This window comes from Palaemon carinicauda, chromosome 2 (genome assembly GCF_036898095.1).
Source record: "Palaemon carinicauda isolate YSFRI2023 chromosome 2, ASM3689809v2, whole genome shotgun sequence".
NCBI classification, from domain to species: domain Eukaryota; kingdom Metazoa; phylum Arthropoda; class Malacostraca; order Decapoda; family Palaemonidae; genus Palaemon; species Palaemon carinicauda.
The window spans coordinates 60917535-61047534 of NC_090726.1; the positions used below are offsets into that span (position 1 = coordinate 60917535).

General features: G+C 39.3%; 2 protein-coding genes across 4 annotated transcripts in view; one reads left to right on the forward strand and one right to left on the reverse strand.

The window, feature by feature from the left end:
- Positions 1 to 11644, forward strand: part of Sec3 (exocyst complex component Sec3) — a 327711-nt gene extending 316067 nt beyond the window's left edge. For both annotated transcript variants that reach the window (XM_068356333.1, XM_068356340.1), the window contains 3 exons: positions 646 to 749; positions 4268 to 4358; positions 10841 to 11644. In XM_068356333.1, coding sequence (XP_068212434.1) covers positions 646 to 749; positions 4268 to 4358; positions 10841 to 10993 — 348 coding nt within the window. In that variant the 3' untranslated portion in view covers positions 10994 to 11644. The remainder of the gene's footprint in view (positions 1 to 645; positions 750 to 4267; positions 4359 to 10840) is intronic.
- Positions 11645 to 28046: 16402 nt separating this feature from the next.
- Positions 28047 to 104237, reverse strand: LOC137625439 (lysosomal protective protein-like). Of its 2 annotated transcripts, none has more exons than XM_068356351.1 (10): positions 104082 to 104237; positions 95426 to 95597; positions 71654 to 71816; positions 64311 to 64445; positions 60315 to 60526; positions 51393 to 51492; positions 51073 to 51242; positions 49746 to 49871; positions 37211 to 37370; positions 28047 to 29382 (listed from the first exon to the last, which is right to left on the reverse strand). In XM_068356351.1, the coding sequence occupies exons 2-10, from the start codon at positions 95584 to 95586 to the stop codon at positions 29209 to 29211; spliced, it is 1401 nt and encodes a 466-aa protein (XP_068212452.1). In that variant the 5' UTR covers positions 95587 to 95597; positions 104082 to 104237; the 3' UTR covers positions 28047 to 29208. The 2 variants fall into 2 exon arrangements, with proteins under 2 accessions (XP_068212452.1, XP_068212458.1); XM_068356357.1 differs by lacking the exon at positions 104082 to 104237 and adding an exon at positions 103906 to 104041.
- Positions 104238 to 130000: the final 25763 nt, after the last annotated feature.

The following is a 130000-nucleotide window of genomic DNA, read 5'->3' on the forward strand; positions in this document are numbered from 1 at the left end:
TATATTTATATATTTATATATATGTATACTGTATACGGTGTATATACATAGTATATAAGAGGAATTATAGCATCAAATTTACTTGTGATCATTTATTTATATACGCTATAAATACCTCTTATTATCGAATTTGCTCTGCCTCGGAATCAGATACTCAAGGGGAATTAACTTTATGATTATAGCTTATGTTTGGCCAAGGATTCAAAGCTGTATGTATGTATGTATGTATATATATATATATATATATATATATATATATATATATATATATATGTATATATATTATTTATATGTGTACATATATATATATATATATATATATAATGTATATATGTGTGTATATATATATATATACATATATATATGTATATATATATATATATATATATATATATATATATATATATACATATATATATATATATGTATATATATATATATATATATATATATATATATATATATATAAATGTTTGTATATATGTTCGTTATTATAACTTCTTTTGTCTTTAATAAGCTTGTAATGTAAATTCAGCTTGCTATTCTAACTTTTGATTGTATATGAATAGTATTACTGTATGTGCAAAATTTTTAAAGACAACTATAGCTCTAAATTAATGCACAAAACTTATTCTTTATTGACAGTTATTCTTTGATGGAGTTACTGCAAAGGTTGCTGGGGGCGTGAAAGAATCAGAGGTTGGATATCAGTTGGCCTTTAGTAAGCAAGAGCTTAGGAAAGTTATCAAGTAAGTATTCTTTCTTAACTTTAAAGAGTTACATAGAACTCATGTCAGTATTCGTAAACTGTATTCTATAAAGAAAGGTAAATATGGGTCAAAGTAGAAATTCTAGTATTTTAAACTGTATTTATTCCAGAAATAAAGTAGACAGACACTCAGTGGTATGCAGACCGCCGCAGCAGCTTATTTATCGACCTTGACCTTAACATGTATTAATTGGCGTGGATTTTCATATACTCAAATATGAACCAAGTTTGAAGTCTATGTGACAACAATATTCAAACTTATGGCTAATTATGGGAATTGAACATTTTGCTTGCCTGTGACCTTGACCTTCCAAAATTTATTCAGTTCCAACTTTTTACATAACAGATAATCCCAGCAAGTTTCATTACTCTACACTTAAAATTGTGGCCAGGAAGCTGTTCACAAACAAACACACAAACAGAGGGTAAAACATAACCACCTTCCAACTTTGTTGGTGGAGGTAACAAAACCAGCTATCACATTATGAAGGCCAGGAAAAAGTAAATACTATAAAGAATAAAATGAATTAGTACAAAACCATATTATACCAGGTTGTATTAAGAAAAGTATAATGAAATTGTAAAAATAACTTATTAATTAGAAATAATATAATTTTAATGCTACATTTTACAACTGTGTATCATTGTTCAGTTGCTGTATATAGATGATGATGATCTATTAAATGTTGAAGAGCATATTCATTTATTTCAGAAAGCATAACTAATAAGTGGAAAATTGTGTTATGACTTTGTAGAAATGAGGGTAAACATGCAACCAAAGTTTTACTGTGCAAGGTATTGACTACAATCAGAAAATCTATGTTTCTTGCAAAATCCATACCATTATATGATGAAATTTTGGATAGGTGGCCGGTTTGAGAGGAGAGAGGGGCACTCACACGTTGAGCAATGGAGATTCTCCTGAAGAGTGGAAATGGTACAGAATAAAGCTTTCTTGGGTGTTCTGTTGTTACGAGTCTTCCATTCCAATGACAACTGAAGCATTGAAATTATTTTCAGTTGAAGAGTTTGAATACTAATGGACTTGCTGCAGGTGTATTCACTCTGTATGACAGGGAATGCTCTCCTGTATTCGGTGCTTGCTCTGTAACAGTGAATCACAGGAATTTTATAGCCTTCCAGCAAATAATCAAATTCATGAGTTGGTGTCAAACAACCAGAAGCCAAGAACCGATTGCATTTGCCTTCAATCACTTGAGGTTATATTTTCTCTTACGAGTTACTTTTTCTCCTTTTCTTTGTCCAGGTAGTTTTGGTGGATATAACCTGAGTAGTAAAGTTTAATGGTACCATTTTCATTGTCTTTGGTCTTGGAGTCTTCATTGTCATGCTTATTAAAGATTATTTTGACTCCTTTGGTCAACTATTTTAAAAATTTCATTCCTTTGATAGAAAGTTGATCTCATCATATATAACAAATATAAAGTACCCAGGTATAACCCACATGCCTTATGGTGAATGAGTACTAATTTACCAAATCATCTTTCATATCACAAACAAAAGAGAGAGAGTGAGATATATATATATATATATATATATATATATATATATATATATATATATATATATATATATATATATATATATATATATATGAGCACACCCATCACCCAAACAAAAGTCTTGTCTTGTGGTAGCCTATTGGAAACGTTCCTGCCTTGCGATCTGCTGGACTGGGATTTGAGCCCCACTCAAGCTCAATAGTCTTCTTTAGTGGCTGCTACCTTGCCATCCTTGTGAACAAAGGATGGGCCTTTTTGGCAAGCCTATAAGTCATCAGCAACCAATGCCTGGTCCTACCTGGTCCTATCTTGGGTGGAGAGTGCCTTGGGTGCTGATTATATGTATACAGTACATGGTCATTCTCTAGGGCATTGTCACTGTCCCTTGCCTCTGCCATGCATGAACGACCTCTAAACAAAAGTAGCAAAAGAAGTTACGTAGAAAAAGAGCCAACACCAAATGTGGTGTAACTAGAGCAAAAGCCACTCTTACACCCAAGTGAATTAACCCCTAAAAGTGAAATCAAAACATAAAGATCATATTATGATTGAGTTTGATTAGACTACTTTCAATAATTACCTCTCACTCTTGACCAACTTTGCCAAATATTAAGTCTGGTTCATTATTTTTTATGGCAGTATCATTATATGGCTGCTTTATATTTTAGTTAACTTTTTCTCATCTGCTCTCAGTTAGTTGATCAAATGCCAATAAAAGGGGATTCTAAGTTATTTAATATGTCTGATGTGTTTCAGTATCATTGAGTCTAGTATCATTAGGTAGTAGGTTGGCCAGTGGACCAGCCAGCCATTGAGATACTACTGATAAAGAGTTATTGAGTCCTTTGACTGGTCATACAGTGGTATATTGGATCTCTCTCTCTGGTTACGACTTATTTTTCCTTTGCCTACGTATGACTTGAATAGTGTGGCCTATTCTTTACATACTCTCCTCTGTCCTCATACACCTAACAACACTGAGATTATCAAACAATTCTTCTTCGCTCAAGTGGTTAACTACTGCACTGTAATTGTTCAGTGGCTACTTTCCTCTGGGTAAGGGTAGAAGAGACTCTTTAGCTATAGTAAGCAGCTCTTCTAGGAGGAAACTCCAAATTCAAACCATTTTTCTCTAGTCTTGGGTAGTGCCATATTCTCTGTACCATAGTCTTCCACTGTCTTAGGATCGAGTTCTCTTGCTTGAGGGTACACTCGGGCACACCATTCTATCTTGTTTCTCTTCCTTTTACTTTTATTTTAATGTTACAATTCTTAGAATATTTCATTTTAATTGTTAATTACTTTTTCTTGTAGTTTATTTATTTTCTTTCCCCACTGGGATATTTTCCCTGTTGGAGCCCTTGGGCTTATAGCATCTTGCTTTTCAAGCTAGGGTTGTAGCTTAGCAAGTAATAATAATAATATTATGAATTCTTTGTCTCCACCCCTTTTATGTGCATTATAGTTTCCCATGTTTTTATTTCAAGACTGTTGTTAATCTCCTTTGTCAGACACAGGAGATACATAGTGTTTTAAATCACAGCTTTGAGACAAAGATTACTTTGCCAGATGGATGAATTGATGTTTATTTTATTTTCACTTAATCATGCTATTGAGCACAAACATTTATTATACCTTGTTGATTAAGCTTGCATAGTAGTGTCAGTTTAGCTCTACTTGCCATCTAGTTTTTTTTTAAATTGCATATCCTTCTTACAAAACTTACAAGTATTGTAGAATGGATGTGTAGTGTTTAGATCTTCTTATTATTGACAAACTTCTTTATGGACCTTGCAACTATCTCTCAGATACTTTATTTTTTAGTATATGGTTGTGTTACTGAGGATGGTATACTGTATTTTAAAACTAATTTTGCATTTAGTTTCCAAACTTTAATGCAACATTTATTAATAGATCATAGAAAAATATTTAATTGACTACAGTTGTAATTGATTCCTTTTTGTGTTGTAATCAGAGAGTATCCGGGGAAGGAGGTAAAACGAGGCTTAGATCAGCTCTATAAGAAGGTGGAGAAACATCTCTCAGAGGAAGGAAATTTGCTTCAGGTAAGTTCAGTGCAAAAGGTATTTGTTTGTAGTCTTTAAATTTCTTTTTATTAAGTTCTCCTAGTTCAGGTTCTATTTGTAATACTATTAGCATGCTAGTTATTTGTATTTGTATTGTTGTTTACATTGCACACACTATATCTAGATTTGATGGCTCTCTGTGATGATTAGTAATTTCCTCTATTATTCTCTTTTTTGGTTTTTCACTATTTTTACATATCAATCTACTGTATTTTGTGAAAGTTTGCTTTGAAAGTTATGGCCTTTCATTTGTGTTCTATATAAGTTTTTTGCAAATTTTGAATATAATAATAATAATAATAATAATAATAATCATCATCATCATAATAATGATAATCATGATGATGATGATGATGATAACGATTGATAATTGATAATTATTAATTAAGAATTAATAGCTAATAATAATTAATAATAATAATAATTAATAATAATAGATAATAATAATAATAAATAATTAATAATAATAAATAATAATAATAATAAATAATTAATGATAATTAATAATAATTAATAATATTTTGTTAACATTTACAATAATTTTGTTATTCAGCATGGGCACATATTTGTAGGAAAAATGTAATGAAAACCATTAACTTTTCAAAGCAAAATTTTAAAGAATAGTAGTTGTGTAAAGAGGATGAACCAGTTGTAATATTAAAAGAAAATTTTGTCAATATGATTGATATGCATATTCCCTATCTGGTTCAATGATGATTGTAGACATGCTTTATGGAGAATCAGGAGTCTTATCATTTTCGGAAAAGTAATTGATGAGAATTAACTTGGAACAACTACATTCAGCTAAGAGTCATTGCCAAGAGAGAGTATGTTTTCAACTGTTAATTAATACAATTTAATCATAAAAGGAACCCCTTGGGCTACACTTAGGTTTTCACTTTTTTGTGTAAACGTAACAACTCATCCTTTGTTTAAACCAGTGGGTTTTTCCACTCACTTTCCAAAGGGATAAACCAGTATTTTAGCTTATGTAATCTACAGAGCAAGGAGAAACTTATTTTGCCCCATTTGTTGTTTCTTGAAGCCAAACTGACTAATTTAGTTTTATAATCCCATGAAATTAGGACTCTTATTTAAGCTTGTATTCTTATTCTTTTTATTACAGATGATTTTTAGCACCTATGTTGTCTTTTATTTTTTGTAGATTACCAAGATGATGTTCTTTTTGCCCTTGGAGAATTGGTAATGTTGATTATAGCAGGGATGATAGTGATAATGACATACCAGCACTGTTATCTAATAGTGCTTAACTAGCCAAGTTAAGTGATGAGCTGCAAAAGCTCTCAACTTCTTGAGCTTCATTTGTTAAATCTCAGAATGCCAGTGAGTTTTCACTTGAAGGTGGTAATTCTGTTCTAACCTAGCCGGTTGCTAACTCTGACCTAACATCTCAAGTTGGGTCTAGTAGTAATAGTGTTCAATCCAGTAAACGTTTGGTAGTTTACCGCACCTTACATATTTGAGATCTTCTCTCATTCTCAATTTTTTTTTACAGCCAGCATAAGCCTTTGTACCATAGTCTTTTGCTGTCCTAGGGTAGAGTTCTCTTCCTTGAGGGAACACTTGGGCTTACTATTCTATCTTCTTTCTCTTCATCTTGTTATCTTGAAGTTTTTAAAGGTTATATATGGAAGATCTATTTTAATGTTGATACTGTTCGTAAAATATTGTTCATTACCTCTCTTGTAATTTATTTATTTCTTTCTTTATTTCCTTTCCTCACTGGGATAATTTTCCATGTTGGAGCCCTTGGGCTTATTGCACCCTGCTTTTCCAACTAGGGTTGTAGATTAACTAGTAGTAATAATAATGATAATTCTGTCTTCGCGTGAGTTAGGTGCACATAACAGATACCTGCGAAGATTGAAAATCTACATAATATTGGTGCTGTAGGACAAGTCAACTTACAATCCCCAAAAATAAATGACCAATGCCTACATGCAGTCGACTAGAACCCTAGGTTACTCACTCTAGTTTGTTTTCATGGGGTTTCTATTATGGTATTGTAGTTTATATTACTGTACTTTACAAAGGTAATTGTACATTACTATCACTGCTTCAACACAAGGTAAGACAACTCATATCATGACAAGTACTGACCATATGTATAAGTAACAACAAAAGAGACTGTTGTTCCTAACTACAATACCTACTAATTCTGTGGTATATGTTATTGTAATGTACAGTACTAACACTAAATTACAGCTTAATTTGCAAAGATGAGGCAACACATTACTCATAAGTGATCGCTGCTTTTACGAGGTCACCTCACAACTTTACCATAAGTAGCCTGTAACTCTGTACAGTACTGTATTTTGTATACTTTACTGTAAATACAATTTAATTCTTTCTCAATTAATGTATGAATATTCTAAGACCTTTAACAGTAAAAGGTAATATTAAAAAAAGCTGCAGTTCTCGTACATCACTTGACATTTATGAAGTTCTATGCAGAGAATCTTGTGATGGATGATGCAATCCTTGAAGTGCAGTGGAATACTAGTATTCAATATTGAACATGAAGGGTGTATGCATTCATATTCCTAAGTACACAGTATGTAACAAATCCTTACGTAACTTGACATTTGTTGCTTAACAAATAGCCAGGGGCAATGCTTTTGCAATGAAGGATGCTGGGAGAATGAGGCAGAGTCAGCCAGAGAAAGGCCCTTGTGCAGGGAGGAAAAGGGTGTGAATACTTGGTGCAAAGACGCACAGGTTTAAAAACGTCAAGCTGTGTGCAGCAGTCCTAACTCGGATAATGTCATGAGGTGTGCGAAGAATCAAAACTTTATTTTAATTATTACCCGGATTTCAATAAGTGGAATACTGAAGCCGCGAAGATAGAGGGTCAGCTGTAATTACTTTAGACCTTTCTGTTGCTGCTAAGTCTTGCCTTCCTGTAATCCTAATTTCTCTTTTACACAACTAGATTGCGAGGAAAGAGAAAATGCTGTTAGTCTGGATCCAAATATTCCTTCACTCACTAAGTAAATGCTCTGAACCTCTTCCATACTGCTCAGTTGCACTGTTGCCGACCTTTGCATACAGCTTAAGACTTCCTCCCCCATTGAAAAAGAGTATATTGACATTCACTTGCAATATTGATACAATAATAACAATAATAATGATGATAACGATAGGCATAATAATACAGAAACATTAATGGAAAGGATAATACTGTATGGTAATAATAATAATAAGAAGAAGAAGAATAGTAAGAATATTGTAATAATAATAATACGGTAATGCTAAGGCCCACCACTTGGGACTACCCGCCAACTGCAAGTGTTTTGACAATCGCTTGCACCTAATAATACTAATGTTGAGGATTGGGTGATAATAATAATAATAATGATGATATAAATATGAAAATAGTAATAAAAGTAATAGTAATACTAATAATGCTGTTACTACTAATAATAAATATGGCAGTAAAGCTACAAAATAAAGATAATAATAATAATAAAAATATAGAAGTAGCAGTATTAGTAAAAAAAAAATGAAAGGCCAACCAAGGCCACACCTTTTTCCCATTTAGTAACCTTAATTGTCATCTATTTTATTTTGATAGAAAAGTGTTTGTTACTAAACCCTTGAGTGTTTTCAATGTTTTTCAGAGGCTAGTACAGTATGTAATATGTAACACTTGCCAAAAATATGTCCTCTGCTGTGTTTGGGTTGATGGTGTTAAGTAGAAATTGTTGATTACTACTGCCTCAGCAGTCCAAGACTTGGGGCCTGGGAACCTTGCTTGTTATCTCCCTCCCCTCTTGAGAGTTCTTGTGCCAAGCCAAAAAATGTTCCTTGGAGTATAGTTTAGGCATCCCAGGGCAGTGGTACATGGCATCCTTTCTCTTCTTAAAGACCTTAGAGCATATGAGACATATCTTCTGTTTCTTGGGTTGAAATTTAACTGGCATGTATGACATCCATCTTAGGCACCTTTATGGGTTTCTGTAACTTATTCTCTGTTGGCTGAAGGATGGCCCTGTCATCGGCACTATGGTATAACAATGAATCCTTACTGACTTTGAAAATTAATGCCATGAAGTCCTTTTTGTAACATTTGCTTAAACCAGATAAACATTCAGCAGTACCCATAAGATAAACCTTATGTAGAGTTTTTTAACCAGACAAAAGATTTTTTACAAAGGCATATGCTTTAGGCAGTTGGTTTGCAATATCAACGCTGCTCAACAGACTGTCCATATTTATCAATGTGAAGTGGTTTGTGAAAAAGTACAGACTTATCCTCGAAGTATGTTTGTTCCTACATGGTATACAAACCATCCTTAATTTCTGTAGCTAAGGAGAGACTGATTCAGCATGAGCTAGACTCCGTCGTTAAACTTGAATAACAAGCGGTTATTCAGCTGGTGAGGGTGCAGGCCGAGTAGCTCAGCCCTCTTTCCTACCGGATAGCCTTTACTTTTGATTTGCCTGCAGATGCATACACATATACAGTCAGCTCCTGTCAAACTTTTTCATTTTCTTAGATAATGTGGTAGGGAAGCAGGTAGTTCGTGGCTGCGGGGGGGAGGATGGAGACTGCAACCAATTTATGGTTAAACTGGTTGTAGATCCACACTCTCTCTGTGCTTCTCATAATTGGCATGACTTTTAGCAGACATCCCAGTTGACTGAGTAAAGGTTTTCACCTCCAGTGCAGTGGTAAGTGTATGCCCTGAAGAGGAAGAAGCTTTCATTGTGATCAGACTGTGCAATGCTCAAGAAGACTCCTGGGAAGTTTTTTACTGCTTCAGTCTCCTCAGGGAGTGCAATTACTGCTGTTGCCCCTATGAAATTAGATTTGCAGTCCTGGCAGGATACTGGAAACTAATTGTCTGTGTTCCTCTTATCCTAAGAACTTCAGAACTAATTTGCTTAGTGATTGCATTAACAGATGACGAAAGAGCTTTCCTCCATTATTCAGCAGGAGATAAGGACCTTTTCAGAATTCTACAGAAAATAGTGTTAATTGACTCTGATATAGGACAATTTTCCTTGTTTTCAATTCTTTGTGGCATCCAAACAGTCAAATTTGTTGGGAGGTTTTGTAGACCAATCTTCACAGCAGCCTACATGAACCTGGGGGCTCATGTTCCTGGTACTGAATGGTGTTCACAGCCCCAGTGGCATATTTTATGCCTCAAGTTTCACAAATTCATAAGAAAAATCCCAACCTCTATATCAGTTAGTAATTCAGTTTCTAGCCAGTTCAGTGGCAGAGATAAATCTACCTCAAGGTTCTTGTCATGGAGGTCAAATGTCATTACAGTCAGTTTCAGCACCCTGGAAGCTAGATACTTGCTTTTTAGTTGACACATCATTGATTTTTATGCAATTCCTTCATTCAGTTTGATCAGACAGGTGCTGGAAAAATTAAAAACCTCTAATCTTATGATTATACTTGATGCTTCACTGTCATCTTGGCAGGACTAGTATTTAGACTTTAATCAGCTTTTCGGAGAATTTCTTAGCAACTTACAAACATTAAAGAGATATTTGAAGTATTCACTCTTCCAAATTAAGGTGGTCAATTCTGCTCAGAGGCAGTTATCACTGTATGGAATAAAACATTGAGAAATTCTTAGTGCAAGTACTTGAACTCCCCTGCTTAGAAATGACTGTTTTACGATGATTCTTCCTGCACTCCATGAAAGGTTTACTCATAAAATGATTCAGTTGCTGTATGGGTCCTCATCTTAGCTCTTTTAGTCTTTCCAGGACTCATACAGTCTAGTTTGAGAGTCCTCCATTATCTCATCTTGGGCCTTTTAGTCTTTTAAGCACCCCTTACAATCTAGTTTGAGAGTCCTCCAGTTGACATCTTGCCCTGAAGTGTACCCTCCTGTAAATAGTTTCATCTGTGAGATGTGGGAGTGAGCTATATTGTGCTTTGTCTGATAGTCACCTTCACCAAAGCTTTGTCTTTCTTTTGGCCTCTTACTCCTGTTGCCAAGACTCGGATGGCTTTTAGTTAAGATTGTGGGAGCACTTTTCAAAAAATGATGTGTTTTCTCCTCTGAGATACTTATTACTGTATTCAGGAATGTGCTGAGGTCCATGCAAAAAAAGGCTGGCCAAATAAGAGTGAGTTTTTACAAGATTTGGGCTCATTCTAGATGGGGTGGTTCAATCTCCTATTCACAAGTTACAAGCTTAGGTTCTTCTGTCCTTTATCAAAATTATTTTTGGATCTCTGTTATGCACTTTGGCTGAGTAATGGCGTTTAGGATACTATAAGATATGCGATTAGATTTAATTTTAAGATATAACTCTTCATGCTACCTGAGGCTTAATTTTTGGCCCAGTTATAAGATTAAACTATTTACTGATAACATTAATCAATACCATGTTTTTGATTCCTGAGATTTACAGTTTTCAATCTTATTGCTAGACTGTGACTGCTTGATATGACTGAATCATCATTTCAGGTTGTTTGGAGAGCAATGCAAGAGGAATTTATTCGTCAGTACAAATTGATCGAGGATCTCATTCATCGTTGTTATCCAGGGGCTATGATTAATTTAGAATTTTCCATTGATGATATATTGAATTATTTTTCTGACATTGCACAATCACATTAAGACTGTAAGAAATAGAGAATATATATATATAACATTCATCAGCTGATTTTTTAGAAATGAAAGTCATATGAATTGAATGGAACTGCTTCTGTTACTAGTTAAGGCTGTTCTCATATTGAAATAGTAATATTGTACAGAACTATTACTGTGTTTTACATCTTATGTATTGAGAATTCTGAAATACAGTATAATGTATGACAGTTTTGTTTTGTCATTAGGAGTTTAAAGTACTTTGTTGTATTTAGTCATTTCTTTTGTTTTCAAAGGTATATTAAGATATATATATTATATTTTATATAAAATCTAGAAAGTAGTATCAAAGGAGATGAAGAGTAAACAGATTATGTTTATTTCAGAGCTACTCAAGAAAATTATTCTTGTTTTCTCGTTTCACATGTAGATATAAAATAATGTTGAGGCTAAAATTAACAAACTTCTAAAGTTTTCTTGCAAAACATGTTTTGTATTTAGAAACTTGCACATTTTTACATAAATTAATACATAATTAAGTGCTATTTTATCGCTGAAATTCATGATAGTCATTTATGGTCTTCCCCTTTTACAGATCTTAGTTGAATTAAAATTGCTTTTGATAATACTGTTATCATAATTATAATACTGTTTATCCTGTATAAATCTCAGTAACATGAAGCTTTTATTTATCAAGCCTTCAAGTGACAGCTTTTAATGCTTAATCAGTTAGAGTATCATTTTGAGCTTTTCAAAATGATGAGTGTTCGGCATATCAAAACGATAACTGTCCGGCATGTCCGCCAATTACTACACCGAGAGGTTTGGACCTGTACTATATGATGCCTATTGACACATCTCTATTGCCCAACACTTATGACTTTACCTTGTGTTTTGGCTAGGGAAGGCAGTGTACAGGTTCAAAGCAATGTCATTTGGCCTCAACATCGTTCCAAGAATGTTTACAAAGCTAGTAAAGGTAGTGATCAAACTCCTAAGGTTGAAGGGAGTTCAGATCATAGATTATTTAGATGATTGGCTGATTTGGGCGGAGATAAAAGAATTATGCCTTAAATACAAAAAAAAGATTTTGCAGTTTCTTCAGGATCTTGGATTTTTTATCAACTTTGCAAAGCCAAGACTAATTCCAAGAGGGATAATTCAGTGATTAGGTTGCCAGAGGAATATGGTGAAAACCACACGAGTTACAAAAGCATCTTGGCAAAGAATTATAAGCAAGGTCACAGCCTTAGTTTTGATCCGCTTCTCTTCCAGGAGGCAACTGTAGAAGATTTTGGGCACTTTCAGTTTGTGTACGATAGTCATTGTTATAAGAACAGAATGAAAGACTACAATTCAGTGAGGAGAAGTGTGTCTTGGAAGAGGTTTTGAGACAGACGGGCTCAGTTACCCAGTCAATGCAAAAGAATTCTCAGGTCATGGACGGCACCAAATTCTTTGGCCAGGTCAGTCCCATTGGTCCCTCCTTGGTTACCATCATTAATTTAAGAGGTGTCCAGGTCGGGCTGAGGAGGTCATTCAGAGGAGATGTTTTTGTTTGGGAAATGGCCCTCAGTTTGTAGCAGTCCACATAAATTTGTTGGAACTGATGACAGTCTTCCTGATATTGAAGAGAATTCATCCAAAAAGGAACTAGCACATAAAGACCTTCATAGACAACCATGCGTCAGTGTGTTCCCTCAAAAAGCTCCTGCTCGAGAAATCTTGGTGCAGTGACCCTTTCTATTATGAAGCTCTTTCAGGAGAAAAATATGTTCCTCTCACCATTCCATCTGACGGGTTCTCTCAATGTAGTAGAGGACAGCCTATCGGGGCAAGCAGACAGTCCTGCATATGGAATAGACCAGAGTTCTTTTCAGGAAGTTTTGAAGTTAACTCTGGATCTCCAATTAGACCTGATCACTACGAAATATAACCATAAACTTCCACTATATGTAGCTCCGTAGGTGAATCTCACTGAATGGCAAGAAATGTTCTATACTTAAACTGGAACAGATGATCCTTAATCTATCTGTTCCTCCAAGAAGTTAGATTTCATAGTCTTTGAATATCGTTCCAGATTTTTCAGGGAGAGCTGAGCTAATACCAGCACTTTGGCCCAACAACCTGTGGTATCCATTGCTTCAGCGTCTGAGACTTAGGAATACACCCATTTTGGTCTGAACAGCTGTATAAGGAAGTAGGAAAGTGGACTACCTTCGCTTCATCCTTTCAGACCTAGACCCTTTACACTTACACTTAAATTTTTTCTCGTGTATTTTTGAGGAAATTTTCTCAGCCCACAACTTGATTTATTTGATGAGCTACAAGAGGTCTTTATCCACAAGACAATACCTATCTGTATGAAAGATATGGGTAGCATTTCTATGGAATCAGTCACCCTGTTAGATAACCCCAACGTTCTTGGCTTCCTTTCTGGTCCACCTCTTTGGGGAGAGGAGCTCCACCCATCAACTATTCTGTCATAAACCTATCTCACCAGAACCTCTCAAGTGTGCCATTGACATGTATCTTAACTCAGACATGTTTTATAAGATCACCCAGTCTTTTGTTTATCAGACCATCTCCATCCACTCCTGTGGTTTCTTGGTCTCTGGATAGAGTTCTTGAGTTCTTGGTTGGGTTGGATATCTTCACCCATTCTCTTAAAGAACCTTTACAAAAGCTATATTTTTAATAGCTTTAGCTTTGGGAGCAAGGGTCGGTGAACTGGCAACCTTTTGGGTTGACCGGGAATTCATTACAGTATCCCAGGTCTTCAAATTCTTACTCCAGTACGAGTCCTTTTTTAGCCAATAACATAGGCCTTAGAGCAGGGGAGACATTATTTCTTTGGTAATCATATTGCATTGAAATCTCTGTTCTAGCTTTTCATAGGAAAGTCCTTGGAGGTCAAACAGCACATCCCCAAAAATAAGGTTTTCCTTTGTCAAAACTATCATTATAATTTTTGTTTCTAGAGTTATATGTTAGCACCTATATTAGTAAAATAAAATACTCTCAAAGTGGTCTTTGCCTAGATTGTATAATCTTAGGCTTTAGTAAAGTATACATTTTCTACAAGTTATAATCATATATACAAGTACATTCCATCTACAACATTACCTTAAATTTCCATCGGCAAATGCGAGAAAAAAATTTGCTATATCATGATAGTGCATTTTTAAGTGTTGATATGCACTGGCTACTCATTCGAAATATGGCACCAGAATTACTAGTGGGTTGATGACTGAAGAAAACAAGTACCAGATGACAAACACACAATGTACTGTATTAGCGCCATCTGTTGCCAACATACTCTAGTAATCAGGAAAGATGATCACAGAAATTCAACTGAGGTTCTGGTCTTCCCTTCATAATCTTTGTTAGTAAATACAAAGCTAACACGCTGCACATGTCGAATAACTTCTCCAGTCTAAAAGTTGATGAGAAATAACAATGACGTGCTCCTCCCAAGATGTCAGTTTTTTTATCAGTTCTTTTTATGGATTTTAGTATTTTTAAGTTTTCTTCTCAGGATTTGTAAGGATTTGCTACACTGCTGTGCATAATAATTGTTTTTGGGTCACCATGAACCACTTTCTCTTTGCGCCCAGGGCCTAGGAACAGTTTTGTTATGTATCATTATAAAAGTAATGTTTAAACCATAAAAGAAGCTTATTCTTAGTCAAGAGTAATCCAAAGAAGGCTAGGCTACTTGCTTATACACTACAGTAATACTTCTTGGTATGAAAGCTTCTGTATGCAAAAAATTCATGATACGAAACGAGATGAAAAAATTTTCGCCTCATATCACAAAAAAATTTCAGGATCCGAAATGAGATACGGTATGAGATTCACCCGGTCGCTGAGAACGATTTTAAATTCATGGCCGCCAAACTGTATACTAGCCACCATTGTCCCTCTCTCCCATTGGTTTTCTCCCTACTCTGATGCTCATTACCCCTGTAAGATCCTGCTCTCCTATTGGTCAGCATCTATCCGATCATGCATCTACAGTACGTACGGGAGTTCCTCGACCATTTAGTTTCTGCAGCACTATAGTTCACATTGAATTCGTGTTGGTGATTTTGCTTTTGTGCTTTTGTTTACTGTACAGTACTGTATCGTGTTGCATTTTTCAACTCCTACATTATTAGCCATGGGTCCCAAGAATGTTGTTGATGTTCAGGGAAAGAAGAGCATGCTTTCTATGGAGACAAACCTAGAGATAATCAAGAAGTAAGAGGCTGGCATGCAGTTGAGTGTGATCGCTAAGGAATATGGCCGAAATCTGTCGACGATAGGCATCATTATTAAGCAGAAGGAAGCCATCAAAGCAGTAACACCTAAGGGCGTGACTGTTTTTTCCAGCAAGAGGAGCCACATCCATGATGAGATGGAGAGACTGCTTCCCCTTTGTATTAAGGACAAGGAAATCACTGGAGACACAATCACCGAAACAATAATCTGCCACAAGGCCAGTGCCATTTTCGGTGAGCTCGTGCGTGCTCAGGCTGAAGACAACGCAGGTCATCGAAGCAGGCACCCCCAGAGTTCTCTGGGTTGGTTTGAAAAATTCAAGAGACTTTCTGGCATTCATTTGGTGGTGCAGCATGGGGGAGGCTGCCAGCTCGGACATGAAAGAGGCCGAAGACTTTGCTAAGTTGTTCGACGAGTTGACTATAGGATATCAAGGAAGGCTACCGTCTCCAGCAAGTCTTCAACTGTGATGAAACTGGGTTTTTTTTTTTTTTAAATGCCTCCTTGGACATACAGCACGGTGGAAGAGAAGAAGCTACCCGGGCATAAGCCTATGAAGGACAGGCTTACGCTTGCACTCTGTGCAAATGCCAGTGGGGATTGTAAGGTGAAGCCCCTACTGGTGTACAGTGAACCCTCGCTACTTCACGGTTCAACAATCGCGGATTCACCACTTCGCGGGGTTTTTCCATAACCCATATATATATACATATCGCGGATTTTCCGGAAAATTCGAAAATACCGCGAAATCTGAAGACCCCCAAATACGATATTTTGTTACCTGTAATTCCATTTATACTGTAATTAGTAATATCTGCTCTTACTGATTGTTCATTGCATTACATATGATATATAATTCAGCACAGAAAGAAATAAAACACGAAAAGAGAATGTGATCATACGATAATTCAGTACGTAGTAAAATTATATCGAACATGAAACGCAAATCAGATGCAGTCATACCATATTAGAATGGTGTGTACTGTAATGGATGTGCTTCTTTTCCATGAATCTTTTGTATGTATACGTACGTAGTACAGTACTGCATCCAATAATATTCTTTGTTGCAAAAATCACATTTCGAATAAGCGTACGAGAGAGAGAGAGAGAGAGAGAGAGAGAGAGAGAGAGAGAGAGAGAGAGGCGTAAAATAGCGTACGTAAAGTGTGTATTATTATTATTGTTATTATTATTATTATTGTTGTTGTTGTTAATAAAATTATTATTGTTATTATTATTATCATTATTATTATTATTATTACTGTACTGTACAGTATTATTATCATTATTTATTATTATTACGGCATTGTACTTAATCTACGTACGTTCAGTATGCGCGGGGCATCTTCTATGAGTAGGTAACCAACGCATCATAGTACTGTAAGACGGGTTGTGATTGGTTCAAGCGCTGATAGATGACGAATCAGAACTCAAGTTTTGTTATCTAGCCTGTGATTGGTGTTTTGCCCGCATCTTCTACCCGCAGCATCAAAGTTCTCGCGGTGCTGGATCGTTCACTCTCTGTTACCGCGTATCGCTGAGTAGACGTTCTTAAGTTTGTGAAGTTTAATCTGTGCTGTGTGCGACCTTTTTAAGTTGAACTTTTTGTTACAGTACTGTACGTAAATCCTACTGCAATGGCTCCCAAGCGTTCTGCTTCTCTTAAGGCTGGTAGTGAGCCTAAACGCCACCGAAGGATGATGACGATAGCTGAGAAGGTTACGCTTCTCGACATGTTAAAAGATGGTAGAAGTTACGCGGCCGCCGGCCGCCATTTTGGCATCAACGAATCCACCGTTCGCTATATCAAAAAGGACGAGGCGAACATTAGAAAGACGGCTGCAATCACCTTTAGCAGATCAGCGAAGCGAGTCGTTACAACGCGTAATAAAACGATCGTACGCATGGAAGGTGCTTTAGCTGTGTGGATTGCCGACTGCCGGAAGAAGAACATAGCGTTGGATACGAACACCATCCAAACAAAGGCTTTGAGTTTATATGAGAATTTTGCTGCAAAGGAACCTAAAGACGACGACGGCAACCATGCTGAAGATGATGATGATGCAGATGATCCTCAACCAGGGACATCCACTAATTCCCAGCCTCAGAAACGTTTTTCCGCAAGCAAAGGATGGTTCGCGAAGTTTCAGAAACGCTTCGCCCTGAAAAGCGTTTCCCTGCATGGGGAGTCTGCTTCCGCTGACACTGCCGCTGCTGAAACTTACGTGAACCAGACGTTCAAGAATATTATCGCCGAAGGTGGATACAAGCCGGAACAAGTCTTTAATATGGATGAGACTGGCTTTTTTTGGAAGAGAATGCCGTCGCGAACTTTCCTGTTCAAAGAGGAAGCCAAAGCCTCTGGCTTTAAGGCATTCAAGGATCGCGTTACCCTCGTGATGTGTGGCAATGCTGCTGGATTTTTGTTAAAGCCGGGGCTTATTTATAAGTCGAAAAATCCTCGCGCTTTGAAAAATAAAAATAAGAATCTCCTTCCCGTGTACTGGATGCATAATCCAAAAGCATGGATTACGAAGATGCTGACCTCCAACTGGTTCCACCAGTGTTTTATCCCGCAAGTCAGTAAATATCTCTTAGAGAAGGGCTTGCCATTCAAGATCCTTCTCCTTATGGATAACGCTGGTGGACACGCAACTGACCTGTCGCATGAGGGCATTCAGGTTGAGTTCCTGCCACCCAACACCACGTCATTAATTCAACCGATGGACCAGGGGGTTATCAGGGCGTTCAAGGCCCTCTACACGAAGAATACCTTGGCGGACCTCGTTGCGTGTGTGGATGCTGCCCAAGATGACGAGGATGAAGATTTTAACTTGAAGGCGTACTGGCGGCAGTACACCATAGCCACGTGCCTGCAGAATATTCAGAAGGCACTTCAAGAGATGAAACCTGCAACCGTGAATGCGAACTGGAAGAAGTTGTGGCCCGATATTGTTTACGACGACAAGGGATTTACTCCGTCGGAAATCCAACACTCTGCAATACGGAAATCTGTGCAGTTGACTGCCATAATTGGAGGTGACGGGTTTGGCGACATGACGACTGAAGACGTCGACGAGTTGTTGGACTGCCATTCCCAGCCCCTAACTGACGCAGACCTCGAAGACCTGACGAAATCGGCAAGTGAGGAAGAGAGTGATACCCAGGAAGAGACCCAAGAAAATGTCGAAGAAACGGGCTTAACATTAGAACGGCTTGCCAAGGCCTGCAACCACGCGAAGGAGTTGAAAGAAATGTTGCAAGAGTGGGACGAGGATATGGTTCGCTCGATGCAATTCTGCAACAAGGTTGATGACATAATGACTCCCTACAAAATGCTCTTGGATCGAAAAAAGAAGCAGCGGCAACAACTTCCGATCACAATGTTCTTCCAGCCTCGCAAAAAAGAGCCAGTTCCTCCTGCTAGTACGCCTTCGGAAGAAATTGAAGTTTCCCAGGAAGAAGTTGAAGAGGTGTCCCAGGAAAAGACACCTCCGTCTGAAGAGACGTAAAATACTATCATTGGCTGCACAGTAGAACACATCATCAGCTTCATCATCATCATTTCTACTGTGCAGCAAATTCATCGCCATCACCATTCAAGTTTTTCTTCAGCTTCTTTCGTGGTGAGTACAGTAACAATCTTTATTTTTTACTTTAATATTCTTGCTGCCTGTTTTATAGTTTAGTAATGTACGTACTGTATGCATTAAGTTAAAGGGAAGGTTTTAAAAGTCTACATGTTGTAACCTATCATATTTTTTTTGTTTAAAATTTACATTTACGTACGTAAAACAATCTCTCTCTCTCTCTCTCTCTCTCTCTCTCTCTCTCTCTCTCTCTCTCTCTCTCTCTCTCTCTCTCTCTCTCTCTCTCTCTCTCTCTCGTAAATTGTTTTCCTGCTTTGCTACGTACAATACTGTATGATTTATATTTGTAAGGTAACATATTTTGTAAATGCTTTTACTGTAAATACTGTATGTACTGTATCATTATTTATCACTATCATCATGCGCGTTAAATGCCTTGTTTGTTCTGAGCGTGGTTGTTTACTGAGCCTACACGCCGTCGTTTCAGGCGGCGTCATAAAGAAAAACATTTCATTTGGAAGTCCTAAGAAAAATACGTAAACTAAAACATTGGTAATAAACAAATCAACATACAGTACAGTACTGTATAATCAATATAATCGATGCAAAAACTAACCTATACATATATGTGTACTGTACACTAAATGAGTTTGTTTCTTCATTATGATCAGAGATGAACGTAAACAAAACATTGGTTGCCATTTTTTATCGTGCTTTTTAGGTGTTTAGGAAACGCATGATATAAAATCGCCTTTAATATTTGTGCCTGTTTTAGTTTAGGGTGCTGTAGTACATGCATTAAGTGTTCTGTACATTAAAGGGTGGTTTGTTAACAGTACTACGTACAAGGGAAGGTTTTAAAAGTCCGAATATACATGTTAAATAAATAGGTAAATATCATGTCACTACTTCGCGGATTTTCACCTATCGCGCCCGCGTCTGGAACCTATCTACCGCGATAAACGAGGGTTCACTGTATCACTTAGAGACTCCTCGAGTATTGAAGGCCCACAAAGTGCTAAAGGAGAAGCTTCTGGTGATGTGGAGGGCTAATGAGAAAGCTTGGGTAACAAGACTCTCGTTCACCGAGTGAGTAAATCTCTGCTTCGGTCCGACTCAGGAAATATATAGAAGAGAAGCGCCACCTTCTGAAATCTATCGTGGTGTTGGATAATGCCCTTGCTCACCCTCCTGGCCCCGAAGAAGATATCCTAGCGGAGTATTCCTTCATCAAGGTTCTCTTATCTTCCACCTAAGATCACTCCTTTCCTCCAGCCCATGGACCAGCAAGGGATTTTCAACTTCAAGAAGCTCTATACAAAACATCTCTTCAAGAGGTGTTTCGAAATAGGGAATTTTGGAAGGAGCATTTTGATGTTGTAATATGCCTCAGACTTATCAATCAAGCTTGGCAGGAGGTTTTGAGGCACACCTTTAACTCTTCGTGGAAGAAGCTGTGGCCTAATGCCGTTTCTGCACGAGACTTCAAGGAATTCCACGTAGGCTTAGCTGGAGCCGAAGCCAAAAAAGTTGACGATCCTGAACCTGTTCCTCAACCTGTGCTTGACAAGATTGTTACACTTGGGAGGTCCATGGGGCTTGTTGTCTATGAGAATGACATTAATGAGCTTCTCAAGGAGCTTACAACAGACAACCTAAAGGAGTTGGAGGCCATGCCAGTGAACGTCATTCAAGAACAGTTCTCCAGCGGCGGCGAGGAGGAGGACCCTATGACAACGGCAGAAATTAAGCAGGCTCTAAGCTACTTTTCATACAATGCAATGCAATATATTTTAGAAAAGAGGCACAGTTCATGTTGTTGCGCAGTGTAATGATATTTGCCGGACTCGTTTCAGGAACAGCAGGCAGAAACAAGCTTCCTTGGATAGTTATTTTTAAAAGGATCATTAGTAGGCAAGAGGAAGCTAAAAGTGATCTGAAGTGGAGGTGATGAAGAAATTGATCAAATTTAGAAAGTACAAAATGTGAAGTACAGTGGTAACGTGTTTGCCTAGCATTTCGCATGGCAAGAGATCGATCCCTGCCCAGGACCGTGAGTTTAAGCTGTTAACTGGGGAGGCTACTGCTGTGTTAGGGCACCACAGTGGGGGGTTGGGCTTGCCCGACTGACATTCTGGTGAGCATCTATTCTGATGGAACCGGAACTGAAACCAGTCACCTTTAACCTTTAACCTTTAAATTAGAAAAAGGCAAAATAAAAAGAAATTTAATTTGAACTTTTTTGTAAAGTCAAGTGTTAATGTTTTCTACCATTTGTTAATGTGTTTTGTAAAATTAAGTTTTAATGCTTTCTGCCATTTCTCAATGTGTTTTGTAAAGTTTAGTGTTCTTTTTTTCTGCCATTTGTCCTCCTCCACTGCCGCCACTTTCACTTTCAGACATCGCCTCATTGGAAAGGTAAGGTTCCACATTTTCGTTATTCTCCATATATTATTGCATTACTCTATGTTCTAATAATTCTTCATTTACAGGTATTAATGATTAGGTTAGTTATTGAATGATACAAATGGTTGTACTGTATTTCATTGTGGTTAGTACAGTTTAGCTTTATTGGAAAATTTAATGTGGTGCTTTTGTTGGGCTTGGAATGAATTAGGCGATTTACATGTAAAACGTGACTCATCATACAAAGAAAACTCGATACGAAAGTCACTCCGGAACAAATTACAGTAATTTAGTATTTAGAGGCATTCCTATGTAAGGAATGATACGATAATGCCATTCCAGCCTTTGTCTTTTCCCAGCCTAACGAATTAATTTTAATAGTCCTGAACTTGCCATGCTATTATTAATATTATTAATAAATGCTAAGCTACAACCCTAGTTAGAAAAGCAGGATGCTCTAAGCCCAGGGGTCCCACCAGGGAAAATAGCCCAGTGAGGAAAGGAAACAAGGAAAAATAGAATATTTTAAGAATAGTAAGAACATTAAAATAAATATTCCCTATATAAACTATAAAAACTTTAACAAAACAAGAGGAAGAGAAACTAGATAGAACAGTGTGACCGAGTGTAACCTCAAGCAAGATAACTCTAACCTAAGACAGTGGAAGACCATGGTACTGAGGCTATGGCACCACACAAGACTAGAGAACAATGGTTTGAATTTGGAGTGTCCTTCTCCTAGAAGAGCTGCTTACCATAGCTGAAGTCTATCTTCTACCCTTACCAAGAGGAAAGTAGCCACTGAACAATTAGAGTGCAGTAGTTAACCCCTTAGGAGAAGAAGAATTGTTTGGCAATCTCAGTGTTGTCAGGTGTATGAGGACAGGAGAATGTGTAAAGAATAGGCCAGACTATTCGGTGTCTGTGTAGGTAAAGGGAAAGAACCGTAAGTAAAGAGAAGGGCCCTATGTAGTACTGTCTGGCCAGTCAAAGGACCCCATAACTCTCTAGCGGTAGTATCTCAACGGGCGGCTGGTACCCTGTCCAACCTACTACCATTTGGCGGTATATCTTAGCAATCCATGTTTGCTAACGGTTATATAAGCAGATGAGCAACTTGGAGGAGTAACAAGAACTTTGGGTGGAGGAAATGCCCCCTAAATCTCGATGAAGTCAGTGGCAGCAGGGTGACGGATTGGGATTAGGGCAATATACAAAATGTCTTTTCGGCTTCTACTCCTGATGCCTGGCGGATGAACTAGCTGGAATTGGTATGGACCATCAGGGGTCACTTGCCATCGTTAGATAGGCACTGCGCATTACAAGGAACTGGCTATCCTTTTATGAATTTAGCCAATATATCCTCTATGGATTTAGTCAGTCTATGGAAAGCATAAATGACAGAATGGCCCCAGTCCTGGGGGTAGCGCGTTGCTAAGAATCTCCCGGTTTATAGATAGTAAAGAAAAATTTGTATAGTAACTGGGATGTTAGAACCAAGAATCAGATTGAGAAGTTACAGCAAGTGGAGAATGAAATTATGAAATATAGTTTGTATATCTTGGCCCTAAGTGAAACACATAAGGGGATTGGAAAGAAATCTTAGACCAAGGCAATATATATATCTACTTAGGAAGAGCAGATGGAGTTGGAAGAGGAGTAGGAATAATAATGACTCCAAGAGTAGAAAAGGCTATAACAGAATGGAGAGCTGTAAACAGTATATTGTTACTGGCAAAGTTTAAATCAAAGCCATGCAATATGAGAATTATAGTTTACTATGCACCAACACATTATTCCCCTGAAGAAAAGAAAGATGAATACCATGAAAACTGCAGTGTAATAGAAGAGATCCCAGAGAGAGGTATGAAAATTGTAATTGATGACTTCAGTGCTAAAGTTGAAAAAAATAATCAAGGTATAGAGAATGTGATGGGTGTTGAGGGTCTTGGTGAAGTTGCAAATGAAAATGGGGCACACTTTATAAGTTTTAATTCAACAAATAATCTTATGTTATTGGAGGTACTCTTTTCTAGCACAAGGACATCCACAAATATACATGGACTTCACCATGTGGTAATTACAAAAATCAAATAGATTACATAGCCATTAATAAAGAGAAAAGGAGGACTCAGAAAAGTAAGAAACTATAGAGGTGTGAATATTGGTAGTGATCACCAGCTCCTCATTGCCACACTGAAATTAAAACTGAAAGCACCCAACAGAAGTGTAGATAGATTACCTAGGTTTGATGCAACTAAGTCTTTTAGAAGATGAGCACAAGGAAACATTTGCAATTGAATGTAGGAATCAATTTGCAGTCTCAGACATTAGGAGACAAAGACCAGACAATTAATTGAGAATGGTGTGATATCAAGAGCATAGATCAATCAGATGGTAATGAAGTTTTGGATCAAGCCGTTACAAGGAGAAACCCATGTACTGTACTTTATATCAATGATATGCGGCACAGAAATTCATTGTTGAAAGTTTTCGAGGAAGTAATGAAAATTGCAAGGTAGAGCATGCTAAGTATTCCAGTAGTGATAGTGAAGTCAAAAGAAAAGTCAGGAATGACTGGAGAGAATACTTAGACAGGAAAGTAGACAAGGCTGACAAAGCTATGAATTCATCGAGTGCCTTTAGTGTAAGAATTGCTCATAGAATTGATAATAAAATCTCTACATGGGCAAAAAAAGAATCAACATATACCCACCAAAAAGAGAGATCTGTTTTAATGGAAGATGAAAGGCAACGTTGGATGGAACACTTTAGTGATTGATATACCTGAACATGACACTGAGTGCTAGAATGATGTCTGTCTAGACAATTAGTGGGTTTGTTCTTAACGCAAGACATAGGGTTCTTATTAGGGTAGGGTGAGGTTTTATCACACTGATTCCTAGCCAAGTTTGTAAAACTCTGTGAGAACCCTAAACTGACGTGGGGAAGTTCTACAACGCCCTCTATAGTCTGGTGGGCGTATAGTCACATTATTTCTAGAATCACTATGACGTGGAGGAATTCTCTCACGCGTCAAGGTGGCAGTGCACTTAAGGGTGACAACTTGCTTAGACCTGTTAGCCTGCTCAGACTGCGGAGAGTAACCTCACGCACAGATAAAGCGGCATGTTCAAATTTGTTAATCTGAACGTTCGGACTACATGAAATTCTTGGTAGGGTAGGGATACAGTAGTTACTGTACACTCAACTTCACATCGTTATTAGGCTTAGAAGGAAAGGGCTGCTTTGACCATGAAGGCATTGTCAACTCTTTTTTTTTTGGGGGGGGGAGAGAGAGAGAGAGATGCAGCCAAAGCAGTCTGACCACCCTTTTAGTAAAGAGATGACAAATCCCTCGATTCATTCCGGGAACTTTTTTAGAAGAGTTTTCTGCCTGGGACTCCTAGGCGTACGAGGCAGGCCATGCTTGTTAATTCAGGCTGGAGACTGGTAATATGGGTCTTTCAATAAGGCTGCCTCAGTATGAGGGATAATGACATCCTCAACTCTAAGGTTCCTCCGGGAACAAGGAGATGCTTTCACTGTTCTGATGGGAGACACTTCTAAAGGAGGGAACCTCTTATCTGCATAATATGATAAATATAGATCTCCACTCAGCTCACTCTTAGGGAGTGAGGGAAATCTAGAAAAAACAGAATAATCAGAGATAGAAGCTTTTAAAAGTATTGGGCTCAGGGAGCAGAGCAGTCGTAGCCAGGGGATCCGCATTACGAATGAAATCACTCTCATACTGCACATTATTAACACTAGGCAATAAACTGTTTACAAAATTACGGCTATCTTCCTCCATGAATTAAGCCTTAGAGGGCTCCTGACATGAAGAACTAAGCGTTGGGGATAACGCTCGCTGCCGAACCCAACTTACACTTCTCACTGCTAACAGCGTGAAGGAGTGAAACAATCTCTCTTAGACCGTTTCTTAAAGGGGAGAACGATATCTTTCCTGCTGGGAGGATGAGCACTACCTAAAATACTTACATGGAAATTCCACCAATCTTTCACCTCTACACAACAGACAAACAAGATGAGGATCCACTTCTACTTGAATCATAAATGTACCACAGGGGCGACCATTTCAGCCAGGGTAGGAACGAATCGAATTTGACATAAGCGCAAGCACTACTGTATAAGGGTAAGAGTACGCCATGCGGTTGCCTGATCGCAAAAGAGAAGGAAGGCACATCCAACCTCCTTCCCAACCAGAAGCGTTGTTGTGAGTAAGCACTTGATACAAGCATAGCGCGTTATGATCAGCAGTTGCCCAGCAACGCAGCATGATGTAATCTACCGATTTCTTTTTAATTGTCTGGCCATCGAACACAAAAACAGAAGAAACCCTATATAAATCACTCAGAAGTTTGTATCCACGTAGAAATAAACTATAATGTACAAAACATATTTGTTGCATGTATTTATTTATGATACACTTCGGTGCTAGTGTTACATATGTTGAAAATCAGGCTTGGAATATGTGCTAATGGTCAATATGTACAGTAGTATGATGAAGCCCTCATATCACCTTTCTCACAACCATCACTTTTAGTACATCATACATATACCAAGGCACTTTCCCCAATTTTGGGGGGTAGCCGACATCAAACAAATGAAACGAAAAGGGGACCTCTCCTCTCTACGTTCCTCCCAGCCTGACAAGGGACTCAACCGAGTTCGGCTGGTACTGCTAGGGTGCCACAGCCCACTCTTCCCGTTATCTACCTACTGCTGCTACCTCCGCGGTCATCCAAGGCACCGGAGGAAGCAACAGGGCATACCGGAACTGCGCCACAATCGCTTGCCATTCATTCCTATTTCTAGCACGCTCTCTTGCCTCTCTCACATCTATCCTCCTATCACCCAGAGCTTTCTTTACTCCATCCATCCACCCAAACATTGGCCTTCCTCTTGTACTTTTCCCATCAACTCTTGCATTCATCACCTTCTTTAGCAGATAGCCATTTTCCATTCTCTGAACATGGCCAAACCACCTCAACACCTTCATATCCACTCTAGCTGCTAACTCATTTTTTACACCCGTTCTCACCCTCACTACTTCGTTCCTAATCCTATCTACTCGAGATACACCAGCCATACTCCTTAGACACTTCATCTCAAACACATTCAATTTCTGTCTCTCCGTTACTTTCATTCCCCACAACTCCGATCCATACATCACAGTTGGTACAATCACTTTCTCATACAGAACTCTCTTTACATTCATGCCCAACCCTCTATTATTTACTACTCCCTTAACCGGCTCCAACACTTTGCATCCTTCATTCACTCCCTGACGTACATCTGCTTCCACTCCACCATTTGCTGCAACAACAGACCCCAAGAACTTAAACTGATCCACCTCCTCAAGTAACTTTCCATTCAACACGACATTCAACCTCGCACCACCTTCCCTTCTCGTACATCTCATAACCTTACTCTAACCCACATTAACTCTGAACTTCCTTCTCTCACACACCCTTCCAAATTCTGTCACTAATCAGCCAAGCTTCTCTTCTGCATCTGCAACCAGTACAGTATCATCCGCAAACAACAACTGATTTACCTCCCATTCATGGTCATTCTCGTCTACCAGTTTCAATCCTCGTCCAAGCACTCAAGCATTCACCTCTCTCACCACTCCATCAACATACAAGTTAAACAACCACGGCGACATCACACATCCCTGTCTCAGCCCCTCTCTCACCGGAAACCAATCGCTCACTTCATTTCCTATCCTAACACATGCTTTACTACCTTTGTAGAAACTTTTCTCTGCTTGCAACAACCTTCCACCAACTCCATATAACCTCATCACATTCCACATTGCTTCCCTATCAACTCAATCATACGCTTTCTCCAGATCCATAAACGCATCATACACCTCCTTACCTTTTGCTAAATATTTCTCACATATCTGCCTACCTGTAAAAATCTGATTCATACAACCCCTACCTCTTCTAAAACCACCCTGTACTTCTAAGATTGAATTCTGTGTTTTATCTTTAATCCTATTAATCACTACTCTACCATACTTTTCCAACTACACTCAACAAACTAATACCCCTTGAATTATAACACTCATGCACATCTCCCTTACCCTTATATAGTGGTACAATACATGCACAAACCCAATCTACTGGTACCATTGACAACACAAAACACACATTAAACAATCTCACCAACCATTCAAGTACAGTCACACCCCCTTCCTTCAACATATCAGCTCTCACACCATCCATACCAGATGCTTTTCCTACTCTCATTTCATCTAGTGCTCTCCTCACTTCCTCTCTTGTAATCTCTCTCATTCTCATCTCCCATCACCGGCACCTCAAATCCTGCGACAGCAATTATATCTGCCTCCCTATTTTCCTCAACATTCAGTAAACTTTCAAAATATTGCGCCCACCTTTTTCTTGCCTCCTGTCATTTTAACAACCTTCCATTTCCATCTTTCACTGTACCTTCATTTCTTGAGCCAGCCTTCCTTACTCTCTTCACTTCTTTCCTAAACTTCTTATTCTCTTCATATGAACGACCCAATCCCTGACCCCACCTCAGGTCAGTTGCCCTCTTTGCCTCACTTACCTTTCACTTTTAGTACAAGTAAAAATGATTCCTGAGTGCCGGGAATGGATTTCTGTAACTTACATTATCCCCACATAAAAATAAAAATTGTTACATAAGGTATTTGTTGTTTTTTGGAATTCGATATACCTTTTGTGACAAATTAAAAAGGGAAACCCAAGTACCACTGTACTTTCATGGTTCACTTTTATACCTTATTGGGAAAATCAAAATCAAAATGATAAGTAAATTTTACTTCTCTTAGCTTAAAATTATATGTAATATGAATTATCATTGAATCAGTAAATTTTTATAAAACCATTGCATGATTATTTAACTATATTTTTTTCAGCTTTCTACAATGTGCATAAAAAACTTATTATCAATATATATCTGCTCCAGTTTTGGCTATTTGTAATCAGTCTACATCATCTTGCATTTACAAGGAAACAAATGGAGCAACCATTGAATTAAGTCATAAATTCCTATAACATGACCACATTTTGTGGAAGGGCCAACTTCAAGAAAATTATGTAAAATTTAGTTAATGAGTGGAGGAAAACAAAACTTCCTCATATACAGAACATTATTGATAATTACTGTTTAGTTTTCACAATACAGTATACATTTAACTTTCTTCATTTACAATTGTAAGTTAATTCTTCTGTCTCAATACAGTATAACTGTAATAGACAGGAAATTCAATAAAATACCTTAATATTACTTTCATTAATATCAAATCTAGTTATAACAACAATACTCACTCTCCTTATGTGCTCTCACAAACTCACTGGATTCAAAACCACAATCAATTTTCATTGTCATATGTTAATACTTACAAAATTTCTTCATCAGCAGATCAGTATCAAATTTTGATTCACTGAACTTTCAATTTGAGTATTATCTGTATTGCAAAAAATACATACTAACAGTTGTTAAAAATTTCAAAACAGAAATAAGACTACAAGTACCAAACACTGTGAAAAACTAAGCAAACTTGTATTAACATATACATGAGGGTCCAGCCCTAAGTTTAAAGAATTTAATTCCATGTTACTTAGAAAAGACTATAAAATATACCAAAATATAACAGTACTTGAAGTACCAAGCATTTAAAGTTTGGTTTAAAATAACACCCAAACAACAGAAGTCTTTAGCTTCATCTTCCAGAATATGCTTTTCCAATTTAATAGTTGAGAAAAATTAAGTATGCATAAAAGCTGATAAAAATTAAGAATACATAAAAACTAACCTGTAGTAAATTCAAAATAAATATAAATATCAACAATGCAATGTACTGTACACAGTAGAATCTATTCAAATTCCACTTGCTATACAACACAACTTCCCTTAACATTGGTTACCACAGTAACCATACCTTGTTCAAAAACATACCACAGACTAATATGGTTTTTTGTAAATGAAGGAAGCAATCATTTTCAAAGCAGGGCCTGGTTTATCTTCAGGAACCATGTGTCCAGCCCCACGTATAGTTACCAAGTCAATGTTCTGGAAACGCTTCACAAAACCTGCAACCTGGCCACCTTCATGCCACATCCTGCGACCCTCTAAAACCTGTAAATGTAGATAAAGAAAAATATTATTTCTATGTTATTACCCTGATGTTCATATTGCTTCTCACTTGAAGCTGTTGACGCCTACCATAAAAATTAGCCATTTTCTTAGTTTCTTTCCTTGCAAAATTCCTTACCCTCTGGGAAGCATCAAGCCATCTGGCGGTATATCTAGGCAATCGTGTCATAGTTCCCTTTGCCTTTAAGTTCTCTCGTCACGTGTGCAGTGATCGTTCGCCTATAATTCCTCCGGCGATTTAAATTCAGTTGATTCCTTTGTAGTTTTAGGTACTCAACTTTTAGAATTGCTACGAATATCAGTGAGTGGCTCAAATATAAATGAATAAATCAAAAGATGATCACAAATTATTCCCGGCTTTTTGTGAAATGTGCTGGCCACAGGATTCACTTACATTCTTCTTTTTTAGAGTTATGTTCAGCTGATAGCTGACTGCTTGGATTGTTCAAACAGAGTAGATTTATGTTCTGTATACACCTTTACTATTTGGTGTTTCTTGTATTTGGTTCAGGGGAAAATCCAAAGAAAACTGAGCATCCTAGGCTAACTTCTAAAGTTTTTCCTAGCAGTTTTAGTGCACTATGATGCTCATAGTCATAGCCTCTTCAAAGGTTACTCCGCAACCCGATTCTGCACTTTGGACTACCTGGTTCCAAGATAAAAACAGAGCTGGTTGTCTGGATCCTAATATCCCTTAAACTCTCTAAAGTAAGCTCTCACGATCAACCACTATATACCTAAATTGATTTTGTGAATACATGGCTTCTGTAGAACGAAAATACATGGCTAACGTAGAACAGAAAGATGCTGACGTTTGAACTAAGTTTTGAATATCTGTGAGCTCTGCCCGATACAGGCATTTTGAGTTTTTCCTTAAACGAGTACATTTACTTCCAAATTTAGTTCCTTGCCTACAAAGGTGTAAAGGTTACCACTACAGTACAGTTGTTGTACACAAAAAAGAGAAAGTCTGTTGTTCCCTTTGAACTTATCAGGCTCGGAAACGAGAGGAGGCGTTAATGGAACAGCTCGCCCCTGATCAGGTATTAAATATATAAGGACACTTATTTTTGGTAAGTTATCCAAATAAGTTAATTGAGGTAAATTCTAATACTTATTGTTTTATATCATCTCTAGATATCCTCTAAGGCTATTTGTTCTCACAATTTCTGTAATTTTATGGACAATTTTGGTAAATTATTACCTCAAGTCCAAGAAAAGTTTTTAAATCTCTTAAATTGATTTATAAAATAATCAATCGTCTAACTTTGTTCTTGAATACTGTGGTTAATTCTCTTTAACACATTGCAGGCATACGCTATAGAAAATTTATCAAATACAAGAGAATCAAATGAGAAATGCACCTGAAATTTTCTCCTTTGTAGTGACTTATCGACGAAAAATTTCAATCTTAATCTTATTTAGGATTATTTTGGATATCCTTCCATCCATATGCCAAGGCACTTCCCCCAATTTTTGGAGTAGCCAACATCAACCAAATGAAAAAAAAATGGGACCTTTCCTCTCTGCGCTCCTCCCAGCCTGAAGAGGGACTCAACCGAGTTCGGCTGGTACTGCTAAGGTGCCACAGCCCACCCTCCCCCATTATCCACCACAGATGAAGCTTCATAACACTGAATCCCCTACTGCTGCTACCTCCGTGGTCATCCAAGGCGACCGGAGGAAGCACCAGAGCCTACCGGAGCTGCGTCACAATCGCTCGCCATTCATTCCTATTTCCAACACGCTCTCTTGCCTCTCACATCTATCCTCCTATCACCCAGAGCTTTCTTCACTCCATCCATCCACCCAAACCTTGTCCTTCCTCTTGTACTTCTCCCATCAAATCTTACATTCCTCACCTTCTTTAGCAGACAGCCATTTTCCATTCTCTCAACATGGCCAAACCACCTCAACACATTCATATCCACTCTAGCTGCTAACTCATTTCTTACATCCGTTCTCACCCTCACTACTTCGTTCCTAACCCTATCTACTCAAGATAAACCAGCCATACTCCTCAGACACTTCATCTCAAACACATTCAATTTCTGTCTCTCCGTCACTTTCATTCCCCACAACTCCGATCCATACATCACAGTTGGTACAATCACTTTCTCATACAGAACTCTATTTACATTCATGCCCAATCCTCTATTCTTTACCACTCCCTTCACTGCCCCCAACACTTTGCATCCTTCATTCACTCTCTGACGTACATCTGCTTCCACTCCACCACTTGCTGCAACAACAGACCCCAAGCACTTAAACTGATCCACCTCCTCAAGTAACTGTCCATTCAACATGACATTCAACCTCGCAACACCTTCCCTTCTCGTACATCTCATAACCTTACTCTTACCCACATTAAATCTCAACTTCCTTCTCTCACATATCCTTCCAAATTCTGTCATTAATTGGCCAAGCTTCTATTACGAGTCTGCAACCAGTACAGTATCATCCGCAAACAACAACTGATTTACCTCCCATTCATGATCATTCTCGTCCATCAGTTTCAATTCTCGTCCAAGCACTCAAGCATTCACCTCTCTCATCACTCCATCAACATACAAGTTAAACAGCCATGGCGACATCTCACAACCCTGTCTCAGCCCCACTCTCACCGGAAACCAATCGCTCACTTCATTTCCTATCCTAACACAAGCTTTACTACCTTTGTAGAAACTTTTCACTGCTTGCAACAACCTTCCACCAATTCCATATAACCTCATCAAATTCCTCATTGCTTCCCTATCAACTCTTATCATACGCTTCTCCAGATCCATAAACGCAACATACACCTCCTTACCTTTTGCTAAATATTTCTCGCATATCTGCCCAACTGTAAAAATCTGATTCATACGTCCCCTACCTCTTCTAAAACATTCCACCAATTCCATATAACCTCATCACATTCCACATCACTTCCCTATCAACTCTATCATACGCTTTCTCAAAATCCATAAACGCAACATACACCTCCTTACCTTTTGCTAAATATTTCTCGCATATCTGCCTAACTGTAAAAATCTGATTCTACAACCCCTACCCCTTCTAAAACCACCCTGTACTTCTAAGATTGAATTCTGTGTTTTATCCTTAATCCTATTAATCAGTACTCTACCATACACTTTTCCAACTACACTCAACAAACTAATACCCCTTGAATTATAACACTCATGCACATCTCCCTTACCCTTATATAGTGGTACAATACATGCCCAAATCCAATCTACTGGTACCATTGACAACACAAAACACATATTAAACAATCTCACCAACCATTCAAGTACAGTCACACCCCTTTCCTTCAACATCTCAGCTCTCACACAATCCATACCAGGTGCTCTTCCTACTCTCGTTTCGTCTAGTGCTCTCCTTACTTCCTCTCTTGTAATCTCTTTCTCTCTCTCTCATTCTCTTCTCCCATCACTGGCACCTCAACACCTGCAACAGCAATTACATTTGCCTCCCTGTTATCCTCAACATTCAGTAAACTTTCAAAATATTCCGCCCACCTTTTCCTTGCCGCCTCTCCTTTTAACAACCTTCCATTTCCAACTTTCACTGTCTCTTCAATTCCCGAACCAGCCTTCCTTATGCTCTTCACTTCTTTCCAAACTTCTTCTTATTCTCTTCATATGGACGACCCAATCCCTGACCCCACCTAAGGTCAGCCACCCTCTTTGCCTCGGCTACTTTGTGCTTTAATTCCACATATTTCTCTCTATATCTTTCATACTTCTCTACACTACTACTCTGCAGCCATTCTTCAGATGCCCTCTTTTTCTCTTCCACTTTCACCTTCACTCCTTCATTCCACCATTCACTACCCTTCCTCATGCTGCCTCCAACAAACTTCTTGCCACACACATCACTTGCAATCCCAACAAAATTTTCTTTTACTAACTTACACTCCTCCTCTAAATTACCAGTTTCTCTTACTTTCACTCTGTCATATGCCATTTTCAACCTTTCTTGATACAGTATTCACTTTTTACCTCCAGTTTATTAACTCTTCAATCCTCACTAGCTCCCTTTTACATCTCCCCCACTCTTATGCTACAACTAATTTTCCTTCCACCAAAAAATTATTAGACATACTGTTAGCCATACCCCTAAACACGTGCACATCTTTCAATCTTCCAAACATTCTTTTAGTTATCAACACATTATCCATTAAAGCCCTTTCTACCACTCTTCCATTTGCCACTCTTACACATGTATACTTGTTTTTCACTTTCTTTTTAAAAAGCTAGAACTTATCACCATCTCTTGCTCAACACACATATCTACCAGTCTCTCATCACTCTCATTTTCACTTGGTACGCCATACTTCCCGATGACACCTTCTACCTCTCCAGCGCCCACTCTAGCATTTAAGTCACCCATGACAACTACATAATTCCTTCTACACACCTAGATAATTCATTCCGCTCTTCTTCACTTTTCTCACAACCTGGCCCATACGCACTAACAAAAGCCCAACATATCCTACCCAACCTAACCTTTACCCACATTAACCTAGATGATATCTCCTTCCATTCCACTACTTTACCTGTCATCCATTCCCTCAGCAATAAAGCCACACCCTCTCTTGCTCTTCCCCTATCAATCCCAGACACTCTACTAGTCACTTCGCCAAACATCATCTTTTTGGATATAAAAGAATAATTCAACATGGTAATTACAAATTATTCTGAGAAATCACTGAAATTATCCCCAATTTTTTCTCACAAATAAATTGTGTTAAGATTTCAACTTATGTACATTTGAATAAAAAACGATTAACTTAGAATGCATGCCTAAATCCATTCTCAGTCTTGATATCTTGCCTCTGTTACAATCTTACAGAATGCTCAGAAATAAAATCAGAAAGAGTTTCTGAGTCTAGCAAGTTAATCTTATTAGTTTCTTACTTTACACATCATCAGCGAGGCTTTTCACTAAGGTCTGTGGTGGCCAAGTAGCTCCCAATATAGGATAGGCCAACAGGTGGCTTCAACTGCAGAGTACTTCAAAAAAGTAAGGTTAGGTATTTAGATTGGTCTGGTAACTTTGTAACTATGATTTGACAGGTTAGGATAATTTTCTGGAGGTCCTAGTCAGTGTCAATACAACGCATACCAAAATTTCAGGGTACAGTACTATACTCAAGTGGTTTAAATAAGAGATGTGGAGATATGATGTAGATAGAGATATTAGGGGTGATTTAAAGTTTTGGTAAAGCAAACGGACAAACTTCAGGTTCTCTTAACGTGATGGGCTTTGCTAGGTTTATTCAATTTTGTTATGTTTGACAATTTATATATTTTCCTAAAGTAATTATCTAATGATATTGAATTGGTCAAGTTATTTGATGCAGCCTTCCTGATCCTGGATTCACCCTGAGAACATTTAGTGTATGACATCACTGCTGTTTTCCAGTTGTCTACCAAGGTATTCTGATTTTCATTGCTGCCTGTCAAAACCATGGTCATGAAGATGACTGACTCTGAATCTGACCGATAGTAATTTGGTCAAGGCACCGGCCACCTGTTGAGACACTACCACTAAAGAGTTAGTGAGTCCCTTGACTGGCCAGACAGTACTATTCCTCTGTCTACGCTTACATTGAATAGTCTGGCCTTTTCTTTCCACATTCCTCTTACTCCTCATACACCTGATAACACTTCTTCTTCTTCTTCTTCTTTGTCTACATCTTTTCCCACTTCTATGTGGGGTAAAAGGAATGTGGAAAGAAAAGGCCAGACTATTCAATGTATGCGTAGACAGAGGAATAGTACTGTCTGGCCAGACAAAGGACACACTAACTCTTTAGTGGTAGTGTCTCAACAGGTGGCCGGTGCCTTGACCAAATTACTATCGGTCAGATTCAGAGTCAGTCACCTTCATGACCATGGTTTTGACAGGCAGCAATGAAAATCAGAATACCTTGGTAGACAACTGAAAAACAGCAGTGCTGTCATACACTAACTGTGATTACCTAAAAACTTTTATTAGCTGAAGGGGTTAACTACTGCACTGTAATTGCTCAGTGGCTACTTTCCACTTGGTAAGGGTATAAGAGACTCTTTAGCTATGGTAAGCAGCTCTTCTAGGAGAAGGACACTTCAAAATCAAGCCATTGTTCACAAGTCTTGGGTAGTGCCATAGCTAATATCCTGGTCTTTCACTGCCTTAGGGTAGAGTTCTTTTGCTTGAGGGTACACCCAGACACACTATTCTATCTTATTTCTCTTCCCCTTGTATTTTTGAATTTTTTAAAGTTTATATGTGAAAGATCTCTTTTAATGTTTCTACTTATCTTAAAATGTTTTAGTTATTCATTGCTTCTCTTGTAGTTTATTCATTTCCTTGTTTCCTTTCCTCACTGGACTATTTTTCACTGTTGTAGCCGTTGCGCTTATAGCATCCTGCTTTTACACCTAGGGTTGAAGCTTAGCTAATAATAATAATATTAATAATAAAGGGATTTTGACAAAGGAAAAATCTATTTCTGGGCGAGAGACCTGTGCCGCCCAGTGATAGCAGTTTTTACCTTAGAAATGATGTAAAAGGAGCATTTCATTGGGCGGCACAGGTCGGAGCCCAGAAATACATACATACATATACCAAGGCACTTCCCCCAATTTTGGGGGGTAGCTGACATCAACAAATGAAACAAAAACAAAAAAACAAAAAAAGGGGGACCTCTACCCTGAATTTTTGGTATATCTTATTGACACTGACTAGGACCTCCAGAAATAATAATGAAGAGTTCTGAAGAACAGCAGTGCTGTCATACTAAAATACTACCTAGTCTGTCAAAACATCGCTCAAGTCATATTAGCATCAAACAATTCAATTAGATTCTGCAATTAACAAACATTCCAGTAAGAAACAAAACAACCTACAGATAGGCATTTATATTAAGAAAAAAAAACATACTTATTGAGAAGGTAATAGTAGTAGTAGTAGGAATCAGTCAACAGTTTTGATTTAAAATCAAGTTAGATCAGCTCAAGTTTATTAATAAAACCTATTTAACACACAGTTGTATATCTGGCAAGTGAGAATGGAGTGTGATATGCAATCTCATAAAATCACTTCCCATTTTCTATGCTTTCTTAACAAAAAGCTCATCAATTTCAATTGCAAAAGAAAAATTATAGCCACTAGTTTCTCCTCGCAACTAGATTTCTAAAAAAAAAAAGCTGTCTTAAATTAGGCGACTATTCAACTCCTTACTCACTAGGCTAAATGCCAAAGGGAGTTTGCCTCTGTGACCTTGTTAATAATTCCACTGTTATTTCTGTTAGTTACGAATTTACTTTGCTCTATCAGTAACTAATATTTTCTTAAATTCTTCTGCTCTATGTTTTCCAAACAATTTGTCACTTTATATACATAATCTTACAACCAAATTGAGACATACTTTATTTATAGATTCTTAAAATTCTTAATACCAGATTACCCATTTCAATATCAAATAAAGGTCAGAAGAGGCTTATCCAATAAGTGAGCATGACTCCAATTATATGACCAGTTGTGCGCTTGTCAATTGGCGCCACCTATTGGATCTATTGGGCATCACATGGAGGGAAACAATAGGAGATAATGAGGTAGAAAATATTTTGTTCAAAGGTTGGGATACCACTGGTGGCTTTGATGTTTAAAGCATAATGACTACCAGATAAGATTCCTTTAAATAATTACCATTTCAACATGATGATAGAAATATCATAAATCAAATTTAAAACAAATACTGTATAAACGTAAAAATTAAATTTTTCATACTACTTTATGCATATATATATACATTACTAACCTTTAATCCGAGGCCTTCAACAAACCACTCGTCACCCAAAAAGTTGCATGCCATGTCAATGTCACCATTATACACCAAACCTCTCACTCTTGGGACAAGATACTCATATTGCGGTCTCATTGACTTATACTCTCGCTTGTAGTTGACATTCACTTCATCACTAGAAAAAGAATGAGCATGATACAGAAAAATTTCATAAATAAACAATTGCCCCTATTCCAGAGATGATATTTTGACATTCTAATGATGAATTACCTTAAGAGCAAATGACAAACAGTACAATACAGTATTTTGAAAAAAAGTGGAATAAATGATAATCCTAACAATATAATTCTGTTAATCTAGATTAATAAAATTATCAACTACCTGTGACTTAATTTAAAAGGTAACCAGTCCTAATCACAAATAAGTTCATAATCACTCGAGGTACTCGGTTTGATTTCAAACCTATACATGCTATCTACCTTCTATAACTAAAATCTTATACAGTATAATAAATAAAACCTAGAACTTTCTCATTGAATAAAATAAAGGTATAACTTAAATTATGTTAATATAATTAGTTACTTTAAATTTATATCTACACTGAATCACTCACAGTTACCAAAGAACTTAATAATTGATAAATTTCCAATAAAAACAGGGTTATTTAAATAAAGCCTTGCAAAAATAGACTATGTATATTAAGAGTCACTGTCAACTCTCCTTTCCAAATTTTCCACCAAAATAGAAGTATAGATACACTATCCCTTTGTGAATCTCAACCTGTAAGGCCTTCCTCTAACTTTAATCTAACTTGCTGTGTGATCTTGTCACTGAACCCATGACTACTGCAGAACCAAAATATAATTTTGGTTAAGTATACCTTTAAAGGTGTAAATAAAAAAAAAAAATACAATACATGTCTTGTTATCATACAACTTTATAGCTCTCTGGCATATCACTGCCTTTCCTCACCAAGTGTAAAAATAAAGGACTCTGAAATAATTCAAGGAAATAAAATCAACTTCGTACCCTCAAAATCTAATTACAAGAAATGACCTGCAGTCCATCAAGACATCAATCTGATACTAATGTTAATAGCCAATCTCTTAATGGTAAAAATAAAAGCTGTACCTGAGGTCTATTAGAGAAAAATTTTATTATTTTACCCCCCTAATCCATTCTAATAACCGTAGGACTTTTATAAGAAAAATACCTAAATATCCAGAGGAAAAATGGAATTTGAATAATAAAATTTCTCATTTCCATACTCACCTGTTGTTGATATCACTTCTACTCCAACTCCAGAAGTTTTGTTTATCAACATTCATCCCAAAATTAAATGAATAATTCCTATCTTCTTCTTTTTCAAGACATATTCCTTTAGGCAAGGAAATCCTTCAGTAGAAAATGTACTAGCCTTTCATTAATTAATGTAGTGGCCGAAAAAAATATACAAGTTAAATTTCTACATTGGTCTGGGTTCTACACCAGTAAAATCACAAACCCTTAGCTTCCTGAAGTCATATTCAAAATAAACTTTATCAAATATTCATGCCAAAATGAAGGGGTTTTGATGAAATAAAAACTATCTTAGGGAAAGTGTTGTGTGGTCTCCAAGGACTTTTCTGTAAAGGTAGATACAACAAAAAAGGACCAAAGAAATATTGTCACCCCTGCTCTGGGGTCAGTGTTTAAATGTGTACAGCTCAAACACAGTACATACATTGCAGACTAATAGCTTCAGGCACTATTAAACCATCACAGCACCTCCAATGGTAACTGATGACATCTCATCAACAAGAACCCATACGAATACTGGATATAATACTACTTGTGCACTAACTTGCACTCAGAGTAAGAATCAAATGTCCCCCTTTTCTACATGAGGTGAAGGTGGAAGGAGGGTCTTGGAGATAACACAACACCTCCCAAAAATATGATTTCCTTCAACAAAACCTCTTTCTTGGGTTAATGTGCTGTGTAGTCTCCAAGGACTAATAGCAGAGCAATAACTGAGTTGACTTGTGTACCATAAAGGACGCGTCTACAGTCAAGCAAACAACTAGATCATGCGTGTATGGGTGAGAAGAAAAACCAATAAGTCAGACAATCATCTCATAAGAGAAAAACTAGGGAGAAACTAGATGCCTATCAATAGGCTGCTACTGAGGGACCGAGGGACCTAGTTGGTTTGCCCCTTCTACCTAATTTCTTTTTGTAAAGTGCCACGAACAAACTGAGTACTAAGCAATCATGTTGTACCACTTGGATTTGTTTCAAGTAGTGCCCAGACCAACCTGTAAGGCTCTGGGTGTCCTGACATTGCATATTAACATAAGAAATGCCAATGAGGAAGCAATTTTTTCTCACATGGGGCTTTTAAGTAATGGAGAGATAATTTGAATATTTTTACTATATTTACATTCTTCACTCCGGTGTCAGCTTGTCAAGACAAAAACGATGGGATCACCAAGCACATACACAGAGCGACAAGAGAGCGCGCCCACCACCAACACAGACCAAACACTATGTATCCAATTAGCTGACTGATCCTCCAACAATCGCCATCACTAACAACACCTGACCTGACGTCACTTAAACAACTTGTTTCTAAACTAATTAAAGATATATTACCTATTTACTTATTATAAAAAATCTCTTCGTGTTTTTCTCAAAATCTTCTTTATATATCTATATATCTACCCTTTCTAATAATACTTTACTTCTTCATGTAATAACCTTTCAACTATCATACTGTACTATTCTAAATTCTCTTACTTAGAATAAAGTATCAAAATCAATCCTCTAACTAATCAGAGAGAAGATCAGCTTTCTTGATAAGTGAGGTCACTAGAATACAGATAGCCCCTATTGAAAAGGACTGTTGGTCTGGGAATTTTAAAACAGATTAGCTTCTGAGGATGCAGATATAACTGCAAAGTAGAAACCAGACAGAGGTTACCATCCCCCAGGTTTTAAGATTGTAATATAAAGAGGGTCCCCTTCTGAAGAGGATTTTCATTTTTGGCTTGACAGAAGACCTGGAGTCAGAATTAGGAGACCATCTTGGGTAAGAGTTCTCTTGCTTGACGGTACACTCGGGCACACTGTTCTACCTAATTTCTCTTCCTTTTGTTTTATTAGCGTTTATAGTTAATAAAATATTTATTTCAATGTTGTTACTGTTCTTAAAATATTAAATTTTTCCTTATTTCCTTTCCTCACTGAGCTATTTTCCCTGTTGGGGCCCCTGGGCTTACAGCATCCTGCTTTTCCAACTAGGGTTGTAGCTTAGCAAGTAATAATAATAATCAGGAATGGTGACAAACTCCTGAAATCTCCGTAATGCTGCAAGCTCACTGATTCTTGCTTCCAGAAGTAATTTTCTTGTGTAGCTTTAAAGGAAATGGAGGAATTACTGTATCTAATTTTGCCAAAAAAAAAGAAAAAAAAAATCAGCAACAACAACAACAACAACAACAACTCACAACTCTATTAAGATTCCAGTACACTTAGGGGGTTCGTGGTAATAGTCGATGTAAAGAAAGACTTGGTAATATTGTGAAACATGTCTGAGGCTTGCTTGAGGGTTTCTGTCAATACAGATATATATAAATGACATGTTGATGGCTTAAGATGCCTATGATACAGAGGTGAACCAGAAAGGAAGCCTAAAGGTCCAGAGTTATCTGGCACAGAGAACTATACCTCAATAAGACCATTCATGCTTTCCACACTAACTGATATTGTCCAGTAGAAGAGGACCTCTTAGACCCCATCAAATATGTCACATTGTAAGGTGAAAATTTCCTACCGTATACATGGAAGAGAAATTACAATTGTGAAGGATCTGGGTCAGAAAGGAGGAAGCAAAGATATTCTGACTCCCTACTCCCTGATGCAATTGTGTTGATTGAAGAGGGTGTAACCTTGGTCTCAGACGCTGGACAGAGGATACCCGAGGCTGTTGGGCCAATGTGGAGCTACCAGAATAGCTGGCCCTGAGAAGTGTTGAAGGGTATTTGAAGCCTTTTTAATCAAACTCGGAGGAAACAGATAAATTGAGAATCATCTGTTTCTCTCCAGGTTCCATGTATCTTTTGCCACTGGCTGATAATCCATATTCGGAACTATGTAGTGCATACTAGAAGCTATTAGTTCTCTTCCGTTGCAAATAAGTCTACTCGGAGATCCCAGACAATATTTTGGATCTCTTGAGAGCCCAAAAGATTACTGGGAGAGGAACAGATCCCTTTCCTGAAGGCATTTCATAATGGGAAGAATAGCTACCTTGAGAGTTCTCGAGTAGGAACCTCCTTTCCTTAAGCAACAAACTGCCTCCTGGTTGGCTATGAAATTCTTAATATGAAAGTTCCTTCTTAGATTAAGTCTCTTTAATGTCAAGAAGGCAACATTAGTACAGTACTAACATATTTATGTGAAATGATCCTTTCCAAAATTCATAGCTCTCCTCTGAATGACCACTCCAAACCCAACCTGGTTGCACCTGTAAAAAATTATTTCTGGGCTCGAACCTGTGCCGCCCAGTGAATAAGCTCCATTTAGCACTTATTCTTAGGTAATTTACTGCTAAATATACCAGAGAAAAAATGTAAAGGAGTGCTAGGTTAACTAGCTCGCTCACCTATTGGTGTCGGTATAAAATTGGGCGTATAATCCAGAGGTCCCGCACTATTTAGATTCATCCACGACAGAAACCCCAATAGAGGAGAGCCGTTCAACCTCACTCGGTACTACTAACAATGCATCCGCTCAGAACTCAACTCCTTTTAGCACGTCTTGTGTGTAACCCGCTTTTTTGTTGTGCTCTCGTTTTTTCGCCTATTTTCTTTGGATTATGGCTTCTTCGTCGGTTTCCCTGGAGACACCGTCTAAGTTAAGTACCAAGCTGTGTTTTGAGCAACCTAGATCGTTTAATATTTGAATTATAGGAGTTTATTCTCTTCGTTCATACCGATCTTGCTTGATTCCATTTACAGTTGGTACTCCTGTTTTGAGAGCTTTTAGTTTCACTCGCGGTGTTACTATATGTATTATTTTTATTATTAAATTTTATTTGTTATTATGGATATTCATTATTTAGCGTTTAGAACCCTCGTGGTTCACTTTTTGGGCCGATATCATTTACGTATCGTTATGGCTGCCGACCTTCGTGCTAGGCGGCAATGTTATTTTTTAAGCCATCAGGTGTGTCTTTTGTGATTTAATTATTATGTTGCATGCCTTGCCCAAAAATTTTTATGTGTTTATTTTATATTATCAACGCTATTACTATTATAATGAATATTGTGCTATTACTCCGTTTGATCTGTCTGGTTGGGGATCGTCAGTTGGTAGCCCTGCTGCTCCGTATCACGTGATCCTCCCCCATGCTCCCCCTCTCGCTAGGTGGGCGGCTAGGCTTCTCTCCCCCTCTCCCCTAGGGGACCGTTGCCTTCCCTCCTTGTAGAGGGGGTAGTTCAGTGTTTATGGACTTTGTCCTCCGGGTGTCCCGGCGGGTTCGGCTCTGTCTAGTCTGGTTGGCCACCGGTCAACAGAGTTGGATCCCGGTGCACCCTATTCTATATTCACTTATCACACTGGTTTATGTTATATGAAACCCTCTGGGTTCGGTTGGCGGTTCTTAGCTACAGTTCCGCCCCCCTATTAATTTATAACAGTTCCTATGATGATTATATGACAGATCACTACCCCGGAGTTAATATACGAATTGGTTTTGGATACTTTTATTTCCCGGCCCGGGGCTTAGCCTCGCCCCGGGAAATCAGACACCCTGTGTCTTAAATTTTTGTTGTTGCATCCTTTTTTATACTCCCGGCTCGACCGGAATGGATGGCTATACTTTAGTCTTAAGCTAGACTTATGTTTAGGCCGGGTCCTCCGGACCCGCCCCTACTTAAGAATATTACAGTTAAGCCCTAATCTTGTGTTAGGCTTATGTTAGGCCCGGGTCCTCCGGACCCGCCCCTACTTAAGAGAATTACAGTTTCTCATATACTATTCTTTTTATAGATGGTGCATTGTCAGACGACAGCCTGTGCAGCTGTTCTACATCAGCCCTGCGGCCATACCGTGTGTCGGTCTCACGCCCTCTGCGGTGTGCAGCTGGAGGATGTCGTGGTATGGCACCCGGATAACTGTGTGGTCTGTTTTGACCTCGTTACCACCCTTGGATCTGACTCGGTGAGTCCCGTTGGCTATGTTGCCTTCTTATTTATCTTACCTTTTTTGGCATACATACACTATTTAGTAAGATATCTATGGTCTTGAAGGACCACTGGGAGTCTGCCTTTTTATAATTCCCACTATTATTTCAGGCATCCCCGGAGCAAAAGTCTGCGGCTCGGGCCACACTGAAAGTGTGGGTTGGTGGTTTTGCCCGGAACGTGAAGTCCAAGCGGCCGTACGTCCTCTCCGAGGACTACTGTTCCTTGATTTACCCCAACGCCAAGTCTTCAGCCGCTGTGGCTAGGCATGTTGCAGCTCCCATCATTGCCCACATTGATGCCACCATAGCGGGGTTTATTGATCCAGAGCAGGATCCATCGGACGCCCCCGGAGATCTAGAAGACAATGTTGCCTCCATGAACCTTGACGTGGAACCCATGTTATTGGATGATCCAGATACAGGTAGGGTGGTAAGTGAGGCAGGTGTTTCTGGCGCTGAGATTCCTATCCTCAGCCCCTCTCTTTCTTCTTCATCTGATCGCTCTTCCTTTCATGGTTTTTCTGGGGACCGTGATTCGTCTCAACGATCACACCCGGTTCCCCCCAAGAATAAGTCTAGAACCTTACCTAAAGTTCATAAGCCTCATAAGGCTTCTCATGGTTCTAAACAGAATACAAACCTGTCATCTAAGGCTTCTGGCTCCTCCTCTAAGTCTCGCGACCCGGGAGTTCATTCCGCCACACCTGCTGCTAGCCCGGGCCTTTCCGAATCAGCCATGCTTCGCATCGTGTCGGAGATGCAGGCTAAGTTGGTATCAGAGATGCAGTCTAAGATGGACACGATGTTCTCTAACATCGGTCAGAGACTTGGGGCATTAGAGCAAGGTGCTCCGGAGCGGGTCCAAAGCTCTCTCATCCCGGATGCCTCTAAGCTCCCGCCGTTTGCCAAAAACAACCCTTGGCGTATGGCTCTTCATTCCCCGTTCTCAGACGGAATGTTAACTTTGGAGGGTCTTGGCACTCGTCCCCTAGAGGACTTTGAATTCTTTCCTCCTGGTCTGGCATTTCCATTTCATGGTTATGCCAGGCTTACCGAGGAAGCTTTGGTTCGGTTAGACAAGGTCCCCAAGGAGACAGTCATCTTCCCAAAAGAGCAGGCCCAATCTGTGTGGGCCAGATTCTTGAATGACATCGGCTGCACCAACACTATGTTGACGCCTTATAAGAGCTCCTTTACAATGTTCCTAATGGACAAAAACACCGTGACTCCATGTGTCAATAAGGTAGCAGAGCTTGCCTTCCAATATGCTCTGGAGGAGAAGCCCTTGCCTCCCATCCGAGAGGTGGATCCAATCTCCCTCCTTCTTCCTTCAGGCATTGAGTGTTGGGACAACGTCCATACCACATTTACCTCTGGAAAGCTAGCAGCAGACTGTGCTTCGGTAATGTTTAGTGAGCGGCTTCCCCGTCTCCCGGAATCCCTCATTAAACAGGAGTATGATTCCCGCCTACGCGTTGGCCGTACTCTGAACTTGGCCACTTCCACGGAGTCGATAGCCTTGACTTACGATACTGAGAGTATTTTTAAATCTCTCAACAAGGCTACGTTGCAGTCATTATACTATGACCTATATGACTTCGCTACTGCTAAACGCAAGTGTCGCAAACATGTCTTGGCAGAGGCGACTATTAGGCATGAACCTAATAAGCTTATCCGGTCCTCCTGTTTGGGTTCAAACCTCTTCCCTGAGGACCTTGTAGAGGAAGTCTTGGCGGAGGCCACTAGAGTCAACCAGAGCCTTAAAGCCCGTTGGGGTTTGACTCCTAAACGTAAATCTGACCCTGCAAATTACCAAGCCCGGGGTAGGAAGAAGCTCCGTCCATATACCTCCACCCAGTTCAGGCAACAGCAGAGTGGTTCATCCATTTTCCGGCTGCCTCTTCCCCCATCTCCTGTTGCCCCGTCACAGCCTTCCACCTCTCAGGCTCCTTCGGACGACTATGTCACCGTTCTGCTTCCTAAGAGCCAGCTTTCTGGTGCCTCCGCCACTTCTCCTGCCTTTAACCAGTCGTATGAGGCTCATAGCTCTTCCCAGAGTTATGGTAGAGGTAGAGGCTACCACCGTGGTTCTAACCAGAACAAAGGCAGGGGAAGAGCCTTTCGCAGAGGAAAGAACTTCCGAGGCGGACGTGGAGGCAACTCCTCAAACCAATACTGAGGTGCAGCAGGTAGGGGGGAGGCTCTATGCCTTCCGCAACAAATGGAGGTTCAGTCCCTGGGCGTTCAGTATCATCTCCAAGGGACTGGGGTGGAGTTGGATTCAAGGACCTCCTCCTCCGAACAAATTTCGTCAACATTCCACTCCAGACCTGGTCGAATTTGTCCAGGATCTTTTACAAAAGAACGCCATACAAGAAACGAAACACCTGAAGTTTCAAGGTCGGCTGTTCAGTGTCCCGAAGAAGGATTCAGACAAGAGAAGAGTGATTCTAGACCTATCCCTTCTCAACTTGTCCATTCAATGCGACAAGTTTCAAATGCTTACCGTCTTGCAGGTGCGGACCTTACTTCCCCGTGGGGCCGTCACCACCTCTATCGATCTTACAGACGCCTATTATCACGTCCCGATAGCGAGACACTTCCGTCCGTACCTAGGCTTTCGCTTAGGGGAAAAAGTTACTCCTTCAAGGTGATGCCTTTCGGGCTCAACATCGCCCCAAGGATCTTCACAAAGTTAGCAGAAGTCGCTGTTCAGGAACTCAGGAATCAAGGGATTCAAGTAGTAGCCTATCTGGACGACTGGCTCATTTGGTCAGACACCTCCCAAAATTGCCTAAATGCCACTCACAAAGTCATCCATTATCTTCAATCTCTAGGCTTTCAGATCAACTTCAAGAAGTCCCGTCTTCTTCCAAAATCGAAGTTCCAATGGCTCGGCCTGCAATGGGATCTTATATCTCATACTCTGTGTCTTCCCAGACCCAAGAGGTTAGAGATTGCAAGGAACACCAAACGCTTTCTCAAAGACAAAGTAAGTTCCAGACGACTCCAAGAGAGGATTCTGGGGTCCCTTCAGTTTGCCTCAGTGACGGATCTTCTTCTGAAGGCAAAATTGAAAGATATCAATCGTGTCTGGCGTTCGAGGGCGAACCGGAAGCTCCGGGACAGGAAAGTCCGCCTTCCTCCCATTCTACGGGAAAGACTTCTTCCTTGGACAAGAGCAAACAGTCTGTCAAAGTCAGTTCCCCTTCAATTTCCGCCTTCGAAATTAATCATTCACACGGACGCATCCTTATCAGGTTGGGGCGGCTATTCTCAGCTCAAGAAAGTTCAAGGTCTTTGGACTCCCTTGTTCCGCCAATTTCACATCAATGTGCTAGAGGCCATGGCAGTTCTTCTAACCCTGAAACGTCTCGCTCTTCCCAAGAAACAACACCTTCGTCTGGTCCTCGACAGCGAAGTGGTGGTCCACTGCCTCAACAGAGGCGGGTCAAAGTCAGGGCCTCTGAACCATGTTCTAGTAGCCATATTCTCCCTAGCAGCCTTGAACCGTTGGCATCTTTCAGCTGTCCACCTGGCGGGAGTCCGGAATGTAGTGGCAGACGCCCTGTCCCGGACCTCCCCTCTAGAATCGGAATGGTCACTCGATCTAAAGTCATTTCGGTGGATTCTCTCTCAGGTTCCCGGTCTCCAAGTGGACCTCTTCGCCACGGAATCCAACCACAAATTGAGAGTATATGTGGCTCCCAATCTAGACCCTCAGGCTTACGCCACAGACGCCATGTCACAGAATTGGGACACCTGGGAAAAGATTTATCTCTTTCCCCCGGTGAATCTTTTGCTGAAAGTTCTAGACAAACTGAGATCCTTCAAGGGACAAGTAGCCTTGGTCGCACCCAACTGGCCCAAGAGCAACTGGTATCCTCTCCTGCGAGAGTTGAGACTATACCCTCACCCGATACCCAATCCGGTTCTGTCTCAGATAATACAAACACGCGTTGTGTACGCTTTCTCAAACATTCAGAGCGCCCTAACTTTATGGACTTTATGAAGTTTGCGGCTATGCATGGTGCCAATATTGATCCTCAAAACACCTTGTTCCTAGAATCGGATAAACGGGATTCCACCATCCGCCAGTATGACTCTGCAGTTAAAAAGTTGGCAAAATTTTTAACAGACTCAGACGTGAACTGTATGAACTTGAACCTTACAGTCACTTTCTTTAGATCTTTATTAGAATCAGGTCTGGCAGCCAATACTATCACCACTATTAAATCGGCTCTGAAAAAGATCTTCCTAGTGGGTTTTAACATAGACTTAACCGACTCTTTGTTAGCTTCAATTCCGAAAGCTTGTGCCAGACTGAAACCGGTTACTCGTCCTACCCCGGTGACCTGGTTCCTTAATGACGTACTCAAATTGGCTTCTGATACCATTAACAGTTCTTGTGATTACATTCCCCTTCTCAGGAAAACACTTTTCCTGGTGAGCTTGGCTTCCGGGGCAAGAATTTCTGAATTGGCAGCCTTGTCGAGAGACCCGGGTCATATTGACTTCCTGCCTAAGGGAGAGGTCCTCCTTTCTCCTAACAAATTCTTTTTGGCTAAGAACGAAGACCCTCAAAACAGATGGTCCTCCTGGAAAATTGTTCCCCTCACGCAAGATCCGTCTCTGTGCCCTGTTACTACTCTTAGGTCTTATTTATCCCGGACCTCCTCTAACTCCTCGGGGCCTCTATTCGTTAGAGAACAAGGCGGTACCATTATTATTAAAGGGATCAGGCAACAAATTTTGTATTTTATTAAACAAGCTAACCCTGACTCTTTTCCTCTTGCACATGATATCAGGGCGGTTGCTACCTCGGTGAACTTCTTTCACCACATGAATTTTACAGACCTTTCCAGGTATACAGGGTGGAAATCACCGTCAGTGTTCAAGAAACACTACCTTAAACATTTGGAAGCCCTAAAATTTTCTACAGTAGCCGCAGGGAGCGTAGTTACTCCCAGGTAACTCACAGGTTAATGCCTTGTCTCTTTATCTCTCCCTCTTACCGGCCTCATTTATACCCTATTGTATTCGTTGGTCTCGCACCTGAATACTGTTATTATATTTGTAAATTTTTATACTCCTGAGTATCTGTATATATTATCACTCACGGCATTATTTTACCTGCCTTATTGGATTTATGTTCATATTTAAAAATACCCTTATAATTGTTGTTTGGTACTCATCTCTGATTAAAAGCATCCTGTATTTCCCTTACGCTTATGGTTTTTCCTTTATTTTGCAAGTTTGGTGACATTTTCTCTTGTATAGATTCACTGGGCGGCACAGGTTCGAGCCCAGAAAAGGGATTTTGACGTAGGAAAAATCTATTTCTGGGCGAAGGACCTGTGCCGCCCAGTGAACCCTCCCAGCTCCTCTCCCTTGGAGTCCCCAAACTTTGGGTGCTAAGGAGTTGGGTTCTGAGCGGATGCATTGTTAGTAGTACCGAGTGAGGTTGAACGGCTCTCCTCTATTGGGGTTTCTGTCGTGGATGAATCTAAATAGTGCGGGACCTCTGGATTATACGCCCAATTTTATACCGACACCAATAGGTGAGCGAGCTAGTTAACCTAGCACTCCTTTACATTTTTTCTCTGGTATATTTAGCAGTAAATTACCTAAGAATAAGTGCTAAATGGAGCTTATTCACTGGGCGGCACAGGTCCTTCGCCCAGAAATAGATTTTTCCTACGTCAAAATCCCTTAATTAAAATCAGGAGGAGGACCAACGGGACCAACATAGATAGGACCTTTGGCATGGTCTGTGATCTGATAATTCTTTCGCAGAAACTGGGTAACTAGTAACAGTTGTCTCTAAACATTTTCCAAGCTACTCTTCTCCACATTGAGGTCTTTCAACCTGTTCAAAAACTGGATCAACAACTGAATAAAATGAAGGAAGTTCAACAACTTCTCTGGTTACCATCTGGATGAGAAGCCACCCAAAAAAATGACTGACAACCATATCACCAAGTAATAGTATGCCACAGAAACTTCCACTCATCAACCAAGCCTCACACTATGTAGAAATTGACAGTCGATTCTATGATCAGAAAATAATACACAATAAAACATTAAGCTATGTATCAATGAACAACTAACAGACTGACATACAGGACATTTATCACAATACTGTATATACTCAAAAAGAATATCTATTTGAAAGGCTTCAGGAGAAGGCCGGTGGAGTTACAAATGTCCAAATAGGGTTACCTCCTAGGGTAAGAGGTTAAAGTATGCATTATACAATTTATGAACAGTATTTCAAGAAAGTGATACAAAGAGGAAGAAGTTACTCTCTTCATAACTCACTTGCAAAGCTCAAATTTGGGTAGGTCTTCAGGGATGTGAAGAGCAGTTCTCACATCAGGATTGTTCATATAATCCAGTAGATCTGTTCCATTTGTGCAGGGTGGGTTGCCCTTTAAATTCTTAATTCTGAAAATAAACTAATATATCAGTATTTGACTCATTTTTTTCACCTAAAAAAGTTGACAAGTTACTATGCGACAACATTAACCATCGATTAGCAAATGCAATGTGAAATCATTACTAAAATATTTACACTATACAATCTAACTTATCACCATTTAGCCAATTAACATTTTAACAAGTAGCCTATCTGTGAATTAATACTCTCAGAAGTCTAGTGACAAGAATATCATCAATAGTTAACCTCATTATTATCCTAACCTTAGAGAAATAGGATCAAAGTTGAGTATGGTATTAATCAAATTTAAAACTGCTACACCATAATAAATGGTAGCATTTTCACTGGCTTAAATACTTCATAGCTTGCTAATGACTTGTATATGAGCTTTTCGATAGGTGAGCTAATTAAAACTGTACAATAAGATCCTTTATTTATTGGTGAAAATTTATTCATTCATAGCTAAATATCCTTGGCTGATGTATAATCCTGGCTAAATAGTTTTCATCATAAGTATTGCCCTATAATACGAAGCAGTATTAGGTGCTTTTTTTCCAATCCATCCCATAAAGATAAATTCTTCTGGTATCATAAATTAAAAATAGGTGAATAAAAATCCTGTAATTGACATTCAAGCAGTCCAGTGGTCCTTTGATGGAGATATAGCTTACTTCTTTACCTCAATTATTATTTACTGTATAGTTCTTATTAAATAATAATTCAGCTTATCTGAAAGTAACCCTAGTAAATACAAAACAATGTCTTGAAAGTATCAACATGCATAACACTATCTGGGGCACTATGTTACCCTTCCATATCAAAGGGAATGAAATACTCATGTCTAGTACTGGTTAGTGTGACATGGCAACATCTCAACATAATAATGATAACAATACTGTGAAACAAGTAATGTGCAACTGCACCTAAAGAGCTAAGGCTATTAAAGACAAAACTATATTTTTCCAATTAAAGGTAATCTTAAGAAAGATAACAAAAATGACATTTCAAAGATGGTCTTAATAACTATCATTGCTGTAAAAAAAATTATACCATCCCTAAGAGTTAAAAAAAAATATATTAATTTTATACCTCAGGGATGAGACAATATAACTTCCTTCAAATTCTACAGAAAAAACTCACTAGTAAGATGAAGTTAAAATTTATTTCAGGTTAAGAAGATTATTCTAAAAGGTTAAGGCTAATATTTACCTGTTCCTTGCTTTTCCCAACATAGCCGAATGAGACTCATGTTCCCTGAAGATGTTTGATAAGTCTGCTTCATAACGTGAGAAATTTCCTCCGGTTCCCGTAGGACAATTATCATACAAGTTATACATGTTCAAGCCCTCATTGTAAATGATGTCTGATGCCTGATTTACCTATGGGAAAAAATCCTGAAACTTTAACACTAATATTTAAAATGTGTGAATATAACACATATAGATTCAACACATCTTCAAAAAACTAACACAATGGAGGATATTTTCAAAATGTCCATACAGTTTCATTGATATAATACAAATCCTTACAGCTTTAGTACATAGAGGCCAGTAAGAACTGTAAAAGTTGCAAGTGTCCCTAGCAGGATGTCCACCCTTACAACAATGTGCCACCAATCTATTCCACAGGCTGAAAAGTAATTCAAGAAGAAAAAAGTTACTTATCTCAGCAGACAAATGGTACCATAATGATGCATAGCATCTATAAAATTATCTGGCTAATACCTGGTTTCAGTATTTAGTAACTGGAAGATATAAATCTTGATGCTTAACGTATCTTGGGTATTATACAAAAAATCTTTAATGTACATAATAAATGCTCTTGTAACTTTCTAGTCAATTTCATTAATAAAATTTGGCCCAGTAAACACATTGTAAAGGAATCTTCTTAAGTTTTATTACTTTTACTTGAAATCTGAGCTGTTTCAATAACATTTCAGATAAAATGTCAAGTTGTCCAAATGAGCGTAATTATTTCTATCAACCTCCCTTAATGTTCATATTGTTCCTCTCTCAAAACTTGCTTATATCAATGCTAACCCCCAAAAATGAACAATTTCCTGTTGTCTTGTCTTTCAATAGGTTTCGGCTTCTAGTTCCGTATTGAGACAGTCTAGCAGCTAATGGCTATAACCACGGGTCAGTCAGCCATACCTACTGCTGTCTTTCAGTCACAAAGTCATCTTGCTAATGTACAAGAGACAATTTGTTTAGCTCCTCCAGTTACAGTGAAGTGATATAAATGCTATTTAGATTATTAGTGTTCATAAAGGATATTTTCTCCTAAGTTGTTAGTAATTACAGTTTAAAATGCTCAAAAGGGTTATTTCTGGATGATCTTTAACCTAATTCTCCTTGTGTTTTGTGTTAGAGGAAGAATTGTGATCTAGTTAAAAACATTGTGGGTAATGAAAAAGCCTTACTTCTGAGTATGTTCTAATAGATCAGATTAACAGTTCCAAGCATAAAAGAAACTAACTTTTACTTTAGGTGAAAATCCAGAGAGAACTTGGCTAGTGATAACAATGGGGTAATCATAATAATGTCACTCCAGCTTTGACATTAATAAGCTTCATAAGATCTTTACCTTCCTTATTTTTGTTCAATCTAAGAAGCCCAGCGAGTCTTCAGGCAAAGGCAGAGATTCTACCCTAACCACCCAAGTTTTGCCTAGTGATTCTAGTGCAACAGTTAGTAAGTGTTCTGATGGTGCACAGCAGATGACAAAGTTGAGCCTCTTTCCTTGAGCCTCACACTCTAAAAACTACTTCAAGTTCTTTTACTGCAAAACCTTTGCTTTCCATGATCCAGTCCAATCTTTTTAGACCCTGGATTCCAAGGTAGAAGACCGAGCTGGTAGCCTGGATCCTAATATCCCTCTGATCTCTGAAGTAAGCGGTTATGAAAAAACACTACTGTAGTTTTCTATTCAAGTGGCATAACAGATTTTATATATATCTTAGTTTCAGCTGGTGGCTGAATGTTTGCATCATGTTTATGATCACAATAACTAGATAACTTTTGAGCTGGTAGTCTGAATCCTCTATACGTATATCCATCCACCTGCTGAAGTAGGTGCTCATGATTAACCTCTTTATAGCTCTATATTATTGTATAATGTATAATTGTATAATTCTGGTAGAATAGAAGAAATTATTTTAAATACAGTAATCCCCTGCCATATAGCGGTTTGCCTATTGCACCCTAGTACATTGCAGATCTATAAATATATATGTAAATCTATATCGCAAAATACTCTTTATATGGCAGGTTTCCATAGGCAAATAATTTTTATATTCTTTCACATTTTAATTTTTTGAAAAAAAAATTATTTTTTGGGCCTAAAAATCAATAAAATATATTACAGTAATAAATACAAACACAAATTCAGTCTGGTAGCAAGAACACAATGCATAGTTTGTTTAGTTTGTCGGGAAGAAGAAAATAAGCGGTGTGCCATAGGCAACACAAATACTCTCGCATCTGTATGGAAAATGAATTCTGGAAGCATGAAGAGAGTAAACTAGCTTGCCCAGATAATTTTTCACAAGGCACGCTATTGGCTGGTAGAAGAGACATGACTTGTCAAAGCCTACTGACCACTATCCTGGCTGTTGATTGGCTGTCAAATCACAAGATCCCTCTCAAGCAAACTGCAGCATTCACTATCCCAAGCTGTCCAGTTTGATTCTACACACGCGTACTCGACATCGATCTGCACCTTTATCTGTGCTGAGTTTTTTTTTTTTTTTTTTTTTTTTTTTTTTGTAAATTGCCTTCAAGCCCTACAATGCCAGTTAAATTTTCTTCACCTTGTAAAGTCTCTGGCAGTGAACCCAAGTGTCGGAGGAAGATGCTTACTAGAGCAGAAAAGATGAAATTCCTTGACATAGTACTTGAGGAGAGGAGAAGCTATGCAGACGTAGACCGCCATTACATCAAAGAATGTACTGTTCGCTACATCAAGAATTAGGAAAAGAATATAAGTGTAATAGCAAGTGTCATTTTTCACAGGATAGTAACTTCCTGCAATAAGGCTATCGTAAGGATGGAGTAAGCATTGGCCCACTGGATTATTGACTAGGAAGAAGAACATTGTACTGGATACCAACACCATGCGCGAGAAGGCCAAGCAGCTCTACGGCATGTTTACAGATGGCAGTCACAGCAACTCAGAACAAGGACCATCTACAGCATCTCCCACCAAACCAAATGAATTCAATACCAGAAGGGGCTGGTTTGATGAATTTTATAGGAGGTATAAGCTAAAGTGTCCCTACATGGAGAAGCCGTCTCTGCTAAGAAACCGGCCACTAACGAATATGTGAAGGAGACGTTCCAGACCTTCATCGATGAAGTGGGTTACTTGCGTGAGTACATTTTCAATATGAATGAGACTGGCCTCTTTTGGAAATGTATGGAGCACTTCCAATATGAACGAGCAGACCAGAGACCTTGGATTCAAGGCCTACAAAGATCGCCTCACCTCACACTTATAAGTGGAAATGCTGAAGGCTTTATGATAAAGCCAGCATTTATCTATACTTGTACAGTCAGTCCAAACTCAAGGGACCTCACAAACACGAACAAGGCCCTACTGTCAGTGCATTAGATGAAGAACCAAAGGGCAAAGATAACGAAAGCACTGTCTGGTGTCGTTTCACCAGTGCTTCATCCTAGATGTCAAACTTTATCTTGCTGAAAAAGGCCTTGATTTTAAAGAGCTTCTCCTAATGGACAATGCTGGACGGTACGCAATTCATCCGTATTATGAGGACGTATAGGTAGAATTCTTACGGCCTAACATGACATCGCTGATTCAGCGCATGGAATAAGGCATTATTCGTACTTTCAAGGCACTTCATATGAGAAACTCCCTTACACATCAGGTCAACTTTATAGATGTAGATGATAACTTCTCACTGAAGGTGTACTGGCATGGGTATTCCATTGCAAAGTGTCTCCAAAATATCCAGGTCATAAAGGAGATGAAAAAAGAAACACTCAATGTTTCCTGGAAGAAATTGTGACCAAAAGCAATCCACGAGTCCTGTATTTTGCCAAAGGCAGAAGTACATTGAAAGGAATGGAAATAGCAAATTTTTTAGTTTTAGGAGTAAATTTCAATAAAACTAAACTTCCAGAGAGAAGCAATATGAACAGCAAAATTTTATTATTAAAATCATATTTCTTGGATTTGGAATTCCCTATCCCTCCTTCTCTGGTCTACCTCCATCAGTGTATGCAAATCAACAATAAGAATATCAAGGGAGGTTCATAGAAGAAAATAGTTTTAATAATAAAATTTATTTCTATACTTTCCTGATGTTCATATATATGCCTTCCCTCCTCCTCACTACACAGTGATGTCAAGAGGATAGAAATTATTTTCAACTTTGAGACTGAAGGGTAAAAGCATTTATGGAGTACCTAGACTGTAGTTATTGCCATTAGCAGCTAGATTGTCTCAATACTGGACTAGAGGCCTTAGGCTATTGAATGGAAAAAAAAATAGGAAATATTTTTCTCTGGGGTAAAGGTTGATATAAGCAAGCTTCGAGAGGGAAGCAATATGAAACATTATGCCAGTGTAGAAATAAATTTTATGAAAATATCAAATTTTCAAAGTAATTTGTGTTTTTCCTACCAGTACAGAGCTGAGTCCTTTAATAAGGAGATGTTTTCAGCATGAGCTGAATACAGTTACTGGAATTGTTTTAACAAGGGGTTAAATGACCGGTGGAGGGAGCGAACAAGAAGCCCCTACCCCCAACAGCCAGAATAGCCTCATTTTGACCTTTAGACCATGGACTGAGAGGGGTGGTTCAGGGTGGAAATCATCTTAAAGGACTCAGGTTTGTATAGCTAGGAAAAATACAAATTAATTTGAACATTAGTGATTTTTTCCTATGTGAAAAACAAACCATCGTCCTTTAATAGGGAGACACGCTGCTTGGTGGGTTGAAAGTTTGCCTATATCTGAAAAGAATGGTTCTTTTTCTTCCCTGGAAATATACTGCCTCGTCCCATACGGGAGCAAAAGCAGTGACTCCAGTAACCTCCTATCTGTCTTTTATAAGCATGGAGTCAACCTCGTGTCTGTCTTTTATAGGCATGAGAAGACTGATAGGGACTCATCTGTACATGATGAAAAGTATTTGGCCATTCCAACCCTACGACCTGTCTCTGACAACTGAATGTGTCTGCTAGTACATTCCTTGTGTACCCAGAATGTACCAAGCTGACAATTATATGGCGTGAAACATCACCCAGCCATGCATATCCTTCATTACCTCACAGAGAGGCCACAAGACTGTGATCCCTAGCTTGTTGACATAGGCCACTACAGTGGTGTTGTTCATCAACAGTATTCAGTGCCTCTTTAAACATTCTTGGAATGCTTGCAATACTAGAAAGTCTGACTGAATTTCGAGGAAGTTTATGTGCAAGTAGTGCACCCCATCCCTCCTTCAAGACATCTGAGAATAGTTGCATGTCCAGGGGCAGAGTTGAGTGAGAATCCCCTGGTGAGGTTTCGCTTGTTCAGCCACCAGGCAAGATTGGCCCAAGCCTCCTGCACCACTGAAACAGGATGGAATGGGGGACCACTGCCGGCTGACAAGTGAACCTTCAAACACCACTGAAGAGATCTCTGTTGGAGGAACTCATGTGGTGCTTCGCTCCATTGCTCGTGTGGTGCTTTGCCAGCAAGGAAGGGTGACCGAGAAGACTATGCCAGCGCCGAGCTGGTACCTGTGTCTTGAACAAGAATGGTCTTGCATCCTCCTTGAGATTGCAGATGCAATTCTCTGACTGAAAGAATCTTACTGACTGCAAGAATCTTACTGTTGCTGTACTTGAAGTATTCTCATACCTCTGATTGGGTATGAGATTTGATATCACCCAGTTCATCACAATCACCAGATGATGACAAAATATAAGAATCAAATCCCAATGATGCAAGAACTGCCTCTCTGAGGAGGCAAGGATCAGCTGATCATCAAGATACATCAGCAAATATATCCTATGTGAGCAGCCACAAGCCACTACATAGGTGAACACCCGAATGAACACCAGGGGAGACATACACAGTCCCAAGCAGTCTTGAACTTGTACACCATACCATAAAAGGAGAACTGGAGTTACTTTCAAGAGGATTGATGCACAGATAATTGAAATTATGCTTCCTTCAGATACAGTGAAAGCATAAAGTCTCCATCTCTGATGGACAACAGAATAGACCGCACTGTTTCCATCCTGAACTTTGTTTATCAAACATACTTATTCAGAGGAGAGAGGTCGACAACCAGAAGAGCAAACTGTATAAGCCCAGAGAGACAGTCTCAAACAAGTTTGAGAGCATTCTTCTTCATTATCTCTTTTATCTCTGTCTGCAAGACCAGGGCATTTTGTGATGCTGGAGGGTTGCAAGAAAACTCTATTGGTAAGTGAGATGGGGGATGACAGTCCTGAAAGATAGTTAAGTAACTGTCCCAAAAGATACTTACTACCCAAGGTTCGGCATCTCCCAATCTTCAGCAGCGGGAGAGGAGGAACACCGTCATCAGTGTTTCCCTCTCCCTCCTCTCTTCCCACCACCCTCCTTCCTGTAGGAACCAGGTTGGGGTGCTTGAAAAGGCTGTGCATGCAAAAGCTTTTTCCAGGAAGAGATTACAGGCAGTGCTGATCAGGGTCTAGAAGCAGGCACTGGGACCTTCCTAGAACCTGATCATGCAGGCTTGAATGAGCCTGAGGGATTGGACACTGTTTCCTTCTTAGGTGATAGCACGTTGGATCAGGGAATCCTGCGAAGCAGTTCTCCATTCCTTTATCTCTGCCTTGGAAGGAGAGACATTGCACCCAGCACTGATGAGTTCTGAAGTGACAAAGCTACCTCTGGGCTAATTTGTATTGAGAAACAGAAAACCAAGTCATCCCTTCTCATCAAAACTCCATTAGCCCACTGGTTTACTGACTGGTGTGTAAGGAAAGTCACTGCCTTCCAACCAAACAGCATGAGAGACTGGTACCTCTCCAAAGACTACGGGGCCAATAGCCTGGTTGTCTACCCACTGATCAAGCCAAGAAACAGTATGGAGGGAGGCCAAGGCAGACAATTTCATGAACGGTGACTGAAAAGTGCATAAAGGCGGGTCAACCGGCAGAATTGATGACACAGCATGCTCTTATTCTTGCTGCTTCAAGAGTCCAGGGGGGGGGGACAAAATCTTACTTGACCCACTGGACTTTAGAGAGTTCTCAGATCCATATATCTGATCATCAACTCGATCAAAGGCCAAATCAACCAGATCCAACTAAGGCAAATCCAAGGATGGCCTCGAGCCCTAAGGAACACCCAAAAGCCAATCAATGACTGAGGTTCTCCCCAAAGGCAATAACCAAGGTTGCCTCTCCTGGTTCATTTCACTCCAAGGACTTTCACAAAGGTACACTCTGACTTGAGGTTGACTGCCTCTGTCAGCACCAGGTTAAGGTCCACTGTCCTAGAGGCGGCCAAACTTCAAGCACTCTCATGCCCAGGCACGGTAGAGTGTGTGGTAGGACACTTCTGAGATTCAATCCCCCGAATACTACCGCTTTACCCCAAGGACAGAACCCAGAATGTAATCGGGAGTTGATTATCGCCCAGAATAGCCGACAGCGGGGTAAGAATTTCTGGCACTGATCACAGCAGAGATAGTAGGATTACCATATACTCCTTCCTCTGCAAATTGGGGTGGGCAGACAGCCACGGCCCCGTGCCCGAGGCACAGGGAACAGGTCCATTCGCCCCCACCTCTTAGTTTTGATAGGCGTGAGTAGTGCCATCCTGTCAACCAGCTTAAACGAATTCTCCCTGGATGAGGAAGGAGCAGGAGTCCTCTGCCCAGGTAGAAAGGGTGATGGAGGGCACATTGAAGCTCCTCCATCAACTGGAGAACATTAAGTATAAGAAGCCATACACTCCTGTCCCAGCTATCTACTAGGATGGTGCGGGGATGTGAAACAGGGTCACGGCCCTGGCCCCATGAACCAGCTCCGGGCGCCTACACATACTTTTGACCCTGTGGTCGACTTACACCCAATCACAGGCTGGACTCGCACCCAATCTCAGGCTTGACTCCTGCCGGCACAGGTGTCAATATCTTAGTTTTGCGCTTGGTTGGGTACCAGAGTCCCTGACAATGGGGGTACCACCATGCCTTTCACCACTGGTATCACCACAAGGGACAATGGCACTAGAGGAACTGTTGGAGAGGTAGCATTAGCTACTACCTCCCTCAGCAAAGTCATAGAGGGCCACTGAAAGAACTAAGGTAGCCCAAGATTTCCTTAGGGCTCTTTGCTCCTGATGCACATTCTCCAGGGACCAAACCAGGGCGGCGGCAGAAGACGCACCCATTGAGGAGATGGAAGCAGAGAAAGGCTTCTTCAGTGTCTTCTTGGGCATTGTCAGGACATACACTGGGAAAGGCTAAGCTATCTTCTTCCACCTAAGAGCATATGCTTGCCACTGCACAGGAGGCCGTGACCTGTAATCGGTACAAGAGGATGACTGCAAACAATCATAACTCCAACAAGAAGCAGTGTGTGGATCTACATATGTGTACTCATAAACTAGTTGCAGCATCCACCCTTTCCCCGGCAAGTACGTGTTACTTGCTTCCCATCTACAGTATACTGTAATCACTAACTGCCAACATTCACTTTCTGAAAGAAAAAGAAAATTATCAAGTTTGACCAGGGAACAAGGAGTAAGTCTGAACTCTCTTATGGCTGAAAGCAAAATGAGGATAGTACGGCTGGTGAGGGTAGCGAGGCTTTCGCTCGCTCCCTCCACCAGTCGTTTAGCCCCTGCTTAAATTATTCTAATGACCATATCAAGCTCAAGCTGAAAACATCTCTCTATTAAAGAACTATAGTTTCGTATTTTGTGAAAGAACAATCTTTTTTCTTTATTTAAGAGTTCATAGAAAATTTTCAAGGTTACCTACACCAAGAACAAACACTGGATATGAAAGACTACTATTTGACCAAATTATTATAAATAAATCTGAATGTTTTCCAATACTGCGTAATTCTAGAAGTAGCCAAGTAAATGCCTTAAGATAAAATACCAAACACTAATATCAAAAGGAGGCTTAGTTTAAATCTGATGGCCCAAGCTAAAAGTTATTATTGAGCTTATTACAACTTGAAATATTCAATAAATGATAAAATCATTAGTGAAAAGTCAGTTGCTGAGATTCTGAGAAATATGTTAGTTTGGTAGCATAAAACATTTATATTTACTGATACTGTATACTGACAATACTCCCAATACAGAACAGAAAATGTCTAAATCCCATTTATTGAATATGTTTACTGACACCATAATCCAAAACAATTGGTTTACCTTCAAATATTACTTGAATAATGAAGTTACATGAAGCAATAGAATACTGTACTTACTCTTCTCCATAGAGCCCATGGTAATATCCAAAGAAAATAATGGAATCATCATTGAGTTCATAGCTTGAAAGTCCATTTCCAATGGCATATCCTTTGAAATTTATTTCAAATTCTCTTTGACCTTGAAGAATTCTGAGAGCTAGTGTAGGCACATAAACACCAGCGTATGATTCTCCAGTTACATAAAATTCATTCTTACGATATTCTGGGAACTGGAAAACAACAAATACAGTATAATGAATAACTAATGATGAAATTAATGTTTCACCACAACCCCATAAATCATATTATAACCACATATGTGGTCTTGAATGTAAAAAAAAGAAAAAAGAGCCATTGCTTACACATTTCTTTTGTACTATAGATATAAACTCCACCCTCCTGATAGTTTATGTCTGCAACACTGTCAATAAGAGCTCTCTCAAAATTATGCTATCTCGACTTGTATAACAGTACTGGTTCAGTTATTTTCTACTTGCTACTTTACTTATTTTTGGTCTTGGTTACTTGTTTACACTATATCATTTACATTACTTACTCGGCATATTTCACAATGTCAATTACCAGTGTCTCGTTGCCTGTAATTTGTATCTATCATGACTTTTTCTTTTAAGCGTAATAGGTAATTTTTATATTAAATCACCCATATTGAATGTTTTTTATATAAACTGTGCTGTTTGCAAGCTGTTTGCAGTTTTGTTTTGGTGCTTGTGCTATTTTAGTGTTTTCCTGTGTATCATAAGTACTGTATGTCTGAGGAAGCTTACCCATTTATTTTTGAGGGGACATATTTCAATGGTTTTAGAGACACGTGTAGTACACCTGTAATGGCCACCGCAACCTGTCCTCACTAGTGAGATGTGTTTGGATTGGCTGTCCAGCCAGCAGGTTATGTGAGGATAAGCAAGCCACAATAGGCAATATCTACCTCTATGGAACTTCCTCTTCCTTGGTCAATGTGATTGAAGCAAGTTTCTACAACTCATGTGCCTCTGGCAAGCCCAGCTGCTTTCCACCTGCCCTGCCCAACAACAGGACTACTTGCCTGACCCTGAATCTTTCTCCACCTGGAAGCTGGGACATTGCTGTGCTTACCAGTTCCTACCTGTCAGACCTCTACCTTTCCTCATATGAATGTTTTTGTCAGTTTCTTCACAGAATTGTTAAAAGGTGTATTTGTCCTGATGTCTAGGGTAGTTCAGGACCAGCTTTAGGTATCCCCTTGACTGTATGCCTGATGATCTGCTGTAACTTTTGCTAGATCACTGTATCTTGCTAAAATTTGCTTTTGCTTGGCCTACTGCTTATTTGAAGGGGTGAAACAAAATTATCTATGCATTTTTTTGCATAACTTTTATGTATTTTTTTTTTTTACTTTTTAAAATAATTTTAAACTTTACAGATATTCTGCTTACATCATGAAAATGTTCAATGTTTCCTTGACATAATGCAACAAACCACAAGTTCACCACTTTTCCCCCTGGCCAAAAGCGATGAGCTGGATAATGCTTTTCTCATAGTCATGATCACAAGAGGGTTAAAATGGATATAAGTTACCAAAATAAGGATAAACATAAGTATATAAATACAATGAGGAAGGACAATTAACATAGATAAACAAAGACTTATCACTAATTAGTGATAAATACTGGGATAATTGGGAGCTAAAATTTAACGGCGTTCAAGTTAGAAATAATTTTCTCATGTTTTTTCCTTATGGTTACCTGTTGCTCTAGAATTTCAATTATTCGAGTACAAGTATGAGGGAGTTAACTGTACCGTATATGGAAATAGAAGTCTGAGAGAGTTACTGAGGGGGAAACAGTTACCAGCATTTTGTTACTCAATACTCCCAGATGTCTGTTACATAATCCCTGAAAATGGTAAGATCTGTGAGTACTCCCTTTCTCATAAGGGACATCTGTCCTTAAATCAAATACATCTCACATTCCACAATGATATTTTAACTCTCTTATTTAGACAAAAGTAAGATTACCTTTTATCTGCAGTACATAACATTCTAAAATATCATAAGCATATCTAAAGTCATCCTAAAAACTCTATACTCAATGGAATACCAAACATTAAAACAGTTTATAGAACATTTAAAAGCAAACTAAAAATGTCACTTAAATGAACTATGATAAGTTATAAATATAATGTATATACTATATATACTGTACATATATATACTGTGTATATATATACTGTATATATATATATATATATATATATATATATATATATATATATATATATATATATATATATATATGGTAGAGTACTGATTAATAGGATTAAGGATAAAACAGAGAATGCAATCTTGGAAGTACAGGGTGGTTTTAGAAGAGGTAGGGGTTGTATGAATCAGATTTTTACAGTTAGGCAGATATGCGAGAAATATTTAGCAAAAGGTAAGGAGGTGTATGTTGCGTTTATGGATCTGGAGAAAGCATATGATAGAGTTGATAGGGAAGCAATGTGGAATGTGATGAGGTTATATGGAGTTGGTGGAAGGTTGTTGCAAGCAGTGAAAAGTTTCTACAAAGGTAGTAAAGCATGAGTTAGAATAGGAAATGAAGTGAGCGATTGGTTTCCGGTGAGAGTGGGGCTGAGACAGGGATGTGTGATGTCGCCCTGGTTGTTTAACTTGTATGTTGATGGAGTGGTGAGAGAGGTGAATGCTCGAGTGCTTGGACGAGGATTAAAACTGGTAGGTGAGAATGATCATGAATGGGAGGTAAATCAGTTGTTGTTTGCGGATGATACTGTACTGGTAGCAGACACAGAAGAGAAGCTTGACCGACTAGTGACAGAATTTGGAAGGGTGTGTGAGAGAAGGAAGTTGAGAGTTAATGTGGGTAAGAATAAGGTTATGAGATGTACGAGAAGGGAAGGTGGTGCAAGGTTGAATGTCATGTTGAATGGAGAGTTACTTGAGGAGGTGGATCAGTTTAAGTACTTGGGGTCTGTTGTTGCACCAAATGGTGGAGTGGAAGCAGATGTACGTCAGAGAGTGAATGAAGGTTGCAAAGTGTTGGGGGCAGTTAAGGGAGTAGTAAAAAATAGAGGGTTGGGCATGAATGTAAAGAGAGTTCTATATGAGAAAGTGATTGTACCAACTGTGATGTATGGATCGGAGTTGTGGGGAATGAAAGTGATGGAGAGACAGAAATTGAATGTGTTTGAGATGAAGTGTCTGAGGAGTATGGCTGGTGTATCTCGAGTTGATAGGGTTAGGAACGAAGTGGTGAGGGTGAGAACGGGTGTAAGAAATTAGTTAGCGGCTAGAGTGGATATGAATGTGTTGAGGTGGTTTGACCATGTTGAGAGAATGGAAAATGGCTGTCTGCTAAAGAAGGTGATGAATGCAAGAGTTGATGGGAGAAGTACAAGAGGAAGGCCAAGGTTTGGGTGGATGGATGGTGTGAAGAAAGCTCTGGGTGATAGGAGGATAGATGTGAGAGAGGCAAGAGAGCGTGCTAGAAATTGGAATGAATGGCGAGCGATTGTGACGCAGTTCCAGTAGGCCCTGCTGCATCCTCCGGTGCCTTAGATGACCGCGGAGGTAGCAGCAGTAGGGGACTCGGCAGTATGAAGCTTCATCTATGGTGGAAATGTGGGAGGTTGGGCTGTGGCACCCTAGCAGTACCAGCTGAACTCGGCTGAGTCCCTGGTTAGGCTGGAGGAACGTAGAGAGTAGAGGTCCCCTTTTTTTTGGTTTGTTTCTTGTTGATGTCGGCTACCCCCCAAAGTTGGGGGAAGTGCCTTTGGTATATGTATGTATGTATGTATGTATGTATGTATGTGTATATATATATATATATATATATATATATATATATATATATATATATATATATATATATATAGATAGATAGATAGATAGATACTGTATATATACAGTATATATATATATATATATATATATATATATATATATATATATATGTGTGTGTGTGTGTGTGTAAATTTACTCACGCAAGCAATGCTTACTTTGTTTGAGAAGAAATCCTTCAGGGCATAATAATTTGACAGAGAAGTTTCATCATCCCCAGTAGAACAATCCCCATCTTCACTGTAAGAATAGCCAACACATGCTGGTGCTTCCAAGAAAAGTACATTTGCAATCTAAAAGGAAAAAAATAGAGAAAATAATTGATATTGAAATATTTGTAATCATTAAAATTATCCACCTTTATTAATTAAAGTAGAGTATACTGTAAATCTTGACATTTAAAACTAACCTAATTCTATTTTCATAAATGATGTGTTTTATATAAACTAATCACTAATAAATTTTCATGCAATCATATTCTTCGAATGTCTTTAGCACTTTTTTCTCAATATACAGAAGAAAAGTGCTTATAAATTTAAGCATGTACAACCTTCAGTTTCTTGTTAACTACTTAATTTTTCTAGTAGTCTGTATATAAAGCTGCAAGAAAACAACAAAGGTAGGATGTGGTAAATTATCGTACAAGTGACTGCTTTGTAAACAACGCCATTTGTTTCAATATTCATTTTGTTTCATTAAAACTCCATCACTCACATATGACTGAATCAGTAGAGGTAGCCTATTAGAAATGTACTGACTAGTAAACAGAGAGAGAAGTTCCAACCCTGTTCAAAACCAATAATTTCTAGTACAGTATTGTCTGCAACCTTACCGTCCTTATGAGTTAGGAATTGGGGATTTGGGAGACCCTATAGGTGTACCTGCTGACCCATTAGCAGCCATTACCTGGCACTTCCTAGTCCTAGCCTGGGTGAACAGGGAGTTTGGGTGCTGATTATATGTGTATATTGCATTTCTCCTATTCATTGTCTTTATCTCTTATTAGTGACCTTTAAAACCTTCAGGAGGGAAGTCAATGCTCCTGAATATGTCCAATTGGAGCCTGCAGAGTCTAGTAGGAGTACTTTGAGACTAATATATGCTCTATTACCTCAGAGGGTGATTCTTATGATTATGATGAGTCATTTCACAGAAAATAAAACTTGGGTGCCTGTACATGCATACTGTAGATTTTCACTGAACAGATGAGAGGTACAGCAGAAAGAATACTGAACTATATAACTGAAATGTAAAGAACATGGTAGTACACAAAATTTTAGCCTTAGTTTTCATATTATATTATTCTTTAAATTTTTTCTAACTTTATTCTAATTACCTATGAAATGAAGCCATAGTTATATTTTCATTATCAAAAGAACTTCTTGACATTCCTTAAAACAAAACCATCGTGGTCATTAAAAAGTTCTCTTTATCATATTTTATCCAAAAATAAGCTTACCTAAAATGGAAAAGCTCAATAAATCATTAGAAATTAATATAAATAAATTTAATCTTATTAGATTTTTTAGCTATTTGATAATCCTGCACTGGTATGTTGAATGTGCATATATCGATTAAGCTTTCATTATAGATTGAATTTCATTTTTAAACACTTATCATTATACTACATCTCTGAACTAAATTCCAACCAAAACTAAGAACAAGATTATTTAAATATCAAGTGTAGTTAGTTCCCCTACCCTGGCTGAAAAATAATAAATAATAAATAGCTGACTCGCTAGAGATAAAAGTGAAAATTAAAATACCAAAAACATATTACATTTATAGGTCAAGAAAAGAAACATCATTTCCTAAGACTATCATCGTAATAATACTGTAATAGTAATCATATGACAAAGTAAATAAAATTTCAAACATGTTAATTTCATTTTAGGAAAAGTTAGCTTTCAATCAGTAGGCAAGTGGATGAGGAAAGGGAAACCATCTTTCCCCTCCTTATACTCCCATCCAACCTTATAGATCTCGAGAGGCTGAAATACAATAGGTCTTCAGGTTACAACGGAGATCCATTCCTTCGACGTAGTATAAACCTAATGTTGATGCAAGTCAGAACATACCTAAATCTGACAAATTTGAAAGTAACTTTTATTTTTCTAAACATACAAACCTGGGTTCTTTACATAGGAGACAGAAGTTACTGTAAGCTGGAACACGGCTATAAAAACTTTTAACAAGGTGTCAACAGCAGGTCCGGTTCTTATCAGTGGTAGAAGGGAAGCACTGTCACACTCACCACCCTGTTCACTTAGAACAACCCCACTTTGATTATAGACGGGACTTCTTGGGGTAGCTGATGGCGGGTAAAATTTGTGTAAAGAAATGTGGTTTGTATAGTTAAGAAAAATCCTAATTACTTTCAAATTTGACATTTGTTCCAGCACAAATACTTCTTTACATAGGAGACTCACCTCAAAAGTTAAAGTCCTCTTCCCAACTGCCTGGAACGTCAATAACCAGAATTGCTATAATATGAGCATGGTAATGCATGAGATGAGCATCCTGACACCTCGTTAACCAGCGGCATAACTACGCTGGAGGGTCAACGGCCCGAGCAAGGTAGGAAATGAGTCGAGATTATTAACGTGATACGGTCTAGGCATTATATAAGCAACAGGTTAGTGAATATACACAGTGTGGGTTTACCCAGACCCAACTCCCCCTCATAAGGAGAATAGAGACATAACCAAAATATCACTAGATATGATAGCAAAGCAGCTATATGGGGCTTATCTGCAGAATAATTGGGATACCGCTGACAGGGAAGACAGATGCTGTGCCCCAAGAGAGGGAAAGATGAAGAAAAGAAAAATAGCCATTCATGCCAGACTAAATACGTAACCTCAGTCATCGACTAACTGCTAATAGTCCTGTAAGGGAACAAAGGTAGCTATACCACTTGCTGAGCAGTCACCACAGGTCCTAAAAAAGAAAGTACCTAAGGACCTGTGTGTTACATCTTGCAGGTAGTGGGCTGTGTAGGTGGTTTGTCATCTCCATACATCAGCCTGTGGTACCTGCATCACTGAGAGATTCTTTCTGAATGCCAGGGGCGAGCCTACGCCCCTGACATCGTGACCTCTGGGTCTTGCGCTTCATTATCAAGAAGGAGATGGATTAATACTACTGTTAATGACCAGCCTACGTGTTCTTGGTGATCTTCCTTTTAACCTTGCCAGTACTAACAAACTGATGTTTAGTATGAGGGCAAGCTCTTGTGTATTTGAGATAGTGCCTCAGCACTCTCACAGGACACAAGCAGCCAATCAGGATCATCGCTTATTTCTTGAAGATTCAAAATCTGGGGTCAGAGACCGCTGAATTTTAAGTCTTTGCAAAAAAACTCAGGGATGAAATTGAAGGAGACCTGTCCTCATCCCATTGAATGGGCAATGTCTTATGAAAGACCATGCTTAGCTAAAGCCAGGGCAAGCAATAAGACCGTTATATTGTCAAGTCTCGGTACGGCTTCTTTAAGGGAACTCTGAACTTCTATTACATTCCACGGAGGTTGCCTAATTACCGACTGGGAGCAAGTTTGCCCAAAGCTCCGTACAAGCAGACAACTTCCCTGAAGAGGAAATATCGACTCCTTTCAGTCTTAAGACCTGACTCAAGATTGAGTGATAGCCTTTAACAACCGACAATGAGCAGTTTTTCCTCTCGGAGGTACAGTAAAAACTCAGTGTTTAGAGGGATATTGGTTCCGAGAGGAGACACAACCCCATCCATGACACCAACACATAAGATTACCCACTTCTTCTGATACACTGAGGATAATGGCCTCCCAAGGCAACCAGATATCTGTTTCACCACTGGTTGCATAAACCCTCTCTAAGTAAGGAGATGCTGGATGACCTCCAGGTGGAAAGTCATTGGGATGTGACTGTCTTGGGATAAACCTTGATGTGCGGTTGACATAACAGATCAGGAAGAGCAAGTAAATCCCTCGGAATCTCTACCAGCAGCAGTAAAAGGTCCGGGTACCATTATGCTTGGAGCCATTGCAGTGCTATCAGTCATAACAGATCTGACCCTGTTGATGACTTTCCTCAAAAGGCAGAACGGGAGAACACATTAATGTCCAGGTTGTACCACAGATGTTGGAAGGCATCCTAGAATGTAACCTATGGGTCTCTGGCTGGCAAGCAGTACTCCAGAAGTTTCCAATTTAAGGATGTCACAAAAAGATCTATTGGCAAACTCCACAAAGCTATTACAGTACTTTGTTTGCTATCCAAGGACTCAAAGACCACTCAGATCTAACTATATGAGTCTTTCAGCTCAAATTGCCTGTCAGGTTGTTCTGAAAAAGAGTAAAGGGGCGAAGGGCGAAGAGGATAATAAGTAACCATCTTGAAGGACTCCCACAATCCAAGACTCGGCCCTATGCTTCTGCTGATTTGCCAGTCCCTACGCCACTAGTTCTTGGTCTTTCACTGCACACAAACGTGCAATGAGAGCTTCAAATAGTGACATCCTCTCAACTTGCTCTACTGAAGTATTGCAAGTTGAGGGGGGAGCAGGAGTTCACTGTCCAGGTAGAAATGGAAAAGGAGAATGCCAAAGCTCCTTAATCTATAATGGGGGCAAAGGCTGTAACCCCCTATCAGCCCTGGCTATTGGGATAGCCAGGGAACCCGATCCACGATCGCGAAGGGATGTGACCCAGGGTCACAGCCCAGCCCCATACATTACCTCTTGTTTGACCGAAGTACGGAGATGTACCCCAGTTCCAACTGTCTACTATGGTAGGAGAGAGACCCAAGCCACGACCACAGAGGGCAGTGACACAGAATCCCGGTGCAGGGCCCATGTATTGTCTAAGGGGATGTGAGTCTCGGGGCCATGACACGGGATTACTGCTCTACCCCTGTGCATCAGTCCCAGGGGGCGATTCACAAGACTGAACAAACATGTCCAACCTGGAAACAGAGGTAACCACGGACCACACTCCCATGTCAAATTAATTGGCCCCAGGGACCAAACATGTGGCCAATACCAGGGTTGGGAAAGATCCAAGCTGTGGCCCCCAGGGGTCGACCCTTGGGGCCATGACGCAGGGTCACGGCTCTGCCCCATGCGTCAGTTGGGGGGTGGAGAATGCGGGACAGAAACACCTGTCCTACTGGACTACTGAAGTAACCGGCAACCTCAGCCACGGCCCCATGCATTGGCTATGGATGGGCCGAAATATGAGGCTGACACCTGTGAACCTTGCCACCAGAGTAGCCATGAGCAGCGTCTCTGGGCAGTGACAGGGGTCACAGTCCAGTTCGGTTCCTGGGGTAGACAGGGGAGCAAGGCTCGCCCCCAGGTTCAATGGCCTTTAGCTACACAGTCCTGTAACATGTCTCACTTGGCTACCTAAGTAGTTGGAGGGCCGAGGCGTGGGGCCACGACACACGCTGATGGTCCCATTTCCAGGCATCCATAACACTGGATCATAGTTCCCTACAAGAGAGAACCATTCAGGTGCTGTCTACCCCTCCTAAAGAGGTATGGTCAAAAGGATCTCTTTGCTACGACTATGGCTAACTAGACTTCTTCAATTCCTTCATATACTTTTTCTTCTCAGAGAAGTGAACAGAGTTGGAAGTCAAAGAGGACAACGGGGAAGAGGAAGAAGAACTCACATGTTTCTTCCTCTTTCTAACCCTCCCCTTAGGCTCTGCAAGCAGAGGTCTCAAAGTCTGAGAGACCCAGATAACGACGCTACCCCAGAGAAGATACCACAGGAGATGCTCCAACAGGAATCACAGACTGGGGAACACAGTTACAGAGGAAAGGTAGCACATTTACAGGGGAGCAGGAGCCTGGAACTCCCCAGGCATAAGGATTGAGGTAGAGGTACAGGGGAAGGGGAAGGGGAAGGGGAAGGGGAAGGGGAAGGGGAGGGGGAGAGGGCAAGGGATGGCTGGGTCAGAGGAGATGCATGGGGTGACCAGGTGAGAGAAGATGCAAGAGGTGACCAGGTCACTAGAGATACACGGGGAACCTCCTTCGCCCCCCGCCCCCCCAAACAGTACAGGGGTAACACATAATTTCTGGATGCCCTAAGCCTAGGGAACCACTGCAGACATCACAGGAGTCACCAATACCAGGGACACAATGACCATGCTCTTCAAACTGGCATCACCAAAAGAGACACTGGTACTGGGGAACCTACTTGAAAGGGCTAAAGAGGCCAGAACCTTCCTTTGGTTACACTTGTCATCAGCGGTAGCACAAATGGAAAAGAACCTCCAACCTCCAATGTGATGTGCCAAACACTGGGAAACCCAACACGCCACCAGAACCTCAAAGCCTGCCGATGTAGCTCCCAGGGCTCCTTGCTCCTTGGGAACCAAGCCAGGGATGTAAGGGCAGGAGTGGCATTAGCAGGCGCACTCAAAGAGCAGATAGATGATGCAAAGCTCTCTTCCTCCCCCCTCAAATCATGCACCTGACACTGCAAGGTGATTACAACCTACACTTGGCACAGGGGGAGGATTGTGAATAATCGGTCCGTACCAAGAAGCACAGAGTGTGGATCTACAGCTTGTTTAACAAAAACCAGATGTAAAGTCCATCCTCCCTCGTCCAAGTATATTGATTCACATCATAACCAATCAACAGCCAGCACTCACTTTCTGAATGAAAATGAAAAGTTTGATTACAGGCGCATCACCCGAAAAACATAAGTGAAGATATTTTGAAAGGTAGAGGGGGAGAGATCCCCACCCTTGTTCCCACTTATTACTTAATTGCTCGTTAAAAAGATTCAATAGCTATTCAACTTCCATTGAAAACATATTCCCTACCTGGTTTGTATTTCACATAGGAACAAATATATTTGTGTGAGAAGCAGGCATGACTGATTCTCATCTAGTTTAGATAACTTCAACCCTTTATTTGTTAAAAAAAAAATTGTAAAATATTATTCCAAAGTGCTTTCAATTGCCTATCTGATACCTCATTCCAACAAATTCTTACATGAGAGGGAACCCGGCCAAAATTAAGTTTTGCAATTTCAAGAACTATAAAAGAGCTATTCCTGAGCTTTCAAAACTATGGGACTGAGGCTATAAAACCTCCTGAATTTTTTAACTAATATGTGGAGGAAATTGTAACTTTAAGAAAGTACTCTGAGAGTCACAGTATATGATCATTGTTTTACCCTTAAGTTTCTTATAAAGTTCCAAGGCATCACCAATCTGTCATCTCTGCAGTAAAAGTTGAGACCTATGTTTAGAGCAAGCATCAATACTGTACATCTCAAAACTTCCAAATAAATATTGTACTTTGATAAGATCTCTATAAAAAAATATTACTCTATGAATACTACTTTAAATTCAATACTTTCAGAGAATACTCAACAAATGCAAAATGAATTACACACCAGAAATAGCTAAACTACTAAAAATATTGACCATATACAGAACGTAGATAAATGGAATGAACATAACCTTCATTTATTTGCAATACTTGAGACAAAACTTACTGTGTTCCATGCATAGATATTTTCCTTTAATGTCTTCCCATCTGGATTGACAAGATAAGGCCCAAGCTCAGCCAAAAGACCTTCCATTGAGGAACATCCAGGACCTCCATTCATCCACAGAACCACTGGATCATTTGCTGGATTATTAGAAGACTCAACAAACCTATGACAACAAATATAAAGGTTATTAAAAGAGTAATTGTAATCAAAAGCAAACTGGCTAGTGTCAGCTAATTTTTTGTTACTCACTTGTACAATAATGCAAAACATCCTGAGATCAGACAATTTTGTTACTCGAGTATTGAAATAAAAGATTACAATATTGGCATTGCCAAAGTCAAAATGGTTTAAAACATTCTTCCTTCTTTTTAATTTCTTTTTCAATATGTGTTCTTTATTTCTGTTGTACAAGCATTTTTAATGTTTATTTCAGTCTCTATTCAATATACCCTTATTTAAATTTATCCCTAGTACCTTTCTTATCCCTTAGCACCCATATTCTCCTTTATTAAGCATTTCCCCCTATTGTATATTCAATCTATTAAGTTGATGCAGATTTTGTATAGGAAAACTTACTAAATAACGGATCTTGAGCAAAGCGAAAAATCTATTTTTCAGATACGACACATAGCAATCTTCAGCCCGAATAGATTCAACTCTGAGGGGGAAGAGTGGCGAACGAAAGGGGAGCCGTTATCTAGGTACCCGCTGGACCCCTCCCCGTACTACTACGACTCATCCTTCCGAACTCGCATTTAAGCGGGAGTAGCTGCAGATAGAGTAGTTTCGGGTGGGGTCATCAAGAAAGAAGGGTGGGTCCATCAGGACAACATGGCTATCTCACCCAAAAATAGATTTTTCGCTTTGCTCAAAATCCGTTTTTTGGGCTCAGCCATGTCATCCTAATGGATGCATACCAGAGAATTAACTTGAAAGTACTATATCTGTGGGTTTGTATAAGTGCCTTCTACCTTGAATGTGGTCCTTATCTGGTCTCTTAGACCTAAATATGACATTACCGTTATCTGTCATTTCCACTAGGCTTGGAACTAGCTTAAGGCTTCCTGACCCCTGCAGGAAAATTGTCGCCATCGACAATAAGGATTCAAGGCTTGATTTTCCGTAGGGACGGAAGGTAACACTTAGAGATTACCCTTCTCATACCTTGGAAATCTGTACTATGATTTCAAGTTGGGCCCTTCTAGGGTTTAATTAAAACTCTAGTACGCTTTATTCGTCTGTAAGTGAGATAGCAGCAATAAGACGCAAATACGTTTAGTATTTTACCTTGCAACTAGATTATCAAATGTAGTTACAATCAGGTATGAATCTGATCCGGCATTGAAACACATCAGGGTCCATATTTTCTCTTGTCGAAAAAATATATAATTTCATCAAAATGATGCCACTCAATGGAGATGTGAAACTAAATCTGACTGATTTGTACAGATTTTGGAAATGCATGAACACCGTAACGCAACGTTCACTTGGCACTGGTGTTATTGGTCAGATATGCACATATATGGAACAGTGTGTTAATCATCGTTGTGATTTGCACTCGAGGGTAAATGTACCCATGCATCCGATGCACTGGTGAGTCCCAAAGCAGTTCACTGTTCATCGTAGCGCTAGACGACGGGTTTTATAACAATACCCGCCGCCACCACATGTTTTACTTCATGTACTTGCTTAGTATAGCGTCTGTAAAAGATCTGGGTGATCTCCACCCAGTGTATGAGTGGAGTCTACCAAAGCCCCTGTGTTGGAAGAATTTCTATGAAGAAGCAATTTTCCTTGGATCGTGACCTGCGGGTGAGCTGTCAGGATCCGCTCTGCGAATAAGTAGGTGAGCTTTGCTCTCAGTTGTCTTAGGGATAGATTTTGACCCTGAGGTTTCGCCTCGGAAGACCTGTCCTTCCTTGAAGTCTGAAGTTCTACGAAGATAGACCTTAAGACACTCTACTGGGCATAGAGGGACATCTCCCTTCAGTGGGCAGATTCTCCAAGGACCCCACCTCTTGGTAGGTAGCTCGTTCTTGGCAAGAAATGCAGGATCAGGAAAAGGGTTCAGTTCTCCTGTGTCTAGGAGCTGAATATGGTCTACATCCCTGATAAGGCCACTATTTCACTAACTCTAGCCCCTGAGGCTATTGCGAACAGAAAAATTACTTTCTGTGTTAGCTCCTTTAGAGTACAATCTCTAAAAGAGAAAAATATCAAATTGTACCCATAAATTCTGGGGGATATATATCCCCAACCGAATTAACAGAAAACGACACGAAGAGGTTAAACAATGGGAATTACTTAACTAATGTATGCAAAACGGGTTAGGTTAGCCTAATTCCGGTGGGGACCGTGGCTACGGTTGGTACCGCCAGGGTCCCCGTCCTATACGAAAGTAACGTTACATATCAGAAGAGGAAATATTATAATGTATACAAATCTTCACTAGTATAATTTGCCTAACTAGCTAAAAAGTTTTATTTTATAGCTAAATACCGGGAGCGTCGCACTACTGACTAAATAAAATGCGTTTATGACATGCGACCGCGGCTCAAAATGGCCGTCTCCGGTGTTGGCTACGCTCCACCAAACACACTTAAATTATATGAATTTAACTGTGAAAAGGGAGCCTAAAATTATACACAGTAAAGATCAAATACTCAACTTTCCAGAGGATGAAGATGCTGGAGATTGCATGATAATGTTCCGAAGAACAGTAACAAACACCGAGAGAAACGTGGGAGCGCACTTAGCTTAAATGCTACAGTTTAAAGGAATGATGAGCCGTAGTAGTACGGGGAGGGGGTCCACCGGGAACCTAGATAACGGCTCCCCTTTCGTTCTCCACTCTTCCCCCTCAAAGAGTTAAATCTATTCAGGGTGAAGATTGCTATGTGTCGTATATAAAAAAATACGTCCCCTGATATTATGCAACATCCTTAAAGTTATATTACGGATGAATTGCGCCAGGAGTTAGAATTCTGGAAACCTTCGGTTTATTTCTCTGGAAGTATTACTGTACCAAATATCCCTTAGAAAGGCTACCTAAAGGAACCTTCCATCAGGACGACATGGCCGAGCCCAAAAAAACTTTTATACAGAATGTTACCAGTTGCTTAGTGTACTAATAAAAACCAGTTTCGTACTTAAAAAACTCTTTAAACATATCTTAACATGAAAACGTGAAATATGTTCAGCTCTCGTTACCAAAAATTTAAACATTGTAACAATACACAGCAGTCGGAATCAAGTCATAAAATAGTTTACTTTGACATGGAGGCATTAACTTTAACAAGTGAACTGCTAAAAGGAAAAATTTCACTGAACTAAGGTGTTATATTTCCAAAAGGGAAATTTTTATAAAGAAGAGTTGAACATATTTCATATCCTGCAATGATTCCTTTAAAGGGGGTTTCTTTTATAGAAAATTTTCAATTTTTTATTAACAAATAAAAAATTATCAAATTAGGTGAAATTTTAAATAAATTCATTATTTTTCATATCCTACAGTACTTTGTCTAAAAGAATTATTCAAGTGTGTGTGTGTCAAATAGTTAGGAGTTAGTGATGAAGTTATTGTGTATGTTTGTTGTTTCAATACTCTTTTACTATTATTATTATTAGTAGTATATTTCACAAGGAGACCCTCTCTTAAGCAAGTAGAGTTGAAGGTGATAGCTACCTCAGAGGAATTCAGTTTATAGAAATATTTTGATGTTCCCAACTACTCTTCATTCAGAAATACTGTATTCCAACAGTTTCTGTTCATATCTCATCATATGGAAGGAGAGGAATGTTCATAAGATTTTCTTACTTTTTACTGTAATATAGTATAATGTACAGTACTGTACTAAAATAATGACACTAGTCTTTGTCGAAGAGGTGTCTGAGTGAAAATTTCAAGTACAGTACAACATTACATCTTGAAAAAACTACTATTTTTTTTCTTACATGTTTGTTACTCGCAACAGGACAACACAGTGAAAAATATGCGAGACATAATTAATAGTGGTTAGTATCCTCAAACCATTATTATTATTATTATTATTACTATAATTATTATTATTATCATTATTATTATTATTATCACTAGCCATATTACAACCCTAGTTAGAAAAGCAAGATGCCATACACCCAAGGGCTTCAACACAGAAAAATAGCCCAGTGAGGAAATGAAATAAGGAAATAAATAAACTGTATGGAATGAAATGGAAATAAAATTATATTTTGATTATAAAATAAATTTTTGAATATACTTACCCGGTGAATATATAGCTGCAACTCTGTTGCTCGACAGACAAACTCTACGGAAAAACTCGCCAGCGATCGCTACACAGGTTGCGGGTGTGCCCAACAGCGCCATCTGTCGACCAGATACCCAGCTCTTATGTAAACAAAGACTCAATTTTCTCCTCGTCCCACTGCGTCTCTATTGGGGAGGAAGGGAGGGTCATTTAATTTATATTCACCGGGTAAGTATATTCAAAAATTTATTTTATAATCAAAATATCATTTTTAAATATTTAACTTAGCCGGTGAATATATGGCTGATTCACACCCAGGATGGTGGGTAGAGACCAGTAATATATGTTTACATTTTATGAGCTAAGAGTTTTTTATTTCATTTTAGAAGTTATCAAAATAACAAAAACAAAATAAATAGGTACCTGGTAAGGAAGTCAACTTGAACAATTACTCTGCCTTTTAAGTACGTCTTCCTTACGGAGCCTCGCGATCCTCTTAGGATGCTGATCGACCCCCAGGAGCTGAAGTATCAAGGGTTGCAACCCATACAACAGGACCTCATCAAACCCCTAATCTAGGCGCTCTCAAGAAATGACTTTGACCACCCGCCAAATCAACCAGGATGCGAAAGGCTTCTTAGCCTTCCGGACAACCCATAAAAAAACAACACTTCAAGAGACATTAAAAGGATAAGGAATTAGGGAATTGTAGTGGTTGAGCCCTCACCCACTACTGCACTCGCTGCTACGAATGGTCCCAGTGTGTAGCAGTTCTTGTAAAGAGACTGGACATCTTTCAAGTAAAATGACGCGAACACTGACTTGCTTCTCCAATAGGTTGCGTCCATTATACTTTGCAGAGATATATTTTGCTTAAAGGCCACGGAAGTTGTTACAGCTCTAACTTCGTGCGTCTTCACCTTAAGCAAAGTTCGGTCTTCCTCACTCAGATGTGAATGAGCTTCTCGTATTAACAATCTGATAAAGTCTGACCAAGCATTCTTTGACATAGGCAAGGATGGTTTCTTAACTGAACACCATAAAGCTTCAGATTGGCCTCGTAAAGGTTTAGTACGCTTTAAATAGAACTTAAGAGCTCTAACAGGGCATAAGACTCTTTCTAGTTCATTGCCTACGATCTCCGAAAAGCTGGGGATGTCGAAAGATTTAGGCCAAGGCCGAGAAGGCAGCTCATTTTTGGCTAGAAAACCAAGTTGCAGCGAACAAGTGGCTTTTTCTGACGAAAATCCGATGTTCTTGCTGAAGGCATGAATCTCACTGACTCTTTTAGCCGAGGCTAAGCATACCAGGAAAAGTCTTAAGAGTGAGATCTTTCAGGGAGGCTGATTGTAACGGCTCCAACCTGTCTGACATGAAGAATCTTAGTACCACGTCTAAATTCCATCCAGGGGTAGCCAAACGACGCTCCTTGGTGGTCTCAAAAGACTTAAGGAGGTCTTGCAGATCTTTATGTTTGGAAAGATCTAAGCCTCTATGCCGGAAGACCGATGCCAACAAGCTTCTGTAGCCCTTGATAGTGGGAGCTGAAAGGGATCGTCCTTTTCTCAGGTATAAGAGAAAAACAGCTATTTGAGCTACAGAGGTACTGGTCGAGGATACAGAAACTGACTTGCACCAGTCTCGGAAGACTTCCCACTTCGATTGGTAGACTCTAATGGAAGACGCTCTCCTTGCTCTAGCAATCGCACTGGCTGCTTCCTTCGAAAAGCCTCTAGCTCTCGAGAGTCTTTCGATAGTCTGAAGGCAGTCAGACGAAGAGCGTGGAGGCTTTGGAGTACCTTCTTTACGTGTGGCTGACATAGAAGGTCTACCCTTAGAGGAAGACTACTGGGAACGTCTACTAACCATCGAAGTATCTCGGTGAACCATTCTCTCGCGGGCCAGAGGGAAGCAACTAACGTCAACCTTGTCCCTTCGTGAGAGGCGAACTTCTGCAGTACCTTGTTGACAATCTTGAACGGTGGGAATGCGTAGAGATCCAGATGTGACCAATCTAGGAGGAAAGCATCTATATGTATTGCTGCTGGGTCCAGGACTGGTGAGCAATAGATTGGAAGCCTCTTGGTCAGCGAGGTTGCAAAGAGATCTATGGATGGTTTACCCTAAGTGGCCCAAAGTCTCTTGCACACATCCTTGTGGAGGGTCCATTCGGTTGGAATTACTTGCCCTTTCCGACTGAGACAATCTGCTATGACGTTCAAGTCGCCTTGGATGAACCTCGTTACTAGGGAGATGTCTTGACCTTTTGACCAGATGAGCAGGTCCCTTGCGATCTCGTACAACGTCAGTGAGTGGGTACCTCCTTATTTGGAGATGTACGCCAAGGCCGTGGTGTTGTCCGAGTTAACTTCCACCACTTTGCCTCGAAGGAGAGACTTGAAGCTTTTCAAGGCCAGATGTACTGCCAACAGCTCCTTGCAGTTGATATGCATGCTCCTCTGACTCGAGTTCCACAGTCCTGAGCATTCCCGACCGTCTAGTGTCGCGCCCCAGCCCACGTCCGATGCGTCCGAGAAGAGAACGTGGTTGGGAGTCTGAACAGCCAGGGGAAGACCCTCTCTTAGGTTGATATTGTCCTTCCACCAAGTCAGACAAGACTTTATCTTTTCGGAAACCGGGATCGAGACCGCTTCTAGCGTCTTGTCCTTTTTCCAGTGAAAAGCTAGATGGTATGAAGAGGACGGAGGTGTAGTCTTCCTAGTGACACAAATGTTCCACGGATGACAGCGTCCCTACCAGACTCATCCACAGCCTGACTGAGCAGCGTTCCTTCTTCAGCATCTTCTGGATGGATAGCAGGGCTTGATCTATTCTGGGGGCTGATCGTCTTGTTGTTCAGCAACGTCCTCATCAGAGGGTTCCTCATCCGAAAACTGATGAGGAAACGGCAACGGAGTGGGCAACGTCTGGCTCGCTGAGTCCGGTCGCACTGGTGCATGCGTGACGGAGCCGGACGCAACATCATGGGACTGCTGCACAGTCTGTGAACTGTCAACAACCATGGGTGCGCGAGGAAGCACAGCGTCAACCCGAGACTGTCTAGACCGTCTGGGTTGTGCAGTCAACACCCTACCGGGTTGCTGAGGTTGACGCACTGCGTCAAAACAAGTCACCTCTGCTGGTTGTTGAACGTCCTGAACGTCAACAACCACCTCCGAGCGTCGCTTAACGACAACGTGCGGCTGGCAACCCACACTGGGTCGCATTGGTGGAGGAACCACCTCAACTGGCAGACGCGAGTAGGTTACCTCAGCATCAACAGGGCGCACAACCGACCGGTTGGAAGGTTGTTGGCCAGAAGGTTCGGTAGCAACCTTCTCCGCATTAAAGTCCTCTATCAAGAACGCAAGCTTGGACTGCATGTCTTGCAGCAAAGCCCATTTAGGGTCTACGGGAGCAGGTGCGGCCACAGACGGGGTTAGCGACTGAGGCGGTACCGCTTTCCATCCCTGAAAGCCTTGTTTATGCATGACATAATTGTACAGCAAAACTTCAAAGGCTCGAAAACAGCTGAGAAGTTGACCTGTAAAAAACTTGGAGCGTCTCCTGGCCAGGCGCCAGGGAGAGTCTACGAGATTTGAGAAGTCTATCAGGGCAGAGGCATGAACTCCCAAGCCGAGAACTTCTCTCGTATCATATCAGACTCTCGCTCTATAAGCCAGTTTAAAAGAAGGGAAAGCAAAGGCTGTATCCCCCAAACTCCTCCTGGTGAAAAACCAGTCACCTAGCCAACGTAAAGCTCTCTAGGAGAGCGAGAGAGCACTAGCTTAAAAACAACGGCTTCGAAGTAGCTAGGCCTAGTGTAAGCTCTGACGTTTAGGCGAACGAGGAGCAGCAGTTACAAAAAGATCCGGACAAAGATCCTTAAAAAAATCATCATGATTTAATTAAAGTCCATAGCTAAGCAGCTTTAGGCTCCTCTCCATCTGACAGAGTCCTCAAGGGAATATCAGTAGGAGGGGGAACAGCAACTTCCTCATCTACAGGAACCTTGTCCGATAAAAGCTGAGTCTCAAGCAAGGGAGAGACCTACCGTGGTGGCAATGCTTTACAAGCAGAGTCCACACTCACTGGTGCATTAGTAGCGGACCAGAACGCAACGTCATGTAACTGCTTGACAGTCTGTGAACTGTCAACAACTGAACTGTCAACCACAACAGGTGCGTGAGGACGCACAGCGTCCACTCGAGACTGCTTTGACTGCCTAGACTGAGCAGTCAAAACAACTCTAGAATGCGGAGGTTGACGCACAGCGTCAAAACAAGTCAACTCCGATCGTTAGTGAACGTCTTGAACGTCAACAGGAGCATCAGCAAGTGGCCTAACGTCCAAATGCGGCTGAAAAACCACACGAGACCGCATCGAGTGTGGTTCTAAACAACCTGACTGACGTGACTTAGCTACGCCAACGTCAACAGTAAGCACAAAGGAACGTTAAGTTGGCTGAAAGCCAGGATATCGATGAGATAAACGGCTAGACTCAACGGACTAATCGGCAGAATAGTCTTCCATAAGGGAGGCAAGCATATACTGCATGTCTTGCCATACAACCCATTAAGGATCAACGGAAATGGTTGTGGTAAGAGACGAGGGTAACGTCTGTGACCGCAACACTTTGCCAACAAAAAAGACTCTCGGAGTCTGTGTTACGCTTTTGTTAGGCGGCGAGCAGTTATCCGATGACTGCATAGGGTCAGAGCTGTCCTAATGGCTGTAACCAGGACGCTGGACCTGTCCTGAAAGGACTGACTTTCGCTTAAGGGCTTCGAAACCTTGTGACAGGTTTCTTATGCGAAAAGCCTTCGGATGACGAGGAGAAACAACGTCTCTCTCGTCTTATGGTAGGGGAGATCTTGGTAAGATACACCCGATACCATAGAGGGAAAACGTCTGTTCGTTGATCAAGGCCTCTCGAACCCATAAGTCGTTTGACATTACTTCTCCCCTGGGCTTGGGAGCATGCAAGAGGTCCCGGACTAGGTGAACGACAGGCACGAACAGACGAACCCTCGGACGCAACACTGTAACACTTTGCGCATATCACTTTATCACTTCGATTTTCTGTTTTGCACTTATTTCACTGAAATCGAAACTTTTACCGATTTCTACCTGAAACACGCAATTCTACCCTTCATTAAAAGGTAGTAATTGCGAAATCAGTCGTATAATGCAAGCTCATTAATACCAGCAAAAAACAGAAAACATATTTCAAGATAAAAAAATCAGTGGCTGGGAAAGAGACTAAACACTAGTTCATATAAACTACGTTTTCAATCTCTCATCGCACATAGCCTGGGGACGAGAATAAATAACTAAAAACGTTTTATCCTTCCTCCCCGTACAGAGACTAGGGACGAGAGTAACTCGAGAACAACGTTACCCGCTTGAACGGAACGTTTTCTCTCCTCTCTCTCCCTCCGTCTCTATCTCTCTCTCTCTTTCTCTCTTGATTTCGCACCTAAGAGAAGAGCCCAATTATATTTCGTCAAAAAAACATGTTATTTGACTAAAGGAAAAAACTGAAAGGTTTTTCAAATAAAAAGTTCCTTTAAAATAGAATTTAAAACATTTAAGCTAAGAAAGAATGAACAAAACGTCAGAATCGATTTACTCTTACTGCAAAGTGAAACCGTGATACACTCTCTCTCTATCGTAACGATAGAGCGCATGTTGAACGTCCTGAACGTCAACAACTGCGTAGCATAAATAAACTAAACGTTAGTTCATCTTTGAAAACAGTACGAAGACTATCAAAGAAATTCTTTCATAAAATATTACATTTAAAAAGTTTTAAATCCTTAGCTCTTTAAAAGCTAATTACGATATAAAGGGCTCAACGTTGATTAACTTCGGTTTCCAAGTTAGGACCGCCTACTCTCAGGAAAGGTCGCATATAAACAAAACATTAAAATTTATTTTTATATGTTTATAATAAATGGAAAGTTAATCGAAGAGGCCTAATAAAGGCGGAGAGATATAAAATATATAGAGGAAAATCTATAAATAATTTATAACGTGATAAGATAATTACTAAAAGCCTAAACACACTTCCGTCTAAGGGAAGGGTCGGCCATTTAAAAGTGAAAGAAAGTCCATACTCTCTTTGTCACCATAATTAAATCTATCCAAAACGAGTTCAAGATTTAAGATGAAGATAAAACACCTGCATTGCGAAAGCTCAAAACTAGAATATAGTACTTCACCAAATAGATGTGAAAAACTCCAGTTTAGCAACAGCGAGTAAAGTACGTCTTGTCGACACGTCGACAGAGAGAAAATTGAGTCTTTGTTTACATAAGAGCTGGGTATCTGGTCGACAGATGGCGCTGTTGGGCACACCCGCAACCTGTGTAGCGATCGCTGGCGAGTTTTTCCGTAGAGTTTGTCTGTCGAGCAACAGAGTTGCAGCTATATATTCACCGGCTAAGTTAAATATTTAAAAATAAAATATTTTAAAAATATTAAAACATTAAAACAGATCTTTCATATATAAATTATAGAGAGAGACTTATTTCAGTCTATTTAGCATGAAAAAAACTTCCTGCAAGTTTGAACTTTTGAAGTTTCACCTATTCAACTACCTGATTAGGGAGATCATTCAACAACTTGGTCATAGCTGAAATGAAACATCTTGAATACTGTATAGTATAGAGGCTCATGATTGAGAAGGCCTGGCTAATAGAATTAACTACACACCTAGTATTATGAACAAGGTGGTACTGTCCGGGAAGATCTGAATGCAAAGGATGGTCAGAATTATGAAAAATCTTATGCAACATGCATAACGAACTAATTGAAAGATGGTGCCAGAGATTAGTATCTAGATCAGGAATAAGATATTTTAATAGACCGCAAGCTCCTGTCCAACAAATGAAGATGAAAATCAGCAGCTGAAGACCAGACAGAATGATACTCGAAACAATAATACCTATTCTGTATAAACATACATACAATTAAGTGAAGTTAGAATTTATTAAGTGGATAAACACAAACTACACCAACACTAATAAATAAAATGAATATGTGCATAAAAAAAAATTGATTTGTCAATACTCTTCATATATTGTACTAGATTTAATCTAAGAATTTGGTTTATGTAGGCAACTGGGGAAAACCCATCTACAGTATTTGCATTATTGAGTAAAATTTAAGAGATTGGATAGCAAAAAAGAGAAAGGAAGTGAAAAAAAATATGATGTAAAGGTGATGAGGAACACTACCTACCAGCAAATTATAAGACATAATATGGATTGTATTCATGAATTTTGGCAACAAGGCTTGGCATTGGGATTAGGATGCAATTCAGCAACCCTGAACCAACTGGAGAAAACGCCAAAGTTGCACTATAGGTAAAAATAAAGTTAAATGGTAAGATAGAAGAAAGGAAGTGGGTATGGAAAGGCTTTATAGTCAATGAAGGTAAAAAGATACCTCAAAGAACTTTAAGTAGTGCCCGCAGTGTACATATAGATGACACTACCCCACTATGGGTTAAGATATATAGCACTGTAAAATACTGTTTGTGAACTTCGTTCAGTTGTGTATCTCATTAAGTTTCATTTACTTCTGAACTTTGCTATTTTTGACAAGACAATCATAATTTACTGATCTATACATATCAGGCATTAAGCAATATAATAAAGTTTCTTGGCTCATACAATAGTGATCCTTTTTGACAATTATATAAAAGAATCATGTGAGCTTTTGTGAATGAATCAAAACTAAGAGTAGAGCAGTATACTACATGCTATACCTTAGCTATAATTTACAAGAAGCATGGATTTGACCAATAAAATTGGTAAAGATGAGAAAAAAATTCCAACAATAGTACCTGTATCACATACTGTCAGACCATACCATTCGTAGGTATGCTATTAGTGAATTTGAGTCAGGTATTCTATAAAGCAATATCTATGGGTATTTACTCAAAATTATAAAACACCAAATACAGACATTGATCAAAAAGATAAAAGGCCATTACAGAAATATACTTGGCATATATAACAGTATCAGCCTTAACTTACTCTCCTGTTAAATAACTGACTATAAATTAGTACTGTATGCTGTCCTCTAATTGGTTTCATATAACTCAATGCTTTTTTATTTTCCAGTCAAGATACATTCACAATTATATAGATTGCACCTTAACTCAAAAGACAAAAAGGCACCAATTTATATATGAGACCAAGGGTTGTGGTAGTCTATTGGAAATGTCCCTGACTTGCAATCTGTTGGACGTGGGTTCCAGACCCAATCAAGCTCAATAGTTTCTAGTAGTGTCTGCAACCTCAACCTCTATTGTTGTGAGGAAGGGATGCAGGGTTTGGGAGAGCCTAAAGGTTTACCTCTTGAGTTATCAGCAGCCATTGCCTAGCGCTCCCTGGTCCTAGCTTGATGGAGAGGAACCTTGGGTGCTCATCATATGTGTATAAGGTTGTCTCTCGGATATTGTTCCGTCTCTTACATCTGTCATTCATGAGCGAACTTTAAACCTTTCAATGCAGCTCAACATGCTGTACTCAGTTATATAACAGGGGAAGATAAGCTGAGACTGATACTGTTAAATAAATGAATGAAAAATTTGTTAAATAATTTGTATTTTTCCTAGCATACAAACCTGGAGCTATCTATAGAGGTATTACTTTCGGCGAAGCTGAAAGACGAGCCATGATAATTTTTAGCAGGTGGGGGTACGCTCACTCATACACCTGGGCTGAGCAACCACTTTGCTTTCTGGCAAGACTTTTTGGGGGGCACAGTGGCTAGCTAATTTGTTTAATAGCTCTAGGTTTGTATGCTAGGAAAAATACATATTATTCAACAAATGTCATTTGTTCCTGCACAAATACAAACCCTTCGCTATTTACAGGGGTGACACTCTTAGGATGGAGGAAGGATCTCACTCAGAGACTAAAAACGAGACTGGCAGTCCTTTTAACTTCTCAAAGGTCATAACTTTTGAGAGAACCTCTATAGAGTGGTCAAGAGACAGCGTTGGGAGAGGCTCGCTGATCTTGTAAATCCTCTTCTGCATCACAAAAGGAGGCGGGAGGAGTTCAGAAGAGTTTTTAGAAGGCAAAAAGGCAGATACACCAATAGCCTAAGACATCACCTTCTATTTGGCACCTTTCAGCCCCTTTGACAAGGGCAGAGCTGCATTGGCCCTCAGGGGTCTCCGAGTGCCAAAGAATTGGTCAAGGTCCGTATTCTTACCTTCAAGAGGGGCTGCCGATGGACCTGGCAGACCACTGATGATACGAATGCAGGATAAAACCTTGCAGAGGACGTGCTCTCAGACTCTTTACATTCGTCCTCTGTCATTTTAAAGCTAGCGGCAATTGGCAAAACATCGTCCTCAAAGTTTTGCTTTTCCACTAAAAGCTCTCATCTATAGGATCTCGGAGTGGGTCGAGGTCGTCATTGGGAAAGACAGGACAAGGCAATCTCCCTGGACGTACTGGGCTCCCTTCGCACCTCAGGTTGAGGTAAGGGAGGTCTGGCTGAGGATTTGCGGATGGTAAACAAATCCTTCAGCTCTCTGTGTTGAGGAAGAAGTTCCTCCATCAGCCTAGGCCTGACGGCTTCTGCTGCCCTGCGGGGGAGATGGGACTCCACAGGGGGAGGAACCACGTTGCAACGTGTTAGAATGAGTGCTTCCCTAGACACTATCCTCAACCGGAGTAAGACAGAATGAGTCCGTATAGGAGATTGACCTCTCCTCTTTGAGAGGAGATGAACATATCCTCTTCCTCTTCTCCTTAGGTCTGGCCTGTGGTAACTTGAACTGCAGGGGACTTCCTTGTGGTTCAGGAGTACTCTCTTCTCTGGTCCTCTTGTGAGGAGAGATGGGTTTCTCCTTGCGGGGCTTTGGTGGAGCAGTCTCTCCTGAGCTCCCTCTAGGATCAGATGGAGGAGAGGAGTCTGAGACGAGAGGCAACAATGGAATCCTGGGAATACCGACTAAGGACTGGGAACAGGGATTGGCCCCCGTAACAGCTTGCGGCATTACGTTAAAAGGGATTTTGACGTAGGAAAAATCTATTTCTGGGCGAGGGACCTGTGCCGCCCAGTGAATAAGCTCCATTTAGCACTTATTCTTAGGTAATTTACTGCTAAATATACCAGAGAAAAAATGTAAAGGAGTGCTAGGTTAACTAGCTCGCTCACCTATTAGTGTCGGTATAAAATTGGGCGTATAATCCAGAGGTCCCGCACTATTTAGATTCATCCACGACAGAAACCCCAATAGAGGAGAGCCGTTCAACCTCACTCGGTACTACTAACACTGCATCCGCTCAGAACCCAACTCCTTAGCACCCAAAGTTTGGGGACTCCAAGGGAGAGGAGCTGGGAGGGTTCACTGGGCGGCACAGGTCCCTCGCCCAGAAATAGATTTTTCCTACGTCAAAATCCCTTTTCTGGGCTCGAACCTGTGCCGCCCAGTGAATCTATACAAGAGAAATGTCACCAAACTTGCAAAATAAAGGAAAAAACATAAGCGTAAGGGAAATACAGGATGCTTTAATCAGAGATGAGTACCAAAAAACAATTATAAGGGTATCTTAAATATGAACATAAATCCACTTGGTAGACAATTGACAAATAAGGTAGGTATAATAATGCCGTGAGTGATAATATATACAGATACTCAGGAGTTTAAAAATTTACAAATATAATAACAGTATTCAGGTGCGAGACCAACGAATACAATAGGGTATAAATGAGGCAGGTAAGAGGGAGAGATAAAGAGACAAGGCATTAACCTGTGAGTTACCTGGGAGTAACTACGCTCCCTGCAGCTACTGTAGAAAATTTTAGGGCTTCCAAATGTTTAAGGTAGTGTTTCTTGAAAACTGACGGTGATTTCCACCCTGTATACCTGGAAAGGTCCGTAAAATTCATGTGGTGAAAAAAGTTCACCGAAGTAGCAACCGCTCTGATATCATGTGCAAGAGGAAAAGAGTCAGGGCTAGCTTGTTTAATAAAATACAAAATTTGTTGCCTGATCCCTTTAATAGTAATGGTACCGCCTTGTTCTCTAACGAATAGAGGCCCCGAGGAGTTAGAGGAGGTCCGGGATAAATAAGACCTAAGAGTAGTAACAGGGCACAGAGACGGATCTTGCGTGAGGGGAACAATTTTCCAGGAGGACCATCTGTTCTGAGGGTCTTCGTTCTTAGCCAAAAAGAATTTGTTAGGTGAAAGAAGGACCTCTCCCGAAGGCAGGAACTCAATATGACCCGGGTCTCTCGACAAGGCTGCCAGTTCAGAAATTCTTGCCCCGGAAGCCAAGCTCACCAGGAAAAGTGTTTTCCTGAGAAGGGGAATGTAATAACAAGAACTGTTAATGGTATCAGAAGCCAATTTGAGTACATCATTAAGGAACCAGGTCACCGGGGTAGGACGAGTAACCGGTTTCAGTCTGGCACAGGCTTTCGGAATTGAAGCTAACAAAGAGTCGGTTAAGTCTATGTTAAAACCCACTAGGAAGATCTTTTTCAAAGCAGATTTAATAGTGGTGATAGTATTGGCTGCCAGACCTGATTCTAATAAAGATCTAAAGAAAGTGACTGTAAGGTTCAAGTTCATACAGTTCACGTCTGAGTCTATCAAAAATTTTGCCAACTTTTTAACTGCAGAGTCATACTGGCGGATGGTGGAATCCCGTTTATCCGATTCTAGGAACAGGGTGTTTTGAGGATCAATATTGGCACCATGCATGGCCGCAAACTTCATAAAGTCCATAAAGTTAGGGCGCTCTGAATGTTTGAGAAAGCGTACACAACGCGTGTTTGTACTATCTGAGACAGAACCGGATTGGGTATCGGGTGAGGGTATAGTCTCAACTCTCGCAGGAGAGGATACCAGTTGCTCTTGGGCCAGTTGGGTGCGACCAAGGCTACTTGTCCCTTGAAGGATCTCAGCTTGTCTAGAACTTTCAGCAAAAGATTCACCGGGGGAAAGAGATAAATCTTTTCCCAGATGTCCCAATTCTGTGACATGGCGTCTGTGGCGTAAGCCTGAGGGTCTAGATTGGGAGCCACATATACTCTCAATTTGTGGTTGGACTCCGTGGCGAAAAGGTCCACTTGGAGACCGGGAACCTGAGAGAGAATCCACCGAAATGACTTTAGATCGAGTGAGCATTCCGATTCTAGAGGGGAGGTCCGGGACAGGGCGTCTGCCACTACATTCCGGACTCCCGCCAGGTGGACAGCTGAAAGATGCCAACGGTTCAAGGCTGCTAGGGAGAATATGGCTACTAGAACATGGTTCAGAGGCCCTGACTTTGACCCGCCTCTGTTGAGGCAGCGGACCACCACTTCGCTGTCGAGGACCAGACGAAGGTGTTGTCTCTTGGGAAGAGCGAGACGTTTCAGGGTTAGAAGAACTGCCATGGCCTCCAGCACATTGATGTGAAATTGGCGGAACAAGGGAGACCAAAGACCTTGAACTTTCCTGAGCTGAGAATAGCCGCCCCAACCTGATAAGGATGCGTCCGTGTGAATGATTAATTTCGGAGGCGGAAATCGAAGGGGAACTGACTTTGACAGACTGTTTGCTCTTGTCCAAGGAAGAAGTCTTTCCCGTAGAATGGGAGGAAGGCGGACTTTCCTGTCCCGGAGCTTCCGGTTCGCCCTCGAACGCCAGACACGATTGATATCTTTCAATTTTGCCTTCAGAAGAAGATCCGTCACTGAGGCAAACTGAAGGGACCCCAGAATCCTCTCTTGGAGTCGTCTGGAACTTACTTTGTCTTTGAGAAAGCGTTTGGTGTTCCTTGCAATCTCTAACCTCTTGGGTTTGGGAAGACACAGAGTATGAGATATAAGATCCCATTGCAGGCCGAGCCATTGGAACTTCGATTTTGGAAGAAGACGGGACTTCTTGAAGTTGATCTGGAAGCCTAGAGATTGAAGATAATGGATGACTTTGTGAGTGGCTTTTAGGCAATTTTGGGAGGTGTCTGACCAAATGAGCCAGTCGTCCAGATAGGCTACTACTTGAATCCCTTGATTTCTGAGTTCCTGAACAGCGACTTCTGCTAACTTTGTGAAGATCCTTGGGGCGATGTTGAGCCCGAAAGGCATCACCTTGAAGGAGTAACTTTTGTCCCCTAAGCGAAAGCCTAGATACGGACGGAAGTGTCTCGCTATCGGGACGTGATAATAGGCGTCTGTAAGATCGATAGAGGTGGTGACGGCCCCACGGGGAAGTAAGGTCCGCACCTGCGAGACGGTAAGCATTCGAAACTTGTCGCATTGAATGGACAAGTTGAGAAGGGATAGGTCTAGAATCACTCTTCTCTTGTCTGAATCCTTCTTCGGGACACTGAACAGCCGACCTTGAAACTTCAGGTGTTTCGTTTCTTGTATGGCGTTCTTTTGTAAAAGATCCTGGACAAATTCGACCAGGTCCGGAGTGGAATGTTGATGAAATTTGTTCGGAGGAGGAGGTCCTTGAATCCAACTCCACCCCAGTCCCTTGGAGATGATACTGAAAGCCCAGGGACTGAACCTCCATTTGTTGCGGAAGGCATAGAGCCTCCCCCCTACCTGCTGCACCTCAGTATTGGTTTGAGGAGTTGCCTCCACGTCCGCCTCGGAAGTTCTTTCCCCTGCGAAAGGCTCTTCCCCTGCCTTTGTTCTGGTTAGAACCACGGTGGTAGCCTCTACCTCTACCATAACTCTGGGAAGAGCTATGAGCCTCATAAGACTGGTTAAAGGCAGGAGAAGTGGCGGAGGCACCGGAAAGCTGGCTCTTAGGGAGCAGAACGGTGACATAGTCGTCCGAAGGAGCCTGAGAGGTGGAAGGCTGTGCAGGGGCAACAGGAGATGGGGGAAGAGGCAGCCGGAAATTGGACGAACCACTCTGCTGTTGCCTGAACTGGGTGGAGGTATATGGACGGAGCTTCTTCCTACCCCGGGCTTGGTAATTTGCAGGGTCATATTTACGTTTAGGAGTCAAACCCCAACGGGCTTTAAGGCTCTGGTTGACTCTAGTGGCCTCCGCCAAGACTTCCTCTACAAGATCCTCAGGGAAGAGATTTGAACCCCAACAGGAGGACCGGATAAGCTTATTAGGTTCATGCCTAATAGTCGCCTCTGCCAGGACATGTTTGCGACACCTGCGTTTAGCAGTAGCGAAGTCATACAGGTCATAGTATAATGACTGCAACGTAGCCTTGTTGAGAGACTTAAAAATACTCTCAGTATCGTAAGTCAAGGCTATCGACTCCGTGGAAGTGGCCAAGTTCAGAGTACGGCCAACGCGTAGGCGGGAATCATACTCCTGTTTAATGAGGGATTCCGGGAGACGGGGAAGCCGCTCACTAAACATTACTGAAGCACAGTCTGCTGCTAGCTTGCCAGAGGTAAAGGTGGTATGGACGTTGTCCCAACACTCAATGCCTGAAGGAAGAAGGAGGGAGATTGGATCCACCTCTCGGATGGGAGGCAAGGGCTTCTCCTCCAGAGCATATTGGAAGGCAAGCTCTGCTACCTTATTGACACATGGAGTCACGGTGTTTTTGTCCATTAAGAACATTGTGAAGGAGCTCTTATAAGGCGTCAACATGGTGTTGGTGCAGCCGATGTCATTCAGGAATCTGGCCCACACAGATTGGGCTTGCTCTTTAGGGAAGATGACTGTCTCTTTGGGGACCTTGTCTAACCGAACCAAAGCTTCCTCGGTAAGCCTGGCATAACCATGAAATGGAAATGCCAGACCAGGAGGAAAGAATTCAAAGTCCTCTAGGGGACGAGTGCCAAGACCCTCCAAAGTTAACATTCCGTCTGAGAACGGGGAATGAAGAGCCATACGCCAAGGGTTATTCTTGGCAAACGGCGGGAGCTTAGAGGCATCCGGGATGAGAGAGCTTTGGACTCGCTCCGGAGCACCTTGCTCTAATGCCCCAAGTCTCTGACCGATGTTAGAGAACATCGTGTCCATCTTAGACTGCATCTCTGATACCAACTTAGCCTGCATCTCCGACACGATGCGAAGCATGGCTGATTCGGAAAGGCCCGGGCTAGCAGCAGGAGTGGCGGAATGAACTCCCGGGTCGCGAGACTTAGAGGAGGAGCCAGAAGCCTTAGATGACAGGTTTGTATTCTGCTTAGAACCATGAGAAGCCTTATGAGGCTTACGAGCTTTAGGTAAGGTTCTAGACTTATTCTTGGGGGGAACCGAGTGTGATCGTTGGGACGAATCACGGTCCCCAGAAAAACCATGAAATGAAGAGCGATCAGATGAAGAAGAAAGAGAGGGGCTGAGGATAGGAATCTCAGCGCCGGAAACACCTGCCTCACTTACCACCCTACCTGTATCTGGATCATCCAATAACATGGGTTCCACGTCAAGGTTCATGGAGGCAACATTGTCTTCTAGATCTCCGGGGGCGTCCGACGGATCCTGCTCTGGATCAATGAACCCCGCTATGGTGGCATCAATGTGGGCAATGATGGGAGCTGCAACATGCCTAGCCACAGCGGCTGAAGACTTGGCGTTGGGGTAAATCAAGGAACAGTAGTCCTCGGAGAGGACGTACGGCCGCTTGGACTTCACGTTCCGGGCAAAACCACCAACCCACACTTTCAGTGTGGCCCGAGCCGCAGACTTTTGCTCCGGGGATGCCTGAAATAATAGTGGGAATTAAAAAGGGAAGACTCCCAGTGGTCCTTCAAGACCATAGATATCTTACTAAATAGTGTATGTATGCCAAAAAAGGTAAGATAAATAAGAAGGCAACATAGCCAACGGGACTCACCGAGTCAGATCCAAGGGTGGTAACGAGGTCAAAACAGACCACACAGTTATCCGGGTGCCATACCACGACATCCTCCAGCTGCACTCCGCAGAGGGCGTGAGACCGACAGACGGTATGGCCGCAGGGCTGATGTAGAACAGCTGCACAGGCCGTCGTCTGACAATGCACCATCTATAAAAAGAATAGTATATGAGAAACTGTAATTCTCTTAAGTAGGGGCGGGTCCGGAGGACCCGGGCCTAACATAAGCCTAACACAAGATTAGAGCTTAACTGTAATATTCTTAAGTAGGGGCGGGTCCGGAGGACCCGGGCCTAAACATAAGTCTAGCTTAAGACTAAAGTATAGCCATCCATTCCGGTCGAGCCGGGAGCATAAAAAAGGATGCAACAACAAGAAATTAAGACACATGGTGTCTGATTTCCCGGGGCGAGGCTAAGCCCCGGGCCGGGAAATAAAAGTATCCAAAACCAATTCGTATAGGAACTCCGGGATAGTGATCTGTCATATAATCATTATATATAATCATAGGAACTGTTATAAATTAATAGGGGGGCGGAACTGTAGATAAGAACCGCCAACCGAACCCAGAGGGTTTCATATAACATAAACCAGTGTGATAAGTGAATATAAAATAGGGTGCACCGGGATCCAACTCTGTTGACCGGTGGCCAACCAGACTAGACAGAGACGAACCCGCCGGGACACCCGGAGGACAAAGTCCATAAACACTGAACTACCCCCTCTAAAAGGAGGGAAGGCAACGGTCCCCTAGGGGAGGGGGGGGAGAGAAGCCTAGCCGCCCACCTAGCGAGAGGGGGAGCATGGGGGAGGATCACGTGATACGGAGCAGCAGGGCTACCAACTGACGATCCCCAACCAGACAGATCAAACGGACTAATAGCACAATATTCATTATAATAGTGATAGCGTTGATAATATAAAATAAACACATAAAAATTTTTGGGCAAGGCATGCAACATAATAATTAAATCACAAAAGACACACCTGATGGCTTAAAAAAAATAACATTGCCGCCTAGCAACGAAGGTCGGCAGCCATAACGATACGTAAATGATATCGGCCCAAAAAGTGAACCACGAGGGTTCTAAACGCTAAATAATGAATATCCACAATAACAAATAAAATTTAATAATAAAAATAATACATATAGTAACACCGCGAGTGAAACTAAAAGCTCTCAAAACAGGAGTACCAACTGTAAGTGGAATCAAGCAAGATCGATATGAACGAAGAGAATAAACTCCTATAATTCAAATATTAAACGATCTAGGTTGCTCAAAACACAGCAAAACCAAGCTTGGTACTTAACTTAGACGGTGTCTCCTGGGAAACCGACGAAGAAGCCATAATCCAATGAAAATAAGTGGAAAAACGAGAGCACAACAAAAAAGCGGGTTACAACACAAGACGTGCTAAAAGGAGTTGGGTTCTGAGCGGATGCAGTGTTAGTAGTACCGAGTGAGGTTGAACGGCTCTCCTCTATTGGGGTTTCTGTCGTGGATGAATCTAAATAGTGCGGGACCTCTGGATTATACGCCCAATTTTATACCGACACCAATAGGTGAGCGAGCTAGTTAACCTAGCACTCCTTTACATTTTTTCTCTGGTATATTTAGCAGTAAATTACCTAAGAATAAGTGCTAAATGGAGCTTATTCACTGGGCGGCACAGGTTCGAGCCCAGAAATAGCCTAATGCCGGCAGGCATGGGGGGTCACTGGCTCCCAATGTACTAGGAGGGAGGTCCTTAGAATGGCATGGATCCCTGGGCTTCAAAACCTCTGATGGTTTCTTGGCCCTCTTACCTGGAGGCAAGACAGGCACAGGCCTTCCCTAAGGGAGAGGATTTGCAGATTGTCGTGTGGGCGACAATTATCTAGGAGTACATGGAAGCCCCCAAGACTGAGGAGACTGATGGGAGTCTCTCTTGGCGTGAGGTTTACCCTGGGAAGATAAACCTCCTGCAGCCAAAAAAGGAGATAGGATCTCGTCCGAGGACAGGGAAACCACTGAAGCAGGATGAGACAAGTCTCGCGAAGATGTCACTAGAGATTCGTCAGACATTGGTGCGTTATGAGACTCAGTTGGGTCGCGAGACACAGAACAGCAAAAGAATGAGCTTGAAAATACGGGGGGGGGGGAGCAACCTTGGATCTGAATCCAGGTCACGCAACGAGGATCATGACAAGAACCCTCAGGAACTACGACATTGTTGCCTAAAGGGAGATGGGATTCCTCAGGCAACCTGTCCAGTGAACCCAAAGGAGTCACGAGAACCTGAAGGTTCTATGCGACGGGAGACTGAGGACTCCCTGCCACGAGAGCCCAAAGGTTCAACATGACCACGGGAACAAGAGCCAAAAGGCTCAGCATAGCCCTTGTTGCGAGATTCTGAAGGACCGTCCTGCAGAAACCGCTCAAGGGGCAGTCTACCTCTCCCGAGGGGGAGGTTGGTTCGCCCAAAGGAAAACATTTTTGATAACATTCTGCTTCCGCACTTGAAGGAGAAGCGTCATCGCAATGTTTTCGCTGCCCGCTAGCGGTCTTCTCTCAAGAAGAAGAGACATGCTATCCCTAAGGGGAAACCTGCCTTGGACTCAGTTCCTCCACCGCCCCTGGGAAGTCAACAAAATCCTTGGCGTCAATTTCAAGAGACCAATAGACGGATCGACGGGCTGCAGCGCCTGCGCCAACAAAAGGAGGGTCAACATCTGTGGAGGAAGGAGATGACCGCCTCCTCTCCATTCCCAATTGAAGGAGATCAAAGAGAACTTCCTTTGAAAGGGGACCATCAATGCCCAGTGATGGCCAAAAAGAAATAATATAAAAAAGAGAGCAGGCGCTCCACAGGGGAAGGAGCGGAGCCAACTCACTAGGGGAGGCAGCACCGTCACCTTGCCCACAAGGTTGATCTGGAGTAACCCGGTCTGCGCTGCTACTCGGACGATCCTTAGAAGGGATCGGCGGAGGAGCAGCTTCGGAAAGAGATTGGGGGGGGGGGGGGTAAAAGAGGAAGACCGGTGTTTTTTCAACTTTGAGGAAGACCCCGAAGAAGAATCCCGCTTGGACTTCTTCTTCCATCACCCAAACCTCTCCCACTGGGAGGCAGGCCACTCCCTTCACTTATCACAAGTGTCGTCCAAAACACCAGCAGCCTCGGCAAGCCGGACACAGCAGGTGAGGATCCGTTTGACACCACATGCACAAAAAGAATTATCAAAGCAAGTCAAAGTGGGAGAGAGTGAAGTGCGTCCATTCTCTACCAAGCCAGAAAGCAAAGTGGTTACACAGCCCAGCTTTGTGAGTGAGCGGGGTCGATGCACTAAACCACCCCAACCGCTAACTAGCAGTTGGGGTTGTTATCCCTCACTAAAAATTATCATGGCTCATCTTTCAGCTTCGCCAAAACTAATACCCCTATAAAAAGCAAAGGGTTTGTATTTGTGCAGGAACAATTTCCTATTTGGTGTTCAGTAACTATGAATGCTATTACCTTAAACCCTGTAATACATTACAGTATTGTATACAAGTTTTTTCTAGTTACATAAGGAAATAGGGGTCAGGGAGTTTCATTAAGGGTGCAAGGGAGTATCATTACGGGTGCATCAATTATTTGTGGTTTTTCATCATTTACTGGAGTGTGTTGTCTAACCCCGTAATTAGTAAGGATGTCTGTAAACAAATTGATTGATAAAAAATATATTGATCTTACCAGTAATGCAGATGCTTTCCCTCAGTTCCAGTTAAATAACCACTAAAATGTTGGAAGGATATATTGTGATTCAGTCCTGGTAAATCTATAATCAGATCTTCTGCTGGGGCAGCAGATGCACCAGGCACTACAATTGCAAATAAAAGTAGGAACCAATCCATTATGAAAATTCCTGCAAAATATGGTAAAAATTAGTCACAAAGAAAAGATAAATATATTGTTTGGAGTGCAGTTTTATGATAAAAGAAATGATCAAATATTAATATACATGAGTATGTACAAGGTGCCCAAAGAGAAAGAGAAAAGTGAGATGTAAAATTTATTTTAGGAAATTTAAACATGGCAAATTTTAAGTAAGTACTGTACTATAATTTGTATTTTTCCTAACGATACAAACCTTGAGCTCCTTATAAGGAAATATACTTTCAGTGAAGCTGGCAGATTTGCTATAAGACTTTCAGCTAGATGTAGCTACCTCCTAGTTAGCGGGAGAGGGGGTAGTACCAGCTACCCTGTTCGCTCACACACAAACCAGTCTTGTCTCGTTACTTTTGATTGCAGGCAGAAGTTGCAGGGGCATAAGTGATGGAGGGCCAAATTTGTTTATATAAAGAGCTCAAGGTTTGTATCGTTAGGAAAAATACAAATTATTTTAAATTTGTCATTTGTTCTAACACTAAATAGCTCTTTATTAACCCTTTTACCCCCAAAGGACGTACTGGTACGTTTCACAAAACTCATCCCTTTACCCCCATGGACGTACCGGTACGTCCTTGCAAAAAACTTCTATTTACATTTTTTTTTTGCATGTTTTTGATAATTTTTTGATAAACTTGTCATTTTCCAAGAGAATGAGACCAACCTGATCTTTCTATGATGAAAATTAAGGCTGTTAGAGCAATTTAAAAAAAAATATACTGCAAAATGTGCTTGAAAAAAATAACCCCTGGGGGTTAGGGGTTGGAAAGTTCCAAATAGCCTGGGGGTAAAAGGGTTAAGGAAGACTCACCCCTCAGGTAGGTGGAAATCCTATCCAACTGGCTTTAGTTTGGCCCCATGTTTCCCCCATTTGTGCTCTGCACGTATAAGGGAAAAAACCTTGACAGTTCACTAATTTCCACGTACAATAGCACACTTAAGCGGCCTGAGCAATCTGTGTGATACTAGCAGTGTGACTAGTCTAGGTAAGAATTCTCAGAAACATAGGAATAGGAATATTTGAACTAACCATAGATACTACCCAATCCCCCATCGCCAGAGGGTATGGGGATGCAACAACTATATATTTCTATACCAGGTTACACAAGAGAGGCCAGCTTGCAAAGTAATTTAAGTGCTGTTCCCCAAGAGAGGGGAATATGAAAAAAAAAAAAAAGAGCCAGCTATTCTTATCATTCATCTCAGACTTAATACAAGGTAACCTCTGCCCTCCACTATTTGCTACTTGTCCATCAAGGAGCCAGAGATGTTTACACCATTTCTTGTGTAGCCACCACAGGGCCAATGGAGAAGGTCACCATGTTTCTGTGGGTCACGTCTCGCAGGTAGTGGGCGGTGAAGGAGATGGTCTGACGCTTCAACATACCAGCTTGTAAGACCTGCGTCGCAGAGTAGTTCTTCTTAGAGGCTAAGGATGTACTTATGTCCCTATTGTCATGAGCTCTAGATCTTCTCGTCTGATGAGAAGGATCAGTATTTAATGCTCGGTCTATGACCTTGCGAATCTATGCAGAGATCATGTTTTTGGTGATCATTCTCTTGACCTTCCATATACTGACGAAGATTGCTGCCAGTCGGGGGCGAGCTCCTGCAGTTCTCTTGAGGTAGTACCTCAAACTCCTCACTCGGCAGAGTAGCAGTTGATCTGGATCATTGGTTACATTACAAAAACTTCCAATGCAGAAGGGCTCGAATCTAGGATCCGCTACTCCTGAATTTTGAGTCTTGGCGATAAATTCAGGGATGAAACCGAGCAATACCTCTCCCTATTCCCCCTAACATGGGAGATGTCGTAGGCAAGACTGGTATCTTGAAATTTGCATCTTTGAGGTCCAACATGCACGTGAAGTCCTGAGGTCTTACTGCTTATCTGACCTTCTCTGCTGTCTCCATCCTGAGCGGAGTTTGTTGAACAAACTTATTCAGGGCTGAGAGGTCGCTGACGGGGTTTCAGCCTCCAGATGCCTTTTTGACAAGGAGGAGTCGACTGAAGAAGCCAACATGGTCTGGACTTCAACCCTGAGGGCCAGCTCCTTCACAGATCCCTTCGTGTAGGAACTCTTTGGAACTGGACTTCGAGTTAATGGAGGGAGAGACTGCATGAATAGGATGCAATACCCTGAATAAACTGCGGAGATTGTACAGGTCTCGGCCCCGTGCTGCTGCCACCTCTGCCACCAGCTTTACAGGCAATCTCGTCACTGGTGGACAAGTGGGAGGATTGCCTTCCCTAGCGAGAGCAGCCTCGACTGCTACCTCTTCCTCCTTTGCCTCCTCTGTGGGATCTACTTCCGTTCTGCTGCTCTCGAGCAGGAAAGGGTTTCTTGGACGAAGTCTTGGATGAGCCTGCACTCTTGTTGCTGGTTTGTGGCCTGGAAATCCGTGGTTTCCTCGGTGGAGGAGCTGCTCTGAAAGACCTAGAGGTCATGGCCCTCTGAAGAAAAAAAAGTCTTGGATCGACTTTTTACAACAATTAGCCGCCCTCTCGACGTTATCCAAACTGAAGAGGGAATGAGCCCCAACGTCGAGTTCCAAAGTCTCGTCACCTCTGACTTTGGAACTTGTCAATTACCGAGTCCTGTCGCCTGAGGATAGTGTTCACCCACAGGTTGACCACCTGATAGGCGAGGAATTCCACAGTTCTGGTCTCGGATAGGAGAAACTTTGCCATCGACCTCCTGGTGCGCTCCTGAGACCAATCTTCAGTTCTAACAAGATAACCAACCTACCAACACTAACCATAGGTAAAGCCATGAAGTTGCCTGCATGGCAAACATCTTGGCTTTCTCTAAGTCAAGGGCATCTGTTGTGGAGAAGGTGACTGGAAGGCTTGAGAGTCTGATACAGGAAACCCACTCTGGTAAGGGCTTTGATGGCTGGACCCAGAGGAAGGGCTGAGAGAGTTTCATTGGACATCTCGTAGTACTTCCTCTGCTGGATAAAAGGAGGAGGGAGAAGCTTTGAGAAAGAGCCAGCAAGAAGAAAGCTTAAAATGCCAGCTATCTAGGAAAAGGCCTTCTTCCTGGCCCCTTCAACCCCTCAACCAGAGCAAAGCTGCGCTGGTCTTGGGAGGTCTGGGTTCTACAGAGATGGTCTAAGATGGTGTTCTCACCTTTCCGTTGATCACTCTCATGCAGGCCAGCACCTGACCGGATGATTAAATTGTCTTCTGTCTATCACAGAACTTTCACAGCTAGGTGGCAAAGTCACCGTAAAAAAGTACCTCCTAGTTTGTTTGGATATCCCACTACCGTTGTGTTGTCGCTCATCATCCCTTTGGAATAACTTGAAGTAGATGTTGGAAATGCTGAAGGGCTGCCCTCATTTCCAGGAGGTTCATGTTGCAATGCCAATTGGAATCGGCCCACAGCCTGGAGGCTACATGCTGCAGCAGGTGAGCCCCCACCATTCTTTCGATGCATCTGTGAATAGCATAAAGTCCGGGGGAGGAAAGAGAAGATGTACCCCTTGGGGATAGTTGGCATCTAAATCCTACCAATTCATCTAAATCCTACCAATTCAGTCTCTTTTGCTATAGTCCTACCGAAACCAGAATGTCCAGAGGGTCTCTGCTTAGAGACCAGAAGGTCTTCAGTTGCAACTGGAGATATCAAATGAGGTGGTGACTGTTGGAGATCAAACATTCAAGGGATGTCAGGTGCCCCAAGAGTTACTGCCACAGGTAAGCTTGTAGCGTGCCTTCCATGAGAAAGGGATGAGCATCTTCCTTCAATCTCGAATTTGCTTTGAGACGGAAACACTTTACCTAATTGGGTGTTTATCTGCATTCCCAGACATACCAGGTTCTGAGACGGCTGCAATGAGGGCTTCTCAATACTCTCCACGATCTCCAGGTTGAGGTAAAATGGGAGAAGTCTGTCTCATAGTAGGAGAAGGGTCTCTACCAAGTCTGCTGGAATCTACCAGTCGTCTAGGTACCGAAGTAGACGAGTACCATTGGCATGGGCCCAGGTTGAGACTAGAGTGAACACTCTTGTGAACACTTGAGGAGCTGTTAACAGGCCAAAGAACAGCACCCAAAACTGGTACAGTATACAGTATCTTTTCATACAGAACGAATCTTAGATACTTCCTTGACAAAGGATGGATTAGGATCTGGAAGTATGCATCTTTTGAATCCAGTGTGTTTATGGTGCCTCCTGGTCTGACAGTCTAGCTGGCTATGTCTGCAGTCTCCATCTTGAACACAGTCTGAAGAACAACCCTATTCAAGATCGAGAGGTCTATGACTGGTATCCAGCCTCCAGACGCCTTCTCTACAAGAGAGTCGACTGAAGAAACCTGGGTCCCCATTGACGACTTCCTGGAGAGCGTCCTCCTCTAGCATAGTCTGAACTTCTTCCCGCAAGATGAGATCCTTTGCTAATCTCTTCATGAAGGAAGATGACATCACTGGATGATGTATCAGAAGAGGGTGCGAGCTGGTGTACAAAACTCAATACCCTGCTCGGACGATCTTGACCGTCCAAGGGAGCTCCCCTCTCTGCTACCTGCATCTCACCTAGTGAGAGCATCAACATTTTCCAGACTTTCCTCTCCTTCCCCAACCCCTCTTACCAAGAAAAGGCTGCTTCGGGTTAGAAGACTTCACTGTGTGGACTCCCTAGAAGCCTCTTTCTTCTTCTTGTGAGCCCGTGTTGCGCACAGGTGATGAGTAGGTTAAGATTTGAATTGTGCTCAATCAGCACCAGAGCCAGAGGAGAATCTATGGTTTGCAACAAGTCCATAGCAATGATTGTAGATGGAGATGACCGTGAGAAACAAGTTTCTCTAATGAAATCAAGTGACCATATAGCTGTTGCCATTGTTTGTTGTGCTGGCAACTTTACCCAAGAAAGGATAGGATGAGCTACTTTCCTGAGCGGGTTACTCTACTTCGGGAAGCATAATGGACAGAGGCGCGAAAACTCCTCAGGGAACTCGCAGGAGGTTGACTAAGTGCCTTACTCTCTCCTGTAAAAGGAGGTGTGAGCTCGGATGGAAACGAACAAGGCAGAAGGGTCTTGTCTGTGAACGCGAGCTGGCCGAGGGCAGCCAACATACTAACCGAAGGGGGATCCGAAGCCAGGCCAGGACTATGAGGAGACCCAGCCAACAACTCTTCAGGTGGAGGAGAAGTTGAAGAGGACACTTCCGCTAAGGGCACAAGACGCTCCAGAAGGATACCACTCCAGAGGCTCCGTGGGGGAAGGCTGTGGCCAACCCTTGTAGAGGCAGGTGTGTGCTCCCACTGTGTCCCTAATTTCATCCCCATTCCTTGGTGGTGGGGGGGGGGTAACCAAAATCCCCAAGGAAGGCCATAGCTAACGTATGGTGTCAAGCGAGAGACTTCTGGCAGTGGGTATTGTTACTTCACTAGAGGAAGTGACAGGGTCTTCTGAACCAGAGCGTTGTTCGGGTTCAAAGGCACATCATTCTTATTTGGTCATCCTTCGGAGGAAACTAAATGAACAGAGTCAGCATGGGGCAAATGAGACACTAGAGCAAGACGTGAGAAGAATCCCTTTTAGAATTCTTTTTCTGTTGCCTATCGTACCGCTCCCACTGGGAGGATGGCCACTTCCGACCCTCTACACAAGAAAACGCCAGAATTCATGAGTGTCGTCTGCACCCAGGGCAAACAGAATGAGGATTCACCTCCTGTGCTACCATGGTGCTGCAAGAGCGCCATTCGATGCTATGACAAACTAATACTGTACTATGATTAAAAACCAATTAGAGTCTATGAAAAGGAAAAAAAAGTCAGTTTATAGCCAGTTTTAGTACGGATTAACAGGAGAGAGAGAGAGAAACTACATCTGCACTCTACTAACCAAAGATCAAATGTGGATATACAGTCTAGCCGAGTGTGTGAGAGAGGTGGTTGGTCTACCCCCGCTAATTAGCAGGAGGTTGTTTACCTTGCGTTAAAATTTTATGGCTTGTTTTCAGCAAAGCGGAATAATACATCCAGGGTAAAAAGCGAATGGTTTGTATTGTGTAGGAACAAATAAATATAAGTTCACAATTCGATCTTCCTCGCCATACGATGATAAAATAGAACAAAAAATAAATCCCATATCTATCATAATACTTCATAATATTGTATAATTGACTGAATAAAACCAATGTCATACAAACTTAAGAAAGGGGTGAATACACACTTAACAAAGTGCTATTACAGCTTTGCACTCCAGCATCTGTTTGAACATTGGACAAGGTTATCAGTTCCTATTATCATATCAAATTTATCAAACACATATTTCTACCCTAAACTACCATTATCAACATTATAAATAAATTATGAGCTTTAATTACATTGCATATTCCAATATTGAAAATAAATAACAGAGAAATTTACAATGGTCTGTTCATAAAAGTAAATTAAGACTGACCAAATCACCATCTATAAGGTTTTTTTCCAAATCTGGAGGGAGGAGGTTCCCGTAATAAATTTTAAAATGATGGGTGCAAAACCGGATTTTTTTTAATTAAAATCTGTGACTCCGTTATCAGTGGTTTCCGACAGTTACATATGGAATTCAAAGTAGTGTATTTTCAAAGATCTGTTCAACTGTGCAAGTTCTAATGTTCTAAAATACAGTGTATTATTCTATAATAAAACTATTGGTAAACCTTCATTCACTTGTAGTAAAAATTAAATAATCTTATTCCCACCAGCTTATGAAGGATGTAGCATCATTACTCTCGGCAACTACTCTTACTGAAACTGATCTACCGTAAAAAGCTTTTATTATTCCTCAAACATCATTGTCTCTAAACGCCAAACAGGTAAAGTTATACCAATTTTATGATCACCGGTGGGAGTCATTGGTAAATATATGATATAAGAAATGGACAAGTGCTGGCTAGTTTGGTATTTTTCTCTATATGTTTAATAGGAGCTGGGGCATAATAACTTACGTATCGGTCTATTAAAATGTGAATCATGTTTTTCACTCTAAGACTATTGTTTACATCTGAGAGACTAAAAGGAACTTATTACACATGCATTGTTTCCCATAGCTTTAGGGAGCTTGCTGTGCATTAACAATGACATATTTGTCAGGTGGTTTTTTTTAAACCAATTAACAGCTTACAAGTACTTCTTCCTAAGTTCCCGGATGTTGTTCTACAACCGCCATTTTCTCTTTCCACCTTCGCCTTCAGTTTCAACTTGACCATCATCACATAAAGATGTCTCCAAGAGGGAACTTAAGGGAAGTACATCAATCTATTTTGTAGTTTAGTGTAATTTCATTTAGGTCAGTAATTGATTATGATGGAAATGCTCTCCGTTCTGAGTAAAGCTATTGTTACTCGTGGTGTGAAATTTAAATATAACCGCAAAATAATGCCTCAAAAAAGGTCTGATTCCAACTTAATTTCTCGGTAAAACCAGCACATTTCTACTGCAAAGCTTCAGTTAAGATTGCCAAGACAAAAAAAAAGAAAAAAAAACATTGGTGTCAATCATAAGGAAAGGATTTATTTGTGATTTACTTTTAGTTTGTGACCTGGGAGGGAGAGTCCGCCTGGCAGTTGTGACCTGGGAAGGTTTGTGACCTGGGAAAGGGGTCCAGGGAGCTTGGCCCCTAACTAGGGGTTTGACCTGGGAAGGGGATTCTGAGGGGCTTGGCCCCCAGCCAGGGGTTGTGCCCTGGGAACTACTAGGTTAGGTTAGGTTAGGTGGGTTAGTTAGTTTCTGTACCGTTTTACAAATCTCAAAAGTGATAAATAATCACGTTTTGGACTGTTTTCAGCCACTTACATGGATCATATATTTTTCCAACAGGATATCTTAGGCTCATTTCGCATTTCTGACCATTATCATTGCTGCAAATCACTTGTTCATGATATTTCCCCACCCAAATAATACCGGTTTCACACTGGGGTCCCCCATAATTGTCTTTACATAAGGGGGTCCAAAAACGCATGAACAAGTGGTTTGCCACAATAATCAAGGTCAGAAGTGCATTTAACACAAGATAAAGAGTAGGAAAAATAAGTGGTTCATGTATCTGGCTAGAAATAAAAGTATAATCTAAAACAGAGTAGCAAACTAAATTAAGTCCAACTTTGTCAAGTACTGTAGAATGAAATATTAAAAATTATAAAGCTATGGGTTAGATCATTTCAAAAAATTAAAGTAGGCAAATTCTAATATTTATCTCAATTGCGATACGGTAAGACAGAATCCCAAATACGTAATCTATACAAAATAAACAAAATAAAAATCAGTAGCTTTGTCAATCGCTTACGATCATACGATGTTGACCCTAGACCGATACAATCGGTTTGGTTTGTTGACGTAACTTCAACACTTTAACGATAAGTACCGTAGGCCTAGCGGAAACTTGGGGAAAGTCTGACCAGCTGTTACCTTCTTCAATGTATAGTGTATAATACAAAAGCACTCACAACTTAAAATACATACCAGAGGTGACTTTCGTCCTACGGTCGACCTTAGAACCAACTCCAGAATGACTTTTACTATTGTATGAGACTATGACTAATAGTCACGGACGGTCTCAGTAAGTGACCAGAGTCCAGTGGTGTGGTGATAATGCACCGGATGCCAGTCAAATTTATTCATAAAAAAAAACATCCTTTGTCATTCTTTGCTGACATCTACTTGTTTGTTGTTGTTTTAGATTTAAAAAGAAGTCAATAAGAACGTACAGGAGTGGTCGAAATAATATCACTGAAACGATCAAGTAGTATCATATTAGGCTACTAAGAGGATGTTACAGATTAACCACAATAAGAAATAAAGCAAATGCTTAGAAAAAGCCAAGAACAAAACTTATTGAAAAGAAAAGAGGACTATTTGCGAAAGACCTAGGACCAATAGCTTTTTTTTTCATATAAAATATTCATGATGAAAGAGGAAATAGAAAATCGCCTGAGGATGAATGAGAAAAAAAAATATTTACAGGAAGGGTCTAGAATAGAAGCCAACATATTTTATACCACAGTAATGTGCAGAAGAATTATAGAAATAAGAAACCCCTTATAGTAACTGGTAGGCTATACATTTTAGTAAAGGCTTCGACTCTAAAAAAAAAAAATGGGGGGGGAGACATTACCATAAGTTTTAAAATAATACGGAATCCTCACCAAAATTATAAATGCAATTTCAAAGATTTACAAAGGAGATACAACAGATACTGACTTAGGTCTTAATAGAAAGTAATTTGTACGCGTCTCATGATATAGCACATACCCAAATTTGTACGAGTCTCATGATATAGCGCATAGCACCAATTTGTAAAGGTCTCATGATATGTATATCCAGAAACAGAGTTTACAGTGGGAATAGAACAGGATTTCACATGATCAACTTCACTTTTTAAGCTAATTAGCAATTACATAAACTGTATTATCATGAAGAAAATAGAAGAGGAAGGCAACGGATTTAGAAATCATTTAAGATATATTACTATTCTGTGTAGATGATATGCCTTTGTGATTGCGAAGAAACTGGTAAAATGTGGTTTAGATATAAATAAAGAACAGAGTAATATTATGATGTATACTTTAAAGAAAAACCAGAAAACATAAAAGAACCCAAAATATTAGAAACAGATAAACTATAAATGATAGAGAATGACATATATAGAAAAATATAAGTAGGAGTCACTAAAAGTAAAGCTAATTCTACAATAGGGACATCTATAAAAACAAAGGTGGTGGATTAGAAGCTGCAGTACACAAACAGTACCCTGAATTAACAAAATTAAAGATATCAAAAACAATGTTCTTGGGCATTTAAGAAAAAGGAGGAAGGTGGTGGAATATCAGCAAATTACACGAAAAAATTAAATCTGGATATAAGGCACATAAGAAGAATGACTAAGTCAAATAAGAACCGAAACCAGAAAGTGGGACACTGAAAATAGGAAGAAGAAGTAAAGTAAGGTTAGAAATATACAGAGAGTGGAAGAAATAAATTAAAGAAGAAATATATGAAATTCCATTTGCATCAGTAATATTGTTTAGACCAAGACCTAATACCTTAAAACAAAACATTATAATAGACACGAAGGGGAAATCTAAACTGTAACTTTTGGTGAAAACGAGGGAGAAGATTTGACCCCTTTGTATTGTTTTGTGAGGAATATAGAAAATAAAGAATTGAATTAATTGAGCTTCAACAACCCTGCGAGAAGACTTAAAGAAAACCATAAGATCCTTTTTACTCAGGGAAAGAATTATAAAAAAGAAGAATGAAATTTTCAATCTGATGTGGAGAAAAAGACAAAACAGTAAAAAAGAACGATAAACAAATGGCTAGATCAATAGAGTCACATAGAGTACGCCTTATCCCTGAACCTGAAGAAAATATTGAAAAAAAAAAATAAGTTAGGAACCAGGAAACATTATAGAAATATGCAAAAATTATGATATTAAAATAGAAGAAAAAAATATAAAAAGCAAGAACTCAAAAAAAAAGTAAAGGGCCAAATTAATTTAACAGAAAAAGAAAAGAAAACAGAGATGGCCAAACAGGTTTGTGAATAGTAATGGCAGAAGAGATTACACAGAACAATAGTTATTAAGGCAAGATTGAATACGATAGAATTAAAAGAAAATTATATAAATAGGAATAAAAAGGATAGGCTTTGTATGTTGTGCAGTGAGGAAGATGATACAACGGAGCTTATGTTTTGCTGTAATGAATTAAGAAAATTTACAGGCAATGACCTAGATTTAGAGAATTTAGAAAAAAAAAAAAACTAAAGAAGTTACCCGATATATTAGACAGGTCCTTGAAGTATGAAGTAATCGTATGCAAGGTATGTTGCCTGTGTAGGGGTTACAAATGATAATTCATTTTCTGCAGATTGCAGCGCTTTACACTTACTACGCTTCTTCTGGTAGTGTGCCCACAATCACAATTTGAGAGCAACGAGGAACCTTAAACCTGGACCTGGGAACCATGGGTAAAGGGAAGGTTAAATAATTATGCTCAAGCTAAAAGCAAATTTCAAGTTCCAAGTTACTCGTTGCTTTCGCCACAACATGGTGATTTGCGGGCATACTACTAGAAGAGTAAGGGAAATCTGCAGAAAATTAATTTTCATCAGTTACTTTCTATACAGACAGCACAACCTGCATCGTTTTACTTCTAACTTCCAGAGCCTGTCTAATATATTAGGCAACTTCTTTAGTTGGTGTTTATAACTTCCCTAATTCTATGCCATCGCTTCTAGATTTTCTTAATAATAATAATAATAATAATAATTATTATTATTATTATTATTATTATTATTATTATTATTATTATTATTATTATTGTTGTTATTATTGCTACAACCCTAGTTGAAAAAAAACATGGAAAAATGACCCAGTTAGGAAAGGAGGCAAGGAAATAAATAAACTACAAGAGAAGTAATGAACAATCTAAATAAAATATTTTAAGAACAGTAACAACATTAAATTAGATGTTTCATATACAAACTATAAAACTTGAAAAGAACAAGAGGAAGAGAAACAAGATAGAATTGTGTGTCCGAGTGTACCCTCGAGCAAAAGAAGTCTAACTCAAGACATTGGAAGACCACGGTACAGTACATAGGATATGACACCATCTAAGACTAGAGAACAATAGTTTGATTTTGGAGTGCCCTTCTCCTAGAAAACCTGCTTACCATGGCTGAAGAGTCTCTTCTACCTTTACCAAGAGGAAAGTAGCCACAGAACAATTACATTGCAGTAGTTTATCCCTTGAGCAAAGAAGAATTGTTTGGTGATCCCAGTGTTGTCAGGTGTATGAGGACAGAGGAGAATGTGTTAAGAATAAACCAGAATATTCTGTGTATGTCTAGGCATAAGAAAAAAAGGAGTCGGAACCAGAGAGAAGGATCCAATGCAGTACTGTCTAACCAGTCAGATGATCGAATAACTCTCTAGTGGTAATATCTCAACGTGTGGCTGGTGTCCTGACCAACATACTACCCTATATGCTCTGTTGTATCACATGCCTCACTATACAACACATAATGCCTATCTTTTCATTGCTGATTCTATCATTTTCTTTTAATTCTATCATATTTAATCTTGTCATCATAACTATTACTGCTTCCTTAGTGTTAAGTACTCCTATGTAATCTCTTCTGTCATTACTGTTTACACACATTAGTTTGGTAATTTCTGCTTTCTTTTCTTCTATTTTACTTTTAATTCCACCTGCCACTTTACTATTTTTTAATTATTTCTTGAGTTATTCCTTTTCATACTCTCTTTCTTCTTCACTTTAATATAGCATTTTTTGCATATTTCTTTCAGTCTTTTTCATCAGCATTCCCCATATGGTTCCCTTATTTGGTCTTCCACTATCTCCTTAACCAGTCGTTTAGCATATGACGTTATGATATTATGAAACATCACCACATTTTTTTATTCTATTTTCAACCAGCCTTATTCCTATTTTTTCATTTCGTTTTACGAGACACTTTCCTTTCTCTGTCATGAACAGAGGTGTTAAGCCATGCTCACACATGAATACATTTGGTTAAAAAACTATCCTTTTCGGCGGGCATAGTAAAAACAGTGGTATTGGATCATATTTCTTTTTTTTTTTCTATAAATAGAACAAAATCTCATTTTACTGGTGATTATTTAATTGTAATTAGCTTTAAAATTTGCTTTTTTTTACATTCAAAAGTGGCCGTAATAAGCGAGTCCTGTTTTACACATGTTTTGACTAATCCTTTCATTCACGATCACGGGATAACAAAGTTAAGATTATATTGTGAGCCATTTCCGTTATATTCACTGAAGGCTACTACTTACTTGACCCTTTGCTTATGAGCTTATGGACATGAGTCATGGTATGACAATGGAACAATCTCTAACAGATTTAGTAGATTTGAGAACAGCCCACAGGAGAATATTTGGAGTTAAATGGCCGGACAGAATTAGAAATGAAACTATAAGAGAGATCACTCGACTGCCATATGTGAATGAGATCATGGAGAGGGGTAGATGGAGATGGTTTGGGCATGCTCTTTGCACTCCCCAGAAGAGATTAGTTCACCAAACATTTAACTGGGCTCCATAAGGTACTGGAAGAGTTTGAAGACCCAGGCCTACGTGGCTGAGGACTACGAAGCGTGAAGTCGGAGATGATGAATGGAGAAGTATTGAATTAAATTAAATTAAGATAGTGACGACTGGTGAAATATAATCGAGGCCCTTTACGTCAATAGGCGTAGGAGGAGATGATATATATATATATATATATATATATATATATATATATATATATATATATACATATATATATATGTATATATATATATATATATATATATATATATATATATATATATATATACATATATATATATGTATATATATATATATATATATATATATATATATATATACATATATATATATATATATATATATATGATTAATTTAACATTTTAACATCAACTTTATTTAAACCATAGAGCGTCGGGTATAGCTATCCAGATAGGTAGATAGACACACATAAAGATAAACGAGACAGCATAATTATATTCATAAATGTGTATTAAAGAACCAGTGGGTATACATGTTCAAATAAGCTTGTATTGACATGTACATACATATTCATTCATACATGTAAATGTATGTACTCTGTATCTTAGAATAATATGTGCGTGAAGAAAATACTGCTTACAGTGTGTCTTACACAGTGTAGAGGATAACGAATGGTCTTGGATATTTTCCCTCGGCCATTGCTGTATTGCCACCCTATGGGAAAGTGTTGTCAGTGCGCCTCGCGCGGGTTACTGTAGGTATTATCTATTGGTATTTCAGAGTTCCTTCGGGACCTAGTTATTATTGCTTCATATTCTTCTCCTTTACCACTTTTTTCTTCCAACTTGCAGTCCAACCTATTTTCAACTTCTACTTCACAGTGCAACTTTAGGGGATTCCCTTAGTTGCACCTGTGCTTTAAATAGCCTCGTATCACCCAGCGCCGGGCCGTATAGCCCAAATTCGTAAATCCAAATCTTAGCTGTTTTTCTTATACCAACTTTGTTGTTTAACTTTCTCGACTTTACCTTGCTCCAATCGTTACGTCTCATTCAAGACATACCGCAAGGGTAAGCGCTATAATAGAATAGAAATGAAATTCGACGGACTAGTGAAACGATGATAAGAAAAAAAAAAAAAAATCATCAGTTCAAATGAGGACTTTCTAATCACTTTATTGATCAGTTATTCCACGTCGAATAAGACTCCCATTTCGTATTCTTTTTGAATGAGTAGAATGAATAGCTTTCTTCCGTCGTGCATCATTTAGCGATTACTCCAAGCTTGTCTCTTACAGCTTCACCAGTGCTTTCCTTTAAGGTTCAAAGGCCGCTCATGAATGGCAGAGGCAAGGGATAGGGACATTGCCCTATCAAGCAGGACAATGCCCTAGAGACTGACCATATGTACATATGATCAGCGCCCAAGCTCCCTCTCGGGTAGAATATAGTTTGTTGGGACAGGCGATATTTTTCTTAATATTTGTCAAATCACTTTTCTTTATGGGGAATATGTTCTCTATTATGATCCGATGTACCATAATATGAAGTTATTTTATCATTTGATATAATATCATGATTTACCTTTACCACATCGACCACCACAACGTTTTCAGTGGATTCTATTTTGGATGTAACTTTTGAGAAGTTGCTGATTGCAATTCTTCCTTGGCTGAAAGGTTCGTGAAATGACTTTGCTTCCACATGGGACTTTTCCTGTAACTTGACAAACTTAAAAATCATTCATTCCTGTCCTTCAACTGTAAGATCAGAAGTTATTTTTAAACACATATCTATCACGCAGATTTTTAACATATCGCATTATGAAATAAAATTCACCTTCCCAGTTTTATCTGGATGAATATTATCATATATAAAACCCCAATTATAAAGTCCATGTACCTTAATTGTAGTTGAAATTTACTATTTTTTCTTTTATATGCAATTCTGTCTTCTATTTTATTTTCAACTCAAAATATACAATCACTTTATAGTCAAATGTTAGAAAAAACATTTCGCAATTATCCACTTGTCAAACTTGGAAAGATCAGTAATGCCATTCAATAAATGGATATTTGAATCGCTGCTTCCCTCTGCACGATTTGTCTGTCAATCTCTATTCTTGTTTTTCTTGTTCCATCAATTCATTTGCCATATACCTTCATCTACAGAATATCCCAATGCAAGAGAAATGTTAATCAGCTAATCAGTCAAATTCTCAGATGCAAACATTCGGAAAATCACACAGCGCATTTCATGTAAATTGTCAAATACCTTTTTATTCAAAGTCTTTCTAATATTAAGTAGGTGGTTATTATGAAATCTAGAGGCTATAGACCCGAGTGCAATAAATTGATTATTCAAAAGTTTACCTTTGCTTACATATCTCTAAACTATCTGTAGCTCGTCTTGCGTTGACACCATTTGATGGTTGTAATATGTACAGGAAATCTATCAAATTATTATGGCATTCAGAGTTTGATAGATTGACAAGTTTTATTAGGTAGCAAGTGCAAAGGAAAACAATATATGGATAATCTAATCCTAAGTCATTTTTAAGTTTTATTATTAATATTTTTTATTATTCCCGGCTAAGCTATAACCAGGACACACATAGTGTCCTGGCTATAACTCTAGTTGGAAAAGCAGGATGCTATAAGCCCAAAGGCTCTAACAGTGAAAAATAGCTTAGTGGGAAAAGGAAATAAGGAAATAAATAAACTACACGGAAAATAATCAATAATTAATATAAAATATCTTGAGATCAGTAATAACCTTAACATTTATCTGTTATATACAAACGATAAAGAGAGTAACGCCAGTCTGTAAGTTTGAACTTCTCAAGTTTCACCGATTCCACCGCCTGATTTAGAAGGTCATTCCACAATCTGGTCACAGCTGGAATAAAATTTCTAGAATACTAAGTAGTATTGAGCCTTATGATGAAGAAGGAATGACTGCTAGAATTAACTGCATACCCAGTACTATGTACAGGATGGTACAGTCTGGGAAGATCTGAATTAAGGTGGGTCAGAATTATGAAAAATCTTTTGCAACATGCATGAAGAACTAACTGGAAGATAGTGCTGGAGATTACTATCAAGATCAGGAATTATAGATTTAATAAACCGCTAGTTCTTTTGCAAAAAAAAAAAAAAAAAAAAAAAAAAAAAAAAAAAAAAAAAAAAAAAAAAAAAGAGGGATGAGCTTGAGCAGCAGCGAATAAATAAATATAGCTCTAATTGCATTAGTCCACTCTATAAAAAACATAGTCACTAGGTTCTTGATAAAAGATCTTGATATATTGTCTAACAAAGAAATATTTCTAAGACAGTAGATCCATAGTTTTTTACTTCATCCATCTTAGTACCGCGTAAAAGATCATTCCTACCCAGCATCATCCTAAGTCACGCATCTTGGTATACATCTTAATGTTACCAAGGTTCCCTAACTTATTTGGTTTCTGTACCAACAATAATTTTGTTTGATTTTCACTCAAAAAAAAAAAATATTGTACAGATGTAGAACGGAATTGGACCTCAGTAGTATTTGTTAATGGTTTTTATAATGAAATTTAATTTTATATCTGTACATAATATTTCTTACCAAGCAACTAATCTTTCAAATATCAAGGCTTAGTCAACAATACCAAACAAGGCACACTTTATAGAGGATTGATATCTATAATTGGGATTATTATTAGCTAACAACGTATTTGTGCGGACATGAATATATCTTCGTTAAAATGGTTTGTAATTCTATGGCTGAGTTCCAACTTTTTGCTTCTAGAATATTGTTCCATTCATGTGAATGATTGTATCCAATTAAAAAGGCGGGTAGATTGATACTTATGTAAAAATATGTGTGGCAGGTAGGCTATAAATTATATTCAGCTCCAATTAAGTAGGCTATTTCTAGGCTATTTTCTAACCAAATCGACGTCATGGAAGGTTCCACAATGCAAGGATTAGAGAGATCTAAACATTGCTTATTTTCATAGCCAATAGATGACCTTAGCAGACTAGCAGTAGAGTACCAAATTTCAAATTATCCCCACTATGCACTCATAATCTTTATTACTAAATGTCACAGAAATATTTCTTCTGCAAACAATCGTTAGTTCAATTACATTTTGGGTCAGGGATATCGCCAGATAGTGCTACATCTACTGAAATCGGTGAGACAATCAAGTAATTACAGTTATTTTATATAATTTTCAATTACCTTTTTATGATATGTATTGTTTGTAAAAACAACGTAGAATAACAATATTGTCACATTCCAAATGGCATAAGAACACTGACTCCTCTTGCTCACTCCTTTACATCGTAACGAGTTGTACATCCAGCAGCAAAACCGGTGTCGCCTGGCCAGACCTGACTTGGAGAGATCATGCCCCTCTTGCCCTGAAAGGTGGTAGACGTTAAACAACCGAGACATCGTTAGGATGGTTAGAATGTGAGGAGGAGGGAAATTACCGATATCACTCAAAGAAATGCAATGAAGAGAGAGAACTTTTTTATTCTTTTAAGAAATGTAAACTAATATTATTTCGAAACTAATTCATCAAAAGATTTTATCATAACTCTTTATTTGAATTTTCCTATCCTATTTCTATATCAAATTTTCTTGAATAATATTGGAACTGACTATTCATATTAATATTCATAACATGGAAATATCCTTCATTTGCATTTTCTTCAGCAATTCCTCTCTCTCTCTCTCTCTCTCTCTCTCTCTCTCTCTCTCTCTCTCTCTCTCTCTCTCTCTCTCTCTCTCTCTCCACATACATACACACTGTAGCCTATGCATTATATGTAGGGGCTAATAATGTATCGTTTCAGATAGCACCTATTGGGTCACCAATCATTAATAAGTGGCCTTTGTTTAAAATTTCGAAGGTAATGAGGTTTAAAGGTGTTGTTGTTGATTTCAGTGTTTTCCTTTGATTTCGATCATGAGCCACGTAGCTCGGTGTGGTTAAGGTCAGCTTTGTCACGGGCTACTTGGCTCCGGCCCTCTTAGAGAAAATGGTATTATTTGCTATATCAATTATATTAGTTTAAGGTTGGAGATTTAAAATGCATCATCAGTTAACATAATCTATATTGTTTCAAAAGTGATTGGTGAAATTAAAATATGTGAAATGACATGCAATGAAAGTTCAATGATGCAGTATTATAGTGGTGATGTGGTATATAGGATGTAGGGTATAACAGATTAAGCTATCAACACATTGTTTACTCAAATTATCTGGTTCGACGTCAATAACCTTAGATGTCAGGATGTCAAAAAACTCCCATTCAATCAAGCAAATTATCAGGGCAAGTCACTCACTTCCAAGCGAACCCCCTTCCCTGGTGACGATTGCTCAATGCTCAAAGGTCGGAGTCTAGCTGGCTTCACCCTTCCCAGGCCAAAAGGAAATATTTCCTTAGCATTGAGCATTCGTATTATTACGATTTTATTTGTCGTTTCATGTCCTGATGTCCAGCACCTTAAAAGTGTTCCCCCGGTAAGATCAAGAAATCCATTACTCTCGATATTTGTTTAATCAGTCTTTCACATATTCACTTCGTTATTTATAGTTTTGAAATAATTGTAAACACCTGGAAAGCAAACTGTATGAAATATTGTCATCTTAGTATTTTGTTTTTCATTTACTGAAAAACTTCCACCACAAGGATCTCATCATAACTGTGAGACATTTAAACCTCAAACATGTGGGGATGGGGGTAGAGGGATATAACCAGGTGGGGGTTAAAGATGATGGTGGAGAGATGGCAATTGGGTGATCTCAATGTATGGCTTGACGAGGTTTTTTTTATTAACATTTATGAAGTGATGATGATGATGGTAATACCCCTATTGATAACATTTAATATCAATGATTCCAACTCGCAATGAAAACGGGCATATATCGTTCTAACATTGTTTTTAGGTGGCCACTGAACATCTTACGAACAAGTGAATCTTCACCCGAAAGAAATACAATTCCAACACTAACTTGCAAAGTAGTTAGCGGTCTTGTGTGATCCTTGGGAGCACCCAAATAATATAAAATGTTAGATACAGGTAATATATATATATATATATATATATATATATATATATATATATATATATATATATATATATATATATATACAGTATATATATATATATATATATATATATATATATATATATATATATACAGAGAGAGAGAGAGAGAGAGAGAGAGAGAGAGAGAGAGAGAGAGAGAGAGAGAGAGAGAGAGAGAGAGAGAGAGAGAGAGAGTTACAAGGATTTTGGATGTCTCAAAGACTTTTTAGTCCATTCGCAGAGACTCACTCCATTTGCTCTTTGGTAGAGCGATTTAGTTTAAGCATTTGGAGAGTTCTTATGATCTTATCTAACTTATTCTAGAGAGAGAGAGAGAGAGAGAGAGAGAGAGAGAGAGAGAGAGAGAGAGAGAGAGAGAGAGAGAGAGAGAGAGAGCGAGAGAGAGCAGCTGCTAGAATAATGCAAACAAAGGATATATCATTCCGATGTATATTAATTGGAATAGTCAGTTCCCACAATATCTAAGTATGTTCCATATAAAAATGTGATAAGGAATTCAAATATATCGGTGTGATTATATTTTATGATAAGTATTCTCGAAAACGATTGCCTTTCTTAAAAGAATAAGAGATAAGACCTCTCTATCTCTTTCATATATACTGTATTATATATATATATATATATATATATATATATATATATATATATATATATATATATATATATATATATATATATATAAGTCTATTACAAGTCTACCGTACATATTCTTGTCGAATTCAGGAATCTGTTCTTAGACTTGAAAGCAACCCTTTTCCACTATGAGAGCTGATTAGTGAGTTTGCAACGCGTGGTTATTTATCATGAATATATATCAATAACAACGTGTTGCAAACACTAATCAGCTATCATAGTGGAGATGAGTTTATTTCAGATCTAAGAATAGAATCTTGAATTCGACAGGGATATGTACGGTAGACTTGTAATAAACTTGTATTTCTCTTGATAGTATGGTTGGTTAAAGTCTCTGCAAGCATGGTTTCGGCTAAGAGGCATAGGTTCGAATTTCTGCCCAGCCAGAAGCTGTTATCATAAATGAATTTCTTGTGGATATTCATTCCCAAAGATAGGATTCGATATTGAATGCCATTGTTGTTGATATTTACATTAATTAAAATCAAAAGTGTTAGTCATATATATATATATATATATGTATATATATATATATATACATACATCACATACATATACCAAAGGCACTTCCCCCAATTTTGGGGGGTAGCCGACAACAACAAGAAACAAAACAAAAAGGGGACCTCTACTCTCTACGTTCCTCCAGCCTAACCAGGGACTCAGCCGAGTTCAGCTGGTACTGCTAGGGTGCCACAGCCCAACCTCCCACATTTCCACCACAGATGAAGCTTCATACTGCTGAGTCCCCTACTGCTGCTACCTCCGCGGTCATCTAAGGCACCGGAGGAAGCAGCAGGGCCTACCGGAACTGCGTCACAATCGCTCGCCATTCATTCCTATTTCTAGCACGCTCTCTTGCCTCTCTCACATCTATCCTCCTATCACCCAGAGCTTTCTTCACACCATCCATCCACCCAAACCTTGGCCTTCCTCTTGTACTTCTCCCATCAACTCTTGCATATATATATATATATATATATGCAGTATATACAGTATATATATATATATATATATATATATATATATATATATATACATATATATATATATTATATATATATATATATATATATATATATATATATATTTATATATATATATATATATATATATATATATATATATATATATATATATATATATTTTTACTTGCCAAGTTACAGCCCTATTTGTGTCCGTTCTATCGGAGTCCAGACATGGATGGCTATATATGAAAGGTCTGAGACTCACTGACGGGTGTTGAAGTAGCAGGAGCCTGCGTGGTGAGGAGGAGGTATGCTGGCTGTTTAGTTCGCCACTCACCTGGCTGAAGTGGGGTCATTTCATTCATAAAAAATACCTGAAGTATATGCTCTATTTAATTGTAGCACCTCTTTGGCCCACATTTTGAGGTTCCTTACCTCTAGCATCAGGGGCTTTTTGACCTCTTTATTTTTAGGTGCCTTACTTCTAGCATTTGAGGTTCTTTGACCTCTATTTTGAGGTGCCTTATCTCTACCATTAGGGTTTTTCACTTCTTAGCTTTATGACCTCTATATTTTTAGGTGCCTTATCTCTAGCATTAGGGACTTTTTACCTCTACTTCTAGGTGCCTTTAGGGGCTTTATGACCTCTATATCAAGGTGCCTTATCTCTAGCTCTAGGGGCTTTTTACCTCTTATTTTGAGGGGCCTTATCTCTAGCATTAGAAGCTTTTTTACCTCTATTTTTAGGTGTCTTAATTTTAGATTTAGGGGGTTCATGACCTCTATTTTTAGGTGCATTACCTCTAGCATTAGGGTCTTTTTTACCCCTATTTTAAGGTGCCTTATCTCTAGCATTAGAGCCTTTTTTACCTCTATTTTTAGGTGCACTATCTCTAACATTAGGACTTTTTTTTTACCTCTATTTTTATGCGCCTTATCTCTAGCATTAGGGGCTTTTTTACCTCTGTTTTGAGGTGCCTTATCTCTAGCGTTAGGGATTTTATGACCTTTATTTTAAGGTGCCTTATCTCGAGCATTAGGGGCTTTTAGTCTTCTGATTTTAGGTGCCAGGTGCCTTATCTCTAGCATTAGGGGATTTTTTTACCTATATTTTGAGGTGCCTTAACTTTAGCTTTAGGGGCTTTATGACCTTCGATCAAATGGATTAACAGGCGATGAAGTGTGGGACAGAGGTAGATGAAGAACGCTGGCCAGAAACATCGACACCACATAAAAGTGGGAAAAGATGCAGACAAAGAAGAAGAAGAAGATGACCTCTATTTTTAGGTGCCTTATCTCTAGCATTAGGGGCTTTTTGACCTCTGATTTTGAGGTACTTAATCTCTAGCCACTAGCATTAGGGGGTCTTTGACATTATTTTGAGGTGCCGTATCTCTAGCATTAGTGGCATTTTGACCTATATTTTGAAGTGCCTTGTCTCTAACATTAGGAGCTTTTTTACCTCTATTTCTAGGTGCCTTATCTCTAGCATCAGAGGGTTTTTTTTTACCTGTATTTTAAGGTGCCTTATCTCTAGCATTAGAGTTTTTTTTTTCCTGTATTTCAAGGTGCCTTATCTCTAGTGTTAGAGTCTTTTTTTACCTCGATTTTAAGGTGCATTATTCTAGCATTAGGGGCTCTTGTATCTCTATTTTTAGGTGCCTTATTTATAGCATTAGGGTTTTTTTACCTCTATTCTTAGGAGCTTTATATATAGCATTAGGGGCTTTTTGACCTCGATTTTGAGGAGCATTACTTTTAGCATTAGAGGCTCTTTGACCTCTATTTTAGGTGCCATATTTATAGCATTAGGGGCTTTTTGACCTCTATTTTGAGGTGCATTACCTCTAGCATTACAGTCTCTTTGACCTCTATATCTAGGTGCCTTATTTATAGCATTTGATGCTTTTTGACCTCGATTTTGAGGTGCATTACTTCAAGCATTAGAGGCTCTTCGACCTCTATTTTTAGGAGCCTGATATTTAGCATTAGGGGCTTTTTTACCTCGATTTTGAGGTGCATTACTTCTAGCATTAGAGGCTCTTTGACCTCTCTTTTTGGGTGCCTTATTTATAGCATTAAGGTCTTTTTTAACCTCGATTTTGAGGTACATCACTTCTAGCATTAGAGACTCTTTGACCTCTCTCTTTAGGTGCCTTATTTATAGCATTAGGGGCTTTTTTTACCTCGATTTTGAGGTCCATTTCTTCTAGCATTAGAGGCTCTTTGACCTCTATATTTAGGAGCCTTATCTATAGCATTAGGGGCTTTTTAACCTCGATTTTGAGGTGCATTAATTGTAGCATTAGAGGCTCTTTGACCTCTATTTTTAGGTGCCTTATCTATAGCATTAGGGGCTTTTTTTACCTCGATTTTGAGGTCCATTTCTTCTAGCATTAGAGGCTCTTTGACCTCTATATTTAGAAGCCTTATCTATAGCTTTAGGGGCTTTTTGACCTCGATTTTGAGGTGCATTACTTCAAGCATTAGAGGCTCTTTGACCTCTCTTTTTTGGTGCCTTATTTATAGCGTTAGGGGCTTTTTGACCTCGATTTTGAGGTGCATTACCTCCAGCATTAGAGGCTCTTTGACCTCTATTTTTAGGCGCCTTATTTGTAGCATTAAGGTCTTTTTTACCTCGATTTTGAGGTACATTACTTTTAGCATTAGAGACTCTTTGACCTCTTTTTAGGTGCCTTATTTATGGCATTAGGGGCTTTTTTTACCTCGATTTTGAGGTGCATTACTTGTAGCATTAAAGGTTCTTTGACCTCTCTTTTTAGGTGCCTTATTTATAGCATTAGGGGCTTTTTTACCTCGATTTTGAGGTGCATTTCTTCTAGCATTAGAGGCTCTTTGACCTCTCTTTTTAGGTGCCTTATTTATAGCATTAGGGGTTTTTTGACCTCGATTTAGCGGTCCATTACTTGTAGCATTAAAGGCTCTTTTACCTCTATTTTTAGGTGCCTTATTTATAGCAATAGGGCCTTTTTTACCACTATTTTTATGTGCCTTATTTCTAGCAATAAGGTTTTTAGCCTCTATTTTGAGGTGCCTTATTTCTAGCATTAAGGGTTTTTTTTACCTCTATTTTGATGTACCTTATTTCTCGTATTAGGGGCTTTTTTACCTTTATTATAAGGTGACTTACCGCTACCATTAAAAGCTATTTTACGTCTTCGTTTAAAGGCTCTTCGTTGCTGTTCTCTTCTGTCTGTTCTAGTTTTTCATGATCTTTAGGTTTTTGGTTTCCTATGATATTTCATCTTCCAGTTTCCTTAGTTCGTCAATTTCCTTCCTGGTTTCATCGTATTCTTTCCTAGTTCGTCAGTTGCCTTCTAGATTTCAAGAGAGATTTCAGTGCCGTGTGTCTTCATTTCGTCAGATTCCTCAGAGAAATTGATGGCATCTATGTCTTTGTCCATCAGGGCGATAGGTAAAGACAGGGATGCTATAAATTTTCTCTGCATACGTCATCACGCTAAAGCAAATGATGAGCAACACAGTATATTTACCAATACGATCTGGATATGTCCTTTCTTCAATGTCGAATTTTGGGACTATCCTGTTGAAGAACCACAGGTCACTCACCGTTCAGTTGAACCATTCTGTCTCCGTTCTTATTTCCTTAGTTCCAATAGTCTCCAAAAGCCCAAGCAAAGGATCATTCAAGGCGCGTATATTATGTTCTTCAAAGCTCGACAACTTCTGCAGCAACCACAAAAACCAGCTGTAGATGAAGGTGTTCCGAAGAGCCTCCTGTTGATCCTGTATTTGTAATACACAATTCTTACAGACAGCTTCCTATTCCAAAAATAGCCTTAACAATGTTCACTGCGTTGCATGCTTAGTTTGAAGAAAAAGAGATCAGGTCTTCACAAGTCATTTGAATCTCGGGGCGGAGACGTTCAGAACTGCTCCGTGAAGATTCTGTTCTGGAGTCATTTACGACTCCATGCTAAGTTTACGGCTATGTTTTCTGAAGCCTTTTGAAGATCACGGAAAATTTTCTTCAGGTGCCGATCAGGGAGCTCCAGGAAGAAACTATTCTAGAGTCATTCCGAACTCCATGCTAAGTCTACGGCTGTTTCTTCTGAAGGCATTTGGAAAACCGGGAAAGTTTTCCTCCCAAGCCGTACAAAGATTTTGTTCTAGGGTCATTCAGAACTCCATGCTAAGTCTATGGCCATTTCTTCTGAAGCTATTCGGAGATTCGTGAAGATTTTCTTCCGAAGCAGTTAGGACTCGCGAAAAATCTCTTCTTTCGTTTCAATAAACCCATCATCATCATCATCATCATCATCATCATCATCATCATCACCATAATAATAATAATAATAATAATAATAATAATAATAATAATAATAATGATAATGATAATTATATTAATGATAATAATAATAATGATAATGATAACAATAATAGTAATAATAATAAACTACATGATTTGATTTATGGATTTGAGTCTGAAAGTTCTGAAGTCGTTCAACGCTCGGATTTGCAATTTGAAGGAAAAGTTAAGAGACTGAATAGGAAGATGAAAAGATGATTAATACTATAATTTATTACTTTCATTATTAAGTAACGCCTGCAGCGCACTCGGTGATCGAACTCGGGCGAAGGGTAATTGACGTTTTCAGCAAACCGCATTGAAATAACCGAAGGCCTCGACTTATTTTTTCAGGTTTGAGATTTAAAACAACCCATTTTCGGTACGTACCCATATCATAGCCGTTCGAGACGCAGAAAATATGTCTCGGAAAAACGCATTTCACGAGTACTTTTCTGAAGAAGTTATTTTAGATAATCAATAATGATGTAATATTCACATGATTTTCCCAATGGAATTATTACTTTCTAGATTTTTTTCTAAGGCGATAGATGTTACTATGTGTATATGTTATGTTTTTACCAATGGTTTATATATTCACACACACACACACACACACACACACACACACATATATATATATATATATATATATATATATATATATATATATATATATATATATATATATATATGGTTGCCCATGACTCAACAGATACACCTATAAGCTCCCCTAAACTACTTATCATTAACTTAAAAGGTTTGTGAGGTTGCAGACAATACTAGAAACAATCGAACTGGATCGGGGATCGAATATCCATCCAGTATATAGCTAGACAGGGACGATTCTGAAATGCGTTATTAGGTTTAGTACACCATAAATGTTAATGGAAATTGTGTACCGATGCAGCTCCCCCCCCCCCCCCAGAAAAAAAAATAAATAAAACATGTCCCACTGTTGCCTCTTTGTTGAATGTCATGCATTTATTCCACAGGGTACCTATCTTACCATTTCAGTGCAAATAGTCAATTATTTATGTTTCATAGATATTTCCAATCCTGTAGTGTCCATGGTTTTTGTTGAATGAAGGTGGAAGTTAGCTGTTTGAAAATATTTATTGTTCCGTAAAAGCTTTCTTTAAATCTTATAAAATTCATATTTCGAGTATACTCGGTATTGCGAGACATAAAAATAATGAATGCAAAATATTTCATTTCTACCGTTGATTTAGAAATAGAGCAAATTGAATCCATTCTATGCTGTGGTATCATTAGAATATAGAAATAATTACATTCAGTAGATTCAGCATAATGATATAAATTTAGAATTATTAATTGAACACGATTCATAATAAGTGAATCTATTATGGAAGATTTTCTGATATAATCTGGTCTGATCCTGTTATAAACAAATCTATTTGAAATCATTCACCATAGTAATCTGTGTGCTTTTGTTCAATTTATGCCAAAGAAATATGTAATAGGTAATACTATTTAGGCTTGGGAAGATGTGTGGGCAGAGCCAGGCTGAAAAAAAAATCTAGATATATATATATATAAATATATATATATATATATATATATATATATATATATATATATATATATATATATATATATGTACATTTGTGTGTGACATCAACCGTGACTGGTCCACTATAGAAAAAAAGGCCCCAGACATGACACTTAATAAGATCGTCTTCTCTTCTTTTACAATCCCTAGGGACACATTCTACAATGTCCATCTATTGTGTGACATTCTCATTATATGTCCTGCCCATGTCCATTCCTTTTTCTTACATGTTAGAATATCTTCTACTTTAGTTTGCTCTTGTATCCATGTTGCTCTTTTTATGTCTCTTATTGTTATTCTTATCATCATTCTTTCCATAGCTCTTTTAAGTTATAATCAGCTTATGTTGTAAGGCTTTTAGTAAGGTTCCAAGTGTCTGATGCTTAAGTTAATATTGTTATGACCATCTCGTTAAATAATTTCCTTTTTAGAAAAAATACATAATATATATATATATATATATATATATATATATATATATATATATATATATATATATATATATATATATATATACATAAATACATATATAATGAATACACAACGTCTCATCGGCATCCAAAATTGAAGACAGCTTCTCCTCGGACAGATCGTCCTGCAGATAGTTTTCAGGATAACAGCAGAAATACATTTACTTTTCTCCATTAATTGTTTGGTATCGGCATGTGTTTCGGATCACTTCGAGACCCTTCTTCCGGACTACATTGACTTTAGGAACAACACTTTACCATCATAACCTTTATGTTAAAATGTTGTCTGTCCTAAGTACATTTATTCATTAGCAATCTCTAGAGGTTCGTCCATAACCCTATAGGTTGTCTCTGCATTTTCTTTGAACATTATCTTAGTTTTGCTCATTTATTTTCAGTCCTACATTTCTGCTTTCTCTATTCAAATCTTCTATTATCTTCTGCAATTCCTCCCATGATTCACTAATAGAACTATGTCATCTGCAAATCTTAAGTTGCTAAAGTATTTTCAATTTATGTTAATTCTTTTATTTTCCCAATCTAAATTCTAAAAAACTTCTCTGCATGCTGTGAATAATTCAGGAGAGAGGGGGTTACCCTTTCTAAATCGTTTCTCAATCAGATTTTTTTTACTATCTCTATGTAGTTTCCCTATAGATATCGTAAAGATTTTCAACAAATAGAAAGACTGAGCCTTAACCAAGAGAGCAGGCAGGCTTTAGAAGCGTGTGTTCAACAACTGACCATATCCATGTAATTAACTAGTTAATGGAAACATCAACATAATATGACTAGCCACCATGTGTTGCATTTATATACTATGAGAAAGCTGTTGATTCTGTCAAAACTTCAGCAGTAATGTAAGCACTTCAAAGACGAGAAATGAATGCATCTCAGTGTTAGAACTCTAGAAGATATGATATTCATCATATAGATACATCTCTCTCTCTCTCTCTCTCTCTCTCTCTCTCTCTCTCTCTCTCTCTCTCTCTCTCTCCACACACACACATACATCCACAGTTTCAAATAGCACCTATTGGGGTAACCAATAACCAATAAATGGCTTTTATTCAAATTTTTTAAGGTAATGAGGTTTAAAGGTTTAGTTGTTGATTTCAGTGTTTTCCTTTGATTTCGACCATGAGCCATGTAGCTCGATGTGGTTGGGGTCAACTTTTGGCACGGGCTACTTGGCTCCGGCCCTCTTAGTGAATATAGTATTATTTGCTATATCAATTATATTAGTTTAAGGTTGGAGATTTAAATTGTACCATCAGTCACCAAAATTAATATTGTTTCAGAAGTGATTGGGGAAAATAAAATATATGAAATGGCATGCAATGAAAGTGTTCAGTGGTGTATCATTATAGTGATGGTATGGTATATAGGATGTAGGGTATAAATATTATACTATTAACACATTGTTTACTCATATCATCTGATTCGGTGTCAATAACCTTAGAGCCCAGGACACCAGAAAACTCCTAATCAATCGATCAATCAATCAAATTATCTGGGAAGGTCGCTCACTTCCAAGCGAACCCCCTTCCCTGGTGACGATTGCTGAATGCTCAAAGGTCCGAGTCTAGCTGGCTTCACCCTTCCAAAGGCAAAAGGAAATATTTCCTTAGCATTGATTCTTCGTATTATTATGATTTTGTTTGATGTTTCATGACCTGATGTCCAACACCTTATAGGTGTTGCCCCAGGTTCCAAGAAATCCATTACTCTCGATATTTGTTCAATCAGTCTTTAGCACATTTACTTCGTTATTTGTAGTTATAAAATGATTGTAATCACCTGGAGAACAAATGTATGAAATATTGTCGTCTTAGTATTTTGTTTTTTAATTTTCCTAAGAACTTCCACCAGAAGGATCTTATCATAACTACGAGACCTTTAAACCTCGAACATGTGGGGATGGGGTTTGGGATATAATCAGGTGGTGGTTAAAGATCATTGTGGAGAGGTGGTAATTGAGTGACCTTAATGTATGGCTTTACGAGGTTTGCTTATCAACATTTGTGAAGTGATGAAGATGATGTGATGATGGTAATACCCTCATTGATAACAATTAATATTAATGATTCAATGAAATAAATCAAATTGTTATTCATTTATTATTTTTTACATGCAATATGACATAAAATGCATCCAATTGAAATGATGGCGATGTTTAAAAAAACTATTGCTGGTAACTCAACTAAGTTTTGATATATATGCAAATCCTATACTAGATTAGGATATCCTATAGTGTCTTCTCAGTCTAGAATAATTGAATATTACAATTGCTAATTTGTAGCCATGATGACTAATAAAAACATCGGTTACAAAAATTGGCGTGTAACATTAGTTTTGGGTAACATATACCTGTATAGTCCAGGCTAAAGATGTGGCTTGGGCTGGTTTTAGATATTCATACTAATTGTTCAAAGAAACGATAACCAACCAATTTTGTGGTCACCGGCCTTTCAAAACCAAACCAAGATGCAAGAAAAGTGTAAGATCAAAATTATTGACTTATTTCTTCCTGTTATATATAGGTTTCAACTGCAAGTTTACAATATTATTGTAAAACTAAAATTTGCCTTGTCAAAATTGTCCAAAGTAACAAAGTTTTCGTAATTAGGGATATCATTTTCAATAATTGGACTGTTAACTGTCGGAATGTGATGAGTCATATATGACTTACAAATAGCTATAATTTTTACAAGCTGAACCGACACCAAAAACTAAATAGCAGATGGACGGACAGCAATACTTAACAGCCACAATTCATGACAATGGTATCAACAAAGTTATGATTGACTTCGCTCGATGTTTCTTTAACATAAGTGCCTGTTCCTCCAAGAGGGGGAATATTTCGTTTTATCCGCAGGTTTATTTTCTTCTGCGAAAACAATAATACAGCATTTGTCCTAGAAACAATGTCTCATTTAATACTCATCAGATCCACTTTATATCATAGCGTTTACGCGTCTTTTCTCTAGTATTTCAACACTTCACCGGTGCAAGAATTTTATGCTGATTTGAAAAGAGAACATGCATTGAAAAAAGGTTAAGAACCACTAATCGCTATGAGCGTTCATGAAATGAAATAAGACATCGGTTCCTTACTGCTGTTACGATACAGTAAAAGATAATATGCCGGGGGGTTTTCAGTGAAGTAACAAACCATCCAATACCAAACCGTGATTTGATAGGGAAAAAAAAATGAAACCACGTGACCAGGGACCGCCTAAAAATCAAACAATATCACACGCAGTTTAGGTTTGCCTTTGTTTTTAGGTAGTTATTGAACATCTTTGGAACTTAGGATTTTCCCCCAAAAGAAACGCAAATCCAACGCAAGCTTGCAAAATAGTTATCGGTTTTGTGTGATCCTTAGACACATCCAAATAACATAAAAAAGTGTGTCCTTATCGAACTAATGGATACAGGTAGTAGTAGTAGTAGTAGTAGTAGTAGAGAGAGAGAGAGAGAGAGAGAGAGAGAGAGAGAGAGAGAGAGAGAGAGAGAGAGAGAGAGAGAGAGCAGCTACTAGGATAATGCAAACGAAGGCTATATCATTCTGACGTATATTAATTGGAATAGTCAGTTCCCACAGTATTTAAGGATGTTCTGTAGAGAAATGTATTAAGGAATTAAAATATATACGTGTGATTATACTTTTCGATCACTATAATCGAAAACGATTGCATTTCTTATAGGAATAAGAGATAAGACCTCTTTATCGAGTCTAATATATATATATATATATATATATATATATATATATATATATATATATATATATATATAAATATATATATATATATATATATATATATATGTGTGTGTATCATTAATCATCGCATTTCTTTGAGTGCTATTGGTAATTTCTCTACCCCTCACATTTGAACCATCAAACGATGTCTTGGTTGTTTAAACGTCGGCCACCTTTCAGGGCAAGAAGGGCATGATCTCTCCAAGTCAGGTCTGGCGAGACGAAACCGGTTTTGTTGCTGGGTGTATTTTACCGCCAATAGATGGCATCAGAGGCCTTTGGCCCAACTAATATAGTCCATTTTTTGACAACCACGTGTGTCAAAAAATTGTGGTAGGAAGGTAGAGGCTAGATAATTGATTGTTGGTCAATTGTTCAACGATCGTTTCCTTATAAGGAATGAATATTTTTTTATCAGAAAGTGTTGGGAAATTTTCATATGATATTGGAAACATCCTGAGTTTACTTATAAATGTGTTCAGTATTTCCTTTCTTCATCAGAACACATGGATGGTAGGTCGTGTCCCTGTACAAGTGACCAAAGTAACGATCATCAGCATAGTTAAGGCTGGTGGGACGGGTTCCGGACAGCGCTGCCAAATGGAATTTCCTTGAATGGAAAATATCATTATTCATTACAGATTCAAATGATTTAAGGAGTAGGGTAGTTATATGCCAAAAGGTTCGCGACTATGGTGTAATTTGATGTACTTATAATCAGCTTAATCAACATAGACAAATCGAATGATAATAATAAAAAAAAGGGCACAATCCCGCACATGCTTGTGTTGCGTCATCCACCTGCGGATTTGTGTTTGTTAATAAGGGCGTTCCAGAGTGTGTTAGTTATAACATAATCCTTATCATCATTTTATCCGTAAATGTATGCATGTCAGTAAAGCTGTTTCTTGGTTCGTTACAGGTTAAAAGGATTCTTTAAGTATATATATATATATATATATATATATATATATATATATATATATATATATATATATATATACATATATATATGTATATATATATATATATATATATATATTCGTATATATATAGATATATACTGTATATATATATGTATATATATATATATATATATATATATATATATATATATAAAACATTGATATTTCCTCTTACCAGTAATTGCCACGGTCTTCCCAAGTTAATGATAGACCTATCGGGAATATAGACAAAGGTGAGAGAGAGAGAGAGAGAGAGAGAGAGAGAGAGAGAGAGAGAGAGAGAGAGAGAGAGAGAGAGAAGAGGCCACCTACAGGACAGGGATACTGATGATCTCTTACAAACGAATCAGAAGTGATGGCGTCTACTTATAATAAGAAGAGCCAATGTTCATTTATATAGGTGAAGTGTGGATGTTGCATTAAGCTATTGATGATATATGACAATCATTTGTCAACATTTAGTTTTATTAGTACGAATACTGATCGTAATGTTTTAAGGAATTTTGGTGCTGGGCGTAGAGTTGAAGATGATAGTTTGGAGAGACGGGAAAAACACATGATTATACTGTAATGTCTCCGGGATTAATTGGAATGTAAATAAAGTTTTGTTCTACACAAAAGTTTGTTTCAAAGGAAGGGTTTCTTCTGTAACGATATCAAAGTCAGTTTAAATCGTTGCCAATATATCACAAGAACAAGTTTTTCAAATAAGTTACAAACACCCTAAAATCGATAGAAATGGGAATAAAAGATAAGCTGGTCTAAGCAGTCAAATGTTTATTCTTATTTCTATCGGTCATAGGTTCTAGTCCTTAGTCGGGCAGAAATATTTATCATTAAAGAAATTTCCAAAGCAATAGTGAATTTGATATTAGGGAGTATTTGTAACTTATTTGAAAAGTTTATATATATGTATATATATATATATATATATATATATATATATATATATATATATATATTTATACATATATATATATATATATATATATATGTATATATATATATATATATATATATATATATAATATATATATATATATATATTGAATATGTCTCACTAATACTCGTGATTTTAATCAATGTAACTTTCAACCAAAATGGCATTTAACATTGAATTGTACCTTTGGAAATGTATATCCACTAGAAATTCATTTAAGATAAATGCTTCTGGCTGGGCAAGGATTTGGACCCGGAACAATGTCTGCATGGGATACATTACCAGTCAGGTTATCAAGAGAGATATAAGTTCATTTCAAGTCTGGTGTACGTATACCTGTGGAATTCGGGAATCCGTTCTTAGAATTGAAATCAAACAATCTCTGTGTTTGCAACAGGTGGTTATTTAGGATGAATATGAATCACTAATGCTCGTGATTTTAATCAATGTAAATATCAAACACAATGGTACTTAATATCAAATTCTACCTTTGGGAATGCATATCCACTGGGAATTAATTTATGATAATTGCTTCTGATTGGACTAGAATTCAATCCTATGCCCTGAGCAGAAACAATGCTTGCATGGACGACTTTACCAGTCGAGCTATCAAGAGAGATATAAGTTCATTTCAAGTCCGATGTAATATACCTGTTGACTTTAGGAAACTGTTCTTAGACTTGAAATAATCGTATCAGATCTCCACCGTCAGAAGCTCAGAGCTTTTTTAAACTTTGACACTTTCCCCCCTTCATCCGAAAAACGTTTCTATGTCCCTGGCCAGTGGATTGTATATTCTCTAGGAGTGGTTCGTGCACTACTGAATTTCAAGATGTTCTCACATCGAGTAAAACAAGAATATTACATTTTCTCTCATATATCAATCTGGTAAAGCTTCAACCTTATACGAGGAGGAAAAGTTTCATAAGTTTCCGTTTAAAGAATTTTGGACATAAACGAAAGTGTTAAAGTAGATATGTAGAAAGCCAAGTAATGCTAATCTTGAAAACTCTTTAAAAGTCTTTCCAATATAACAAGTGTACATATGGAAATACTAGCATTTGTAATCTTAAAAAACTTCATATCATCACGGGTTAGCTAACTTTGCACACGAACAAATTTGGAAATTGATATTCGTTCGCTTTGTCTTCTTAATAAATCTAATAGAAATATCATTATAAGCATTATTAGATCTTGACAGTCTTGCTCCCGTATCATATTCATCTCAAACCTTACTTGGTATTACAACAGAATCCCCAATATCTCTAAAATAAAAAAAAGTTATCGGGTATTTAAAAAAAAAAAAATCCAGTGCCTTATCACTACTAAATTTTTTGACATGAGAGAAAAAAAAATCGTAAATATAAAAGTTAGCATAATTTGTTTCTCAAATTAGATTGGATTAATCAATTATACAACCCCAAAAAAGAAGAAAATAAAGCGATTTTAATAGGGAAAAGTATAAGAGAGCTTATTCTTTGGAGGCATAGGAGGCAATTTTCTGCTCCATTTCTCGTGAGAGGATGTGTCAAAAAACTTTGGCTATAAAATCTCATTCTTCAGTGTCAAAGAAGG

Bases quoted from the DNA above. Each gene is read 5' to 3' on its own strand.
- LOC137625439 (XM_068356351.1), bottom strand. From the start codon at position 95,586: ATGGATTGGTTCCTACTTTTATTTGCAATTGTAGTGCCTGGTGCATCT. The intron at 51,493-60,314 runs GTAAGTACAGTA...ATTACTTTTCAG, and splicing joins CATGGGCTCTATGGAGAAGA to CCTGTGGAATAGATTGGTGG. The intron at 51,243-51,392 runs GTAAGGATTTGT...TTTTTCCCATAG, and splicing joins GGCCTCTATGTACTAAAGCT to GTAAATCAGGCATCAGACAT.